At 46.3% G+C, this 141720-nt stretch overlaps 5 protein-coding genes across 11 annotated transcripts in view; 4 read left to right on the forward strand and 1 right to left on the reverse strand.

Annotated features, from left to right (window-relative positions):
- The first annotated feature begins 26673 nt into the window (after positions 1-26673).
- On the forward strand, positions 26674-32746 carry Med31 (mediator complex subunit 31). Its single transcript, XM_090351550.1, has 4 exons — positions 26674-26797; positions 28142-28219; positions 28857-28953; positions 32380-32746. Exons 1-4 carry the CDS (start codon positions 26770-26772, stop codon positions 32570-32572), a joined length of 396 nt encoding a protein of 131 aa, XP_090207676.1. The 5' UTR covers positions 26674-26769; the 3' UTR covers positions 32573-32746.
- Positions 32747-33949: 1203 nt separating this feature from the next.
- On the reverse strand, positions 33950-37522 carry Txndc17 (thioredoxin domain containing 17). Its single transcript, XM_090349357.1, has 4 exons — positions 36305-37522; positions 35920-36001; positions 35428-35503; positions 33950-34165 (listed from the first exon to the last, which is right to left on the reverse strand). Exons 1-4 carry the CDS (start codon positions 36747-36749, stop codon positions 34097-34099), a joined length of 672 nt encoding a protein of 223 aa, XP_090205483.1. The 5' UTR covers positions 36750-37522; the 3' UTR covers positions 33950-34096.
- On the forward strand, positions 37137-103265 carry Kiaa0753 (KIAA0753 ortholog). Of its 7 annotated transcripts, none has more exons than XM_090349352.1 (19): positions 37137-37203; positions 42688-42846; positions 47564-48182; positions 66105-66211; positions 68100-68162; positions 68806-69021; positions 70455-70665; positions 77204-77436; positions 77925-78091; positions 79486-79605; positions 80646-80735; positions 81876-81965; positions 84766-84844; positions 85680-85763; positions 88510-88671; positions 89620-89701; positions 95852-95972; positions 96445-96669; positions 101994-103265. In XM_090349352.1, exons 2-19 carry the CDS (start codon positions 42754-42756, stop codon positions 102109-102111), a joined length of 2880 nt encoding a protein of 959 aa, XP_090205478.1. In that variant the 5' UTR covers positions 37137-37203; positions 42688-42753; the 3' UTR covers positions 102112-103265. The 7 variants fall into 7 exon arrangements, with proteins under 7 accessions (XP_090205478.1, XP_090205477.1, XP_090205476.1 ...); XM_090349351.1 differs by lacking the exon at positions 37137-37203 and adding an exon at positions 41562-42494; XM_090349350.1 differs by lacking the exon at positions 37137-37203 and adding an exon at positions 41562-41970.
- Positions 37395-40631, forward strand: LOC150050769 (uncharacterized). Its single transcript, XM_090349349.1, has one exon. It carries the CDS (start codon positions 37516-37518, stop codon positions 40591-40593), a length of 3078 nt encoding a protein of 1025 aa, XP_090205475.1. The 5' UTR covers positions 37395-37515; the 3' UTR covers positions 40594-40631.
- A 23329-nt stretch (positions 103266-126594) lies between the features above and the next one.
- Positions 126595-141720, forward strand: part of Pitpnm3 (PITPNM family member 3) — an 89871-nt gene continuing 74745 nt past the window's right edge. Inside the window, exon 1 of the mRNA XM_090349358.1 lies at positions 126595-126687. Coding sequence (XP_090205484.1) covers positions 126666-126687 — 22 coding nt within the window. The 5' untranslated portion in view covers positions 126595-126665. The remainder of the gene's footprint in view (positions 126688-141720) is intronic.

The following is a 141720-nucleotide window of genomic DNA, read 5'->3' on the forward strand; positions in this document are numbered from 1 at the left end:
GGGTCAAGTCAACATCTTTGCAGTTACATGCTCTGCTCATTTCACTCATTCCTTTCTAGGCAGGGTTCCGGTGCTCATTTCCCTATACTAGAATATCTTCTAACATGCAGAACCACAGGTTACCTACTGGCTCTAGCTCTCGATAGAAAGATTCACATTCAGGTGGGCCGGTGACTCAAGCCTGTAATTCTAGCTACTCAGGAGGCTGAGGTCTGAGGATCAAGGTTCAAAGCCAGCCTGGGCACAAAAGGACCTGAGATTCTTATCTCCAATTAATCTCTAGAAAATGGAAGTGGGGCTTGACTCAAGAGTAGGGTGGTAGACTTGAGCTGAAGAGGTCAGGGACAGCTCCCAGGCTGAGTTCAAACCCCGTGACACACACACACACACACACACACACACACACACACAAAAGAAAAAACAGAAAAAGAACAAAACAAAACTTGGTATGTAGTCTCATGATTCTGAGAAAAAATTGTGTCTGGCCAAATGATAAGCTAGACAATTGGTCTCAATGGCCCCAAAACCTGACTTTGGATTATAATATTCTCAGGAATTTAGACAGTTTCTGCTGACGCAATGGTAAATGGCCAGAGGTTCTATATGTTCAGGCATTCTTTGCTCTCCATGCTTGCCCTTCTCTCTACCAATCCTGTTCAACTTCCCCTATCCTCCTGGCACAGGGGCATCCTGTCCCTGCCAAATCACCTAAGAGCCTGGAGCCTCTTCCTAAGCCTAAAGTGCCTGATCCCCTGCTCAACGTTGAAGACTCTGCTTCTCCTTCCCAAGCTGAACCTTTCCTTCCTCCTACTGCTGTTGTACCCGAATTCCTAGAACCCCGAAAAGACCACCAGAGGCCACAGTCAAAGCTAAAAAGCAAGGGTCGTTTATTACGAGTCTAGACTCAGACCTCCCGTACCCGTAGCCGGCGACGCTAAGAGGTCCTGAACAGGATTTTACACAGCTTTTATAGGGGAATTCCATAGTTAGAATCACCTGATTGGCTGTTTGGTAACTCAAACCACTGGTGGCTTTAAGATTAAGCAGAGCTCAGGTGTCTAACCACTGAGCATCAAGCTGTTGCCACCTGAGGTTCAAGTACATGGACCCTGTGCACGGGGGAGGAGGGGGTCATTCCCAAAACATGGGACAATCTTGGCACAACACTCCCCCTTCATCTCCTTTTGTCTCACCGCCTGAAGCTCACACCCAATCCTGCACTGGTAGCTCACAGCCTCCAGCAGCCCCCTTATTTTTTCTGCAAGAGGTGGCAGGGGCAGACAGAGTTTTTCGTGTGCAGGCCCCCTTTTCAATGACCCATCTTTCCCAGATCGAGAAGAGACTGGGATCTTACTCCCAAGACCCTAATAACTGTACCAAAGAGTTTAAATACCTTGTTCAGACTTACGACCTCACCTGGCATGACTTATATGCAGTCCTGTCCTCTACCCTTACCTCTGAAGAAAAGGAAAGGGTTTGGGCTGCAGCCCAGACACATGCTGCTGAAACCCACCGCCTAGACAATACTTTCCCAGTAGGGGCAACGGCTGTGCCCAGGGAAGAGCCCAAATGGCATTATGAAAATAATGCGCCTGGAAGGGTTAGCAGAAACAGGATGGTAACCTGCCTGGTAGCTGGCCTCCAGAAGGCAGCCCACCATGCAGTCAACCATGATAAACTAAAGGAGGTTACCCAGAGACCCACTGAAAACCTGCTGAATTTCTTGATCGTCTTACAGTGGCACTTGAGCATTATACTAAGCTGGACCTGGAGTCAAAAGAAGGTATAGTGGTCCTTAATACCCATTTTATTTCCCAATCAGCTCTCGATATTTAAAAAAAAAAAGTTGAAAAAGGCAAAGTTGAAAAAGGGTGAGCATGGCCTTTAAGGTTTTAAACAACCGGGAGGAACAGAAAAAAGCTGATAAGGCTGCCCATAATAGGAAAAATTGCCAGCTCCTGGCTGCTGCCCTTTGAGCTCCTCTAAGAAGAGGCGCCCAACACACACCACCCAGACCATGCTTCAAGTGTGGGAAGGAAGGCCACTGGGCAAGAGCTTGCCCTACTCTACAACCACCATCTGGACCCTGCCAAGGTGTGGACAGCCGGGACACTGGGGATTCGACTATCCCTCCTCGTCTCTACAAGGTGGGCCATTCCCTCCCATACCCCCACACATGGGAGGAGCCCAACTTATCCGAGATACTCAGCTTGGCAACGGAAGTGCGATGCTGCCCAGGGCCGCTGGATCCCACAAGCATCACGATGGAGGAGCCCAGGGTATATCTCCAGGTTGCAGGCACGCTACTTGTATCCTTTCTTTTGGATATGGGAGCCAGTTATTTGTTGTTATCTGAGTATTCCAGCCTGTCTTTTCCCTCCCAGATCGCAGTGGTGGGTGTAGATGGCCTTCTTACTTGTTCTGCAACCCATGTTGAATAGATAACTTTCCTTTTTTACATTCCTCTCTAATCTTACCCCGCTGTCCCATATGTAAGGCTCCCTCAGCCCCTTAAAGCCCTTTTCCTTCTTCCCCAATTTTGCCTGAGGATCAAGTCTTTCTCAAGACCCTTAATCTGTCTGGTTTACATCCTAAGTGGACAGGCCCTCATCAGGTCCTGCTGACCGCTCCCACTGCAGTTTAGCTCAATGGACAGCCACAGTGGTTTCTTCTGTCAAGAATGAAAAAGGCTCCTGCTCTTGCCCCTTCTATGACGCCAAGGTGTCTCACATCTCTGAAGAAGATGGCACCCCTGCCTCTTAAGACTTCTTTTGAATTTCATCCAAGGACACATATGCACGTTCACTACCATGGAACTTTTACTGCTACTTCTGGACAGACAGCATCCCCACCTTCTACCCTCAATGTCGACGCCCCTTGTCAGCAGGAAGTAGCCGGAAAGAGTCGGCGCCCCTTGACAACTATCAGAAGACAGGAATGTTAGGTCCGACTGGAGGAAATGACTTCTTCCCTTGGCTCTCTCCCCCTGCACCCTGGAAATCCCTGCCCAGCACCTATAACCCTGGCAAGTGGCATGCCTGGGGGCAGTGGGAGGTCCCCACTGAGGCATTTCCCATCCTCTGAGATCACATCCACTTCCTCTGTGTCTATACCCCTCCCCCTATATAATCACTCACTTCCCACCCTAAGCTCTCTTGCTCACCCACCTCCATCTTGGGTGGCAGGAGTCTGCTCTTTCCTCACGCATTAAGCCCTCTTCTCCTGAACTACATGGAGTTTCCTTTCGGCAGACCTTACAGTAAGCAACACATCAAATACACTATCCTTTCTCCAAGGCTTCTTTTCCAGCAATCAGTTCCTTCTGCTGGCAAGCCAGTCTGGGTTCAGTGAGCATAGAAATCAAGTTATATAGTACATACTCATGTCTTGACTTATTTTGCTTCAGAAACCACTTTTGAGATTCCTTCCTTTTGCTGTGTATGTCTGTTTAGTGTTCCATTGTACAAATATAACACAATTTGTTCTTTTGTTGATGGACATTTGAGCTGTTCCAGTTTGAGGATATTATGGATTAAAGCCAATTTTAAACATTTTTTTTGTACTCATGTGTTTCCATTTTTCTTGGATAAATGACTAAGAGTGGAGCTCGGGTTTGTTGTTGTTTTAAAAAAACACTACTGATTTTTCATTTTTCAGTACATGCTACAGAATAAGCAAAGCTCCTACTCACAGACATGTAGGTTGCTTCCAGGTTGCCAAATCTGGAAAAATCAAGTATGGGCATTTATGTCCTGCATACATCAAAGGCGGTGTGTTTAATGCTAAGACAGATCTTGCCAAATGGCTTTTCAAGAGGCTATGCCAATATATACACTCCAAAAATATGCAAGGTCACTTTGTACACCTGATTTGTGTGTGTAAACATGTATACCAGTACCAGGGCTTGAACTCAGGGCTTCACACTCTCCCTTGCCTTTTTTATTCAATGCTGGCATTCTACCACTTGAGCCACGCATGCTTCTACTTCCCACTTTTTGCTGATGAACTGAAGGTAAGAGTCTCGGAGACTTTCCTGTCTAGGCTGGCTTTGAATATTGATCCTCAGATCTCAGCCTCCTGAGTCGCTAGGATACCAGGTGTGAGCCACCAGCACCTAGCTTCATCTAACTTTTTAAAAAGGCTATGTTCACTTTGCATATCTCCTTTGTTTTGTTTGTGTGTTTATTGGTAGTACTGGGGCTTTGTGACTATCAGGCTTGCACGGCACCTTTCAGGTATACCCCTCCAGCCTGTTATTTCTTTTAATTAAGAGGAATGGTGGACATTCTTTTTCCCATGTTCCTAATCCATTTGTATATATTTTTCCTGTGACTGTTTGTTTTGCCCATTTTCCCAGGAGCTTTCAAGAAAACAACTCACTGTCATTTGTCAGAACTCTCTATATACTAAAGCAAGTATGCATTTGTCAGAAGGGCTTTCATTATGAAAGAACTGCTGAGAATGCTAATTTGCCTTATCATTCTTCTTTATTTTTCTCCCAAGCTACTCTTATATATTTTTCCATAAAAATTCCTGAATCAGCTTTTCCAGTTTCAAAAAGCTCAGGCTTTCTACATGGAGATTCCCTTCGTGTTAATCCATCTCTTTCCCTTGTCCCTCACTTTTTCCAGGGTCTCCTCACCACAGCGCATACTGACATTTTGAACTTAAGAACTCTTTGTTGTAAGTGGCTGTTCTGGGCACTGTAGGATACGGAACAGCAGCCTGCCTTCTACTCTCTCCTTGTCAGCTGCAGCCCTTTTTCCCTCTCCAAATGTTTCTAGACATCACCAGATGTCTCCTGGAGGGCAAAATTATCCATGTTGAATACAATGAATATAATATAATAAGAAAAATGTAATATAAATCCCTGACTCGCTTTGACTAGCTGCACTGGCTCTTTCCCTGTCTAGAGGAAGAAACCTTCTGTTCTTTTCCTCCTAGCCTCAGCTTTTTGCTTCGATGCTCTTAGGTTGGGTTAAATTATAGCATCTTCACCTGCCCCTGCTTCCTATAATGCTCTGTGCTTTCCACTATTGGACTTTTCATCTTATAACATACTGTGGTTGTCAGGTGTCCAGTGGCTCAAGCCTGTAATCCTAGCCACTCAAGAAACTCAAATCAGAGGACCACAGTTGGAAATCAGAAAGTCTGTGGCTCTTCTCTCCAATTAACCAACAAAAAGCCGGAGGTGGAGCTATGGCTCAAGTGGTAGAGTTCAAGCCTTGAGTAAAAAAAGTCAAGGATGATGCCTAGGTTCTGAGGTCAAGCCTCAGTACCAGCATACACACACACACACACACACACACACACACACACACACACACACACACACACTGGCAGTTACTAACTTCCTTCTTTGCCCCCCTCTAAGACTATTCGCATGTGGATTACCTCACATTCAGAACACAGCTGGCACCCAGGAGCTACACAATGAATACTGGATGAATGAATGTGTCAGTTTGTCAGTCAATGAATGATAACTTTACAGTAATCTTGTCCTACACAAGAAACTGTCACTTTTCCTTTATTTTTTTCTTTTTTTGGTTTTTTTGTTCTAGTATCAAGGTTTGAGCTCAGGACACTGTCCTTTAGCTTTTCACTCAAGTCTAGCACTCTATTACTTGACCCACAGCTCCACTTCTGGCTTTTGGTGGTTAACTGGAGACAAGATTCTCATAGACTTTCCTGCCCAGGCTGCCTTTGAACCACAATCCTCAGATCTCAGCTTCCTGAGCAGCTAGAATGATAGGGCTAAGTCACTAGCACTTTTCCTTATAGCCCACTCTTCCTTTCATCTCTTCCCATAATGCTTTGTACAACCCAGGCAAACACTGTACCACTGAACTTCATTCTTGGCTCTATCATACTTTGAAATTTCTTACAGATAAGAAATTTGACATATGTCAAGAGCTTGATTTTCTCTATCAGTTGAGACACTAAACTGACTGAGCCATCAGGACAGGGATTGGCTGTCCCCGGAGGCCAGGTCTGTGTCACTTTCCTGGCAAGGTCGCCCTCAGGCTTGGTGTCTGAGGATCCCATGGCCTCACCTGCCAATCATCTGGCTCACATCTTCTCTCAACGGATAGGGCACCACGGAACCCACCTCTCCTTCTTCCTCAGGGGACTCCAGACAAAGACACAGAAGAGACATTGCTTAGGAGCAACCCTCCAAAAGCCTCCCTAGAGACCCTAGAGTGCCCCCTCCCACAATCAACCTCCAGGAAGGAGCAGCTTGCTGTCCCTTGGGTCTTTCCTCCAACAAAGATACTCAGCTGGGCCATCATCTATAATACTCGCTACTCAATAGTCTGAGATCTGAGAATCTCTGTTCAATGTCCAGGCAGAAAGTCTATGAGACTCTTATCTGGCCTGAACAGTAAGCCAGCAGTGGAGCTGTGGCTCAAGTGGTAGAGTGCTAGCCTTGAGCAAAAGTGCTTAGGGACACTGCTTAGGATCTGAGTTCAAGCCCCAGGACTGTTCTGTTTGTTTTTGGCTAGGTCCTGTGAATTCACTAAAAATCCCCAAACTTTGTAGCTGAGCCCTTTGATCTAAGCTATTATCTGCTGCAATCCCTTTGGCAATCCCTTTGGGCTCCTAGAGAGAGAAGATTTGATGGTGAACATGTGGTGTGAAAGAGCAACATTTCATTCTATTTATCTGAAACATCCCCAAACTCAGGAGACCACTTCTTTCCAGTTCTGGTCCAGTAACAAAGTGATAGCAACTTCTCCAGAATTCTTCCAGGGACAAAGACTGAGCTGATGGTCAACCAGGCCACACTTGTGCTTCGGGGCTGTTCTAACTCTACACACTGCACTTCTTTCTCACCCCTGGGCCTCAGTGCTCTCTATTTAACTGGAAGCAGATGTTTATACCTGGGAGAAGGACTGATCTACTAAAATGTCTTCCATGTTAAAAAAAGAAAAAATGTGCGCCCCCCCCCCTCTCTCTCTCTCTCTCTCTCTCTCTCTGCCTTCCACCATGTCTTCTTACTTGACATATGGGGACAAGTGGGTGGATTTAACTTGGGACTCCTGGACTTTGGGCCTGGGGGTGAGGGCGGTGTTTCCTAACCTGATGATGACCAGGGGCAAGATCAAGACATTTTACAGTCATTTAGCATTAAAATGATTAAACAAGGACACATTTGTAGGGTGAGAGCAGTAAATTGGCCATTGGTGTGCAAGTACTGGGTCCTGTCCTGCTTGCCCCACCCCCAGCAGTCCCGCTCAGGGCTCAAAGACTTGGCAGACAGCTGGGGATGTTTTGTTGGCTTGGCAGGCTTGCAGCCTGCAGGGTGGCTGGGAGCAGGCTCTTGCCCACTGCTGGGCTGTGGCAGTGTCTTGCGGTTCTCCACTTCATATTTATAGTCACAATGCCTCTCAGTTTACTGTCCCTGCGGTGAAAACCACCACTGTGCTTTGTTGGGGGGCCTTGCAGTGATGAAGGAAGGTTCAGAAGATTCCCTAGATGATGAGGCTTTCCCTGGCGTCCTCCTAGAACTTCCCTGAGGCTGGAGGGAGCCACCAGTGGCCCTCCCCAAATCTGGTGACTCTGAAGATGAGGGGGTGAGTCCTGGGTCAGAGAGGGACAGGAGTGATGACAAAGGCCTCTGGAACCTCATGGTACTGTGACCACTGCCATTTCGGATTCACTGACTCCTATTCTGTACATGGTGGAGGGGGTGTGCTGTCTTCTCTGGTTGCTCACAGAATCGGGAGAGGTCATGAGGTCCTTGTGCTTTGATGAAAATCAGAAAGTCTCAAGGTAATGGGGCTACAAAGTTGCTGCTCTCGGATCTTGACTTCTTTTCTGCCTCTGGGTTTCACTGAATGGTCAGCTCTGAGTCACTTCTTCCTCAATGCCACTCTGATGGTGTCTCAGTAGATGAAACCCTCTTTAACTAAGAAAGAGTCTGAGGTTCAGGGACATGGGGGTCTAGATGAGTCCTCTAAATGCTGACAAATAAATCCTCTCAATTCTGGTGAAGCCAGAACCAGGACAGTAACCCTGGCCCTAAAAAGACCCTGCTCTCATCACCTGCTGTGTTCTGTTGGAAGCAGACCCCTACACACACACCACACACACACACACACACACACACACACACACACACACACACACACACACACACACCATGGTCTTGAGCAGTCCCACGTGCAGGGCCCTCTGTATCCCCTTATTGTGGCCCTCAGGACACAGGTCCCTGACTTCACGCCATAGACCCCCAGAGATGTACCCTAGAATAGACATCAGTTGGCAGGCTGTGTGGAGCCTCTGATTGGGTCTGGAGATGGTTATAGCCCACAGGCTGGTCAATTATTAACCCTGCACAACTCACTGCAAGAGGGGGGACTTCCTTTGGACCTCTCCTTTGTAGCAGGAGTTCTGTTTCTTTTCCTTTTCTTTTTTTGTGGGGGTGGTCGGTTGTGGGCTTGGACTCTGGACCTGGTTGCTGTTCCTGAGCTCTTCAACTCAAGGCTACCGCCCTACCCGTGGAGCCACAGCCCCACTTCTGGTTTTTTTAGTGTTAATTGGAGATAAGAGTCTCATGATCGGGCCGGGAGTTTGGCCTAGTGATAGAGTGCTTGCCTAGCATGCACGAAGACCTGGGTTCGATTCCTCGGTACCACATACATAGAAAAAAGCCGGAAGTGGTGCTGAGGCTCAAGCGGTAGAGCTCTGGCCTTGAGAAAGTCCAAGGACAGTGCTCAGGCCCTGAGCCTAAGCCCAGGACTGGCAAAAAAAAAAAAAAACAAAAACAAAAAAACAAGAGTCTCATGATCTTTAGTGCCAGGACTCACTTTGAACTGTGATCTTCAGATCTTAGCCTCCTGAGTAGCTAGGATTACAGGCATGAGCCACCACGCCTAGTTTCTCTTTTTCTTTTGCTGTTTCACTTCTCCCTCTGTGTCCATTCAAAAAGCAATTAGGGTTAGAGTAGTTGCAAGGCCAAAGTTTAATATTAAGGTTAGTGCTATATTAATTACTTTGGAGGGGGGTTATGACCATAGAGACAAAGGATCTGAACAAGGTGTTGTAGTGTGGTGTTCTGCTGGGAGGAGCATTAGAAGCAGGCGTTCTGACTGTGAGTCCACCCCATCCTGGGTCAGCAACGGACAGGTCCCATCATAGACTAATGTTGTAGCCCCTCTCCCCAGGGCCAGCCTGGCTCTGACCTGGTCTTCACCTGCTCATGCACCAGGGAGGGAGGGAATAAGGGAGGGAGGGAGGGAGGAACGGAACAAGTCTGGGGCCAGGCTTGAGATAGGCTCTTTGGATGTCTGGAAATGCATACCCAGCAATCGAAGGAAACCCAGCGGGCAAATAGGTGGGGAGAGAGGGCAGGTAAGGCCTTGATTACTGGGTGGGGTGCAGAAAAGCCCAATGGGAGGGCAGGGCCCACCTTGAGGAGGTGAGGTGGCCTAGCTTCCACATAAAAATGGAGCAGAATGTGGTATATAAATAGAGCGCCCATTGGGTGTGTTTCTTTTTTTTAAAGGATTTTATTTTAGAGATTTATTTCAGAGTTCTCCTTTTGAAGTAAACAAACAGCCACGGCCTGCCAGGACCTGGTGGTTTCAACCCAGGAACACAGACAGCTGGCTAATTTGGGCCACAGTGGGCTTAATCAAGGGTCTGAAACACTATGAGTGTGTGCGTGTATATATGTGTGTGTGCACATGCGCGTGCCTGTGTGCGACAGGATATGAGTATGTACGTGTGTTGACGAGAACAGATGCGTATGTTTGTGAGTCTAAGTGTGACTATTTGGGACTGCAAAGAGAAGTAGAGTTCTCTTTTTACTGAGGCCACAGAGAAGAATCGGGCTCTGTCCTGCCCTGGAGGCCATAACTCAGTTGGTGATTATCCTAGGTACAAGTTGTCCAGGAGAAGTTGAGGTCAACTTGATTTGTGTGAGCTGTGGGCTCGAAGCAAAGTTTTGAAGACAGAGTTTCAAACTTTCTTTCTTTCTTTTTTTTTTTTCCTCAAAAAGACTAGAGTATGCCCCATTTGTGTGCTTTGGCCACACCTGGGACCTGGGACTGTGTGAATTTTCTCTTCCTCTACCCCAGATTTTCCATTTAACCTGACACCAATGTCTGTACCTCAGAAGATGACTGGAGATATACTGGAATTGCTATCTTCACAATAAATGTCCTTTCTCTGCCTTTCAACATGTTTTTTTATTTGGCATACGGGAGGACACGTGGCTGGACCTAACTTTGAGCTCTTGAACTTTGGGTCTAAGAACCATGTTTGAGTGGGAGAGGAACTCTTGATTGTTTCTGGCATGGCTGGTCCCAGGCACTATCCACATAAACTGACTCCTTCCACTTTTCTTCCTTTTCTTTCTTTTTTCTCTTTCTTTCTTTCTCTCATTTGTTCTTTCTTCCTCTTCCAATCCCTTCCTCTCTTCCTTCTTTCCTGTCTCTTTCCCCCATTCCCTCCCTCACTTCCTTCTTTTCTTTCTCTCTCCCTTTATTTTTTCTTCTTAGCTCTCTCCCTCCACTTATCCTTCCTCCCCCTCTCCCTCCTTCCCTTCCCTCCCTCCCTCCCTCCCTCCCTCCCTCCCTCCCTCCCTCCCTCCCTCCCTCCCTTCCTTCCTTCCTTCCTTCCTTCCTTCCTTCCTTCCTTCCTTCCTTCCTCCCTTCCTTCCTTCCTTCTTTCCTTCCTTCCCTCCTTCTCTGTCTCTTTTTTTCTCTTTTTCTTAACTAAGCCCCTTTGGGAGTGGGATAATGCCAGTCTTTCTGTGACAACTGTGCCAAGAAGCCCTGGCTTGGCTCATTTTCCTCAAGACCCTGGTCAGGGCTGAGGGGAGAACAGCATTCACAATTTATTTTTTGTCAGTCCCGGGGTTTGAACTCAGGGCCTGGGCCCCGTCCTTGAGCTTTCTTAAAGCTAGCACTCTACCACTTGAGCCACAGCATCACTCCCAGCCTTTTCCTGTGTATGTAGTACCAAGGAATTGAACCCAGGACTTCAATGCTGCATGCGAGGCGAGCACTCTACCACACTCTCAGCCCATCACAAATCATTCAGGGGCTCTGAGAAGGGACTGACTGAGGCCGGCTCTCAGGCCAGGTCCATCCTGGTCCTCTGGGGCCAGCGCAGGCTCCAGGCTCACACCTTAGCATCTAGCTGTTCCTTACCATCAGCAGTGGTTATCTCAGAAAGCTGGTGCTGACTTGGCCCTGGGCTGCAGGCTGCCCGGGGAGGGGCTCTGACAAGACGAGCCTTGTGAAAGGCCCGTTACCTGCCAGTGCTCGGCATCCAAAATAGAATCTTGAAGGGAAGCAAACCCTTTAATTCAGTGTGCCCCAACAGTGGGTCTGTGTGCGGATAACTATGATCTAACCGGCCTTGAACTATAATTATGGAGTCCGAATAAAAAATTACAGGCATTATGTGGGCTTGTTTTAAATATAACGTAATCCATACCGTCCTCTCTCTTATTTGCTAGATTTGAGGTAAACGTCTTTGGCTGTTGGCACAGGTTTTGCCTGACGTGTAGCAGATAAACATGGCCCTTTTCCAGAGAAGAGGTCTTGGTGGGAGGCCTCTCCCACCCCTGAGGTTCCTGGCTGCCCTCTACCCGCAATCACACATGCATACATGTATGTGCCAAGCCCTTCAACCAATCCCATTAGCTGTGTGTTACGGCTTCCCTACTATTAATTGTCTCTCCTGCCAAATGTGCATGCGCACCCATGCACACACCAATAGCAAGGCTTAAACTTAGGGCCTCCCATTCCTGCTTAGCTTCCTTGCTCAAAATTTGTGTTCTACCATTTGAACCACATCTGCACTTCCAGCTTTTTGCTGGTTAATTGGAGAAGAGAGTCTCATATATTTTTCTGCCCTGGGTGGTTTCAAACCGTAATCCTCAGATCTTAGACTCCTGAATAGTTAGGATTCCCAGCACCCAGCTGACCTTGATGTTTATCCTACCCCTCAAATGGTAAGCTCAAATGTCAAGTTCCCCAGTGACTTACAGTGGCTAGAGAGCAGAGATGAGATCTGAGAATTGTGGTTCAAAGCCAGTCCAGGTATGAAAGTCCTTGAGACTCTTATCTCCAATTAACCACCAGAAAAATGGAAGTGGTGCTGTGGCTCCAAGGGGTAGAGGGCTGGCCTTGAGCTGACGAGCTTAGGGATAACGCCCGGGCCTAGAGTTCAAGCCCCATGACCCACCTCCCCAAAAAAGGTATTTCTTGGTAGGGTTGTTATGGTAAGATAGGCATTGTTAGTCTAGTCTTGTCAACTAGAAATGCATATGTAGATCTTAAAAGATATTTATGTTTCAGGAGTAAGAGAAAAAAAATCAAAATATTCCCCCTCTGCTCTTTTTTTTAGTGGCAATGCTGGGGCTTAAATGTAGGGATTGGGTGTTATCCATTAGCTTTTTTGCTTGACTGGCACTCTACCACTTGAACCACAGCTCCACTTCTGACTTTTTGGTGGTTAATTAGAGATAAGAGTCTCACAGCCTTTCCTGCCACCTTCAAATGGTGCTCCTCAGATCTCAGCCTCCTGGCCAGATAGGATTATAAGCATGCAATATGTAAAAATATTTTTAATGTGTAAAGATGCTTATCTAAATGTTTAATTTCCTCAATATATAAATGCCCAGCATTTGAAGAACAGGGTGTAATTAAGATATAACCCTTCAAAAGATGCTTATGCAGTCATTGAAAGTATTTTTGAAGAATACTATACTATGTTGAAAACGTTTGTAACCTAGACAAAGAAACTATACAATAGGATATGCTAGATTCTACCAGAAATAATAATAATAATAATAATAATAATAATAATAATAATAAACAGAAGAGTCTAGAAAAGCTGAGATGGAAATGTAATAGCTGTGACTTTTGATGACTGAATAGGGAACTGATATCTTCTTGATCTTTTTTGTTTTTGTTGGTGATGGGATTTGAACTCTGGGCCTGGGCACTGTCCCGGAGCTCTTCAGCTCAAAGCTACTGCTCTACCACTTTGAGCCACCACTGGTGGCTAATTGGAGATAAGAGTCTCATGGATTTTTATGCCCGGGCTGGCTTTGAACCATGATCCTCAGATCCCAGCCTCCTAAGTAGCTAGGATTACAGGAATTACACCAGCGTCCAGCATCTTGATCATTTTGATATTTTCTAAATACCTTAGCAATGGACACATATTGCCTGTATAATACTTCTTTGAAGCTCAATGTCAAAAATTAAATAAAATGAGAAAGAAGTCAAAGTTAGAGTTTCCCATTTGGGGTTTAGTCTGTGATTCTAACCACAAACCTAAAAGTGGCTCTGGGAAAACTCAGAGTCTGAGACCCAAACTATGCAAACATACCAACAACTAGCAGTCGAGGGTTAACTCTGGAGCCACAGTCTGTCTACTTGAAGCCAAGTGAATTTTTACTGCATTTCTCTTCTACTTTCTCTTTCTTTCTTCCTTTCTTCCTTCCTTTCTTCCTTCCTTCCTTCCTTCCTTCCTTCCTTCCTTCCTTCCTTCCTTTCTTCCTTCCTGCCTTCCTTCCTTCCCCCCCACCTCGCTCTCTCTCTTTGTTCCTTTCTATCTTACTTAGGGTCTCAGCTTTCTCATTCAAGCCTAGTGCTCTACCACTTGAGCCTCACCTCTACTTCTGTCTTTTTGGTGGTTAATTGGATATGAGTCTCCTGGATTTGCCAGTCTAAGTCTTAGACTCCTAGACTAGACGCTAGAATTACCAGTGTGAGCCACCAGTGCCCAGCCCAAATGAGTTTTCTGCTTAACAGATGAACTCTTTCTGCCACTTCAGGTAAGCGGCTCAACGGAGTGGCAGACAGAACCACTCTCATCTGTGGGAAGCCCATATCCCAACTGCCCAGGTTTGCACCCTCATCTGCCTCGAGGTGAGTCACTGAAGCCCAGTCTGGTTACTCCCAGCTGTCTCTCCCATCTCAGAAGCCCTGGATCTGGGGCTGATCAGAATCTAGAGGCTCAAGACCTGTCCTGGGGGTCAACCCTGGAGCTTGTCTGGTCTAGGCTGGGACCTCCACAAACTGGCCACATAGTTGACTAGTTAGGATCTAGACAATGAATTGAGAGACAGAGACAGGAAGACTTCAGAGAACACAAGAACTAAATACTAGTGGCTTATGCCTGTAATCCTAGCGACTCCAGAAGCTGAGCTCTGAAGATCACGGTTCAAAGCCAGCCCATGAGACTCTTATCTCTGATTAACAAGCAAAGCCAAAAGTAGAGGTATGGCTCAAGTGGTGGAGCACCAGCCTTGAGTGGAAGATAAGGGAGAATACTCTGGCCTTGGTACTGGTACACACACACACACACACACACACACACACACACACACACACGGTGAGGGGGGGTTGAGAGAAAGACAGCCAGAGGTATTCAGTCAGAAGTGTGGAGACACAAGCCTAGAAACAGTGTCTGGAAGCAGTAGGAGGCCAGTAACTTACATTAGCACCTATAGATGGGTTCTCCTCACTATAATCAGAGAAGTGCAAATCAGAGTACCCAGACGCCATTTTACACCTAGCAAATTAGCCAAATTAGCAAAAATTACAAAGTCTCCTGCTGCTGAGGCCAGCTTAAACATATTGCCAGTGGGAGTGTAAATTAGCACAGCCTTTTAGGGAAGAAATTGGGCAATAAGGTTCCAGAGACATTAAAATGTTCACACCTTTCTAATGTGATAATTCCACTCATGAGAACGTGGCAGGAGGAAACAATTCAACCGAACAAAAAAAGGTTAGCTCATAAAGAAGACTGGCCCAGCCCGGGGAGGGGAAATTCATACCTATAATCCTAGCTACTAAGGAGGCTGAAATCGAAGGATCAAAGTACCAAGCCAGGGGCCAGGAGCGTGGCCTAGTGGTACAGTGCTTCCCTAGCAGGCATAAAGTTCTGGGTTCAATTCCTTGGTATCACACACACAGAAAAGGCTGGGAGTGGTACTGTGGTAGAGGGCTAGCCTGGAGAAAGCTCAAGGACAGTGGCCAGGCCCTGAGTTCAAGCCCCAGGACTGATAAATAAATACATAAATAAATAAATAAAATAATGAACAGAAAATAAAGCACCAGTGTGCATGAAAATGATATAAAACAGCTTCCCAGAAGTTCTAAGCAACCTCAGTCCTGCTGATAAACAGTCTTTGATTCCTGGCTGCCCACCCAGACAAGGCCTTCCTGCGGGAAAGCCCTGCCCTGCCGCTCCCTGTCTGGAGCGGCCTGAACCTCAGACCTCAGGCATCAGGCAGGTAGGGAGACGGCCTCAGAGCCTGCTCACCTGGCCACCGTTTGTGGGTGGCCCAGAGCATTTTGAGGGGTGCTGGTTGAGTCACGCTCACTGAGGTATGACTCCGACACACAAGAGGCACAACCAGAAAAGGCAGTGGTGGAACTGGGCATTCATTTTACGAAATATCCCAACGTGGTTTTGCAGGTTCTGAAGTGTCTTGCTATTTGCCAGCACAGCAATCTGTTGGAGACCCGTGGATGTTTAGACTCTTTGCTGGGTTGGCGGGGGTGTGGCGGGGGTGTGGCGGGGGGGGGTGGTGGTCGGCACTGCCAAAACAGACTGGAAGCACAGGGGAGGGAAGTTTAGTGTCACCTCTCTTGGCTCTGTCCTGACCCAACAGTAGGTACAATCTGACTGGGAACTGGAACCATCCAGCCCTGAATCTTTCTCCAGCTGGTAATTGGTGGGAATACAGAAAAGTGCAAGTGAATGAAAAGGGAACTAGACCATGCATGTATGAATGAGTATGTGTTGCCAGACAATCTCCCCTTTATTCAAAGGCTGTCTAGCTTTCCAAATGTGTTCCAATTGTGTTCCAGGGCACGACACCCTTTGCCTGGTCTGCTTTCTGCCAGGGGATGCCTTGCTGAGCAGAGCCAGGAAGAGCAGTGAGCACACTGTGCCTGAGCAAACCAACCTTATTCATTGCATCCCACGAATCAAGAAGGAACACAAAGAGGCTTTATGGCAGTCCCTGGCCCTGGCTGTGCTTTTTAAGCTCATGGGAGAGACAGGAGTAAACAAGGAGGAATAGCTCCTGGAGTGATCTCCTGGTTTGGAGGTGGGAATGGAGTGGGGCCTTGAGAACAGGCAGTTCACGTGACAGAAGGAACATTCAAAGCCCCGGGGAATCGGAAGTCCGCTTTGTGTCCTCCCACCTTCTTATCATGACTCTACCAGTGACCTTGGTACACTGCCAGCCAATTCTGGCCCAGGCTGGGGCAGAGAGTTCTGTAGCGGTCTCAGTCTGCATCTAAACTCCAGGGGCTCTGAAAATCCACCTTGGACAGTTATTCATTCATTCACTCATTCACTCAGTTGCTCATTCATTTTTCTTTCTTTCCTTTTTTTCCCCCACTGATACTAGGGCTTGATCTCAGAGCCTGGGCGCTGTCTTTTACTTTTTTTCCATTCAAGGCTACCACTTTGTCCGCAGCTCTGCTTTTGGCTTTTGTTGTTGTTCTTGTTGTTGTTGGTCATGGGGCTTGAACTCTGGGTCTGGGCACTGTCCCTGAGGTTTTCTGCTCCAGGCTATCACTCTGAGCCACAGTGCCACTTCCAGTTTTCTGGTGGTTAATTAGAGATATGAGTCTCACAGACTTTCCCTCTCAGGCTGGCTTTGAACTATGATCCTCAGATCTCAACCTCTGACCTAATCAGGATTACAGGCTTGAGCTACCAGCACTTAGCCACTTCTGGCTTTTTGATGGTAAATTGGCAATGAAAATCTCACAAACCTGCCTGCCTGGGCTGGCTTTGACTGCAGGCCTCATATTTCAGTATCCTAAGTAACTAGGTGTTTAAACTGAAGTTTAAACTTATGGCTTCATCCTTTCTAGACAGGCATTCTATGGTTTGAGTGACAGTTCCAGTTCTTTTTGATGTGGTTATTATTATCATTATTATTATTAGCTTACATTGCTTATAAAAGGAGAGATTTCCATATGTTTATATTTCTTGTCATTAGAGGGCTTGAACTCTGGGCCTGGGCATTGCCCCTGAGCTCTTTGGCTCAGGGTACTGCCCTACCTACAGCCCCACTTCCTGTTTTCTAGTGATTAATTGGAGATAAGAATCTCACTGTCTTTTGGGCCTGGGCTGGCTTTGAACTGTGATCCTCAGATCTCAGCCTCCAGTATAGCTAGGATTACAGGCATGAGCCACCCCCCTCTAATACTATTCTTCCTCTCCTTTCCAAAACAATTTTTTTGCCAGTCTGAGCTTGAGCTCAGGGCCTGAGCACTGTCCTTGGACTTTCTCAAGGCTACAGCTCTACCACTTGAGCCTCCAGCACCACTTCTGGCTTTTTTCTATGTATGTGGTACCATGGAATCAAACTTGGGTCTTCGTGCATGCTAGGCAAGCACTCTACCACTAGGCCAAACTCCTGGCCCTCCAAAACAATCTTAATAGGTTTCATTGTTCTATTTTGTAGTTGCAATTTATTTCGACCTTATTTAGCCTCTTTCATCCTCCTTAGCCCAGCCCTCTCCCACTAGTCTACTTTTCTTTCCCTATCCCCAAAGCCCTATTAACAGCATTCACTAAGGTTCTTTATGCTATATGTGTGTATGTGTATGTATATGTATATAGAAGCAATGTAATACAAAATTATTCACCCTCTTTCTTTTTGCCTCCTCCTCTTCCCCTTGTCCTTCTTAGCAGTCCATTAGTTAGAGCTCTGGTTATTTTGAGACAGGGTCTTGCTTTCAGAACTAGCCTGAACCTTGATCCTCCTGTCTATGCTTCCCGTGTATCTGGGATGAATGGCACATACCTTGTACCCAGCTTTTTAATTGGTTGAGATGGGGGGGTGTCTCAAGAATTTTTGCATTGGGCACGGTGGCTCGTGCTTGTAATCCTAGCTACTCAGGAGGCTGAGATCTGAGGATCAAGGTTCAAAGCCAGCCCAGGAGCTAAAGTCCATGAGAGTCATACCTCTAATTAACCATCAGAAAGCCAGAAGTGGTGCTGTGGCTCGAGGGGTAGGGTGGTAGCCTTGAGCTGAAGAGTTCAGGGACAACAACCAGGCCCAGAGTCCAAGTCCACAACAAAAAAAGAAAAAAGAAAGAAAGAAAAAAGAAGTTTTGCCCAGGCTAGCTTTGAACTTCAGTCCTTCTGATGTGTAGCTCCCAAGCAGCTGGGATCACATGAGCCACTGTCCCTGGCTTTGTTTGCTCATTCTGTTTTTTGTTTTTTTTCTGCTCCTTTCTCTAGACCAGTTTCTATGACATGCTTAGGGATTTTGTGGTAAATAAAGTCCTTGTCTTCCAGGGGGAAAAGAAGAAAATAAGCACTTAGGCAGATTAACAAATGATATAAATGAAAATTGTGATAGGTACAAGTTAGGAGGTAAGAGGAATGAATGAATGTAGGAAACTCATGGGATTGACCCCTTAGTAACGAGAAGAGTCAGATCACCCAGAAATGTAGAGAGGAGGATTTGGGGTAGAATATATTACAAATGCAAAGGCCCAAGACAGAAACGCTTCAAGATTTAGTATGATGGTAGACTGTCCAAGGTATGTTATAATGATCACTATAACAAAATACACAGAACAGTTATAAAGAGAAAGGGCCATTTTGGCCTTAGAGGTTCTAGTCCACACTTGCACACCCATTCCTGTCAAGCCTGTTTCTAAGAATGCCAGAAGACAGTGGCTGGAAGCAAACTGCATGGTCAAAGGCTGGAAAACAAGATATAAAGGAAGAGTTAAACAACTTTCCAGGACACACCCCTAATAGCTTGCGGTCTCTCCCTTTGACCCCATCTTCAAACAGTTCCAACAATGCCACTAGATGAACAAGGCCTTTACCCTGCCAGCCTTGGCTGGGGAGGAGGCACAAGATTCAAACCATAGCAGCATGCCAGGAGGAAGAAAGGGAGGTGACAGGAGGGAGAATGGAGGGGAGGTGACCGAAACCAAGCCATGTGTACTGAATCACAGCTTCTGCTGAGGACTGGTCTCAGACAGAGCTGGATCCAGGTTCTGCACACCAATATACATGACAGGATATGGGTATGGGGCACACCCTCATCCAGAAATGCCTACCGGGGCAGCAAAGGACAATGGAGAACTCATGCCTGATGTACTGCCCTTGCAAGGCCCTGGTCCCTGCACTGTGTGGAGTGTTGCTAATACTCATCCCTGTACCCCTTCTCCTCACCTCCTCTATGCCTTCAGGGAGGGCAAATGGTGATGCCACATGATGGAACTCAGGCTGAGCTTACGTGTATTCTTAGGAGAAAGCATGCCCAGCATGTGGTCAGGAAAGCAGATGATTTAGTGGCTGATGGCATGATAGCCTGAAGGCTATGTACGGGTGAGGGAGGAAGAGGAGCCCCTAAAAGTGTTTGAGGGAGAGAGTGAAGGAAGGTACAACTGCATGTATTCCAAATATCACTTAGGGAGAGTTTTGGAGATTCACCAGAAAAGAGGGAAGGACATTAGGAACTGGTATGACAGAGCCCTAAGCTAGAGTAATGGCGCTAGGGCTGGCTTTTAAGAGACAAGACAGAGACATTGGGTTGACTTGCTCACTATGGAAGAGAAAGGCAACAGATCAGGAAGGAAGTCGCCCCAAAGAGGGAAAGGCAGAGGTACTTGACTGGACTGCTAAAGTATGCTAAGGAGTCAGGATCCTTTGACTGGACATTGAGTCTAGTCAGGGTCCTTTGACTGGACATTGAGTCTAGTTTCTGCAGGATAAGGCCCTGAAGGTCTGGTGCTCAGGAAAGATCTGCAGAGAGGGACAGACATTAGCAACCTGGCAGGAGCTGACATTTCATGGTGGATGGTTTGTGCCAAGTAAGCAGCTGACACTTCATGGTGGGTGGTAAGGCCAAGGACAGAATTCTGGAGCCATCTGCAGGATGTGGGTAAGAAGAAGACATAGAGAGAGGAGATGGGGTTAAAGTTCAGATTCAAAAGAACCAATGGAGAGGAACATGGTCAAATCTATAGGAAGGTCAGAAAGAACAGAAACTCAGAACAGGCCAGTGGCTTTGACACTGGGACAGTCCAGAGAGATAAGAGGTTAGATCTGGGGAAAGACAGACTCTGAGGCTAGGATTGCTTAAACAATGAGTACAAAGCCAGGAGTGTGGCCTAGTGGTAGAGCGCTTGCCTACCATGCATGAAGGCCTGGCTTCAATTCCTCAGTGCCACATACACAAAACTAGCTGGAAGTGGTGCTGTGGCTCAAGGGGTTGAGCAATGAGAAAGCTCAAGGATAGTGCCCGGGCCCCGAGTTCAATCCCCAGGACTGGCAAAACAACAACAACAACAACAAAAACACGAGTGCAACTGGCTTTTTGAAGAAGTCGAGGCGAGAAGAACAAAAGATGAGGTATGGCTTAGGAGTGGGTGGCAGAGGCTGAGAAGGGCGGTTTGGACGAGGGCCGTTGTGTTGACCTAGGTAAGGGAGCAGGATGGGGTAGGTCAAAAGTTCTGAAGAGGGAAATGTAATCCAGAGACCTACACACTCTCATTCTCTTTGTCCTCCTTCCTTCTTCCCTCCTTTCTTCCTTCTTTCCCTCCTTCCTCCCGCTCCCTCCTCCCTACCTCCCCCCTCTCTCTTTTCCTCCCTCCCTCCCTCCCTTCCTTCTTTCTTAGTGCCAGTATTGAAGCCTGATTTTCATATCTCAGCCTCCCGTGTAGCTAGGTTTACAGGCATGAGCCACTGGCACGCCACAACTCCCCTGGGCTTCTTTTCCTGTGTTCCAACCTCAGGCTGCCTGGAGTCCCTGGGACTACTGATGCCAACTTGACTTCCTGCTGCCTTTGTCTAAGTGGCTGCCCATCCCTGGTTTGTCCTTGCTGAAAAAGGCAGAGCACTCACTTCTGTGCAGTAGGCACTGCACAGCCTTTGTGCAACCAACTCACTACTCAGAGATTTTCCTCATGGGTCTAACACTGATGTGGCATGGCTTTGGGTTTTCAAAGGGGCTGCTTTTTAGAGCTGTCTATAGTTTGAAGAGTTTTAAATCAGCGCATTTAGAAAACTCCCTTTTCTGAGGCCAAATGTGTATTTTCCTTTGTGTGTGTGTGTGGCTTTTTACTCTTTAATTCTTCTCTGTTCTTGAGGCTGTCTCTGGTAAAGAAATCCCTTCAGACAGCCAAACAAAATAGTGTCTATTCATCTTTCTCTCTTAGGTTTGACCACGCTTGCTCTTTGGATGATCTCTAGGGTTTTTCCTGGGCACCCAGTACTGTAACTATCCTTGGCAGGGAATACAACAGCTCTTAAGTGACCATTCCTCTTATATCCCAACAGCCAGGCGTTAAGAAAGAGCCCACACTCGGAGTAGCCTGCCCCAGTCTAGACCCTGGCTCTAGTTTTTCCTGGCTAGGACTGCTAGCATCCCGCTGTAACTCCTCCAGGCTGGAGAAGGCATAAATTCTGAGGCTACAGCGTTTCTAATAGTACCTGTTAGTACTCAAACTCTGCCAGGAAGGGAATGCTGAGGAATCCCATCAGAATGAAAAGAGGACATCTTTCCCGAATTTATGTGGGCATAAAGTTGTCTTGACTTTCCAAGATCAATAGAGTTATGGCCTAGTCTCGAATCACAGAACTGTGTTTGAGATAAAACTACACACCAGAAGCATGCCAAAGAGACTTGGAAAACTCTAGATGTTTTCATCCTCAAACCTGAGCATGAAAACTAGAAAGGGCTTTAGTCGTGCGGTACCAAGAACACCACAGTGTCAGAGGGGGCCCGAGTTTGGGGGCTGGGTTGCTGGGCAGTTGTCTCTGTGGAGGCTAGGTTTTGCTTCTGTCCTGCTTGAAACTTGCCTTGGTTTCTGCTCTTCCCAAGTTTACTTTTTGCTACTGGGTGGAGATTGGCTGACCTCTGCTGTCCACTGTCTGTTATGGCACAAAGATAGCCAGGGACTCAGAGGAAGCATCAGAGGGGAAAGACCTGAGATGTACTTTTTTCCTCCAACTGTCTTGACAGTGGCTCTCAATAAGAAATGTATTCTCGAAGACCCGGGTTCGATTCCTTGGTACCACATACATAGACAAAAGCCGGAAATGGTGCTGAGGTTCAAGTGGTGGAGTGCTAGCCTTGAGAAAGTCCAAGGACAGGGCTCAGGCCCTGAGCTCAAGCCCAGGACTGGCAAAAAAAAAAAAAAGCTAAAAAAAAGAAATGTATTCTTAGGCCAGGCACCAGTGGCTCACGTCTGTAATCCTAGCTAGTCAGGAGGCTGAGATCTGAGGATCTCAATTCAAAGCTAGCCAGGGCAGGAAAGTCTTCGAGGCTCTCCGATGAAACCCGCAGAAACCCAGAAGCGAAGCTGTGGCTCAAAGTGATACAGTACTAGCCTTGCGCATAAAGATTTCAGAGACAACAGTGCCTGGGCCCCAAGTTCAAGCCCCATGACTAACCCCCCAAAATGAAGGGGAGCAGAAAGGAGGAAAAAGGAAAGATGTGAGATCCTATAGATTGGAGGTATCTTCTATATTAATATTATTTTAAAAAAGCAATTTAATTACTGAAGTCCCCTATCCTGGACTATTTCAAGGGAATGTGAACATGCCATTAACACTGCTTCCTTGGTACCACTCTTTGCTGTGGAGTGAATAGCTAGGGTCAGTGCCCTTGTAGGCTGCTCCAGTGCTGTGGGGATGGCCAGGTGCTTTAGAGTCTTCCTTTCCTTACAGTAGAACAAGAACATCAGAAAAGTTTGATGATTTTCAAACACTATATTTTAGCACTGGGACAATTCTGCAAGTGGAATCCTATGAAGCAAAGAGTGGGCCTGGTGGATTAATAGGTTTCTGAGCTGGAGTGGTGATAGGATGTTTGCAACTAAGATCTTAGAAGTGGGGCCAGGAGTTTGGCCTAGTGGTAGAGTGCTTGCCTAGCATGCATGATGACCCGGATTCGATTCCTCAGTACCATATACACAGAAAAAAGCCAGAAATGGTGCTGAGGCTCAAGTGGTAGAGCTCTAGCCTTGAGAAAAGTCCAAGAACAGTGCTCAGGCCCTGAGCTCAAACCCAGGACTTGCAAAAAAAAAAAGTTTGTAGTATCCAAGGCCTGAATTTACTACATGCTGGTATACCCAGGCCTACCCCCATTGAAAAAAATGTTTCTAGACACTGCCAAGTATGTCTAGAAGATAAAATCACCCCACTTCCTTGCCAGTTAAAAACTACTGTTCTATAGCCTCAAAAGCTGTATGTGTGTGCTAGTATTGGGTCTTGAAGTTAAGGCCTGGTCACTATCTCTTAGATTTTTTACTCAAAATTGGTGCTCTTCCACTTGAACCATAGTTCAAGCTAGGATCACAGGCATGAGCCACTGGCTCTTGACTGCAAGGATGTGTGTGCGGGTGTGTGTGTGTGTGTGTGTGTGTGTGTGTGTGTGTGTGTGTATGTTTGAGTAATTAAGATATGGCCATGATCAATCAAAGCCTGTCTAAGGATATGTGTGTATATATATATATATATATGTATATACATATAATTTTAAGGTAAATTGTATCATGTTCCCCCCTTGATAAAAATTCTCCAATGTTCTTAAGTTGCTGTCTGAATAAAAGCAAGTCCCTTACAGTGACTTACAAGGGTTTGATATCTATCCTGCCTTGGCTAGTATAAGGTTCACCCAAAGGAAATTGCCACGAGATTCAGGCACCAAGGAGTTTATTAGGAAGAGAGCAAGCAGCTGGCCAGTCCCTCCTGATCCCTGGAGGGTTGGAGTTAAGTAGGAAGTGGAGAAGGAGGTGGTGTGGCCACTGGGGATGTGGAGATGACCTCGGAGCCTGGGACCCTCTCACAGTCCACCATCCCTCCACCATCCCTCACTGAGCTCAGTGCTCCTTTGCTGAGCTAATCACAACAGTAAGGTGTCTTATTTTCTCACCTATGACCTTCCTTTCACCACAGCTGGCAACTGTCTTTTCCACCATTACAGTTCAAGTGCCACAGTGGTGTGCCCACTATAGTCAAGGAACTCAACCACTGTCTCTACCCTCTGCCTTCTCTATATATGCTCTTACCTCTCCTTCCAATAATTTTTATTTCCGTCAGTGCTGAGTGTTAGGAAAATGAAGGAGAAAGGAAGCAAACAGGCCGTACTCGATCTTCCACAGTCCCGAGGACTGTTTATTAAGATAGAGCAGAAGGGACACAGCCTTCTCCTGGTCTTGGCCATGTTAGTATTTTCCTCACCTCAGGTCCTCAGCCTCTCCCACTACATTTCCTAGGGCAGCTGTATCAGTGTCATGCCCCTCCTCCCAACCCCACACACACCTGAAGTGCCATAGCACACTCAGAGGGTAGATGCTCTAGCAGGGAGAGACACACAACCCCTTGGGTTGTTGGGGTATTTAAAGACGGTATCAGGTCAGCCCCGGGAAGGCTGCTGTGGCACGGTCCACTCTTTCAAGTCTCTGCCCAGTATGTGTGTTACCTAGGTAACTGGCACACCTAGAGGCAGTTACCTCCCCCTTGCCTTGAGGTGACATCCTGAAACACCTCTCTGGGACCCTGGGAGGATCTGAGGTCACATCTGTATCTGGTAAGTCACATCCTTGCCCAGAGTAGCCACATCTTTCCCACCTCTCCCACACCTGGCCACAGCTTCTACTCAGCCCCTTCCCCAGAAAAACCCTAGCTGGAGGGTGGTTGTCCTCTTCTCTGCTAGCCACTACTGCCTGTAGCGTGGCCTGAGGCCAGCTGCAGTTGGAAATAAACCATTTTCTTTCTGCCTGAATACCATTGAGGTGGTTTGGCTTTAAAGTTATGTAAGGATTGGTGTTTGTGTTTGCTTTGATCACACCTGGTGTTCCTTTGTGGTTTTCCAGGAGGCAAAAATGCATTGTGCCATAAAGCAGATGCCTATCCTTAAGATAAGCATCTGGTCAACCCTGGACAGTGGCTCCTCCCTCCTTCTCATCACCTCCCCAGAAGCAGTATCATCTGTCAGTCACCTGTGAGTCACCAAAGGAACCTAGGCTTTGAGGTCACTTCACTTGCTGAGGTCATTTCCTGAACTGCCCTCCCTCAGGGAGGTTCCCTGGGCTCTGAGATCACTTTCACAACCACTGTGGTCCAGTCCCCCATCCCCTTTCCCTATATAATCCTATTTTCTTCCTAACTTTTCTCCTCTCCTTCCCCTCAGTGTGCATAAACCTAGGTTTTGTGTGGCCCAGTTTGCTCTTCCCCCAAGAAACTCTTTTCTGCCTGAACCATGTGGCAGATTTTCTTTCCTTTCCCACCAGCTTTACAGTGAGGGGCACCCTACTATCTGCATTTTGGGGCAGGAAGTGGCTAAAGTTTGGGGAAGCATTTTCCTTACATTGTGTCCAACAATTGTTAATTCTTGGGGTGAGGAATGCGTTCTGTCATCTGCCTCTGTTATGAGGTCAAGAGGAGGGGAATCCACACCCCTCCAGGTGGGGATTCCATGTCCCACCAGAGTCCATCACACAGAGACAGTCTCCTATAAAAAGGTGAATTTATTGGGGAAGTAGACAGAGAACTGACCAGCCCAGGGACACAGTGCAAACTCAGGAGCTGACACTGTGACCCCGAGCGGCTCTCATGTAGGGTTTTTAAGGGCAAAACCCATGAGAGTGAACCTGGCCACACAGGTGGCCCATGGGATAGTCGCATACACAGAGGGACCATTGCTAGCTCTGGCCACACGCAGGGAGCCAATAGCCTAGTGTTTGAATTTACCTATCACCTTAGTTGGAGTTGGGGCACAAATTGGAAAGGTCTCCACACAAAGCAGGCCCCCTCCCCACCCAAGCAGATATCCCTCCTCAAGGGGGTGGGGAGAAGGTCAAGGTTGCCCCTCCCTGGAAGGACAAAGGTGGCTGGGCTGTACCACATATCCCTTCTCATGGGGGGTGGGGAGGTCAGGGTGGCTGGGCTGTCCCATTGTCGACCTTCCACAATGGGGCGGGAACGCTTAGGCATTCCGGATGGCTCCAGTCCCCGCTCCCCTCAACACCTTGAACCAAAGGTAGCTTTTCTTTCCTTCTTTGTTGGTCATGGGCTTGAGCTCTGGGCCTGGGCGCTGTCCCTGAGCTGGTCAGCTCAAGGCCACTGCCCTACCCCTTGAGCCACAGCCCCACGTCCCGATTTCTAGTCATTACTTGGAGATAGGAGTCTCCTGGACTTTTCAGTGCCTGGACTGGCTCTGAACCTTGATCCTCGGCTCCCAGCCTCCTGAGTAGACAGGATTACAGGCTGGCCACCGCGCCAGCGCAAAGGGAGCACTTCAAAGCTCCTCAGGGCGTTATTTCTGAGTGAACTTTACCAGGCCTCAGTGTCCTTAAATCATCCACTTCAAAATGGCGTCAAACTGTGCCATGTTACATCACGGCAGCTCTCAAGACCCAGGCCAGGGCGCAGGGCAAGCACCCAGGTCTGGCAGGGGCTGGATGAGCCTCTGCACGGCCCGGCCCGGGGGAGCGGCTCCAAGGGCGGGGCGATGCGGAGGGGCGGAGCCAGGAGAGCGTGCGGGGCGGGGCCATCCCGAGGAGCCCCGCCCCGAGGGCGTGCCACCAGCTGAGTGAGGCGGGAGAGACGCCCCGAGGACGGGAGGCGTTACGAAGACGTCAGGGGCGGGGCTCCCATGGCTGGGCGGGGCCTACTCGGAGGGCCCGCCCCGCATCCCATGGTGCCCTGCGGCCGGAAAGAAAGGCCGGAGCCGCCCGGGTTCCTGCCACAGTTCTGCCTCTGCGCAGTGAGCTTGCGGTGTCCGCGTCTTCGCCGGTGATGGCCGCCGCCGTCGCTATGGAGACAGGTTGGTAGGGGAGCTCCAGGGCTCGCGGAGGGAACCGTGGGCTCCTGGTTGAGCATGGGCCTCGTCTGGTCGCCCCTGGCCGCCCGGCTTGGCGGCGGGCGGGAGTGGAGTCGGGCCCGGCGGGATCGGGCTCTCGACGCCGCGGGCAGCGGCAGATGCGCCCGCGTCGTCTTCTCGGGGTTGGGAGGCTCGGAGCGTCTTTGCCCTGAGTGCTGCTCCGCCTCCGTCGGCCAGCAGACAAAGGGCGAGGCCTCGGAGGTGAGCAGAGCCCGTTGGTACAGGGGGTTCCCCTCCGGTGCTGCTCGGGTCTCCTGGCCGGCTCCGCTTGTGGGGTGTCCGGCGCCCAGCGTTGGCGAGCGCAGCAGGCGTCGGGGTTGCCCCTCGACGGTTAGAGTGGGAAGGCGGCTCCCTCACCGGCCCACTCGTCACAGGACCCCCCCCCCCGTGGTCGTGTTGGCGGATCGGCCTGCACAGTTCGTCGTCGCTGCTCTGGTGGGTCGTGTCCCCGAGCTGTCCCGCTCAAGGCTGGGCTTTGACACTGGAGCCACACCCCACGTCCCCAGTGGACTGCAGGAACCTCGTGGAGTTTCTCCCTGGGTTGGCTGGCACCTCCGCCCTCAGATCTGCCGTCTGAGTAGCGTCCGTGTTCCTCTTTTTTGGGGGGTGGGCTGGGTGTCATGGGGCTTGAACGCGGCCTGGGCGCTGTCCAGCTCTTCAGCTCAGGATTACCTCCCTATGCTTGATCCGCAGCCCCACTTTCCTTTTTTCTAGAGATTAATTGGAGATAAGAGTCTCATGGCTTTGTAGTGCAGAGACTGGGGTGGCCTGGCTTCCAACCTTAATCCTCAGATCTCAGCCTCCAGAGTAGCTAGGATTACAGGCTTGAGCCACCACACCTAGCTTGGATATATGTATTGTGTTCTTTGCCAGTCCTGGGCTTGAGCTCTGTCAGGGCCTGAGCACTGTCCCTGGATTTTCTCAAGGCTAGAGCTCTACCACTTGAGCCTCAGCACCACTGAGGCCTGAACTCGGGGCCTGGGCACTGTCTCCAAACTCTTCAGCTCGAGGCTACCATTTTACCACTTGGGCCACAGCATCACTTCCTGCTTTCTTTTCTTGAATGACTTCCTTTGGAGAAACTCCTGTCACTTTTTAACCAGGGACGCAATTTTCTTGGATTATTAAGGCTTCTCACCCAACCCCAAGTTAAAGACTACTATATTGGTTTTCTGTTAATGCAAGTGTCTCAGCATTAGGTTCCTCTACTGCTTTTTTTTTTCTTTTTCTACTAATCAGTATTACTTGTAGTAACCATTATTTTGGATGACTTTTGTTGTCTTCTAGATGATGCTGGAAATCGACTTCGGTTTCAGTTGGAGTTGGAGTTTGTGCAGTGTTTAGCCAATCCAAATTACCTAAATTGTAAGTTGTTCAGTACCTCATGAGGTTGGATTGCTAGCCATTAATGATTTTTGACAGAAGGGATGTAGTTCATAGCAGCATTTACTTTTATACATCCTCCGTTAATGAATTGCATCCTATTATGCTGGTGTGTAGAATTGTGCAAATTAGATGTTTGAATTTATTGTGCTGGTGAGGATGAGTTGTTTTGTTTGTGCATTTATTTTGTGTGTGGGTTATGGGGCTTGAACTCTGTGTTGGTGTTGTTCCTGAGCTCTTCAGTTCAGGGCTACCACCATACCCTTGAGCCAAGCCTCACTTCCCATTTCTAGAGGTTAATTGGAGATGAGAGTCTTAGGTTAGGCTGGGAGTTTGGCCTAGTGGTAGAATGCTTGCCTAGCAAACATAGTGACCTCGGTTCAATTCCTTGATAGAGCACTAACCATGAGGAAAGCCCGAAGACTGTTCTTCCCAGGACTGGGAAAAAAAAAATAGTCTAAGGTTCTTTTGTGCCCTGCTGGCTTTGAACCTTGATCCTCAGATCTCAGCCTCCTGAGTAGCTAGGATTATAGGCGTGAGCCACCTATGCCCAGTGAGTCTTTAAAGGTCACAAGTGAGTAGTCCAAAGATTGACTGATTTTTTTTTTTTCTCTTTCAGTTCTTGCCCAAAGAGGCTACTTCAAAGACAAAGCTTTTGTTAATTATCTTAAGTACTTGCTTTACTGGAAAGAACCAGAATATGCCAAGTATCTAAAGTAAGTTTAATTTTATAATCCTAAAGATGTGTCCATTTTATTATAATCCAAAGCACTGATACTTAGCAATCTTTATTTCACACTGGATAAAGAATTTTTAATATTTCCAGTTTTCATTTTTGCCATTTTAAGACACTGTCATCTCTAATTTGGATTTTTTTTTTTTTTGGTGGGTCATGGGGCTTGGACTCTGGGCCTGGGCACTGTCCTTGAGCTCTTCAGCTCAAAGCTACTGCCCTATCCCTGTGAGCCTCAGGGCCACCTCCTGTTTTGGGAGATAAGGGTCTCAGGGCTTAGTGCTCAGCTGGTTTTAGACAGCTGGCTTTGAATGGTGACCTTCAGATCTCAGCCTTCTGAGTAGCTAGGCTTACAGGTGTGAGCCACCTAACCCGGCTAACTTGGATTATTGCAGTGATCTACTTCTTGGTTATTTCTGCTTTCATTCATTCCCTCAAGTGCTGGGACTAAACCATAGGCTGAAAACTAAGGAGTATTCCAAAAGTGGTAGTTGAATGGACCGTGTTTTGGAGAAGAAAACCTTATGTGCATCACAGAGCTGCTGTTTTCAGGACTCTCTGTGTTCTGAGCATTGCTGTGCTAAATGTGCTGATAATGATTACTGCTCATACATAAACACGTCTTTTAGATTGTTCACTAGACACTCACTTTAAGGATTATTTAAAGCATAACCACACAACGATTCCCTTTTAACTATCTTTTTTTCTTTTGATACTGGGAATTGAACCCAGGATGTTAAGCTTGTTAAGTAAGTACTTTGCCAGTGAGTTTCATCCCATCCCCCTATTCTCTTTAAATGGAAATTGGAAATTAATTCTTTGTGTATTTAAGTCTTACAAAATTTTTAAATTTTAATGTAATTGCCAAGAATTAAAGGTTGGAAGGTTTTATGTAACAGAGTGCTAGGTACTCTTTAAAAAGTACAACAGTTGGGCTGGGAGCTTGGCCTAGTGGTAGAGACCTTGCCTAGCATGCAGGAAGACCTGGGTTCCATTCTTTAGTACCACATACATAGAAAAAAACCAGAAGTGGCACTGTGGCTCAAGTGGTAGAGCCCTACTTGAGAAAGCTTAAGGACAGTGTTCAGGCCCTGAGTTCAAGCCCCATGACTGGCCAAAAAAAAAAAAAAAATGGGAGAGTTAGCTGGGTACGGTGGTGGCTCATGCCTGTATTCTAGCTAGCTACTCAGGAGGCTGAAATCTGAAGACCTAGGTTCAGAGTCAGCCCTGATCCTAAAGATCATAAGACTCTTATCTCCAATTAACTACTAGAAAATCATTGGTAGTGCTGTGGCTCAAGGGTAGGGCGGTAACCTTGAGCTGAAGAGTTCAGAGACAGCGCCTAGGCCCAGAGTTCAAGCCCTACACCTGATCAAAACAAAAATGAAAGAGTTGGTAATGGTTTCCCAGGTCAACATGTGGCTGAAGCCAGTTGTCAGGTTTTGCAAGTTACTGAACTTAGGTTTATTAAGTACTTGCTGAAGGCCACACACCTAGAGCTTTTAAACTGCTGATACTGTTTTGAGAAACTTATCAAGGCCAACAGGAGTAGACTATTTCTAGGCTTAACAAACCAACAATTACAGCTATTTTTTTTTTTTTTTGTAAATAGCAGACCTCTAATACCTTGGAATGACAACGTAGTATCTGTCCTATGGTGATGCTCAGACCTGCAGTTTTGGTATCTTTTGGAAGTGTTAGAAATGCAGAGCTCAGGCCCCACCCCAGACCTACAGAACCAGAACCCTTTAGGGTTTCTTTGGAGGTATTCAGGGTTACACTCAGGACCTTGGCCTTACTAGGGCACTGAACCAAACCTCCAGATCCATTTTTTGCTCATTACCATTGTTTTGTGTGTATTTGTGTTAGTCAGTGCTGGGGTTTGATGAACTCAGGGCCTCTGCACTGTCCCTGAGTTTTTTGTTCAAGCTAGCTATACCACTTGATCTACAGTGCTACTTCTGGCCTTTGTTTATGTGTTACTGAGAAATCCCAAACCCAGGACTTCATGCATGCTAGGCAAGTACTCTACCACTAAATCATTACTTTTTTTTATTTATTGCCGGTCCTGGGCTTGAACTCAGGGCCTGAGCACTGTCTTTGGTCTTTCTCAAGACCAGAGCTCTACCACTTGAGCCTCAGCACCACTTCTGGCTTTTTTCCATTTATTGGAATCCAACCCGGGTGTTTGTGCATGCTAGGCAAGCATTCTATCACTAGGCCACACTCCTGGCCTATACATGTTTTCTTACATACTCTTGCTCACTAATTTTGGCATCATTAAAGGTATTTATTTGAAAAAAAAATCTGTTTGGTGGCCAGAAGTGTGGCCTAGTGGTAGAGTGCTTGCCTAGCATGCAGAGAGTCCGGAGTTTGATTTCTTTGAATCACATACATACAAAAAGGTGGAAGTGATGCTGTGGGTCAAGTGGTCTAGTGCTAGCCTGGAGAAAGCTGTAGGACAGTGTCTAGTTCAAGGCCTTGGACTGGCAAATTTAAATAATTGCTTTGAAGCCAGCTCAGGCAGGAAAGTCCCTAAGACTTACCTGCAATTAACCCCCCCCCCCCACCAAACAACAAAAACAGAAAAATCTAGAAGCAGAAGTGGAGCCGTGGTGTAAGTAGAACACTAGGCTTTGACTGCAAAAGGGACATCACCCAAGCCCTCAGTTGAAGCCTCAGGACCAAGAAACAAACAAACGAAATCCGGACATATATTCTGTCTTCACTTCCAGTATAATAACAGGGTCCACCATAGCCTTCCCCTTCTCCTTACCTTCTATGCCTCCTTTTCTGATAGTCAACAATTTGCCTTTATAAAGTGTACTTGTATATTTGCTCCATCCTCAAATACTTATAATTTCAAAATTGCTATGATTCCTGTGGAAAATGAGAACTTTCTTGTTTTTGTGTGGAGTTTAATTTTCTCAAAAGATTCTCCCATCTGGGTCTTCTGATTTACTGGGATTATAGGTGTTTGCCACCACAATGTAGAAACTCTCTTTTGAAGTTGAGTCAATTTTAAATGAAAGTTACCTTTTAAATGACTGGAGAATCAATCAGTATTTGTAAATGAAAGTTACTAAAGTGTTCATATTCCTCACCTTGGAAATGAATAGAGTAGAATGACATGAATTTATCTCCAAAGTTTGGCTCTGCTTACCATACTATACAGAATAGCCTTGGGCAAGTTGTTTTGAACTTGAAATGTTTTCACTCAAAAAATTTCTCCAATGACTTTCCCTGAGTAGCTTTTCTGTACTGGTGAGTAGGAACCTACACTACCCAAGTGTACAACATGAATGTTAATAGAAATAGTGAGCTACAAGATAATTTTGAGTAATTGCATTAGAATTTGCCATCACTGACTTCAGTTATGCTGATTATTAACTTATAAACTTAAACCCAGGTACCCTCAATGTCTACATATGTTAGAGCTGCTCCAATATGAACACTTCCGGAAGGAGCTGGTGAATGCTCAGTGTGCAAAATTCATTGATGAACAGCAGATCCTACACTGGCAACACTATTCCCGGAAGCGTATGCGTCTTCAGCAGGCTCTGGCAGAACAGCAACAGCAAAATAACACGTCAGGAAAATGAAGAACAAGAAACAGAGCAGGCGTTGAAGATGTATATATATATATTTGTGTGTGTGTGTCTCTTGTACAGTGAAGACTGACTTCTTACTACATGGATTGTAATACCTGGAATCTTTAGTGTGTTTTTACATCAGCACCTTTTCATTGTTAATAAATTGTTTCTGTTCAACCAGAATTGATTGGCTTTGATTTCTCTGAGGGTCTGTAAGGTTTTTTTGGGGGTGGGGGTAGGAGAATGGTCATGGGGCTTGAATTGGCCTGGGGGCTATCCCTGAGCTCTTCAGCCCTTGGTTACCTCCCTAACCCCGGACTCTTCAGCCCTTGGTTACCGCCCTACCCTTGAGCCAGACCCCACTTCCCCCATTTTCTAGAGGTTAGAGATAAGAGTCTTAGGTCCTTTTGTGCCAGGCCAGCTTTGAACCTTGATCCTCAGATCAAGATCCTAGCTACTCAGCCTCCAGAGTAGCTAGGATTACAGGTGTGAGCCACCACACTCGCTGGTCTATAGGTTTTTTATTAACAGAATCAGACTAGTTTAAGGAAGCAGTGTGCATGGAGGAGGGGAAGACCACCAAATAGACCACTGTACTGAACTCTAAGCTTAACTGATCCTGACATGGGTCTTGGCAAGCCTGTCCCTTAGAAGCTAGCAGTCCTAGATCAGCTGTTTCCCTTCCTACACACAGAGCTACAAGACTGGAATTAAGGATCTCTCTGTCATAAAACAGAACACATCAGTTGTTTGTGGTAGTTTAAGTTAATAATTGGACAGGTACCACTAACCAGACAGTAAAATGCTATCTTTAATTGTCATGTTATTTGCAGGACAGTGTCAGGAGGAAAGAAGTTTAGAGACCTTAAGAAACTTGCCTGGGGTTACAAAGCAGTAAGGAGTAGAGTCAGTGTCTCAGGAAGATGGATTTATTCTCACCACTATCTAGTCCCTCACTCTGCTCTTTGAGCCAGCAGCTTTAGACTGTTGCGTTTTGCTTTGTTGAAATCCTCCATTCCAAAGGCAAAGGTCGTACTACTATCAGTTGTTCTGCCAAGACTGTGGAATGGAAAAGATTCTGATTCTTTCTGAACTTTGAAAGTTCTCCACTGCACTACCAGGAGGAGTCTGACCTCCAGTCATATCCCTTTGCTAGACTTGTTTCTTGTAAGGTACCTACACATAGCAAGCAAATCGAAGGTTCACATCTTTTTTTTTTTTGCCAGTCCTGGTCTTGAACTCAGGGCCTGAGCACTGTCCTTGGACTTTTTCAAGGCTAGAGTTCTAGCACTTGAGTCTCAGCACCACTTCCGGCTTTTGCTATGTATGTGGTATCAAGGAATCGAACCTGGGTCTCTGTGCATGCTAGGCAAACTCCAGGCTAGGTTCACATTTTTTATTATTCTTTATTGTTTAGACATAACTGATTTTAAACCATCATTCACTTCTTTACTGTTATAAATTCAAAGAAAGTATGAAGTTTTTTAGTATACTAGAGAACCAGGAAATTGACACAGTCACCATCATCAAATCTTAATCTTCAGAGAATAACATCTCCACGAGGGTGGCCTGGAGGCACTCAGATTCTACCAGTTTTTGGGGCTGTAAGAAAAGAATAGTTAAGGCTTAACCACTGCTACAAAATGTTATTAAAATTATGCCATGCTAAGTCTACCAACTGGTTATAACAAGTTTTATGAGACATTTAAGGTATTTGCCTTACGACGAATCATTAAAATACTTGGCTCAAGGGAAATAAATCCCTATTAGGAAGTTCCACAGGAGACGGCACGCCCAAGGCTTGCCCCAACTCTCACTTAGGAGCTTACTTATAAATCTTATGAATTAAATAGAAAACCTCTGATGTAAGGCATTATGAATCACCCAACTTCCTATTTCTTAGAAAAGTAGCTTATAAAGAACAAAAAGAGGTGGGCCCAAGTGGCTCACACCAATAATCCTAGGTACTCAGAGGCCAAGAGTGAGGATAATGGTTTGAAGACAACTGGGGCAGGAAACCTACTAATCAGCAAAAAGCTGGAAGTGGAGTTGTGGCTTAAATGGAAGAGCAGAAAAAGCTGAACTATACACTCATACACCCAGAAGAAAAGCCACAGACTTAATATTTAAATATGTGCATTCTTAATAGGTGTTTTGTCTATATTTTTGAAGGACTGTCTTGGCAGAATAGCCCAGGCCGACCTCAAACTTGAGATCCTTCTGCCTCAGTCTCCTATGTGTTGGGACTATAAGTATGTACTATCATGCCTACCCATCTAAGTTGCATTGTGTAGGGGGGAGGAAAGGAGGTTTACCCTTGTTAGAGTTCAAGGCTTCAAGCTGTAGAGGTAGATGCTTTACTACTTAAGCCATGTCTCGGCCATTTTTGTTATTTTATTTTTATTTTGTGCTGGTCTTGGGGCTTGAACTTAGTACCCAGGCTCAGTCCTTGAGCTGTTTTCCTCAAGCTGGCACTCGACCATTTGAGCCTTTTGGGAGGGCGGGGGGCGGAGGGTTAAGTGGAGATGAAAATCTCGCAAAATTTCCTGTCCAGGCTAGCTTTGAATCCTGGTGCTTGTCTTAGCTTTCAGAATAGCTAGTATTACAGGTGCTAACACGAGTGCCCAGCTTGCTCAGCTTACTGAGACTGGAGTTTTACTTTTTATGCAGGTCAGTCCTATGCTTCGGGTTGTAGTTTGGATGATAGCCCAGAATCACCAATTCTTGCTTCTTTTGTTCTGTTGGGGATCTCTTTGCCCTAGTTGGTCTGGAACTGCAATCTTCCTGAGTTGAGCTGCTAAGTTTAATGTGTTTGTTTGACAAAGTGCATTACAGCCCCAACATATTTTCAGAAAGATACTTACAGTTCCATATTTAAGTAGTGTGGGCACTGCAGTCAGTTTCAGTTTTTGTCTGAAGTCATTATTTGGATCTTTCCAGCTACGTCAAACAAATGATTGTAAAAATAAATACTTGGTTTATTACAGTTTGCTTAATAAAATATTTACTTGGTTTATTACAGTTTGCCTAATACTAAACATAGCCTTGCATTTTAAAATGTTTTTCTAAATGTTTTTAAAAACTTAAGAGGACTATAATTTTTCCACTGTGCTCAGGAAAGCCTTCATTTTCAAGTACGACTAAAATAAAGGTAAAGTCAGTTAAATCTGGAATTTACACAGGTCAAAATCATTTAATTAAACCTCCACTTAGTTCAAATGGAACACTGGAATTAAGTTTGAATGTCATAGTAGCTCCAGTAGACTTAAAACGCAGAGCCAGTCTAGGGCTCTTTCTACCCACACGTGCTGAAGGCTCGAGCACGTTTGTAAAACACAGTGTACACGGCCACTTACTAGGTTCTTTCTCCCACTTGGCAGTAGATGAACACACATGCTTCAGTGACATGTTTCAGCCCCTCTCGAACCACCGGTTCCGCTTAACCAAACCAAAAATGTGAATACAGAGCCATGAGAGATCAGCTTCGCCCTCCTCCTCTCCTCCTCCCCGCCCCCTCCCCCGTCCCGGTCCGGAACTCAGACCTTGACCAGCAGTGCGGCTGTGTGACGCGGTCTCCTGGGGGCCCAGCAGCACACGGGGTGCTGAGGACCAAGCGAGCCCTCCCCGCGCCCCTGGAGGAGGGGTCCGCCCGACCACCGCGGCGGGCGGGCGCGAAGGCCCGGCGCCCCGCCGCCCCGCCGCCCCCGGGCCCCGCCGCCCCCGGGCCCCGCCGGGCCTCACCCTGCACGCAGTCCGGACACCAGCTCTTGCCTTCCGCGTCCTTCGAGCCGCTGAAGTAGGCGAAGATGGTCTTGTCTTGGTACTGCTCCACCGCCCGGTTGAACGCCTCGAAGCCGGTCACGCTCACCTCCTCGTAGCGGGCCATGGGGGCCGCGTCCGGCGGAGCTCCGGGGGAGCCCTCGGGGGCCGCGCCGGGCAGGGACACGGAGGAGCCGCTGCAGTCCGCGCCCTGCAGGGAGTCGGCCGAGTCCTCGGGGACCGCGCCCGGCAGGGAGACGGAGGAGCCGCGGCAGACCACGTCCGGCAGAGACACGGAGGAGCCGCCGCAGACCGCGCCCGTCAGACACACCGAGGAATCGCCACGATCCGTGTCCGGCAGCGAGACGGAGGAGCCGCCCCTGGCGGCGCTCGGCAGCGAGCGGGAGGAGCCTCCGGGTCCCGCCATGAGGCGGAGCCCATAGGGAGCGGGGAAAGCCTTCCCCGGGGCCGCCGGGCGGGGCCTTCTCCCCGGAGGCGGGGCCTCTCCCGGGAGGGCGGAGCTTTCTTCCGGGAGGGCGGAGCCTGCGCAAGTCAGCGCCGCTCGGCCCCGGCTACGGGGGCCTCCGAAGGTCTTAATTCCTCCGCACCGCCGTTCGGTTCTCGTTTTGCCGCTCTTTCGTGACTAGCTTCCCTCTGCCGCCCGAAGTTCCTTCCTAACCTGGTCCCTGTCCTCGGCCCATTGACGGCGGTGGCTAAACTTACGGCCGTTCAGCTCCGGGATCCCCCCCGTGGCTCCGGAGCCGCAACGGCTCCGCAGACGCCGGTCGCCGGTTGCTATGGCAACAGGAGGAGCGGCCGGAAGCAAGGCCTAGTTGGGGTTCCCGGCCCGCCTCCCGGTAGCCGCGCCTCGCCCCGGCCAGGTGGGCTCGGGCTCGGGGATTCTGGGAAGCCACATTGGGCGTCACGCATCTGGGGGAGAGGGCACCTCGACCGGGAACGGCCCGCCGCGGCGTCTCCCCATTCCTGTTTCTTCTTTCCAGCTCGGGGGCGGGCCCGGGGCAGCCTGAGGCCCGGCGGGGGGCCGAGGGGCGGAGCTGGGGGGAAGCCGGGGCGCGGCGGAGGGCTTCGGGGGGAGGTGGGCGGCCAGCCCGAGGCCTGGGCCCGGGGCGTCGGCGGGGCCGGCTGCTGCGGGGAGGCGGTGGCCTCGGAGCGGCCGCGAGCCGGCTGCCGGGATGAAGGCCCGCGGCTTGGGGCTCGGCGGTTCGCGGCGAGGCGTTCTGTGGCCGTGGGCGCGGCGATGGGGTGCTGGGACGTTCCGAGGCGCGGGGCGTCGGGCGAGGTCCTCGGTGCGGGAGATGCGCGGTGTCCGTGCAGACGGGCAGCGGCCCCGGCGGAGACGAGCCGCCGAGTCCGCGGGGGCCGGCAGGGCCGCCGGGGCGGCTGGGCCTGCAGGCCCGATCGAGGCTGCGAGGGACCCCAGGGCTGTGTGGGTGAACGGGGCTGTGGGTGAACCGGCGGTCGTGGGGCCTGCTGGGTCTGCGTGGGTGACGAGATCTGAGGAAGAGGTGGCCGGCGGCATCTGGAGTCTCCTGGACTGTGAGAGGAAAGGGCGTCCCAGCCCTCTGGGGCACGAAAGCATCCTGGAACTGTGGTTGAAGGTGCAGGCTATGAGAGTGGCGTCAGGATGCTGGGAAGGAAGCAGAGTGGAGCTCCATCCTGTGCCTGCTGGAGAGAGGGCCGTGGAAAGGGGTATCCCTGGCCGTGCATCTTGGTTAGAGACCAGCCAAGATGGTGTCACGGGACCCTGGGTGAGAGGACAGACCAGGGCCGGGTCCGAGATCTCAGGGCTGACCACAGCTGTGGGGCTTGGGACAGGTTGTGAGCTAACCTCAGGCTCCTGTGGGCCGGCGCAGGCAGGGCTAGCGTCTTCCCCTGCTGTGGTGCCTGGAGTCTCGGAGGAGGTAGGCTGTGTAGGTGTCCCGGGTCCTCAGGAACCAGGACAGACTCTGGAAGTCCTTGGAGGCATGGCGTTACCTGAGGCTGTGGGTGTCCTCAGAGCTGGAGAGGTGGAGATGGGTTGTGGGGATACCCCTGGCCTGGAGGACCGGGGCCTGGTGGTACAGGTTCCTGGGGCTGTGACACGACTGGCAGGCTGTGGGGATACTCCAAGCTTATGGGAAAGGAGACAGCTTGTGGAGGTACCCGGTGTCTGGGTAGTACCTAGAGCTGTGACAGAAGAAACTGTCCCTATGGGTCCCTCAGGCATATGGCAGAGGAGGCAAGTAGAGGAGGATGTAGGCTCTGAGAGTACCCCTGGTTTGTGGGGTGCAGGGCAGCCTACAGCAATGCCTTGTGCCACTGAGGAGGAAGCTCCATGTGGGTGTGACCCAGGCTTCAGGGAAAGGGCAGAGAGGAGCATGTGGGTAGAGAGGAGCTCAGAAGGCAATGCAGGGTCATGTGGCCTTGCACATCCTGTCTGTGGTCCCCAGGAGTGGACCCAGGGCCTGTGGGGTCGAGAGCATGCTGTGGGAGTAGCCGGGACTGCAGGAAGGGAGACAGATTGTGTGAGTGTCTCGGGACTGAGAGGAACAGGCCAGCTGCGAGAGTTGTCTAGGGCTGTGGTGCTGGGAGAAAGGGAGAAAGGGACCAGTTACACTGTCCTCCCAGGCCTGCAGGAGAAGCAGCAGTCTCTGGGGGCACCGGTGGCTGAGACAGAGCCAGAGCTGACTAAGGAGGAGACACACAGTGGAAGGATCCTGAACCTGTGGGGAAGAAGGCAGATTGACGAGCAAGAGGCTGTAGGGTCTGCAACTTTTCAGGTTCCTGGGCTTGTGAATCAAGATGCTGTTTGTGGGGCTGCCTCGTGTTTGTGTGGGAGAAGGCAGGCTGTGGGCATATCTGAGACATTGGGGATGCCCAGGGCAGCAGGGGTACCCAAGCACAGAGGTACCCCGACAGGAATCCCCATAGCTTTGAGTGTGCCTGCCAGGGTGCCTGCAGCTTTGTGGGTGTCTAGCCCTGCATGTCAGGGCAGCCACTCGGAAGATAGTGTGAACCCATGGTCCAGGGCTCCTGCTGCTGAGGTGCCTGTGGCCCCTGAGGAGCTTTGGTCTGTAGGAAAAGTTGCTGATTGTGGGGCTTTCTCCTGTTCATTGGGAAGGAGACAGACTTTTGGGGTTCCTGTGGCTCCTGAGGAACTTGGCTCTTTGGAGGCAGAAACTGGCTCTGAGGGGTTTTCAGGCTTGTCAGAAAGGAGACAAACTGCAGGAATTCCTGTGGCTGCAGGGCTCTCCCCAGGTGGTGGGGGGCCTGTGGCTCTGAGGGTGCCTAGGCCTGTGCTGGAGGAAACTCGCTCTGAAAGTATGTCAGGCCTGGGCATGGAGAGAGAGGCAGAGTGGGGACCAGCATTTGCCAAGGCTTCCACCAGTGTAGGGATGCCTGCTTCTGCCAGGATGTCTGGGTCCACACAGGACAAGACACTCTGTGGAAGGGTGTCAGATTTGTCAAGGATCAGGCAGACTGCAGGGGCATCTGTGGCTGTGGGACACCTTGACCCTGCAAGGGAGGAGGAGACGTTCTCTGAGGGTGTCCTGGGTTTATCAGGAGGAAGACAGAGTGTTGAGATGCCTGCGGCTACTCGAGTTTTCATGACCCAGGAAGTCTCCACAGCATCTGGGGTCCCTGGGCTCCTGATGGTGGGAGATTGCAGCTATGAGGATAGCATGGGCTTGGGGAGGAGAACCACTGAGACGCCTACTGTTGCCAGGCTTCCTGGACTTAATGAGGGAGCGGAAGGCACTGAAGGTGCCCCAGGTTTGTGGAGAAGTAGGAGCAACAGAATAGTCCCTGGGGCTGTGCAAGGACCTTTGCCTCTGGAGATGCTTACAGTTGTGGGCGCTCCCATGGAGAAGCATGTGCCTGCTGCACTGTGGGTGACCGCATCCCCTGGAGAGGAAGATGAGTGTGCCTCAGGCCTGTCAGTGTCCAGGAGAGTGTCCACAGAAGGAACCAGGACTTCAGAAGGGGAGAGGGGTGGTAGAAGGGCTGTGGGATTGGCAGGGGAGGGGCAAGCTGTGGAGGCATCATATACTTGGGGACATGGTGGGTTATGGGGCTATCCAAGAACGATGGGAGGAGCCTGTGAGAGTGTTCCTGGAGTGGCTGGGTCAGTTTCACAGGCGGAAATGGGCCTTGGCCATTCCAGAAATTACCCTCCACAAAGTGAGAGGAGACAGGGAGGAAGAGAATCAGGAGTCAAAGTGAGGGGGAATGATGTGAGGGAGGACAGATTGAGATGGACATATCATTAATATGGAGAGGGATGTCCTGGGGCACTGTGGGAGGGAGCAGATTGTAGGAGTATCTGGATAGAGGTGCTACAGATGCCCCAATGTATGTAGGGTGACAATTCAGGAGCTTTCCTGTAACAATGAGGAATGGGCCGGAGAAAGCGGTGTCCCAGGACTTTGTATAGGGGGGAAGGTCTGCAAGGTCTAGGGTGTGAAAGTATGAGTGATCATGTGTCCTGAAACTGGGAATCTTGCTTTTGGAGTGAGAGGCCTTTGTCATGTGGAGGCATGTGGGGGTGGGGGTAGGGGTGGGAGGGTGGGGATGGGGATAGTCCTGACCACATGGAGTTGCAGCTGCTCTGGCTCCAGATCTTCAGTCTCCAACCATCTGTGACTCCAGCTCCAGACCTGTAGTGCTGTCGGGCTAGTTAGGACTGCCTCCTGCATGTGCCTTTCCCCATCTGCATTTTGGATCATGTCTCTGTAGCCCTAGAGATGAGGAATCTTGGACTTTTTATGGCTTCTTATGTTCCTAAGATGTATCTGTCATTAAGTATCCAATATGTAAATATTTAAAAGATTAACTGTGTGTGTGTATGTATATATGTATGTATGTGTATTCGTATATGTATGCATATGCATATGCATGCCCACAACTGCATTTGCACTGGTCCTAGAGCTTGAACTCAGGGGTGGGGCTCTCTCCCTGAGCTTTTTCAAGGCTATTACTCTACCACTTGAGTCACAGCTCCACTTCAGGCTTTTGGCAGGATTTTTTTTTTTTATGATGGTTGTCCTACCCTTAAGGTTTTTTTGCTCAAGGGTAGTGCTCTTCCTGTTTTTTGGTGATTAATTGGAGTTAAGAATTATAGACTTTCCTTCTTAGACTGGCTTTGAACTGCGATCTTCAGATTTGAGCCTCCTGAGTAGTTATTATTGTAGGCATGAGCCACCGGTACCCAGCAAGTTAAGCCTTTAAAAACAAAACAAAACAAAATAAAACATGGGCTGGGAGTTTGACCTAGTGGTTAAAGTGCTTGCCTAGCATGCATGAAGACCCAGGTTCGATTCCTCAGTACCACATACATAGAAAAAAGCCGGAGAAAGTCCAAGGACAGTGCTCAGGCCCTGAGCTCAAGCCCAGGACTGGCAAAAAAACAAAACAAAACAAAACTTGGGTTTCCAAGAAGATATACTACGCACTTTGAGAGAACAAATTCCCCTGTGCATTTAAAACTAGCCAGTTCTTAGAAAACCAGCTTAACTCAACAAATGGAATGTTACATTGTCTACTACTTTCACATACTGTGGTGTTGGGAAATAGAAGATCAAGACAGGCCCTTAATCCTCCAGGAATCTTGTCTGGCTGGCAAGATGAGACCTAGACCTGTGGAATAGGTAAATAACAACATGGGACAAACAACTCCACGGGTAGGGTTACTAAAATGTGTAGGAGGCCTTCAGAATAGCACAACCAGTTTACCAGTGCTCGGCCCCTTATCCCTTACCAAACGCTTCACTGTTCTTAGCTGTAGTGTGAGTGTGTAGGGCTGGGCAAGATTGGGGAAACTAAATATTTAGCTACTTAGTGCTAGATCCTGGGTTAAGTCTAAAAATTTGATTCCGTAGATTCTTGAGAGGGCTTTTTCTTATTGTCTTTTGAATACTGCCTTTTGAGTCATGGTTAGGATTATTAATATTCAATGTGTAAAACAGCCCTGCTACAAAGTGTTAATGAGGGTGTAGCTTTGTGACTTTTGCTGTAGGTTTTTTTGAGACCTGAAATGTGTACTGTAAAGGGCCCAAAAGATTGTTAAAAAAATTACTAATTTAATTCTTGAAAATGAGAAGTCCAAAAGTGTCTGAGCAATCACTCTTAGTGCGAAGTTTCTATGAGGATTCTGCTCTATGAATGTGGCAGTGTGAGTTTTTTTTTTATTAAAGAATTTATTTACATTGATTTTTACATCATATTTCAAGTGACGTGTTTAACAAACAAGTATTCAGGAAGGGAATCTCTATATACAATCATTGGACAGTGTGTTTTTAATCTTATGTTTTGTTATCTTTTTTGGTGTGAGGACTGAGGATCTAAAAATTGCTGTTTCCTTTTAGCAATGATTCTGAGGAAGACTTACTGGATACCTAGACCATCGCTGTTGTTTTCCACTATTGGAAGTAATGGGACCAGGCAAGCCAGCGTCCGCCTGTGCTCACCTAGCATCCAGTACACAGCTAGATGGGATGTGTGACTCCAGCCATCACCATACTCAGGTAGCTTTGGTTTTTCTCCAGTTAATAGTGTAGATCATTTCAAGCATGAAAAGTTGAAAGAAGAGACAGTGACTACTTTTGAAACCACTTTCTAGGTCCAAGAGTTGTTTATTTGTCCTGTTTTTGTTTGTTTGGTTAGTTTTTTTTTGGCAGTCCTGGGCTTGAGCTCTGGGTCTGAGCACTGTCCTTGGACTTTCAAGGCTAGAGCTCTACCACTTGAGCCTCAGCATCACTTCCGGATTTTTGTTTTGTTTTGTTTTTACCAGTCTTGGGCTTGGGCTCAGGGCCTGAGCACTGTCCTTGGACTTTCTCAAGGCTAGAGCTCTACCACTTGAGGCTCAGCACCACTTCCAGCTTTTTTCTATGTATGTGGTACCAAGGAATCGAACCTGGGTATTCGTGCATGCCAGGCAAGCATTCTACCACTAGGCCAAACTCCCGGCCCCTGTTTGTTTTTTAAAATCAGATTCCACCCAAAGTAAAATCGTAAAGGTGTTTTTGTTTGTTTGTTTGTTTTGTTTTAAATTATGAGAGGTAACTGAAATTTAAGCTCTACCACTTGAGCCACAGCACCATTTCCAGTTTTCTAGAGCTTAATTGGAGATAAAAGTCTAGGCAAGCACTTTACCACTAGGCCAAACTCCTGGCCCTTGCTTGACTTTTCTACTGAAGGCTGCTGGAGGTCTACTGCTTGAGCCACAGCTCCACTTGCAGCTTTTTGCTTGTTAATTGGAGACCGAGTCTCAGATTCATCTGCTCAAGCTGCCTTTGAGCCTTGGTCCTTAGATTTTAAACTCCTGAATTTCTAGGATTACAGGCATGAGCCACCTGGGCCCAGCTAGTTTAGAAGTATTTCATTGAGAATTTTTGCTTATACGTTCATCTGTGGTTTTCTTCTCCTTTTTTTTAGTGGGGGGGGCGGTTGGGGGGGTAGTTCTGGAATTTGAACTCAGGGCACCATTGAATAAGCAGGCACTCTTATTAATATTGCTAAGCTACCCCACCAACCCTATAATTTTCTTATGTCCTATTTTGGGTATCAAGGTAACACTGGCTTCTTAGAATGAATTTGGCAGTATTGTTTCCCTTTTAATTTTTATTTATTTATTTATTTTTGCCAGTTCTGGGCTTGGAGTTCAGGGCCTGAGCACTGTCCTTGGGCTTTCTCAAGGTTAGAGCTCTACTACTTGAGCCTTTGCACCACTTCTGGCTTTTTTTTCTATGTATATGGTACCGAGGAGTAGAACCTGGGTCTTGGCCCAGGGTAGGTAAGCACTCTACCACTAGGCCAAACTCCTGGCCCCGCCCTTTCAATTTTTATGGAAACATTTGAGGACTTTTCAGTCTAGGCTGGCTTCAGATCTTGAAGCTTCCTGAGTAGGCACAGTGGCTCACTGAGCCTTTTTTTTTTTTTTTTTTTTTTTGTGGGTCATGGGGCTTGAACTCAGCCTGGACGCTGTCCCTGAGCTTTGCACCTCAAGGTTACTACCCTACTCCTGGGCCTGGGCATTGTCTGTGAGCTCTTCAGCTCAAGGCTACCTACCCCCCTACCCTTTGAGCCACATCACCATTTCCAGTTTTCCAGAGGTTAATTGGAGATGAGTTTCATGTCCTTTTGTGCCTGCACTGGCTCTGAATCTTGATCCTCAGATCTCAGCCTCCTGAGTAGCTAGGATTACAGGTATGAGCCACCACACCCAGCTTGTGAGCCTCTTATCTCATTTAACCACCAGAAAACTGGAAATGAAGCTGTGGCTAAAGGGGCAGGGCTGCAGCCTCGAGCTCAAGAGCTCAGGGACAGCGCCCAGGCCCAGAGTTCAGGCCCCACGACCCAAAAAAAAATGTGTATATATATATATATATATATTACAGGCATGAGAAGCTAGATTATGATGTAAAAGATTACTAGCATAGCTACACCAGCTATACTGTGTCTTTAGTTTCCGTTAGTTTGAATAATTTCTGAATTTGATTTTGTTTTTGTGAGACACTTTTGAAGAATACCAGCTAGTTACTTGGAAAAAAAATTTTTTTTTTCACTTTGAGGTTGTCTGACGTCTTCTCATAATTGCATTGAGATCATGCACTTGGGGTAGTAAAAGCACCAGTGTGCTGCAGAATCTTAGTCTATTAGGCCATGTTGACTTGGGTTACTTGATTAAGGTGGTCTCTGCTGTTTTCCAGTATAAAGTTACTTTTTTTTTTTTTTTTTTGGCCAGTCCTGGGGTTTGATCACGGCCTGAGCACTGTCCTTGGGGCATTCTCAAGGCTAGAGCTCTACTACTTGAGCCACGGTACCACTTCTGGCTTTTTCTATGTCTGTGGTAACCAAATAATTGAACTGAGGTCTTCGTGTATGCTAGGCAGGCACTCTACTACTAGGCCAAACTCTTGGCTCTATAAAGTTACTAGAGCATTCATGGTCTGGGTGTGTCCTTTAGCTTTTTTGCTAAGGCTGGTGGTCTACCACCTGAGTCACAGTTCTACTTCTGGATTTTTACTGGAAAATTGGAGAAAAGAGTCTCACAGGGGCCGGGAGTTTGGCCTAGTGGTAGAGTGCTTGCCTAGCATGCACGAAGACCTGGGTTCGATTCCTTGGTACCACATATGTAGCAAAAAGCCAGAAGTGGTGCTGTGGCTCAAGTGGTGGAGCCCTAGCCTTGAGAAAACCCAGGGACAGTGCTCAAGCCCTGAGCCCAAGCCCAGGACTGGGGAAAAAAAAAAAAGAGTCTCACAGATTTTTCTGCCTAGGCTGTCTGAATTGTGATCTTCACATCTTAGCTTCCTCAGTGGCTGGGACTGTAGGCCTTAGCCATGAGCACTTAAGTAAACCATGCTTTCTAATGCTATTGTTCCATTGGTTTCCATTAGTGTTCATTTTTAGTTTCATTTCCTCCCTCCTTTCCTTCTTTTCCTTCATCTCATGTGTATGTGAAGCACTAACATGTTTCTAATATATTCAGAAAAGTGTGACTCTCCACTCAGTTTTTTTTAATATAGTTTTTATTGTAATTAATAGAAGGGTTACATAGAAGGTGAATTACTTTACAAGGTCAGTCTTTTTTTTTTTGCCAGTCCTGGGCTTGAGCTCAGGGCCTGAGCACTGACTGTCCTTGGACTTTCTCAAAGCTAGAGCTCTACTACTTGAGCCTCAGCACTACTTCCAGCTGTTTTCTATGTATGTGGTACTGAGGAATCGGGTCTTCATGCATGCTAGGCAAGCACTAGGCCGAACTCCCCGCCTCCACTCAGTCTTTTGATCTTTTCCATTGACTGTAGATAATCAATCCCATCTATCTCTAGTTTTTACTTCCAACATTTCTTTTTACTTAAGTGATCAGGTGTATGTGTTTTTTAATCTTCCATGTGTCTGTAGCATATTATAGGTACTCTTTTTGAACTTTTTTGGCTGGGCTAGCCTCTAATCTCAGTCTTCTACATTTTAACCTCCTGAGAAGCTGGATTATGATGTAAACTAATGGTGCATAGCTTCATTCAAATATTTAAAAGTTTTTTTTTTTTTTTTTTTTTAAAGCTGGGTGGTAGTGGCTCATGGCTGTAATCCTACCTACTCAAGGAGGCTGAGATCTGAGGATGATGGTTCAAAGTCAGCCCAGGCACAAAAGTCCATGAGACTCTTATTTTCAATTACCCACCAGAAAATTAGAAGTGGTACTGTGGCTCAAAGTAGTAGAGAACTAGCCTTGAGCCAAAGAGCTCAGGGACAGTGCCCAGGCCCAGAGTTCAAGCCCCATGACCACCACCAACAACAACAAAAATTAATTTTTAGTGACAAGGTCTAGCCCATATGGTCTAGGCTGACCCTGAACTTGCTATGTAGCCCATGCTGGTCTCAAATCCATGATCCTCCTGCCTCAATTTCCTTAGTGCTGACGTGACAAGCATGTAATATGCCCAGGATAGTAATTTTAAATTTAAAAGTCATAACATTTTTGTTCCTTTAGCACAATAATACCACAGCTTATTACTTATTCAGTGAAAGTAATTTAAAAGGGAGTTGTTGAATATGCAGAGAGTATATGACTGTTTTCAGTCATATACTTTTGAAGGCTATTATTTGGATTTTAGAAAATACAACAAATATAATTGCTATTTGATTGCTATAAAAAATTCTCTAGAAATACCTATAGGAATATGGAAAACTGTCCAGGTTTAGATAAAATTAAAACAAACAAACAAACAACTTGTATGTATCACGATGAAACTGCCAAAACTTTGTGTAGATTTGTGTAGTTGGACCATTGAAAGCAAGGTATACCACAAGAATAAAAGATTTATCTAACCAATCTCAGGGAGACCTGAAGTCATATCACCACATGGCTTAGTTGATATGGTCCTATGTGGTACATCTCTGGAAATACTCTAATTACTAGTTGGGCTGTGGGATTTAGCAACAGGACAGAAGGTCATAACTTGGAATTGAGAAACTACTAATAGCTGCATAAAGCTTTCTAGATTGACTTTTAGAGGAGTTAGTAAGTTAGTCACTTAGTAAGTGAAAGGCCAATACTGTGGGACTGGGAAAGTACAGACTGGAGACTGGGCTACATGATGAGCTACAGCAGGTAGGAGAGCAGCTGGTCTATCTGTACAAGAGAAAAACACCTCTTCCTATGAAATAATCTTGTGGGTGAAATTTTGGGAACCATGAAATATGTTAATCTAATATGTGCTTACTTTTGTTTACTCTTTAAAGAACCAGCTGCAGTTTAATAGGAATACTCCTACCCATCCGGACAACTTGGCAGTCCGATATTCTTGCCCACATGCAATTAAGATTGAAAAACTGAAACACTCATATAATGAATCATATCATTGCAAAGACTCAGATTTAAGAGTTGGTGCTGACCTAAGCAGTTCTGTTTCGTTTTCTGTTATATCAGAAGAGAGACTTAGCTATGCAGTCCACCTAGCCAAAAGAGATGTAAAGCGAAAACAATTTGAAGAACATGTAAAAGAATATCAGCTCAAAAGTCAGCCTCAAAGTACCCAGAAATGTGGACACACAAAGTGTAAAAGTCCTGGTCACCAGGTGGAAAAGAAAGACTCAAAGAGTCAAGAAGTCTGTCGATACCAGCCTTCCAAAGTAGAAGTTTCCAACTCAGGTGCCAAGGTTCATGTGTATGCATCCCACCCAGGACATTCAGATCTCACTGTGCCAAACTCACCACCCACCCACGATCCAGGACTTCAGCCACAACCCAGAACAGGAGACCACATAAACTTCAATGAACAAAAAAGCCTGCTAGAAGTTCAGCGCCTGCAGAAAGAATTGAGCAGTTGTATCCATAAAATTGAAGAGGTAACTAAAAAAGGTGAGAGAAATTAGATTCTTCAGTTTGAGGAGATGCCGTAAGTGTAGAATTCATTTGGGGGGTCTCCTCCTCACACACCAAGTTTCACATACGGGTGGATTCACTAGGGTGCCTAAGAGTTGGACTTGGAGTGCAATCTGTGTCACCTTGGTCTGAGAAGTTTGCCCCACTTGTTTCCCTATAAGCCACACTTCATATGTGAGCTGACCAAGGGCCCATCCTAGAAGTTAGAGTTCCTGATTGTAAGTCTTAGGTCTGACACCTGACAGTGCAAGGTAGCCTACAATCTTTTCTTTGTTTATTAAAAAGGCCCTTTAGCAAAATTATTTTTAACTTTTATACAGATAACCTTTAAAAGGAGCATAGCACATGTATATTGTAAAATCAGGTTCTATTTGGGCAGTGTTGGGGGTGTACCAGATGGTGTCGGAGAGATTGTAGATGTTTGTGTGAAGGAATAAAGTGATCTTAGGCCATTTCCTGAAGTTTTCTAGTGATTGTAGTGTCCCTACGTTTGGTAGGGATGTAGACGGTTGGTCTGCATGAGAACTTAGTGTTGAAGTGCATAACAGGCAGGAAATCAAGAGTGGCCCACAACTGTGAGTAGTAAATTACTGAGTGTCCAGAGGGACACTTAGTACATAGTCTAGAATTACATTTTGCTTTTCTGTGTGCAAGCTGGGATTGGTACTGCTACTTGAACTCAGCTTTAAAAATTAAACTCTTGCTTTATTTTTAAACTCCAGTTGTGGAATTATAAAATGTGAAACATAATAAAACAGTTGTGCTGGGCACTGGTGGCTCATGCCTAACTACTCAGAAGGCTGAGTTCTGAGGTTGAAGGTTCAAAGCAAGTCCTTGAGATTCTGTCACCAAAAAGCTAGAAGTGGCGCTATGACTTAAGTGGTATAAGTGCCAGCTTTGAACACAAGCTTAGGGTCGACACCCAGTCCCTTAGTTCAAGCCCCATGACAAACATAAAAGAAAAGAAAAAAGGAAAGAAAAGTATATTTCAGGCAGAAAAAAGTTCGTCCAGTAGGTTTTCCTAAAAAGTATATTGTATAACATGAACAGGTGAGATCATCTCTATAGAAAAATAACAGTGGCTTGTTTCCTGTTACCTTTGTCAGTGCTGGTGGTGGGAACAAGCACACATTTCAGGCGGAATCTGCTAGGAGGGGAATAAGCATTACTGGCCTGGCCTCGCCCTATGTATATTTTTAATTTTAATATTTTATTGGATTCAGTGAACAATATGGCACACCACGAACAATTCCTAAGTGAAGAGTTGAGATGACTGATATTCTCACTATAGATGGTCTATAATTGTGTATTATATAATTTTGTATTACATTTCTCCATTTCTTTGGTGTTTTGTTTTTCTACATCCTCATTTGTTCAATTAATATTATTTCTTTTTTTCATACTATTAGGTTTAATAACTTTTTCTTTTTTACAGTTTTTACTGTTTTTTATTTTTTACCATTTCACGGATTTTTTTTGCCTTTTTTTTTTGGTCAGTCATAGGGCTTGAACTCTGGGCCTGGGCACTGTCCCTGAGCTCTTCAGATCAAGGCCCTACCGCTAGAGCCACAGCCCCACTTCCTGTTTTTTAGTGAGTAATTGGAAATAAGAGTCTCATAGGCAGGCTGGCTTCGAACCTCGATCATCAGATCTTATCCTTCTGAGTAGCTAGGATTATAGGCATGAGCCACTGTGCCTGGCTAGTTTTTTGCTTTTTTGGTGTATTAAAATACAAACAAGAAAATTCACTGTTGCTGGTACAGAGAACAATTAATTTCTTTTTTTAAATGCATGAATGTGGATGTGGCGCTATGGCTCAAGGATAAGATGGTAGCCTTGAGCTGAAGAGCTCAGGGGCAGTGCTCAGGCCCAGAGTTCAAGCCCCATGATCCACAAAAAAAAAAAAAATCTTAAATTACTCCAAAAACTACTCCATAAATTAATGTAAGACTATATCAGAAAGTAATATAGTGAGTATACTAATATGGGAGTAATTCATCAAATAATGCCACCGCAATGTGCTTGTATAACATTATGCCTTTGCTTCCCATCTTCCTTGTAAAGAATGTATTCTTTGTAATCACTGTTGTGTGGACTCCTTCGCTAGCAATCAGTGTCCATAGAGTTTGGAATACCTCCTGACAGCATCTGCTCTGTCTGGCCTAAAGTTTCCCACACCCCCATTTTAAGTCTTCAGAGAATGCCACCCTGCTGCTGTGCCCCAAAGTACATGTAAAGGGGACAGGAGTCCATTTCTTTAGGCAGTGGTTGCCAGCCTTTAGATATCAGTTATCCCAAACTCATCATTTGCATCTGTCTGGTGGAGGCAGGGCTCTTGCCCAAGTCTGCAAGTTCTTGGTAGTGCTGGATTTGGGGCAGCAGCTCAGTCTGCTTTGTGGTCGGGCTCTCCGGTGGACAGGGCACCCTGGCTTCTCCTTGTGTAGGCTCCATGTTGTCATCAAGTCCCACCTCTTCAAAACATTGCTACTCCTCCATAACTTCCAAGAGGTCTGAGGAGGCCTCAGCAGCAGGGGTCTGACTGGTGCCAGCATCTTGGTCCTAGCACTCTGTGCCCTCATTTGCCATACACAAAGCAGTTCCTACAACTTGTTCTACTCTTCAGTAGTGGCCGTGTTTTCAGACAGCTGGCTGCACAGATGTTGGAGTTCATCCTCTACTTGTTCTACTTTTCTCTTGGGACAGCCAGTGGACTCAGTCATCTTTCTCCTGATACACCTCATCCAGTGCTCTTTCTCCTGATACACCTCATCCAGTGCTGGTGTCTATTGTTCATAGAAAACTAGGGACTCTTCAGTAGTGGCCGCGTTTTCAGACAGCTGGCTGCACAGATGTTGGAGTTCATCCTCTGGATTCTGGTAGTCCATCTCATCAGGTACATTTTCAGCTTCTTGGGTGCTCGTATTCCTGTTTCCTCTCCCCAGACAGGGCATGGTTCCTGGCCTTGGCACTCAGCTTTTTCTGGCACTGGGCCACCAAGTTTACCAGGCACTTGCTGTGGGCTTGCTGCTTCTGCACTTGCTGACTAAACTTCACCATCTTTGATTCAGCCACTGATAGTGCTACGATGTAATCATCCCACATGATTTGTGGGTTTTCTGTGTCTTCTGGGACAGTGACATTGGGGAAGTTGCCTCTTTACCCCTTTGTTTTTTGCTCACTCACTCCTTCACCCTCCCTAGGGAAATCTGGGAGGTCCAGCTGGGTCCCGAAGCTGTTTGTTCTGAAATCTTGTTGTTGTAACTTTTGAGGCACCATCTGGTCCTCCAGCTTGGTTCTGCACCTGCTCCTGCTTCAGCTGCTCCAGCAGCTGAGTCTGCCTCAGCAGATGCTGCTTCAGGGCCTCCTGCTCTTCAGTCAGCTGCTGATTGCGGGCCCTGTGCTGTTCACAGGTGACTCTGAGCTCTTACAGCTGGGCCAGGTACTGGGCATGCAGCTTCTACAGCTCCTGAGCCATCTCTTTAACTCAGCCATCTCTTTTCATTCTCCTATCTTCTCTAGATTGTCCAGCTCCTGCAGATGTTTCTTTCCCTGCTGCTCTGTTTGCTAGTGAGCTCCTCCACACCACTCAACCTGTGGAAGGCACCCTGTAGCTGAGCCAGCTGATCTTTCAGCTCTTGGTTTTACAGGGGTGTGCATCTCATAGTCTCTCATGTTCCTCTTTCTGTGATCTTGGGGACTTTGTGTTGATCCTTGGCATGCTGATCTTATTCTTCAGCCTTCTTCAGCATCCAAGCTGCTCTTGCCGTTCCAGGTTCTGGAAACCAAGGATCTGGTTTTTCCTGTATCTGGACATGAAATTGTTCCTCCAGGTTCTTTCACTCCTGCAACTGGTAGGCCTCTGCCAGTAGTTGCTGCTCAGCCTGAGATGGTCCTGCAAGGAGCTGCAGGGGCGACAGCTCTGCCAACTTCTTCCTTAGACCAGGTTGACCGCTTGCTCTTTCTCCTCTCTGTTATCTCATCTGATCCAAGAGTTTCTGGGCCTTGTCCTTCTCTATGAAGCTGTCTACCTTAAGGCTCTCTGTAAAGTTGTCTCTCTCTGACTTTTAATTTTGTTACCAACACTTTCATATTCTCTGACTTTCAGTCTCTGTCTGCTTCTCTAGTGATTGTCATAACTCAAGCATTTTGATCTTCATGTCAGCCTTCTGTATCAGGAGCACTCCCAGCCTTTCTCTGCAGCTCAGTGTTTTCTTCCTCCAGGTCATCATAGTTTCTGATCATTTCCTGGAGCTGTAGCTTCACATCATTGAGGTCTTTAATGAGCTCTAGGTTGTTCTGGTCTGATTGTACATGGTGGAGACTGTAGACAGTGTCATCTCCAGCTCTGTAGTGCACTGATGTGAAGTCTACAGGTGGCTGGCAAGACTTTTGTGCTCCAGTTCTTTCATTGGCCACCCGCTGCATGTGGACCAGGGCAGACTGTAAATCAAATTTTTCTGAAACCTGCATCTATATTGATAGCTTGTGGAGCTTCAGGTCTATTTTCAGTGCTTCCTGCACACAGGCCATCTTCTCATTCTCTTTTCAGCAGATCCTGCAGGTCTTTCTTTTCCTGCTTCAGTTTATAGTCTGCTGGAGTCCAGGCAAGCACCAGGCACTGGTAATGCCTTTCCATATCCTTAGTGATATTTGGACCTGTGACACTCTTGACCCTGGCAGCTCTGACTATGCTCACTGGTGGGGAGGTTCAAAGTCAGTGTGGTCTCTGTGATTGAATTACAGTTCCTTGCAATGTTTGTCTTAGGTTTCTCTCTTTTTTTTTTTTTTTTTTTTGGCCAGTCCTGTGGCTTGAACTCAGGGCCAGACCACTATCCTTGGGCTTTCTCAAAGCTTGAGCTACAGCACCACTTCCACTTTCCATGTATGTGGTACCGAGGAATGGGTCTTCCTGCATGCTAGGCAAGCATTCTACCACTGGTCCTAACTCACGGCCCTACTTCCCTTTTTATTTTTATTTTTTTTCTTGGATTCTACAGGGACAATTCTGCCATAGATATTTTTATAATAGGTATTTTTTTTTCCTGCAGCTAATTTTTTTCATCTTATTTGCTTACTAGGACAGTGAAGCTGGGGCCACATTCCCGAGCTCTCAGTTACTCCATTCTCTCAATTACTCCCAACTATGTCATCGCTATTCTCTCACCATTCAGGACCTCTACCTCCCTCAACTGCTGGTAGTGGTATAAGCCCAAATCAATGCGGGCATGGCCTCAGCTATTTTATCCCATTATGGGCATGGCTAGAATCTTGTAATCCAGGAAGAGTGGATGGACTTGCGGACTTGAGCCTCTAAAGCCTCTCCCCCACACAACTGTCCAGTTTGATTGGGGACAGGGCAGGACCACCTCTAGCCTGGTAGGAGCATAGTTTTACAAGCCAATGTTCCTGGCCCCCATCACACAACTGTGGTCACCTGGAGGATGTAAGTGGGTTCTGTCGAGCTGCTGCCCTGGACTCCTGTGTTGCAGATCACCAGTGAGCACCTATCCTAGGGCTCAGAAAGTAGACCAGCAACCTGCAGCAGTGAACACTGTATCACTTCCCAGTTCCTTTCCTGCCTCCACTGCTCTGTTAGAAATCACCTCCAGTGATTGCTGTCCTTTCTCCCAGCCTGCCCCATTTTCACAGTCTCTTTCACACTTTTTTTGAAAATCTTTTTTTTTTTTTAGAATTTATTAACATTGATTTTTACATCATATTTCAAATGACGTGTTTAACCAACAAGTACTCAAGATTTAGAACATAATCAAAATTATGCTAAGGGTTTGTATATCATAGATACGTATTAATCAATGTAATTAAACATTATGTCTATAGAGTCATAGGAGAGTTATTTTTTCATATATATATATATATATATATTTTTTTTTTTGCCAGTCTTGGGCTTGAGCTCAGGCCTGAGCACTGTCCTTGGACTTTCTCAAGGCTTAAGATCTACCACTTGAGCTTCAGCACCGCTTCCGGCTTTTTTCTATATATGTGGTACCGAGGAATTGAACCCAGGTCTTCGTGCATGCTAGGCAAGCACTCTACCACTAGGCCAAAACCCCGGCCTTTTCATATATTTTTTATTGTAATTAATAGAAGGGTTACATTATATTCACCAGATAGAAGGTGCATTACTTCACAAATATTGATACCCTTTCTCATGTCATGGTTCCCATTTCCCTCTCCCCTCCCCCCGCTTATCTTGATTTCCCCCCTTCCCTATCCTATTTCAAATAACCAATTAAACATATATAAAATATATCAGATAACAAGGTGAAATATTGTAACAATATGAGATAACCAAGGGACAACAAAAGAGGTGAGAGATAACAGTACATTAAGGACAACAATCACTCCTTATATGGCTTTTGTTTCTGTATCCTGGAGGTCCTTACATTTAGCATCATACTATATGGCCTTATGTATCTAGATTTTGTTCTATTGTGAATCTTTGCTAGGAGAGCCCAAGGTTTCTGCTGATTATGACAAATGGCTTACTTCACTTAATATGTCTTCTAAGTCTTTCCAGGAAAGTCTCTTATTTTGGTAGGCTATCTACTTCCTCTTAGCATGATCTATTCCTAGTCTCCTGCTTCCTAGCTGTTGCTCCTCCTGTACTCCTCTGCCTGCCCTGTTCTCAGAGGGAACGCTGTATATCCAACTAACCTTTCTCCTGGGTTTCTTTCCTGAAGAACTAAACTGAAATTGTCAGGGTTTTCTGCTACCCTGTAAGGATGTCTGTGTCGTTCTCTCCTACTCCAATCCCAACCATTTAATTCTTTTCAAGGCCAGGAAACCTGTGTACTGACCACATTTTTAATGTTTAATATATTTAATAACAAAATATGTCTATCTCTTAGCTACCATATTTCATAGGGTTAGATATTCAGTTAGTTTCCTAACAGAAAAAAATGTAAAAATTACATAGTAGAAGTGTCTGGTAAGCTGGCTCAAGCCTGTAAACCTAGCTACTCAGGAGGCTGAGATCAGTTCAGAGCCAGCAGGGGCACTAAAGTCCATGAGATTCTTATCTCCAGTTAACCACTAGAAAACCGGAAGTGGCAGTGTGGCTCATGGGATAGCCTTGAGTTGAAGAGCTCAGGGACAGTGCTCAGGTCCAGAGTTCAAGCCCCATGACTGACAAAAAAAAAAACTCCAAAAAAAGAAAAGGTGTCTAGTACTAAAATGCCTATTTTTAGTGTAGTTTTGAGTACTTGGCAATTGCATTGCATACAAAAGGAGCTCACTCAATTCTGGTTCCCTTTTCCTATTTATGGTTGTTGGAGTGACAGGAATAGAGACACTCCTAAGTTTGAGCTGGAGAACATTTCTAATCTCCTTTTACCTCACACTCTTAACATTCTTGAAGTTTCCATTTGTCTCTATGAATTTGTTCCATGATCTTCTCTTCACTGATAAGCATTCCCTTATGGTTTACCATGGCCTCCACAGCCTTTCTGGTTAGGAAATAATACTTTGATAAACTGTGAACTACTGGGAACCTGCTTGAGAATCTCCCTCTTTATCCCAATCTGAGGTAATCTTAATTGTCCTATATATTTTTTATTTTAATTTTTTTTCCAGTCCTGGGGCTTGAACTCAGAGCCTAGGCACTGTCCTTGAGTTTTCTCAAGGCTAGAGGTCTACCACTTGAGCCATAGCACCACTTCTGGCTTTTTCTGGGTATGTGGTACTGGGGAATCAAACCCAAGGTTTCGTGAATGCTAAGTGAGCACAGCCCCTGGCCTATATATTTATTTTTTTCCTTTTTTTTTTTTTTTTTTTTTGCCAGTCCTGGGGCTTGAAGTTGACCTAAGCACTGTCCTTGGGCTTTTTCAAGGCTAGAGCTCTATCACTTGAGCCACAACACCACTTCAGGATTTTCTGTGCATGTGGTATCGAGGAATCAAACCCTGGTTTTCATGCATGCTGGGCAAGCAGTCTACCAAAACTCCCAGCCCTTTTATTGATTTTTTTTAATGTGAGTTTGACCCGTCCTTGTTCCCTCCTTGTTCTAACAGCCTGTGGGGGGAATGTGCCTTTGTACGGTTCTCAGTATGGCCACTTGTAGGAATACAGGAAGGTGTTGGAGTAGTCCTTTGGGAAGAGACCCAGGTAAATATTGATTGATACTAAAATATTGTTTTGGTCTCTGTCCCTGGGATTTCTCAACTGAACTCTTCAGTCTGAACCAGATAAGAACAATTTCCTTCCTTCTTTACTATGTATGATCCCAGAATAGTCCTACCTGACATAACAGTAGTTCTGATGCTTGACAGTCTTGGTTACTGATGAGGGACAGACAGTTAAGTACTAGGCAGTATATGCAGGTGATGGAAAGAGAATGTTTGTAGTCGTCCTCTGAGGTGCCTGAGTCTCTTGATTGTGCAGGCTTGTGCCAGTATTCCTAACTACGTGGGAAGCTGAGTTGAGAAGATTGTGGTTCAGGGATCACGTGGATGTACATGTGAGTGAGTCCCTGTCCGATACAGTAGCTGAGTGTGGTGGTTTCTTCTATTGTACTAGACATATGGGAGACTGATGTGGGGAAGATTGTGATTTTTGGGCCATGTCAGGTGGAAAAATCCATGAGAGATCATTTCAGTGGAAGAAGCTAGATCTGGAAGCAAGAGGCTGTTGTCCTAGCTAAGGCGGGAAGCCTAAAATAAGAAGATGATATTTCACACACCCAATCCACACAGGAAGTGAGATCTTATCTCAGAATTTACCAGTGCAAGAAAGGGCCAGCCAGCAGAGTGGCTCAAATGTTGATTGCCTGCCTACTAAGTGCAAATTGCATTCAAACTCAGTACAATGAAAATAATTTCCTTAGGAACTCACCTCAATGCAAATGCTCATCAGAACATATTGGTCTAAGTGTTTATGTTTCCTTTCCTTAATAAAGCAATGTTTGGTTTGTGCTGACAGTCAAACACAAGTCCTCATGCTAAAATTATACTCTTAACTTTAAGCTCTATCCCTGCCCTAACTCAATGTGACTTTTTTTTGTTTCTTTTCTTTTTTTAATTTATGTTCAACTAAGGTTTATTATATAACCTTGTATTACATTCATTTTGGAATGGTCGTAAAAATGTGGATTCTTAGTCCCATCTTCAGAGCTATGGAGCAGAAACTAGAAGCATGGTTCAGGAATCTGTATTTTATAAGCTATACTGTTAAGTCTTATGTACAATAAGTTTGAGAACTTTGAGCTCACCCTCCTTTATGTCACATTGTCCTGCTTTAGCCCTTAGATATTTGGAGAACTCTTTAGAGTTCTTGAGTTGTGGAACCTAGAATATTTCTAGAACTTTTAGGCTGGAATCCACCATCCACCTAAGTGTTCTTGGAGGTAAATATAAAGGAATGAAAACTCTGACTACCATGCCTCTCAACCTAAGGATCTGGATTCACACAGACTTTGCCCATGGCCTGACATTTTTCATGGGGTGCCAGAGTGGTTTAACTCACACTTTTTGCATAAGTTGCCAGCACAAGGACCCAGACATTTGATAGAGACACTTCTGGCTGACAAAATGGAGCTTCTCAAATCAGTGATCAAGGATTGGTTATGTTTATTTTGCCTATTTAAAATTTCACAAATTAGTACTTTGAAAGTGTAATAAAGGCGGGGAGTTTGGCCTAGTGGTAGAATGCTTGCCTAGCATGCACAAAGACCCAGGTTTGATTCCTTATTACCACATACATAGAAAAAAGCCAGAAGTGGTGCTGAGGCCCAAGTGGTAGAGCTCTAGTCTTGAGAAAAAGTCCAAGCACAGTGCTCAGGCCCTGTGCCCAGGGCTGGCACAAAAAAAAAAGGAAGTATAATAACATGTCACAGTCAGGGCCAGGAGTTTGGCCTAGTGGTAGAGTCCTTGCCTAGCATGCACGAAGACCCAGGTTCCATTCCTTGGTATCACATACATAGCAAAAAGCTGGAAGTAGTGTTATGGCTCAAGTGGTAGAGCTCTAGCCTTGAGAAAAAGTCCAAGCACAGTGCTCAGGCCCTGAGTTTAAGCCTCACAACTTATGTAAAGAAATGCAAATACTTTCAGTGTCTGTACTTCTTTTGTGGACTCGTTGTAGTTTGCAGTGACTCCTATTGGCAGACCACCTTTACATCAACCTCTAAGGATCTTTTACAAGTCTGCTCTGCAGGTCTATTTCATCAGAATCTTTGCAAGGTGAGCAGTTTAAACCACTGCCTAAATCAGTTCCTGTTATTCCTCAGGCGTGTGAGTGTGGGTCTCCCCACGGGGTAGCCCAAATAAGAAATAGAAATAATTAGTTTATAGGTTCCAGTGAGACTGCACTTGTAGTTTGCTTTCTTTAAAGTACCCTTATTCTTTTCCTTGAGTGACTTAGTTTTTTTTTTAAGGATTTATTCATTTATTATTATTATTATTATTATTATTATTATTTTGCCAATCCTGGGCTTGAGCTCAGGGCCTGAGCACTGTCCTTGGATTTTCTCAAGGTTAGAGCTCTACCACTTGAGCCTCAGCACCACTTCTGGCTTTTTTCTATGTGTGTGGTACCAAGGAATCGAACCCGGGTCTTTGTGCATGCTAGGCAAGTACTTTAACCACTTGGCCAAACTCCCAGCCGAGTGACTTAGTTTTAATAAAATTGTATTATTAAGGGGTTATACATAGGACTTACCATTTCATAAGTCAGGTAACGAATGTAGTTCTTTTTTGGACATTGCCATCTCTTCCTTCACTTTTCCCCTCCTATGCCTGTCCACAAGTTACATAATTCATTGTCCACATAGTGTTTACTAAATGCCATGACTGCATTTCTTCACCCTTCCTTTCACTTCTGTGTCCCCTCCTTACCTCCCCTGAAAAGAAAAACCCAAAAGCAAGAACAAAATACAACCAAAAACATGTTCCCATTATCTAGACTTCAGTTTGATAAATAATACTTTAAATAGCTTAAATTATAACTTGAGTTTTTTTCCTTTGGGTTCCTCCCCTAAGAGTATCATCCTTTAGTCTGAGTGTGTGTGGATGGATGCCTAGAGTCCTGTATTGGTTATCTTCTCCAGTTATCCTGTTCCAGTTATAGTTTAGATCTAGCTTCCACATATAAGAGACAGCACGCGCTGTTTGTCTCTCTGATCTTGGCTTATCTCAGTTGGCATGATTTGTTCTAGGTCCATCCATTTCCCTGTAAATGAAAATCTTATTCTTTCTAATGAATGAGTAAAATTCCATTGTTTATATATACATGCCTCCTGTTATTGGCCCACTCATCTGTTACAGGGCATCTGGGCAGTTTCCATTACTTGGCTATTGTGATTCCTGTAGTCATGAACATGGATGTGCAGGTGTCTTTAGCATACCTTGGCTTGTAATGATCTGGATAGATGTCCAGGAGTGGTATGGCTGGGTTATAGGAAGTTCTGTGTTTTTTGAGGAACTTCCAAACTGCCTTCCAGCATAGTTGTACTAGCTTATATTACCACAAAGAATGTAGTAGGGTTCCCCCCCCCCTTTTTTTTTCTCACATCCCTGCCAGCACTTGTTGAGTTCTTGATGTTGGCCAATCTAACTGAGGTGAGATAGAATCTCAAACTTGTTTTGATTTACATTTCTTTTATGGCCAGGAATGTTGAATATTACCATATGGATCTGTTTGCCATTCTTCCTTCTGAGAAGTTTCTTATAAGCTCCTTTGCCCATTTATTGATTGGTTTATTAGTTATGAGGGGAGTTCTTGAGCTCCTTGTATATTTTGGATAGTAGGCCTTTGTCTGATTTATTGCTTGTAAGGATCTTCCCCAGTCTGTTGGCTGCCTTTCTAGTTTAGTAACTATGTCCTTTACTGTGCAGAAACTTTTCATTTTGATGTAGTCCCATTTGTCAAGTCTCTCTCCTATTTTCTGTGCCCTCTTGGACTCTTTTCAAAAAGTTCCTGCCTGTGCCTGTGAGTTCTAATGTTTCACCTACTCCATCTTGCAGTAGTAGTTTCAAAGTTTCAGGTCTGACATGGAGGTCTTTGGGTCCACTTTGAGTTGATATTGGTACATGTGACAAACAGGGATCCAATTTTAGTTTTTTACATGTGGATGTCCAGTTTTCCCAGCACCAGTTATTGAAGAGGCTATCTTTTTTCCACTTGTTTTGGCGTCCATGTCAACTATCACACTATGAGTGTGTTGCTTTTTGTCCTCACTAGTCTGTTCAGTTGATTTCTGGGCTTGTTTTTGAGTACCAAGTTGGCTTTGTGTTTATAGCTCTATAGTAGTTCCATGTTTAGGATTGTGATACTTGCTTTTTGTTTGTTTGTTTTATTTTGTTTTTTGCCTAAAATTGCCTTGCTATTTGAGGTAATTTTGTTGTTGCATATGAATTTTTGGATTGCTTTCTCTTGGTAAAGAACATCATTGGGATTTTGATAAGGATGCCATTAAATATGTAGATCACCTTTGGCAGTATGGCATTTTCACATGGGGAGAGCTTTCTATTTCCTTGTATTTCTTCAGATTTTTATAGTTTCCACTATAGCAGTTTTTTGCTTCCTTGGATAATTGTTTTATTTTTTATTTTTTGCCAGTCCTGGGGCATGAATTCAGGGCCTGGGCACTTTCCTTGGGCTTTCCTCAAGGCTAGTGCTCTGTCACTTGAGCTACAGCTCACTACAGCACCACTTCTGGCCTTTTCTGTGTATATGGGACTGAGGAATGGAACTTAGGGCTTCATGCATGCTAAGCAAGCACTCTACCACTAGGCCATGCTCCCAGCCCACTTTGGTTAGTTTTATTCCTAAGTATTTAATGTTTTTTTGAGGCTACCGAAAATAAAATTATTTTTCTAATGTCTGCTGGTACATTGGTGGTGGAAAGACTACTGATTTTTGTGTTTTGATTTTAATTTTATTTATTTATTTTTTTGCCAGTCCTGGGGCTTGAACTCCAGGGCCTGAGCACTGTCCTTGGGCTTTTTCCTCAAGGCTAGCACTCTGCCACAACACCATTTCTGGCTCTTTCCATGTATGTGGTGCTCAGGAATTGAACCCAGGTCTTCATGTATGCTAGGCAAGTACTCTTACCGCTAGGCCAAACTCCCGGCCCAATGGGTTGATTTTATATCCTGTTACATTGCCAGAGGTTCTAGGTGCTTGGGGTGGAGTCCCCTGGGTCCTTTAGATATAAGGTTATGTCATCTGCAAACAGGGATAGTTTAACTTATCCTTTCCCTAGGGGAATCCATTTTAAGTCTTCCTTTTTCCTTATTGCTCTGGCTAGGAGTTCCAGAATAACACTGAAAAGGAATGTTGAGAGTGGACATCTTTGTCTTATTCTTGATTTTAGAGGAAATGATTTTATTTTTCACCATTTTGTATGATGTTGGCTTAGTTCTGTCATATATAGTCTTTATTATGTTGAGGTATGTTCTTTCTATTCTTCTCCAGTGGTTTTTTTGTTTGTTTTTGTTTTTTTGTGGGGGGGGGGCAGGAGGATCAAGGGGCTTGAACTCTGGGCCTGGGTGCTGTCTCTGAGCTCTTTAGCTCAAGGCTACTACCCTACCCCTTGAGCCTCAGTCCCACTTCCTGTTTTTTAGAGGTTAATTGGAGATAAGAGTGCCTGGGCTGGCTTTGAACTGTGATCCTCAGATCTCAGCCCCGTGGTAGCTAGGATTACAGATGTGAGCCACTGTGCTGGCCTTCTCCAGTGCAGTTAACATGAGTAGATGCTGGATTTTTTTTTTTTTTTTTGGCCAGTCCTCATGACTGAACTCAGGGCCTGAGCACTGTCCTTGGGTTTTCTTCAAGGCTAGAGCTCTACCACTTGAGCCACAGCACCACTTCCAGCTTTTTTTTTAATGTATGTGCTACCAAGGAATCGAACCTGGGTCTTCCTGTAGGTGAGGCAAGCACTCTACCACTAGGCCAAACTCCCAGCCTGATGTTGGATTTTGTTTAAGGTTTTTTCTGTTTGTACTGAAATGATCATGTGATTCTTATCTCTATTAATGTGGTATATTATGTTTATTGATTTCTCTCTATATTAAACTAGCCTTGCTTCTCTGATATAAAACCCACTTGATCATAGTGTATGAATTTTTCAGGAACTTTTTTTTGTAGATCATGGGGCTTAGGCTCTGGGCCTGGGTATTGTCCCTGAGCTCTTCACCTCAAGGCTATCACCCTACCTTTTGAGCCTCAGAGCCACTTCTGGTTTTCTAGAGGTGAATTGGAGATAAGAGTCTCACAGACTTTAGTGCCCAGGCTGGCTTTGAACCTTGATCCTCAGATCTCACCCTCTCAAGTAGCTAGGATTATAGGGGTGAGCCACAGTATCCAGCTTTTCAGTAACTTTTATTAAGAAACTTTCTGTTCATTAGAGAGATTGGTCTATAGTTTTTTTTGGGGGGGGGGCAGTCTCTGGGCTTGAATTCAGGGCCTGATCACTCTCCTTGGACTTTCTCAAGGCTAGAGCTCTACCAGTTGAGTCACAGAACCACTTCTGGCTTTTTTTTTTTTTTTTTTTTTTTTTATGTATGTGTACTGAGGAATTGAACCTGAGTCTTTGTGCATGCTAGGCAAGGACTCTACCACTAGGCCAAACTTCCAGCCCTGTAGTTTCTTTTTTATTGTTGGGTCCCTACCTGGTTTGGGGATTAGAGTGATGCTGGTTTCATACATTGTTTGGTAATTATTCTTGTTTGTATTTCATGGAAAAGTTTAAGGAGTAATGATGGTGTTAGTTCATCTTTAAAGGTCAGCTGCTAATCCATGTGGACCTAGATTCTTCCTTGTTGGAAGACTCAATTTCATTGCTTGTTGTGGGTCTGTTTCAGTGATTTATATTATTGGTTCAGTGTAGAGTGCTTGCATGTCTCTTAAATTTTATCTGTATCTACTTGCTTGTCTGACTTATTTGAATACAGGTTTTGAAAGCAACCCTTATAATGGATTTCTTGGATGTTTCCTATGACATCTCTAATTTTGTTGATTTGAAACGCTTCCCTCTATTTTTGTTTATTAACTTAGCTGGGGGGGGGTCTGTCATTAATTTTTTCATGGGACCAGCGTTTTGTTTCATTAATTTTTTTTTTTGTCGGTCATGGGACTTGAACTCTGGGCCTGGGTGCTGTCTCCGAGCTCTTCAGCTCAAGGCTACTGCCCTACCCCTTGGCCACAGCTCCACTTCCCATTTTCTAGTGATTAATTAGAGTCTCACTTTCCTTTGGTGCCTGAGCTGGCTTTGAACTGTGATCCTCAGATCTCAGCCTCCTGAATAGCTAGGATTATACGCGTGAGCCACCACTCCAGGCTTTCATTGATTTTATGTATAGTGTTTTTAGTTTCTAATTTATTGATCTCTGCCATCATTTTTACTCGGTCTAGTAGTTTTGGGTTTGGTTTGTTCCTGTTGTTCTAGAAGCTTTAGTTGCATCATGAAGTTTTTACTTGAGCTTTTTTCTATTTTCTTTATATATGTGCTTAGAGCTATGAATTTTCTACTCAGTATTTCTTTTGCTCTGTCTCAGAGGTGCTGGTGTGATGTGTTTTCATTTTCATTGAATTGTAAAACGTTGATTTTTCTCATTTCTTCAGTGACCCACCTGTTATTCAATAGTATATTGTTCAGTCTATAGTTTTCTGTACTATTTTTTACTGTTGAATTATAGTTTGTAATTCCATTGTGATCAGATAGGATACAGGAAGTTATCTCAATCTTACTGTATTTGTTCAGGCTTGTTGACTGTCCTAGGATACCATCAGTTTAGGAGAAGGTTCCATGGATTGCCAAAAAGTATGTGGCTTTGTGGTTGTTGAATGAAATATTCTGTGGATGTCTATTAAATCCATTTGAGTTATGATGTCATTTAGTTCAGAGGCTTCTTTGCTGATCTTATTTGATTGACCTGTTCTTTAGTGAGAGTGGGGTATTAAAATCTCCCTGTCTGGTGCTGTACCCAGCAGCAGTGTTCTGGGCAGAGAGGTATGGGCTGGTTTTGAGCCTTGTTCCCTGGGGAACCCAAGTGCAGAGACATTATGACCTATATTTGGGGCTCATTGTGAGCCTGCTCGGATGGTGTTGCCTGATTGGTGGGGTACTGGCAGGGTGTTGAGGCTCTCTTGGATTCTAGTCCTGGTGGGTGCCACGGCAAAAAAAAGGATGGGGTTTTAGGTCAGACACTCACCTCTGAGTGTCCAGAACTTCTTGCTGACTTCTGTAGCAGCCTGTGGCACTGCTTTGTTTCTGAGTGGTGGTCCTAGTACTTGGCTGCTGTGGCTGCTTTTCCCAATTCCAAGACTTAAACACATCGGCTGTCGGCTGGTGAGGATTGAGTCACAGGAGAGTAACAAGGGAGAAAGAGGGAACATAAAAGAAATCAGGAAAGCTCTTAGATTGTCGCCTGCTTATGTTCCTCTGTGTATTTGTTTTGAATTTTCTTGTTGAGTGTAAGTTTGTTTATATTTTGGTGTGCTCTCTTGAAGAGGACTTCTGTACAAAAGTCCCCCTATATCTGTTTACTCAGGGGGAGCCTGCAAAATGCCATCTTGACTCCTTTTTGTTTATTTTTTGGTGCTTGTGATTGAATTCAGGATATCATGCATGCTAACAAGCAAGTGTTCTACAACTGAGCCACACCTTCAACTCCTTCATTTAGCTTTTTGTGGATAAATTAAAGAATTAAGGTTGGGCTGGGAGTTTGGTCTAGTGGTAGAGTGCTTGCCTAGACCTGGGTTCGATAACTCAGTACCACATACATACAAAAAGCCAGAAGTGGTGCTGTTGCTCAAGTGGTAAAGCTCTAGCCTTGAGAAAGCCCAAAGACAATGCCTAGGCCCTGTGTTCAAGCCCCAGGAATGGGGGAGGGGAAAGAATTAGGGTCATAAAAATGTACAAATAAAATGTCACCTTATTCTGCCTTATATTGGATTTTTCTGAAAGTGTGTGAACATATTTGGAAAGCAGAGACTAGAAGTATTGGATGGACTGCATCTCCCTCAGCCAGTCTTCCAGAAACAGCTTCAGCCAATCTTTTTTTTTTTTTTTTTTTTTTTGCCAGTCCTGGGCTTGAGCTCAGGGCCTGAGCACTGTCCTTGGACTTTCTCAAGGCTAGAGTTCTACCACTTGAGCCTCAGCACCACTTCCGGCTTTTTTCTATATGTGGTACCGGGGAATCGAACCTGGGTCTTCATGCACGCTAGGCAAGCACTTTAACCACTAGGCCAAACTCCCGGCCCCCAATCTTTTTTTTTAAATTAATGTAGAGCATCCTGACAAATGGATAAAAACTGTAGATATCGGAATGATTTTTGCACTGCTATTTTAATGTGTTAGAGAATTTCTCTTATGGATTCAAGATAAGAAATGTACAAATAATCTTGTTAGATATGTAAATATTCCAACAAAGTGTTCTGGGAAAAAAATAAAAGCATCACTGATTTTGGTTTAATATCCTTTTAATAGTAAGAAGTATTCCAAAGTAAGAGCCTTCCAGCAGGATTGGGTCAGGGAATTGGGGCAGAGGGAGCTTGCTGGCCTTCATGTCCTTCCTATCTCTGAGTCAATACAGAGAGCCACTTATTGCACCCTGGGGTTTGGCTGATATTTTTGCTGGGCACCAGTGGCTCACACCTGCAATCTAAGCTACTTAGGAAGTTTGAGATCTCTGCATTGTGGTTTGAAGCCAGCCCAGGCGGGAGAGTTTGTGGGCCTGTTATTTCCATTTAACTACCCCAAAAGCTGAAGAAGAGCTGTGGCTCAAGTAGTAGAGCATTAGTCTTTAGCACAAGAGCCCAGTGACAGAATCCTGGCCCTGAGTCCAAGCCCTAGAACCAGCACAAACACTATATAAATAAACAAAAACCAAACTGAAGTCTCTCTGTGTGGTTTGTAATCCACATTGTTAAAAATCTTTTCAGGTAGCCTGGAAGCAGCTTTGGATCCAGATGAAGAGCGACGGGTCCAGGTCAGGAGACAGGAGCAGGCTGTCCGCAGTGCCCGGGTGCTCTATGTCCTCCAACAGCAGGTGAGGAGAGCTGGGAGAAGTGGAGCTTCAGCCTTGATTTCTTTATATTTCCTTGTATCTCAGACCAGCTCTAAAGTATGCTACTTGAGTTCTAGAATATTTGTGGAGCTAAGTTTTTTGACCACCTAATTCTTTTTGTCCTCTGCCTTTGTGTGTGTGTGTGTGTGTGTGTGTGTGTGTGTGTGTGTGTGTGTGTGTGTGTGTGTGTGTGTGTGTGTGTTAGTGTTATAGACATCTAGCCAAGCTCCTTTTGCATTTTTAATTGTTATTATAAAAGTGATGTACAGTACAGAGGGGTTACAATTACATAAGCCACGTAAAAAGTTCTTTCTTTCTTTCTTTCTTTTTGGTCAGGGTACTGTATAGAGGGGTTACAGTTACATAGTGGGTGCATTACTTCTTGCACTTTGATACCCCTTCTTATGTTTTGTTCCCATTTCTCTCCTAAATTTTTTTTTGTGTGTGCCAATTCTGGGGCTTGAACTGGAGGCCTGAGCACTGTCTTTGTGCTTCTCAAGGCTAGCACTCTACCACTTGAGCCACAGCACCACTTCTGGCCTTTTCTATGTATGTGGTACCAGGAATCAAACCCAGGTCTTCATGCATGCTAGGCAAGCACTCTACCACTACGTCTGGCTCCTGGCCCCAAGAGTACATTTCTTTTTGGACAGTGTCACTCCTTCCCTTGCTCTCAGTTTCTCCCTCCCATCCCCACCAAGTTGTATAGTTCGTTTTCCACATAGACTAAATTCCTTCTTAAACAGTGGCTCTTGACCTTTTGTGACCATAGACCCTTAAGAATCTAATAGCCACGCCCTCTTGAAAACATACATATTGTCCAAAGCACATTTGCACATAGGAGGTCAGGAGGATCTTTGATTTTCAGGTGTGCCCCCTAGTCTTAGAGATAGGACTTGGTCATTTTTCCATAAGACTCAGGTTTCCTGTATACTAGGTTATTCTTTATTAAGGAGTAAGCAAATTGCATCTTTCAGGGCATATTATGTGATTGACAAACATACAGTTGTTCATACTGGGATAGATATTATTAAAGTTTATTTTAACTTCCTCTATTTGATTCTGTTCGATTCTTTTTGGTGCCAATATGGGGGGCTTGAACTCGGGACCTCACATTCTCACTTGGCTTTTTTTGCTCAAGGCTAGAGCTTTACTACTTGCCATAGCTCCACTTCAAGATTCCCGCTGGTTAATTACGAATTTTTCTGTCTGGCTTAGAACTGTGATCCTCAGATGTCACCCTCATAGTAGCTAGGGTTACAGTTGTGAGCCATGGCAATGAGTTACTTTTAATTCTAATGCTTTATTTGTTAGTAAGCCTTTAACTCCATTCTGGTCACTAAAGTAACATTTTCATTGTTTGAATAGAAAACTACTTTTTCATTTGAAAGAAAAATTCAGTTCTGTGTTTTTGTTTTGTTTTAACTTGTTATTTTAATTTGCATTTTTTCCACCATTGAGATTGTGGGAAGCCATGGCCAACACGGCCTTGGCTCTCAGTAGCTCTTGAGTAGGGTAGCTAAACTCTTTAGCATGACATTTAGCTTTTTATGGTCTATTTTTCTGTGGTTTCCCAAGTATCTTTTCCTTCCCTGGTTCATATTACATTCTAACCATCGTGTGTATGTGTGTGTGTGTGTGTGTGTGTGTATGTGTATGTGTATGTGTGTGTAAGGAAACGCAATGCTTTGTGTACCATCTACAGCAGGGAGCCAGTAACTGGTTTTTAGTGCATGAACGAGTAACCATTTCTCATTTTCAAGCAGCTTGAAATAATAATGTATATTTGGACTAGACAAGATATATGTTTATCTTAAGAATGACTAATATGAAGGTATGACATTTTTGTTTTTCTCCATTTACAAAACAGGTAAAAGAAATCCAGGAAGAATTAGATAAATTGAGTCCACATAAAATTAAACACACTAAGAAGGTAAGATAAAATTAACTTATGATTCATACTTATTTTAAAAAGCTACTGTGCAGGGTTTTATGAGTATTGTATATAGGTTTTCTGAAGTAATGTTATTGTTGGTGCTTATAGAAATCTGTCAGGACGTGAGCAGTATTCTTAACATGGAGTTTCCTTCCAAGGAATGAGTTCTGAAAACAGATTCTTATTTTTGCAACTAGTATAAAAGGAGAATAAGGAAGGAAAAGACTTAATTTGTCTAGAGCCAAATTAACTTTAACCTTAATAAAGTTAGAAAAGGTTGAAAAGTTTAACCTTTATAATCTTTATTACAGAAGTTTTCACAACAGGAAGAACTTTCCATAGAACTCTCATGGAGAGGACTATAGGACTGTGATACTCTTAAACAAGTTCCTGGGCACGTGGTGGCTCAAGCCTGTAATCCTAGCTACTCAGGAGGCTAAGATGTGAGGATGTTGGTTTCAATCCATCATGGGCAGTAAAGTCTATGAGACTCTAATCTCCAAATAGCTAGCTTCTAAAAATTTAAAGGCTGGAAATGGAATTAGTTCAAGTGGTAGAGCACTACCTTAAGTTAAAAAACAAAATGGGTTGATATTGGAAAGTTTCTGAATATTGCAATAACTCCTCTTGCTTATTACAGTCATGGGCAATGTCTAGAGTGGCAGCCGCCCATCGAGGAGCCATCCGGGCCTTACAGATGTTTGTCACTCAGTTTACTGACCGAGGGGAGCACCCATTTCCTGCTCGGTGCAAGGAGCTGGGCAGTCTCATTCGCCAGCTTTCCCTTTGCTCTCTGAAGCTAGATGCCAATCCTTCCATCCCTGACGTGGTTATCGATATCCTGCAACAAATTGAGGTATGAAATGGAGTGAACTCAGGGCCTTGGGTACTATCCCTGAGCTTCTTTTGTGCTCAAGGCTAGTGTTGTACTACTTGAGCCACAGCACCACTTCTGGCTTTTTCTGAGTAGTTTATTGGAGATGAGAGTCTCATAAATACTCCCGCCTGGGCTGACATGTAACCATGATTCTCAGATCTCAACCTCCTGAGTAGCTAAGATTACAGGCATGAGCCATCAAAACCTGGCTTCATTTTTATTTTATTGTTTTCACACATAGCCTGCCAAGTCAGATGATGCTTTTTCAATTTATTAGCCAACATGATTCCATTTAGAGGCCATATCTCCTGAATCCAAGGAAAGATTTTGAGATAATTGTAGTTTGAGCAAGAATACGTTTAGTGATTATTGTTGTTATTTTTTAATTGGAGAACTCGGGGTACATGATTAGCATATGCTTTATCACTTAAACCATGCCCCCAGCTCTTCTCACATTGGTTATTTTTTTAGACTCAGTCTTGAGTTTTTTTAAACCCATTTCCTGACCTTAGACCCAGTCCTGTGCCTCCCAAGTAGTTGGGGTGAAAAGCACACACCACTATGCCCATTTATTAGTTGAGATGGGCTTGCTAATTTTTTTGCCCAGACTCACCTTGAACTATAGTCCTCCCAGTCTCTGTCTTCTGAGTAGCTGGGGAGGGAAGAGATTACAGATAGATTTGAGCCACTGAACATAGGCCCTTTTCTTTCTAAACACATTGTTCATTTTTCCTACTTTTAAAGACATTCAGCAGTAGGAAATTTGTGTTTCTTATTGATACACTATACTATTTCACAGCTTTACCATCTCCCTGTCATCTGAACTCAGCATCCTTGTCTGTGTTCCATTGTCTCTACTTCGTCCTGTCAAGATGTATTAAAATACATAAAAGGAAATACAATTCTAAAGACTATGCTTAATTTCTAAAATGATAATTTTTAAGTTTGAGATTTGGATGTCTTCAAATGTAGTCCTACCGGCTGGGAATGTGGCTTAGTGGTAGAGTGCTTGCCTAGCATGCATGAAGCCCTGGGTTTGATTCCTCCCATAACACATAAACAGAAAAGACTGGAAGTGCAGCTGTAGCTCAAGTGGTAGAGTGCTAGCCTTGAACAAAAGAAGCTCAGGAACTGTGCCCAGGCTGTAACTTCAAGCTCCAGGACTGGAGGGAAAACATAATCGTACTATTTCTTTGTATTGATTTTAGTGAATTAAACATGTAAAAGAGTTTGTAGAAAGTGTTAATTTCACATGTCCTAAGTAATAATGATTTTCTGTTAAGGTAAAAATTTCATTAACCCCTAGAAAGACCCATTTAACACTTTTCTCTAGTGTCTGTATTTTTCAATTGGGACTAAAAATCATACTTTTGAGAGGAAAGTGAAGAGAATAATAGATTGTTTCATAGTAGGCTTTGGAATCTCTCCTGGAAAAGAAGCAGTCACCAAAGAAAGTAAAGAAATCTTCCAATGAAAATCGGAGCAGATTTTCTGTGGGAAGCCAAAGGCCTATAGAGAAGTGGCCAACAACCTTGGCCAAGAGTGAGAAGAGACCCCTTGTCACGAAGGAGACGCTTCCACAGGAAACAAGTCGGCCTTCTGCAGTGAAAAAGCTTCTTGTCGGTATGTGTCTTAAATGTTTATTGCATGATATTTTATTTCTTGCAGTTGAACTGTAATAGTTACTGTGCTGAGGGGAGAATCAAAATTGATCACCAAGTCCACAGAGCTACATTTTAACTTGGGTCAGTAAATATCAACTGACATGCTGCCATGAGACTGGAGGGTTCTGCTATAGAGGATTATGGAAAGAGTATCATTCTCTTTTTTTCCATCATAGCCTAAACGTATTATATTTCAATGGTATATGCACATGATACATGCATTTTTCATATAAGTAATATATCATTAAGATGTGAAATTGTTATGGTATAGGATCTGCATATTTAAACAGATATTGCCAACTTAGCCCTTAAAAGTGTGCATATATGGTGGGTTTTTTTTATTTGTTTCTGTTTTTAGGCAGTATCCCTGAGCTTTTTGCTCTACCCCTTGAACTACATCTCCGCTTTCAGCCTTTTGGTAGTTTATTGAAGCCAAGAATCTCACGAATGTTCCAGATCTCAGCCTTCTGAGTGGCTAGGATTGTGGGTATGAGCCAGGTACCCAGGTACAATTACATATTTTACTAGCAATGCATTAATATACATCCTCACTTAATGCTTTACATAATAAAATTATTGTTTTTAAATGTCTCCATGGAAAATAGCATTCTAGAGTTTTATGTTACATCTCATGATTCCTAATGAGGGTTATAGTTGTCACATACCTTTAGCCATGTGCACTCTCTACTGTGATTCTGCTGTTTGTATCCTGTGTTATCTTCCTGTCGGCTTCTACCACTTTTTTTACTAGTGGATAAAAGTTCTTTATGTTGTCTGGAACTTAATCTTTTTTGCTACTTCTACTACTTAGTCACTTATCTCCGAAATTTATCTATGATGCTTTTATCTGGTTTAAAAAATACACATATGAGCCAGGAGGTTGGCCTGTGGTAGAGAACTTGCGCGAAGACCTGAGTTCAATTCCTCAGTATTACATACATAAGGGGGAAAAAAGCCGGAAGTGGTGCAGCCTTGAGAAAGCCCAAAAACAGTGCTCAGGCCTTGAGTTCAAGCCCCAGGACTGGGAAAAAAAAAATACACATGTGTAATTTTATAGACAAATCCATCAGTCTTCTGCATATATTTTAATACTTGAAAAGGCAGTTCTTTCTTGATTTAAAAAAAAATTGCTGCTGGTCATTGCTCATCTTCTTGGGGAATTTAAATGAGCTTGTCAAGTTCTATGAAACATGTGATTGGCATTTTGATTGGCTGTACATTGAGTTCATAGGTGAATTAGAAGAGAAATTATGCCTTTAGAAATGTAGAGTTTTCTATTTTTCCTAATTATTTGTCCCTCTTTGTGTTCCTTCTTTTGAATTTTGTATTTTTCTACTTAGAAGTTTTAGACATTCCTTGCTAAGTTTTATGTCTGGTTTTAATTTTTTGTAGCTCTTATTACTGTTTTGAATGAGATCTTTATTATCAGTTTGCTGTCACTGCTTATTATGATTCTGTATTGTGACAGTGGATATTGTTCAATTTGAGGTACATAGTTGAAGAGTTCTGAAATTAGTGGGGGGTATTCTCCTATTTTCTAAGTGCTAATGATTGATCCCAGGCCTTTGTGCATATAAGGCAAGTCCTCTACCACTGAACTACACTCTCAGCTGGAGAATATAATGGGAGAGGAAGGTCATGGGTATATGTTTGTTCAGATGGAATGAAGTGTTTTGCTTTTTTTGTCTTCGAAGTAGTTTTATCATTTTATGTTTCCACCAACAGTGTATGAAGTTTTTCCCTATGTCAAAACTGGGAAGATACTTTCCTAGAAATTTTTATTTTCTTTTAAACAAAGATCTAGATGACCTAGCACTATTGGTTAAAAAAGATTATTTTTTCCCCTAAATGATATGTAGTGCCACTTCTGTCAGAAATTAAGTGTCCTTATATGTGTGTGCCAGTTTCTTGACCCTCAGCTGTCTTCTGTGATTTAAGCATTGCTTTCTCATATCACTGCTGAACCTCAATTATTCTGTTTTTGCTCTAGTCATCTCTGTGTGTGCACATGGGAGTGCGTGCGCGTGCACACACACACACACACACACACACACACACACACACACACTCTCAAACCTAAAAACCCAGGGCCTTATACATGCTAGGCAAGCACTTTGCCACTGTGCTATATCCTCAACCCTATATCTACTAGAATAGCTTTTCACACCCGTTCTTTCTTTATGTTTCTTGGCTAGTTTTTTTGTTTTGTTTTGTTGTTTTTCAATTTTGATTTCTAGAAAAGAGACAAAATATTTTCTAGGCTGGCCTCAGATTTTTGTAGCTAGGTACTCTACCACTGAGTTGGTATGATCTCAAATATTTAACCCTTCTGTCCCAGCCTCTCAGATGCTGGGTAACAGTCATGTACCCTATAAAGCTTTTAGTGTTTTAGCTAAGCTAATTTTGATCCTTGGTATTTTTATAGAATTATAGAATCAAAATTGTTAATTTCCGTGAAGTGTGTATTAGAACTTTGATGGGGAATGGGTATCTTATAGTATTGAATTTTTGAATCCACAAACAGGCTATATCTCTCCATTTTATTTTTAGGTTGTCTTCAAAGCATCCCAATAATCTGTGTATATATGCATGTGTGGTCTTGTTCATCCTTCATTAATCTGTTCCTTGGTATTGATAAGTGTGTGTGTGTGTGTGTGTGTGTACAAGCATGTGTGCATGTGTGAGTTCATATACATACTGCTACTGGGCCTCCTACCCTCATACTCTCAACTTTTTTCTGTTCACAGCTGGCACTCTCCCACTTTAGATACAGTTTCACTTTCAGCTTTTTGTGGGGTAATTAGAGATATGAGTCTCAAATTTGTCTGCCCAGACTGGCTTTTAATCTCAGTTCTCAGATTTTAGCTTCTTGAGTTGCTGAGATTGTGTGATCCACCTACAAATTGAAAATTCATTATAGGAGCAAATATAGGAAGGCCAGAAGACAAATGGGAAGATGTAGACAAGAAAACCAAAATGCTAGATCTAGCTCAGTAGGTTTATGATCCTAGGTTGACTTCATCACTCTGAATTTTAACGTTTTATCTGTCAAAGGGAGATAATTTTCCTTTGTTGTAAGTAGCAGACTCCATCATTTCTGTGTGCTTTGCAGATATATTATTTGAGTTCGTAATAATATCCAGTTGTTAAAAAGGCAAGATCATGTCAGGCCCTAACATGATAATCAATGAGTTTTATGAGCATGAGATATAGGAAGCTTCCTTTCTCTGGACAGTGTGTCTGTGTGGGAAATAATCCCTGACAGTGAGAGTGAATTGGCCAAGCCCTGTCAGAGGATGAGGCTCTACTAGTTGTTCTCCTTATTACATTGAGCAGAACCCTGGACTATATTTTCTTGCTATTTCCTGAGAATCTTAGTAATTCTGCCCTGCCTGCCTTGAATTATGTCATGCTGAGGCTCAATCAAGATGGTGAATATGAATTAGTGTCTCAGTGGAAAGTGTGCAAAATTGAAGCATGATAACAGCCATCATTATCATCATCAGTTGAATTGTGGTTTTAGCTAACTGCTTTGAAAGTTAATATGTTTACTCACGAGAATATGGTACCTTTTGTTTATATTTCTTGTTCTTAAGATCTGTATGTCAGAAGGCCATTTTTTTTTCTGTTTGTGTTTTAGATACCACTCTAATTCCTCATTCTGACTTTCTAAGGTTCATCCTCCCCTACCCCCCCAGTCCTTCTACCCACCCACTAAAAATGTCATGGGAAGCCACATAGATGATATGTCTTTGTGCCTTCTTCAATTGGGGTATGGGATTGAGACTATGTGATTAAGTCTGATTGGATCAACTGTTGTGATTTACATAATTGTTGGCTGGTACAAGTTTTATGGCTTCTAAAGTATTCTTGCAGTAGTTGATTGATTGCATTAGTGTCACTTGTAAAAGGTAATTCAGTAGTGGCTCCCTCTCTGCCATCAGCAGTGTCCTCATTCAGCTGTCCCTGAAACTACTGCATTTGCATTCTAATTAATACAGAGCATAACCGTAAATATGTCCGCACCTGAAGGTCAGAGTTGTATAAGTAAATTACAGATTAAGGATTTACTCTTAGCTTCTTTGATTGTGGTTATTTTTTTCCTTGCTGTGTAACTTCTGCGGTTTGACAAACCTGTGGCCAAAGAAGTGATGCAGGGAGCCAGACCTTTGACTTTGCTGCTAAAGAAGTTAGAGTGGAGTTTTCCATTGGCAATGCCTTTGGGATTGGAACTCAGAACCTTATATTTGCTAGGCAGGTACTCTATCACTTGATCCTTGCCCTCAGCAAGTTTTCCTTTGATGGTGGAATAGTCTAGGCACGTAGAAAGGAATGCCAATAATAAGCACTGTGTTTTTGCCTTATTTGCTCTGGGACTTTTTTCTTTTCTTTTTTTTATTTTATTTTCGGGGCAGTGTATAAAGGGGTTACAGTTACATTCACCAGGTAGTAGGTGCATTACTTCTCACACATTGATGCCCCTTCTCATGTTTTTGTCCCTATTTCCCTCCCCCTACACCCGCCCTCTCAATCATCTTGTTTTCTCCCCCTTCCCTTTCTTATTTCAAATAAACATATATACAATATACCAGGTAACAAAGTCAGATATAGTAACAATATGAGATTAACCAAAGGGCAACAAAAGAGAAGAGAAATAATAGTACATTAAGAACAACAGTCACATAAGATAAAGCTCTTGTTTCCATATCCTAGAGATCCTTTCATTGAGTCTCATCCTATATGACCTTATGTACCTAGGTTTGAGCTATCGTAATTCTGGGACATTTTTTTTTTTTTTAAAAGTGACTGATAGAGTTGAAGTCCCTTTGATATATTTTCTTCATTTCTTTTCTTTTCCTTTTTTCTTTCTTTCTTCCTTTCCTTTCCCCTCTCTCTCTCTCTCTCTCTCTGTCTCTGTCTCTGTCTCTTTCTCCCTCTCTCCCTCCCCCCATTTCTCTTTCTTTTACCAGTTCTGGGGCTTGATCTCAGGGTCTGGGCTCTGTCTCTGAGCCTCTCTGTGCTCGAGTCTAGCAGTCCACCACTTGAGCCACAGTGCCGCTTCTGGCTTTTTCTGTGTATGTGGTACTGAGGAATCAAACGCAGGGCTTCATGCATGCTAGGCAAGCACTTTACCACTAAGCCACATTCCCAGACCTCATATAATTTCTCACTCTTAGAGGTTGCTATTACTATACTTAGAGCCTGTTTTTTTTATGTATTTGTACTGCTAATGTCTACCTATAAGCAATATGAAGTATTATTTTATGCTTCATTTTACACTATGTACAGTCTTGCAGTTTTCTTCCTTTCCACTTGTGTTTGTAGGTTTGTTTATACTTATAAGTTATTTCTATTTTATTCTATTTTATCTTTTATTCGTAGTGCTGATGCTGGGGTTGAACCCAAGGCTTCAAATATGTTAGGTAAAACACTTCAGCAGCCCTAGCCCTAGCCCAGTGAATTCTAGATTTTTAATTTAACTCAGTCTCCCTTACATGAATATACCAAAGTTTATTTTTCAGTTCTTTTTTTGGTGGGTGGGTGGTGGGGGCAGTCCTGGGGCTTGAACTCAGGTCCTGGGTACTGTCCTTGGGCACTTTTTGCTCAAGGCTAACACTCTACCACTTGAGCCACAGCACCATTTTCTACTTTTTCTGTGTGTGTATGGCACTGAGGAATTGAATCCAGAGCTTCATGTATACTAGACAAACACTCTACTATGCTCCTGGCCCTTAATTGTTCTTATTTAACACTGGGTTTCTCCCAGCTTTTTGACTCTTGGTATGTAGATGAGACAAGATTTTGTTGTGCTGATCAGGCTTGTTCAGAATTCCTGGGGTCAAGTGATCCTCCTCCTTTAGCCTTTTGAGTAACTGGGAATATAGGAAATGCCTCCATGCTCTCTAGATTTTTTTTTTTTTTTGCTTTTGTAAACAATGACAATGGGAAATAATCTCTGTGTTTTTAGCTTCCTGTATATCCTGTATATACAGGTGTTCCTCTAGGCTTTGTGTGTACAGATAGTGGCTAGACTATAGTGTAGAGGTCTTCAGCTTTATCAGAGCAACAAGCTGCCTCCCTGAGTAGCTGGGCCAGTTGACCCTGCATAGTTTGTGAGCATACTTGTTTTGCCCACCTAATCCTCCCAGGGTTGTCATATTTAATCCCCTTCCCCAACTCTAATGGATAAGAAAGGGAATCTCATTGCTGTTTTTCACCTATCTATCTATCTATCTATCTATCTATCTATCTATCTATCTGTTGTAAGACTTGAACTCTAGGCCTAGATGCTATCCCTGGACTCTTCAGCACAGGGAGTCAACCATGATGCCTGCAGGCCTGCTTATCAAGTTACATAGTGTTTATAAGAAGAGCCGCAAATTTGGCCACAGACCACTTGGTTTCCAGCAGCACTAGAACTGTTACACATGATCATTCTCACCTCTGAATTTTGAATAGAATTTTCTTCTGTTTATTCTTCTGACATGTTTGTGTAGATAAGTGTCAGCCAGATACAGAGCTTCCAATGAGTTGGAGGTTGGAGAATGAGCTTGATGAGTTTGATGCTGATATTTTTCCGGAGGACAACCCATGTATTCTGGATCACAAAACAAACTACAAAGATGATGCACTGACCCTGGCAAAAACAGCAGCAGTGAAAAAGAAGCCTGTAAATGAGAAGGTTCCATTTAGAAAGAAAGATACTGTGGAGCCAGCAAGACAACAGCAAGTATGAAACAATTCTTTTCCTTTGGCACTTTACCCATAGTTGTTCAAGCAAGGGGAGGACCAGCATTGTTTTCTCTCTCTCTTCGTATGTGTGTGTATACAAGCCTACATGTATGAGCATGCTGGTACTGGGACTTGAACTCAGAGCATGGATAACTGTCTGTGAGCCTTTTTGCTCAAGGCTAGAATTCTACTTGAGCCACTGCTCCACTTCTGGGAGATAATAAAAACTGGGGGCTTTAGTTAGAAAAACTATAAATAAACAAAATGTATGTGAGGGCAGTAGAGCCAGGGATTCCGTTTCTACTTCTCCTCCTCCCTTTCCCCCCCAGGATTGCCTCTGTTTATTTTATATCTTGTCCAGATTGTTGCCGTTGTGCCCCTGTGAGGTTTTGCTGAATAAATAACTAGAGGCACTTAGGATTCTGATGAGTAAGAGTTTGAACACAGTGCCCTTGATACTGTGTAATTCATATTTACCTTTTATAGGGACTCCACAAAACCGAAAGAAGTAAACCAAACCAACCTCATAGCATAAGCAGGCTGCAACAGACCACAGTCTCATCCAGATTAAAAATGAACAGACAGCCTGTGAAGGACCAGAGGACGCCTTGGATACCTCCCAATCCTACATCCCCACCGGCGTCTCCTAAGTGGTAGGTAAAATCAAGGGTGTGAGTTTGAATATATGTTTTTATTTTTCTTCCACACTTCAAAGGTGGCATATACTTTAGAGCAAATGAACCAGCAATCTGAATTCTTCTCATAAAGGAATGCTCATTTGGGCAGCAGTATATGAGAAATTTTAGCCCAGAAGTGTGTCATTCAGTTTTCTGAATTACTGTGGTTGGTAAGGCCTTCCATGGGACTTCTTCTTCATGATTGTGTCTCATTGCAGGGAAGATCACGAGCTTCCCTATCTGTTTTTCCTCAGTATATTATAGTTACTTGAAGCCAAACACTGTGTGCGTGTGTGTGTGTGTGTGTGTGTGTGTGTGTGTGTGTGTGTGTGTACATACAATGCATAAAGGTACTTATCGATCTGTTTACCAACTAGTGAGAGGCTAGACCACAAAATCTCGTATGTACTGAAACTTGAACTCAGGGTCTTTTGTTGTCTCTTAGCTATTTCTGCTCAAGACAGGCATGCTGCCACTTGAGCCACACCTCTACTTCCAGGTATTTGCTAACAGCATTATCCTTATTCCTGAAATAGAGAATGGGAAAGCTGCTATCCCATAGGGCTAGAGGGAAAGTATTGTCCTAGAGAAGTGGGGTTCTGTCAGGAAATAGTCTTTTGAAGACTTGGTAAAGAGGAGCTTAGTTGTGGTGGTTCAGTTGTTATTGCCAACGCAGTAGACAGAACAAGGAGATAGAACAGACAGCAGTAATGTGAGGAAGCAGGGAAAGAGTTAGTGGCCTTTGGGGCCTGCAGAGGCAAAGTGAATAGCCTACCTTGATGGATTCCCATGACCACAGTGGTTGGGTCAGCCCTCACAGCAAAGCAAGAGAAACAGTGCTGCAGCTTAAGTCTGCTAATGTAGCAGAGCTGTGCCCACAATCAGGGTGTAGCGTCATGTGCTTTTTGTTGTTGTTGTTTTTATTACAGTGATTTCTATATATGTGAATATTAGTACAGACACATGAGTTCTGTTGGTAAGATTGAAAACCTCAGTGGGTTAAAGTTTGTATCACAAACCAAGTACATAGCAGGTTGTATAACACCCTTGGAAAGTTATGCATGCCCAGTGGGCAGATATGAGGCTTCCTGGGCCACAGTGCTGTGTTAGGTTAGGGAATACTACATGGAATATTATTAGTGATGCAAATTTCTATGCCCATCTCTGACATGTTTTCATTTGAAGTGCCTCTTTGGAGCTCAAGGAACTCCCCTTTGACACTGAACTTGAGTGTCTAAGGAGGGCATCCCTGCTCTTCATGTTCAGCTTCCAGTGTGGTGGCTCCATGGTGGCTATCAGCACCGCTCTAACGCTTGTCCCGCTGGACATGGCGTGATGATCACAAAAGAATCCTTTTCCATTTTGTACAGTGCTGTGTGGTTGAAGGTGAAGCCGAGCCCCAGAGATGCCCCCAAAGAACAGTCCTTCCAGCACGAGGACAGCCAAGATGGATGTAACGTGAGAGAGGCTGTCCAGCATGGAGCAGATAGGTTTGTGCTGATAGTTTTCAGATCTCTGAAAAGGAAAGGACTCCTTCTAGACTGGAACTGTCTTGTCTTTCCTATGTCTAAAGTTGATTATTTAAAATGTCAATAACTCAGTTTTTAGCTATCAAGGAAGCCCCTCTTTTATTTCTTACTTCATACATTCAAATATTGCATATATGTCAGTTGCTCATTTTTTTCATGGCACAGTTATGAAGTCGATGGGGACTTCTTTAAAAGGGTATATAAGACCTAAACCTAGGCTTTGCCTAATTACAGCCATCAGGAAAGACACGTAATGAGCTATAATTTAAGGTACAGTCTGATATGTACCCTAAGAATTGAGAGAGTTTTGAACAGGGAGAGCTTTCTTCTTGTTGCGGAGAGCTAGGCTCACTGAGGGCAGTTGAAATCAAACTAAGACTAGCAGGATTTCAGTATGGAAGGAGCTGGATGGTGAGAGCATTCCAGGGAAAGAGCAATGGGAACAGCTTGCTGTATATTTGTGTGGCTGAAATTACTTCTGCAGTTAGAGGAGCAAGCATGAAAGTGGGTCATTAGGACTAAAGGCCTAGCTCAGTTGTAGAACACTTGCATAACATGTACTAGGCCCCAGGTCAGTTCCTGCCAGGGACTAGTCTGATACTGTTCACCAAAGCCCTCTTATATACACTACATTTGTTTTGAGTTAAGTTTTCCCTTTTGTTTTTATTTGACTTCACTGTGCCTACATGGGGGACCTTTTGTTTGTATAAACTTAAAGGACTCCTTACAACTAGCCCTTAGTAGCTAGATGCTGGTGGCATGAAAAAGAAGTCCTAAGTGATGGCCCAGCTCTCAAGAGTATTTGTCCACAGACCTTAATGTTGTACATACCAACTCAAAGCCTGTGGATGTGGAAGTCTCTTTTTGAGGGACAGGATTTAGAAAGCTTTATGGTTATACAGTCGTTAATGGGACAAAACTGAGGTTGGGGTGGAGCCAGGGGTCCCTCATACTCTCTTTCTGTGCTTAGAGACCTAATTGACTCTTGTACTGACTGTTAGGCTTGCTTGGCTTGATGCTGAGGCTTCTAAAAGACTGGATGAACTAGAAGAACCAAAGGCCAAAGAAATGGATAGGAATCAAAAAGAGAGGTAAATATTTATTTTTTTGTTGTTTTTGTATATTTTTATTTTGTTTTATCATTAGTAGTGGGACTTGAACTCAAGGCCTGGGCACCATCTCTGAGCTTTTTCACCCAAGACTGGCACCATTTGCACCATAGATCCACTTCTTGATTTCTGGTGGATAATTGGAGTTAAGGGTCTCATGGAACCAGGAGTTTGGCCTAGTGGTAGAGTGGTTGCCTAGCTGGCATGAAGCTCTGGGTTCGATTCTTCAGTACCACATACACAGAAAAAGCCAGAAGTGGTGCTGTGGCTCAACTGGTAGATCACTAGCCTTGAGAAAGCTCAAGAACAGTGGCCAGGCCCTTCCCCCCACCCCCACAAAAAAAAAATAATAATAAGGGTGTCATGGACTGTTCTGCCTGGGCTGGCATTGAAGTACAATCATCAGCCTTCTGAGTAGCAAGGATTACAGGCATGAACCACTGGCACTTGGCTAAATATTTGTTTCTGAGATAGAAGACATTACTTAGGCTCGTTTCTATATCATCCTGCTCTTTTTTTGCTTTGTTTTTGTTTTTGTTTTTTTTTTTTTGCCAGTCCTGTGCTTGAGCTTAGGGCCTGAGCACTGTCCTTGGACTTTCTCAAGGCTAGAGCTCTACCACTTGAGCCTCAGCACCACTTCCGGCTTTTTTCTATGTATGTGGTACCAAGGAATCGAACCCGGGTCTTCATGCATGCTAGGCAAGCACTTTAACCACTAGGCCAAACTCCCGGCCCTGTTTTGTTTTTGTTTCTATGCCAGTCCTGGGGGCTTGAACTCAGGACCTATGCTGCTGCTGAGCTTCTTTTACCACTTGAGCCACAGCACCACTTTGGGCATTTTAGGGAGGTAGTTTATTGGATATGAGTTTCATGGACTTTCCTGCCCAGCCTGACTTTGAATCACGATCCTCAGATCTCAGCCTCCTGAGTAGCTAGGATTACAAGTGTGAGCCACCTGGCCATCTTTTAATAATGCATGCAGATTATTTAGGTGTAGCCAAGTTTTCATACCTGAAAGACTCCCTAAATACTGTAGGGCCCACCTGGGTAGTAACTGCATTGGAGCCAAGATTAGTACCTAATGGATCCTAACTCGAAGTGACTTTTTATACTGTCCTTTAGACTTGTCTGGCTTAATGCTGAAACTTCTCGAAGAGCAAAGGAACTGGATAAACTGAAAACTGAAGAAATTGAAAGACTCCAAAAATTAAGGTATCCTTCTAAGGAAAGATAGGGGGTGCTGTTCTGATTGGTCCAGGTAGGTTTAACAACCAGCCTGGATTTTGTGGTCTGGCCTCTCACCAGTTGGTAAACGGATCTATAAGTACCTTTATGCATTGTATGTACATGATACAATATTTTTGCTAGTAAATACTTTGTGACAGTTTAAGAATTGCAAAAATACCTGCAGTGGTGGTACTTATTTGTATGACTCTCAAGATATTTTACTCTGACTCTATGCCAGTCCTTCTAAGGTAGGGAGGTTGGTAGATATGTATATTCTGTTCTTAGGAGTAAACATGTGGCTTTTTTCACACAGTCTAAGGTTTTCCATAATAGTCCCTCCCCCACCACTCCCAACCAGGGACATGAAAAAGTACACTAAGGCTTAGTGACCTACAGCTGCTACACTTGACTAATTTTTCCAGCTCAGATGGGCATTCACCCTGCAACCAGGTACAAAAATCACACACTGGAACATCGGCACATTCTGTCTCCATTTAGGACAGCATTCAATCCCAGTTACATGGGCTGTGGTTCTGTCCTTAGAGGATCAAGACATCCATGCTTGTAATTTCAAGTTCCTCTCACCTCAGCTGTCTGCATAGAGCCACCATGCAGCACCATGTGTGCATGTACTCATCTGAGATAGGCTGTAGTAGACTCCATTCCATGGTCATCTATACCAGAGGTGCAACCTCAGATTGGGCTAATATTTGATTCTGTGACTCCTATCCACTTTCTTCTAGGTAACAAAAGCTTAGTTCTCTGCACCTAATCTTTTGTGTGTTTCTAATTGAAAAAATAAGCCTGCATATAAATGGACATACAATCCATACTATACAATGTACACCTATGGCACCACCTCCTTAGAAATGGTGTGTATGCGATGGGAACTCAGTTATGGTACTCAGCTATGTACCATTGGTTCCTGAGAGGCAGCACTGGCCTGATTCCTCTGTGAGTCTTTTCATTACCTGTTCACAAGTCTGCCACCGTGTTTGTATCTCTAGCAATGTACTATTCAACTTGGACAACTGAGAGGCACAAATAGCTGAACAAAGAAAGCGGCAGTGCTGCTGCTATTAGATGAAGACTTGAGGGAAAACAGGTTGCAGATTCTAGATCACAGTCTGACTTCTAAGAACTCCATCCTAGAAAATGAGTGAAAGATGGGCCTGGTGCCTTATACCTATTATCACAGCTACTCAGGAGATGGAGAGTGGGAGGATCAAAGTTCAAGGCAAACCGGGAAAAAGTAAGATCCTGTCTCAAGCCAAGTATGGTTGTACACACTTAGAATTTAGGAGGCCTTAGGAGGCTCACAGTCTGAGGCCACACTAGACCTATCTGGGAAAAAAAAAAAGTAAAAAGGGCTGGTAGTGTTACTCAAGTGGTAGAGTGTTTGCCTAGCAAGCATGAGGTCTTGAGTTCAAACCCCAGTACTGCGAAGAGAGATGAGTGAGTTCTGGCAGAACTCACAATGTGGTAGGGCTTACCACATTGGAGGGGCTATAGATAACCAAGTCCACTGAACTTCCACAAAAAGCCTGCTGAAGAGAGGTTGTCCTGTCATGTTCTCCTCTTCATTCCTTCTCTTCAGTCTTGATTTGCTTGCTTGTTTTACTGGAACATGCTTAATTTAGCTTGTTGGTTTCCCTTGTTTGTTTCAAGAACAGGGTCTTACTATGTAGTCCACACTGGTGGTGAAGTTTTACTACTTCTGTCTCAGCCTCTTGAGCCCTGGGGTTACCGTTGTGAACTACCTGCTGTGTTTTAATTGAGCTTTTTAAGAAACAATGAATGAGAGCCAGGTGGGATGGGACTCAGCCATAATCCCAGCACTGGAGGATCAATAGTTCAAGGCTAGCCTGAGCCACGTACCTAACCCCTACCTGAAAAACAAGACAAAACGAAAGAGAAAATGGGAAATAAAGGACTTTTCAACCTTGTCAAGTTTAAAAATACCCCTTCCTATTCTACTCTCTTATTTGTAATGTTATATACCTAGTATATCAGCCAAACTGGGAATACATTTTTTTTTTTCCTTATACTGGAGCATGAACTCAATGCCACACACTTTTTATTTTTTTGGTAGGTCATGGGGCTTGAACTCTGCCTGGGCGCTGTCCCTGAGCTCTTCAGCTCAAGGCTACCACCTTACCTTTGAGCCAAGCCTCACTTCCCATTTTCTAGGGGTTAATTGGAGATAAGAGTCTCAGGTCCATCTGTGCCCGGGCTGACTTTGAACCTTGATCCTCAGATCTCAGCCTCCTGAGTAGTTAGGATTACAAGCGCAAGCCACTGCACCCGGCCTACTTTCAGATTTTTGATGCTTAATTAGAGATAATTGTTTTGGTTTTGTTTGATTGTTTTTTGCCAGTCCTGGGGCTGGTATTCAGGGCCTGAGAACTCTCCTTGGGCTTTCTCAGGGCTAGTGCTCTACCACTTGAGCCACAGCACCACTTCCAGCTTTTCTATGTATGTGGTGCCAAACCTGTGTCTTCATGCATGCTAGGAAAGCACTCTTACCACTAGGCCAGACTCCTGGCCCAGAGATAAGAGTTTCATAAATTTTTCCACCCCGGCTGGGAGCTTGTTGGACATAGAATCTTGGCCTCACTCAGCCTAGCGCTGAGGGCCCTGTGCAGGCAGTGCAGCTTTAAAAACACTGGTTTTATGATCACTTGCTCTCCTTTCAGCCGGTTTGTTGAATAAATACGCAGTGTAATATGTTTTTGATTGTGATGCTAATTGCTTCTGACATGAAAATTTTCCATTTTCCAAACAGTGTTTCAGCCTCCCAGCTAGCGGACCAAGTAGAGGAAGCTGTACTGGAGCGTCTGAAACCCCTTTTGGTCAGGGCCCAGGTAATCCAGCTCTCCCATTTGCCTGCCCTGGGAAGGCATAGGGTACAAAGAGCTGCTCCACGGCTGCTGGAGGCTGCAGTGCATAGCATGGGCTCGGTGCTGCTTGAGCCCCTTTGGCCACTCCCAGACCACTGTGCACCACCAGTGCAGCCTCTGCTTTGGGGACAAGAAGTGGGGAAAAGTCTTCATTCTGAACTCCTAGTGGATAGATGCTATTGGCAATGTTTGTGTTCAGTTAGCTCCTCCCATTATAATGTCTTCTCTCACCTCTGGGGCTTGGAATGATTCGCTCTATTTTAGAACAAAGGAGGGATTTGGCTAGTTGTACATAAACCAGGGCTTTCTCCAAGATGAAATCACATGCAGTGTCACCAAGGGTGTGCGCCACTCTTCTGAAGGCAATAGGCTAAGTTCTGCAGCAAGACCCTGGTCCACCCTAATGAGAGAAACTGTCACATTGAGTAAATAATAGAAGAGGCTGCAGGACAGCTTAGAGACTTAAGTGGAATGAAGGGCCTTCTGGGTCCCTGTACAGACCTCTGACCTTCTGCATTTGTAGGCTAAGAAGAGTTGAGTTAAAAGCACACACCTACTTTGGCAGTGTTTACAAAGTTAGTAGAGGATGGGGGTGTGGGAGCACACATGAGCCGAAAGCATCATGTGGCATTTATTTTCATGAAGACAGAGTGCTTTAATTCTGCAAAAAAGAAAAGCCTAATACAGGTAGAGCTGACGAATAGTTCCACACAGCAGCTATTTTGGTAACATGGCTCGTTTGTACTAATGTGAGTTGTGAGTTTTTATGATCCATAAATCTATTTGTCCGTTTTAATAGAGAGTTAATTCTTCTATGGAAGCAAGTACTCATTCGAAGGATCATCTATCACTGAATGAAGCAGTAGCTCAGCCTGCAGAGCAGGTGCGTGTTCTTGGTATTCTGCTATTATTATGTGATCATGTCTCCAGTCAGAGGAAAATGATATGCAAATTACTTTGCAAACACTACATTATCCTGCTCAAGGAGAGTGAAAATTATTTTCCCTATCTGGCATGTTCTTTGGATGTATATTTAGCGTTATGAGTTAGATCAGCCTCGCAGATAGCACACAGACACTCTTAGAGAGTCCCGGTTTTTGTCTCATCTCTGTCCGCATGACAGTGTATGGGTGCACTCTGTCACTGAATGGCCTGCAGCAGAGGAACGACTGCCCTAGTTTCACTCATTACTGGCCTAATTTCCTTTAGTCTTGGGGCCTAATAGTTTGGTTACACATGCATATTTCGAGAGCCTGGCGTATGACCAGCAGAGAAAAGAGAGAGTCCAGAAAAGAAAGAGAAATAAAAAGCTCGTAAAGTGTCCAGCCTTTGGAGGACTTGGCTTACTGTTTGGAGGCTGTGATTACCTTGTTTGGTTTAGGCGTTGGAGTGGAAAGTAAAAGTTGCCTCCACTTCCCCTTGCACAGGTTGCACAATGTTCATTGCATTGATTGCTCAGAAGAAAGGGCAGGGCCTGGTCTAAATGCTTCAGAGAAGGAAGTGGGGATGAGCTTAGGGATGGGAAGAAAACAGATTTCTAGAATTTGTCCCTGTTCTGCTTAAATACTTAAAATACTGCCTTAAGCAGCAGCATTTTAAAAATAATCTTTGTGACTATAGTTCTCTTGTACAAATATTTTGTGACAGAATCTCATGTGAGGTAAGATTTCTGAGACTAGAAACTAAAAGCCTAAATTTCATCTAAATTCAAATTCACGTATGCCATAGGATGGGATTTTATGTAGCATAGTCACTGAATAGTGGTCTCCCACACACACACAGAAACACACAGAGTAATGGGTTATCATTAACTCAAGGAGATAACTCCATTGTAATATTATAGGAAAACAAATGCTTTTAAGAGCTAGCAGTAAAATAGACATGTAAATATTATAAGGAATGATCTACGTTGGATATAAATAAAAAATCCAGTGTATATCGTACAAGCTTAAGAAGAGTAAGGGAGGGGAGTGGGTTGGGGTGCTGTGAGACTGTTGAAAGGGTGACATTGATCAAGATACTTTGTATTCATGAACTTCTTTGTTAAATGGCAACTCCTGTTTGTAATGACTTAAAGATAATTTGAAAAAGCCAGGTGCCAGTGGCTCACACCTAGAAATCCTAGCTACTTTGGAGGCTGAGATCTGAGAAGTGTTATTTGAAGCCACCAGCATCTTGAAAGCCCTCGAAGATACTTTATCTCCTTTTAAATATTAAAAAGAGCTGGAAGTGGAGCTAGCTGCAGCTCAAGTGGTAGAGTGCCAGCCTTGAGTAAAAAAGGCTCTGGGACAGTACCAGAGAGAGAGAGAGAGAGAGAGAGAGAGGGAGGGAGGGAGGGAGGGAGGGAGGGAGAGAGAGAGAGAGAGAGAGAGAGAGAGAGAGAGAGAGAGAGAGAGAGAGAGAGAGAGAGAGAGAGAGAGAGAGCGCGCGTGCGCCAGTACCAGGGCTTGAACTCCAGGCCAAGGCACTGTCTGCCTCTTAGTGGCTTAGCCTTATCACTCAGGTACTCTACCACTTGAGCTACTCTGTACCAGGCTCTTTTCTTTATTTGCCATACTCTTCATAGTAGCCCACAGATTCCTTCAATGTCTTTTTTTTAAATGCTGTGGTATTCTTCAGATTCCATTCTTTATGGATGGGAAATACTGTACATGCAAATACACATATCTATTAACTAAACCTATTATTGATTAGTTGTATCTTTTTGTAATTGCATTATATTTATCAGTCAACTGATTTTCACTTGTTTAACTTTGACTAAAGTTGGGCACTTTGTGATAAAAGTGCTTTTTGATATATAGTTATATGAAATTTATTTATTTTTAGTGTTACTTTGTTCATTTGTTGGCCATTATCTATTTTTTTCCTGTTAGCTCTTAAACGTTTTTGTATTTTAATTACATTAGTAGTAACGTTTCTTATTGTGTATCCACCTTGTATTGAGTGTCTCAATGCAAGCCTTCTTCAATCCTTCCTTTTCTGAAATCCAAGATTATTATTTGCATAGTACAGATGAGAAGATTGAATGAACTTGCTCTAACTTAAAGGTTTGTGAGGAGCAGAACCAGTCCTTCATTTCAGGAATATCTCTTTTACCCAGGAGTCTCTTTGTAAAAGCCTCTTTCAGAGCAGCATATAGAGGTATAGTAGAGTCATGGCAAATGCCTATAGAAATGCTTTGCAAACTATGAAGTGCTTTGTGAATGTAAGGGTACAAAGGCTAGCAAAAGCTTCTAGATTATACCTGAGTATCAAGAAAAGACAGGGTCAAACTTAGTGACGTCAAAAGAGAAGAGATACAGCCGCTGTAGTATGTAACATAAAATCAGATGCATTGTCAGAATATGGCAAAAGGAAGATACCAACTGGCAGAATACATGAAGTGGTTATTTCAATAAAATAATAATGGCACCATTTAGTTAATGCTCTTACTGAAATGGCTGTAATAAAAATTACATTGATATTAGTTAATACTTTAGATATTTACTGTTTTAGGCAGAGGACTGACCATTCGAAACTGCTGCATGGGTCACTGTGCTGTTGGTTTGTTACAAGCAATAATCTAGGCTTTTCCTTTTCTTTTTCCTCTTTGGTCACCTTTTTCCCTCCCACCTTCCCTTATTTTGAAGGTCACAGCTGTTAACTCTCAATCCAGTACTATTCATCAGCTGGGTGAGTTTTTGGAAGACACTGCTCATGAGCTCTGGAGTCTGACTCAAGGGAGGCTTTCGAGGGATGGCAAGGACAGCCCGGATCTGGAGACCATGATGCTCCGAATGGAGGAGATGGAAGTAAGGTTTGGGGCCCGGAGTCAGCTTAACCACTGGGATTCACCTTCGTCATGTGCTTCTGGCACTTGATACGTCAGAGCTACATGGCCCTGCCTGTTGTCTCACCTCGGCTACCAGCCTAGTCTATGACCTTCGAGTTGGTGAGGTCACTCACCCTGCACAATAAGTAGGGATTGTAGGGATGGAATGTGGTGTGGCATATTGTGTATACTGTCTGGCACAACTAATCGTGATTGGGACTGTTTTCCCTCTATTCAGTTGCTTCTTCTACCCTGTGGGAGAGCAATTCTATGAAATCACTGGTAATTTTGCCTTCTTTAATTTCCGTAACACTACTTTTAGAATGTATTTCTCATAAGAAATTAGATCTCCTACTTGACTATCCCAGCCCTTGAATTGTGCAGAGCAGGAAACAGACCCAGAAGGAAATAAGTGACATGGCTAAGGTCCCCAAAATTACAGTGCTAGGATGGGAGTCCAGGTCTCCTGATACTATGTTTGCATTTTGTTTTAGCTGCCCCATGATTAAATTGCATTTCTTCTTGGTAGTCAGAAGATAATTTGTTGAGTTTTCAAAATTTAAAGACAGCTGTTTATCCTAGTCTTGTATGCTTTCCTTTCCTTAGCTGTCCAGACTGAGATACACCAGCTACATGTGCCTATTGAAATGAGTGGTGTTACAGTTAAAAACACTGCCTTAGACAAGGCATGGAAAGAAAGCCTTCTTTTGTCACTGCAGGTTCTAGTGGGAAATGCTAGTGGAGACAACAGTCATGCTAATTGCACTGTTTAGCTTCAGACTTTCTACTAATTACTTCCTGGCCTGGCAGATGTTTGTCCTGGCCAAGTGTCTGTATTAACTGTGTCTGCTGTACTTTCCCATCCTTACTAGTTCTGGTTTATAATGAAACTCATCTTTTCTCATAAATTAAACTTTCTTTTTTAAAGAAATACCAGGAGACAGTACGCCAAAGATATAATAAAATTGTATATGCTGATCCTCACTTATGGATGCAGGAAGAAAGAAATGGTAGGTGTTTCCCCACTTTTCCCGTTACCAAAAAGTTGAAAGAAAAAAAAAAAAAACCATGCATACAGTGGATACTGATATTCCTCCCGTTTTGCAGACTTACACGTTTAACCCTTTGTGTAGCTGCTTTATTCTTCTTCTTAATCCCCCTTGCTGTCAGTTCATCTTATCTTTACATCTTTGCATCTCTTCTGTGTATCTCAAAGTGGGTTGATATCACACACTTTATTCCTAAATATGCACCGTATCCCTTAGAGTTGTGTGTTTACACGATGTAAACCCAGATCCTCCTTGTGTGTCAGACACATGGGTCCGTGTTCCCAGCCATTTTCCTACGGCCACCCCGACCACTGTGCTTGGAAACCAGTGTCAGCTGTTGTAGAATTCCACCGAAGTATAGTCACATAGTATGATGTCTTCCTTACACTCTTCTTTCATTCCAGCGTTGATAGCACGTTGGATGTATCTACTGGTGACTGACGATACAGATGTATTCAGGTAGTGTTCTGCAGGTCACAAGTCTGCAGCGCTGGGTAGGCTGCTTCCTTCTGGAGGCTGAGAAATCTGTTCTAAGGCCGGCTCGTTCCTGTCTGGTGGCCTTACTCTTGCAGTCTCTGTTTCTGTTGCCTCACTGCCTCTCCTCTGTAGTCAGAGCTGCCTATACTTGCCTTACCATATTAATCCTGCATACTCTCCCCATCTCAGGAGTCTTAAGTCCCTTGTGCCATCCAGGCAATATTGTCGGGTTCCAGAAACTTTTGGAGGCCTCTTAGGGCCATCATTTATCCCCCAGCCCTTGTATCTGTGCTTCATGGTGTGTACCCACCACATCTAATTTGTCCATCTGCCTGAGGGACAGATACGTATGGTCCCATAGTTTTCATTTGTCTTGGATAAATATTTAAGAATGTGCTTTCCCGCTCATGATAGGTGTTTATAATTTTCTTTTTTTGGTGGGTCATGGGACTTGAACTCTGCCTGGGCACAGCCCCTGAGTTCATCAGCTCAAGGCTACCGCCCTACCCTTGAGCCAAGCCCCACTTCCCGTTTTCTAGAGACTAATTGGAGATGAGGCTCAGGTCCTTTTGTGCCAGGCTGGCTTTGAACCTTGATCCTCAGATCTCAGCCTCCTGAGTAGCTAGGATTATTGGGGCGAGCCACCTTACCCAGCAAGCTTTTTAAGAAACCTTTCTACAAAGAAGAATGTACCAGTTTACATTCTACCAAGAATAAGACTCCCTTCTCTGTGGAACTCAAATGTTGCCTTTGGCAACATTTTACTGGTGTCATTTGTCGTTGTAGCCACTCTGATTATGCTGTAGTGATACTACATTGGGGCACCCCCACCCCCCTCCACCTGGGGCTTGAACTCAGGTCTGGGCACTGTCCTTGAGCTTTCTCAAGGCTAGCACTCTCTCCACTTGAGCCACAACACACCACTTCTCGCTTTTTCTATGTATGTGGTGCTGAGGAATCGAGCCCAGGTCTTTATGCATGCTAGACAAGCACTCTCCCACTACGCCACATTCCCGCACCCAAATTTCATTTCTTGCTGAGTAATGATATTTACAACTTACTAAAAGTGATTATTGTCTTTTTTTTTTTGGCCGGTCCTGGACTTGGGCTTCAGGGCCTGAGCACTGTCCTTGGGTTTTCTCAAGGCTAGAGCTCTACCACTTGAGCCACAGCACCACTTCTGGCTTTTTTCTATGTATGTGGTACTGAGGAATTGAACCTGGGGTCTTTGTGCGTGCTAGGTAAGAACTCTACCACTAGGCCAAATTTGTGGCCCTGACATATCTTTTTTTTGGGGGGGGTAGACAATAGGGTCATGGGGCTTGAATTCTGGGCCTGGGCATTGTCCCAGAGCTCTTCAGCTCAAGACTACTGCCCTGCCTCTTAAACCACAGCACCACTTCCAGTTTTCTGGTGGTTAATTGGAAATAAGACTCTTGTGGACTGTAGTGCTTGGGCTGGCTTTGAACCGAGATCCTCAGATCTCAGTCTCCTGAAGTGAGCCACCGTGTCCAGCTTAGTACAACTTACTTATACTCTGGTACAAGTTATTATTGAGTGTACATTTTGATGATCCTGAGGCTTGAACACTGGCCTTGCACAGGCTAGGTGGTACTCTACCCCGAACTTCCTTTCCCAGCCCTGTCTTGTTTTCTCGCAGTGCTAGGGAGCTAGAGTTTTAACAAAGGGCCTGGTACTTCCTAGGCAATTGCTCTCTCACTGAGCTACATGTCTAGCCTTTTCATTCTTTTAAGATGTATTGTTCATTAGGCTTAGTGTATTTACATAATTGTAAAAAGCATCACTTATACACATGTCCCTCTCCCTTCTTCTCCCTCTCCCTCTTAAATTAGGACTTCAATTCAGGGACTGGCACTTGCTTGGCAGATACTCTCCCACTTGGGCCACATTCCCCCAGCTCCTTTCCTATCTATGTTAGCTTTTCAGATAAGGTTGCTCGGGGCTAACCTTAGGGCCAGCCTCACACTGCCTTCTTGTGTGTTTACCTGCATGATGCTAAGGTGGTATGTCGTTTGATCTTCCTGGGCTTGACTTCCCAAGTAGCTGGGATGATAAGCATGAGCCACATGTGAAGTACCCCTTCACTGTGTAATTCCAGGATATTTTCATCACCCCCAAAGGATCTGTGTCCATTGGCTGTTACTCCTCATTCTTCTTCCCCTTTCGCATGTTAGTTACTAATCTATCAGATTGGTCTTGGTTTTTCATTCTTGTGCTGGTATACTGGGGCTTGAACTCGGGGTTTTGTGTATGCATTGGCTTTTCCCTACAAGGCTGGCATTCTGCTACTTGAACTACGTGCCTGCTTCTGCAAATAGATGCTTCCCAACCAAATACTCTTTCCTCATCTGTGACTTACCTGCTTGTTTTCTCAGAGTTGTTATTTTTTTATTTTAATAAAGACTTAATTACCCGTTTTTCCTTTTTTTTTTTTTGCCAGTGCTTAAACTCAGGGCCTGAGCACTGTCCTTGGGCTTTTTCAAGGCTAGAGCTCTACCACTTGAGCCACAGCACCATTTTCAGCTTTTTCTATGTATGTGGTGCTGAGGAATCGAACCTGGGTCTTTGTGCATGCTAGGCAAGCACTCTACCACTAGGCCAAACTCCTGGCCCCCTTGTATGGTTTCAATGTCAGTTGTCTGAGGAATTTGTGCCTACTTCTAAGGCAAGAAGCTTTTGTGGCTTTAGCTTTCATGTTTTGGCTTGTGATAATATCAGATAAAGTTTGCCTGTAGTTTGGGGAAGAGACTGAAACTTTTTTTGTTGGTGGTTGTTTTTATATCCCCCTACGCTTCCCGGTGGATCGCCACTTGTTTCAGCGCCTTTGTTGGAAAGAGTTTTGCTTTTCTCTTCACATTTCACAGTACACACGCACATACGCACACACATTTTGGCTGCAACTGCCAGATACTGTCACAATTTTAGCTGGCAAGCCTTAATCAGATTCTGTTTGAGTCGTGCTTGTCAGTTCCTGCCGTTGTCAGTGAAGGAGGGGTAACTGGAGAAGCACTGCCTCTAAAGAAATTTGAAGTACTGTGCATGCTGTACTTGGTAAGAGGTGGAAAGGAAATGGTAAATGTTTGCAACAGCACGTCACAAGTAATTATTGGAAAAATAGGAGTTTGAGTATTTAGAAAAAGCCAGATTTTGAAAGATGAACCATGTAAGCCAAATACTATTTCCTTTTTGTGTTTCCTGTTTTCTTTTTTTTTTTTTTTTTTTTTTTTTTTTTTTGCCAGACCTGGGCTTGAGCTCAGAGCCTGAGCACTGTCCTTGGACTTTCTCAAGGCTAGAGCTCTACCACTTGAGCCTCAGCACCACTTCCGGCTTTTTTCTATGTATGTGGTACTGAGGAATCAAACCCGGGTCTTCATGCATGCTAGGCAAGCACTTTAACCACTAGGCCAAACTCCCAGCCCCATCCTGTTATTTTCAAGCACTTATTTTATTGTTGATGTTGCTGACTTTGTTTCTTTTCCTGCCCAAATCACCTCAGCCTGCATTTGTATCTCACAAGACAAGTGAATGCCTCCTGTGACCCAGCTGGGCATGCATGGAGTGCTCTCCTCCTGCAGACTGAACACACTCCTGAGCCCCAAGCCTCAAGCCCACAAAGCAATGTGAAAGTTGGAATTTGCATATTAAGAATGCTCAACCAAGCAGGTTAAGCATTTAGGGTGAGGGAGGGATCCTTGACCCCTGTCCCAGACTGAACTCTGCTCCACTGCCCACTGCTCACCCGTGAGTGCCCATTGCACTTTCTGGGCACTTTGTTCAAGTCAAAGCCCACTGAGCCTGCCTCAGGGCCTGGCTCATCATTTTTTTGTTCATCAGTGAGTGACTCTGTTTCCTTTCAGAGGGAAGGGAAATACTGAAGGGTGATTTGTGTCACTGATGGCCTTGAGCTGCAGGTAGGGTATTGTACCGTGAGGAAGAACACTTGGTATTCTTTTTTTCTTTTGCTAATTCTGGGCTTGAACTCAGGGCCTGACCATTGTCCTTGTGCTTTCTCAAGGTTAGAGCTCTACCACTTGAGCCACAGCACCACTTCTGGCTTTTTCTATGTATGTGGTACCAAGGAATCGAACCTGGGTCTTTGTGCATGCTAGGCAAGCACTCTACCACTAGGCCAAACTCCCAACACTTGGTATTCTTAAGGACAGTCATGGACTCTGTAGACTCTACATACAGGGAAGGAGCTCTTTGGACACCCCAGAATCATAAGCCATCCTTGTTTCTAGTTGTTCTGCCTATTGGCTCAGTTATATCCCCAAATCAGTGTTCTTTCTTCTTTTTTGGTTCTGGTCTCAGGGTTTGAACTCAGGGCCTGGGTACTGTCCCTGTATGGTTTTTGTTCAAGGCCACTTGAATTTTACTTCTAGCTTTTTGGTGATTAATTGGAGATGAGTCCAATGGGACTTTCCTAACCATGATGGTTTTGAATCAGTATCCTCGGATCTCAGCTTCCTGAGTAGCTAGGATGATAGGTATGAGCCATCTGTGCTTGGCCAAAGTGGTCTTGGAGCAAACAAGATCTAGGCCATATTGCGTATCTCTGAGAATTACAAAAATCCTTCCTAGTTCATGTGTGTGTGTGCTGGTACTGGGGCTTGAACTCAGGGTTTGTATCTGCCCCTTAGCTTTTTACACTCCTGGTTGCCACTGGAGCCATAGCCTACTTCCAGCTTTTTGGTGGTTAATTGGAGAAAGAGTTTCATGGACGTTTCTGCCCAGGCTGACTTTCAACCATGATCCTCAGCTCTCAGCCTTCTAAGTAGCTAGGTTACAGGCATGAGCCACCAGCGCCCCACTTCTCAGTTATGTTTTCACATCAGCAGATTTGGGCAGTAGGGAAATCATGAGATTATAAGTGAGTCACAGCTATTTTACATGTAAGTTTTCCTTACCTCGGAGGACAGCTTTTTCGTAACATTGAAATAAATTTAAAATTAGAAAGATTCTAAGATTTGAGTTGTCAAGCCTGTAAGTAGTAGTTAGTAAATCAGTGTTTTGATTATAATCATGCAGATTTTTTCCTAGCAATGCCTGAGACAAACTAGATCAGCTAATTAAGTGTTCAGGTATGAGGGTTTCTTTTTCTTCTTCTTCCTTCTTTTCCTCCTCCTCCTCCTTCTCCCCCTCCTCCTCCTCCTCCTGCTCCTCCTCCTCCTCCTTCTTCTATAATCAAAGTATTTAAAGGTTAAACAAACTTAACTGCTTGCAAGTCCTTGATTGGGTTGCTGGCTCTTAATAGAGTCAACAAGGAGGCTTCCTCAAAGGTGCCAGAGCCTTCAGAAAGAGTTCATTTTTTTCTTGGTATCAGTCCTGGGGCTTAAACTCAGGGCCTAACACTGTTTCTCAGCTTGCTTGCTCACCTGGTGTCTTAACACCTGAGTCATGCCTCTAGTCTCCAGTTTATTATTTAAGTCTGTCTCTTCCCTGGCTTGTTTTCTTGTGCTGTTTATAGTTTTATTTTTCCCTATATACTGCTAGCTATGCCAATTAAGGCTTAAGAACTACTCACGTGACTTCCTCACAGATTGTTGGCACTAGGAGGGCTCTAAGATGGACATCAACTTTACATGCATTTATTTTATGCCTGTCCTCTTATAGACCAGAAGAGCCCAGCAGTAAGTGAAAGGCCTCTGCCTCCTCATTTAATCAGGATCACAAAGCCAGAAACGCGCAGGGATCCTGCTGTTAGCATCGTGTTAGAAAAGCCCTGCAATGGCGAGTAAGTGGTGCTGACAATCCGCTTTCATGTGAGTTAGCTGCCTTTGACCTAGTTAAGTTCTGGATTTCTTCAGTTTCTACAGGGTGGAAGGCTGGTTGTTTTTTTTTTTAAAGCACAGTCCTTCCAGTTCTGGGATGGTAACCCAGCCGGTCATTAAGGAGAAGCACGTGCTTCTTGTCAGGCGCCATTGTCATCCTGGACAGCACCGGGCTGGTTTTCCATGGGCCGAGCGAATGCTCGGGTCCATGTAGGCTTCCTGTAAGATTTGTTTGCGGTAGCATTTTGTCTAAAGAGAAGTAATGCCTGTGTGCTGTGGAGGGAGAGCAGCGAGCGGGGCTGTGAGGCTGCCTTTTGTTCACTGTGAGGGAGAGGAATGAAGGTGAGCGTTTGGTTATGGAATTGTGGAGATAAATGAGTAGTCCACCTTGCTCACACATGACTGGGAATGTCTCTCCCTCTTCTGTGTTCTCAGTGCCCTGGATGAAAGTTGGGGAGCAGAGGAGGGACCAGAGAAGAAAGAAGCTGCCCCCACTTCACCTGCGGGAGGTTCTCCACAGAGAGAAGGCCGAGTGCCTCTCTTTGTGCCACACAGTATGAGGCACAGCATTGGTGACTACTGTAGCCGATTTGAGCAGTTCCTCCGGCTCATATCTCACGAGGCAGTAGGCTCCTTCAACCCATGGCTGTTTGCTGAAAGGTTAGTAAGATGCGATTTATCTCTATGCATGAAGGGCCAAATTTCAGACTTGCAGAAAAGCTGAAGAGAGCATTTGCTTGGGGTCCTAGAGTTTTGGTGATTGCTCTTGGGCTAGTGGGCAACTACTAGCTTTCATTGTTCAGATGCAGAAGCCCCTGGTGAAGGCTGTGTCCTCAGAGCCTCACCTAAAGGAATTAGCTTCCAAAGGCCTATGCATCGCAGTGGGAGTTAGGGGTTCAGTCTATGAATGTGAGGACAGGGGACACACAAGTTCACCTCAGCAAAAGAGCTATGGTATTTCCTCTTGCTATCAGTGAAAGTGAAAACCCATCAGAGAAACGAGGATGTTGCTGAGCAGAAGGAGAGCAGTCAAGACTATGAAACCATCATAGTCAGGCATGCTGGTCTCCTGCAGCAGCCTCCAGACCACAGCATCTCCATTCACCCTCTGCCGCCGGGTTTCCTTTCCCCTGGGAAGAGTGGTCACTTAGAGTCATCACAGTGGCTCCTCAAGCTAGGAATGAATAGCTTGAAAGATACTGGTGAAGCCCATTCTTTATATAAAAGGTCCACATTTAAAGTCCTCATGGTATTACTTTAAAAAAAAATAAGTTTGCAAGATATTTTCATCATTGATCCAAGTAGTGTATTTTGCGTTAGCTCATGTAGTGCGTGCGTGGGTACGTATGTGCATGCGTGCATGTGTGTATGCGGTACTGGAGTGTTCAATTGCTTAAGCCATATCTCTCTCATATTTCTTTCTTAGACATCTTTTAAGCATACTTCAGGAGTTAATAATTGCATGCTTTTTTACTTGCCTCTTTTATGCATTTACTTTGTGCACATACTAGCCAACACTCATTAGTTTTCCCAGGGAACAAAAATACCAATTAATCCCCATTTCTCAGCCCTACTCCTCTTTTGCAGCCTCCCTTCTTTCTACCCTGGTTTAGGACTTCACCATTCTGAGTGGTAGGCTCCCGCCCTCCAGAGTACCTTCCTTATTTTCTAACACCCTTGTTCTTCCCTTTCTTAATTTAGTCTCTTGTGAAAGAGCTTGCATATAGCAAAAATTTTTATGCTATATTTAAAAGTGTCTATTCATACTTGATCAATGATTTGACAGAGATAAAAGTTACTGGTTTATTTTTTGCAAGGAATATATCTTCCTTTTTTGGCAGGGAAGGGACAAGAACACCAGTGGAGATCTCTCAGTCTAACTGCTGCAGGTTTTTTGGCCTCTTTCGTCTTTCCATCTACTTGATTTTCTATATTCTCACTTCCTGAGCCTTTCTGATGTCTTGGACAAATTAGCTTTCTTTTTTTCATGGCACCTCTCAGGTTCCTAAAATTTTAGCTTCTGTGCTTCTTCCTGGCTGATAAATCAGTCATGAGTGTTCTTGGGATGTTTACCTTCTGAAAACTGTGGTCATATCTCACCTACTGTTATCTTTCTTCTTTTCTTTTTTCTTTTGTAGTTCTGTGTATTTGTTTTTGTTTTGTTTTGTTTTGTTTTTTGCCAGTCCTAGGCTTCCGCTCAGGGCTTGAGCACTATCCTTGGACTTTCTCAAGGCTAGAGCTCTACCACTTGAGCCTCAGCACCACTTCCGGCTTTTTGCTATGTATGTGGTACCGAGGAATCGAACCCGGGTCTTCATGCATGCTAGGCAAACACTCTACCACTAAGCCAAACTCCCGGCCCAGTTCTGTGTATTTGTTTACCTATTTTTCTGTTAGTGAGATTTGAGCTGGATTAGGGACAATTGCCAATAAAGAGTTCAGGTTACCCTGAGCTTTGAATCTTATATGTAATCAAGTAGTACTCTTCAAAGCATATGCGAACCCTGGTTTTGTTTTATCTAGCTTCTTTCTTTTCAGTGAGATTTGGGGACAGAATCAGGGATAAGTAATATTCAAATTCTGAGATTAACCTGAGTCATGAGTCTTGTGCTTAATCAGTAATACCCTTTAAAGTATATGTGAATCTTTGTTCTGGGTGGGGTGCACATTTGTCTTTACATATGTTCTTTCTGAACTCTTTTTTTTGGAGGGGGGAAGGGGGGTCTGTCGTGTAGCTTGAACTTGGGCCTGGGCGTTGTCCCTGAGCTCTTCAGCTCAAGGGACCACCCTACCCCTTGAGCCACAGCACCACTTATGGTTTTCTGGTGGTTAATTGGAGATAAGAATCTCACGGACTTTAGTGCCCGGACTGGCTTTGAACCATGATCCTCAGATCTCAGCCTCCTAAGAAGCTAGGGTTACAGGCTTAAGCCATGCCTGGCACCTTTACATGTTCTGAAGGATTCCCAGAGAAGAGAAAAATAAACTTAACTTTTCCCATGTATTAACATCCACATGATCCTGTAACATTCTTACTCATTTCTTAAAACCTATCTGTATCAGTTAGGCTAACAGGCTTATTGGACAATTGAAGAAACAGAGATTGAGTGGATATATATATATATATATATATGTATATGGAAGATACATAGGCTATTATATCGCAGATTAGAGCAGGTTATTATTTTTTTTAAAAAAGAACTTTCCAAGTATAAAGTTCTTTGAAAGTAAAACATGATATAAGGGTGGGCATAGTGGCATACATCTCATTTCAGCTATTTAGGAAGTAGAGAGAGAAGGATTGTGAGTTAGAGGCTAGCCTGGGCAAAGTTAGTGAGACTTTGTCTCAAAAGTAAATACCAACTATATATGCATATGTGAAACAAGATAATGAAACCCCTTTAAACAATTAGAATGTACTGAAAAATAAAAAGAATATAAAACAAGTTCTACCTGGGATGGGTTACTATAGTGGGAGTAGGGGGGGTGGAGGAGGGTGAATACAGTCAGAATACTTCATATGTGTGTGAAAAGGCCAGTTAATCCTATAAAATTGGTTTGTGCATGTGCACAGGGCAGGTGTGAGGAAAATGAGCACTATACATCTTGAATCATTGTCATCCCTTCTCCTCCCCCATCACTCCCAACCCACAGAAGTTTGCTGTTTGTTTTATTTTGTTTTGTTTTTCATGCCAGTACTAGGGCTTGAACTCAGGACCTGGTGCTGTCCCTTAGCTTTTTCATTCGATCTCGTGTTCTATCATGAGATTTTGGGCTTTTTGGTAGTTAATTGGAGATAATTATCTCACAGGCTTTCCTGCCTGGTCTCACTTTGAACCACAATCCTCAGTCAGCCTCCTGAGTAGCCAGGATTGCAGATGTGAGCCTCTGGTGCTCGGCCCAGAAAAGGTATTTTTTGATAGAATACTGAAGATCCGAGTAAAAGGAGTGCCAGAATTGGAGGCCAGGGGAGGAAATAGGAAGTTATCGAAGAACTATTACAAGAAAATTTCCCAGACGGGCTATAGTCTTTAGATTAAAATGGCTCATCGTTTGTCTTCTTTGAGGAGAAATGAATGAATGAACTAGAAGGCATTGTGGCATATCTTTAAGAAAAGGAACTTTGAACATCCTACGGTAAAGAGAAGGTAGCCTTAAGATTCCAGAGAAGTAAAGCTGGACATCCTCAAATAATCAAGTGAGAATGGCCTCTTGTTTTCAGTAGCAGTGCTGGACAGTAAAAGATATGAGAGCATACTTTTAGAATTTAACAGCCATGTTGACTTGCCTAAATGACTAAAGAGAATAAGAAAGACACCTTTTAGAGATATGGCTTCCTTGAGCTGTGTCCGTCGGCTGCAGAAGAGTGTGCATCCCCAGAATAAGCATGTATGCTTATTAGAAATCCTAGACACAACACAGGGATTCCAAGAGGGGGAAGAATTTCTCAATGACTGTGGAAAGCATTCAGTCCATACTAGGGGAGGCAGAGCTAGGGTTCCAGATGGGATGGTTCCCTAGGAAGGTTAGAGAGGAGGAAATGGACATATCACTTGCTGTGCTGCAGTGTACTGAGTGCCTTTGTGTTTCACCAATAACAATAGTACCAGATTACAAAAATCAGAGGCCATAAAACCAAATTATGAATGAATGTATAAATAAGGGGGAAAGGAAAGAGCTTTATTACAGTAAAAATACAAACTATGACATGAGGCAGAAATGCTAGGATTAGAAAACAAGTTTGGGAGAACCCTGTAATCATTGATTCAAACAAGTTTGATAAGAAAAAAGAAATTTACAAGCTGGATACCAGTGGCTTATGTCTTTAATCTAGTTACTTAGGAGGCTGAGATCTGAGAGTTGTGGTTCAAAGCCAATCCAGGCAAGAAGGTTCATAAAACTCTTTATCTCCAGTTACCCATAGAAAACTCCAAGTGGTGCTGTGGAGCAAAGTGATAGAGCACCAGCCTTGAGTGGAAAAAGGCTCAGGGACAGCACCCAGGCCCTGAGTTCATACCCCACGAAGGAGGGAGGGAAGGTTAGTTACACAGCTTCACTTAATTACAAAAGGAAAGCCTGGTGAACATCACCAAGTGTTCAGAATTACCAGTCATCGGTAATGAGCACATACAGACGCTGACACACTGAGGGAATTTATTCCAAAAGTTCAGGAACATTCTGCAGAGAATGGTTAGGATCATGGGAGACAGACTGAGAAACAATTTCAAATTAAAGCAGATCAAGGAGACATAAGAACTAAACATCACCAAGGATTCTGGATTGACGAGAGCAAGTCTCGGTACTGGCGTTCAGGTTTAGACTTGCTGGGCTGCCACTTTGCCGCCGAAGCCACATATCTTTCCCAACTTTTGCTGGTTATTTTGGATATGAAGTCTAGTGGGCTTTTCTGCTCTGATTGGCTTTGAACCAAGATCCTCTAGATCTCTGCGAGGTGTGAGCCACCAATAGCCATCTGAAAATGTTCTCTTTTAAAGGATTTATTGTGATAGGTGGCAAAATTTGAATAAGGCCTATGCTCAAGATTGGGTAATAGTTTTGGTGTTAATGTTGTTTTGTTGAAGAGGATGTCCTTTTTCTAGCAAATGCAGCAGGATTCACCTGGGGAGTTCATCCTGTAGCTTACCTCAAACCCTTCAGAATCAGAAGGACTAAGTATGCAGAGAAAGCTGGTGTGTAAATTTGCCACACTCTTTGGTGCACACAATTTGAAGCGGGGCTGCAGCAAGGTCACTTCTGTTTCCTCTGCTCTTAGCGCTGTCCCGGGGGCTTGGCCATATCGTCTGTGTTCTGCAGCGGGCCTTGGGCATCTGAGCACTGCCATCTTACTGTCAGGAAAGCCGGTCCCCTCGCCTTGCTTCTCTTCTGAATTCTAGTTTGAGAACTGACTTGCTAGGTTCCCAGCTGGGAGAAGGAGGGCTGGGTGCTCGCCTCTCAGTGCCTTCAGCTGTGTGTTTATCTTCCAGTTTTTCGGAGCAGCTGGTGGAGGAGGCTCTGGAGAGCGTGGCTGCCGAGCTGCAGGACGTGTGTGAAGACTACGCCGAGGCTGTGTTCACCTCAGAATTCCTAGAAGCTGCTACCTAGAGGCTGTCCAGGCCGGGGCCTGGGCCACTCTGCAGTGTCCTCATTCCCAGGGGACATTAGTCCTCAGCTGCCACCCGGGCCCAGAGTGCTGCCCCTGGAAGGACAGACACGCCAGCCAAGCCCCTGTGCCCTGCGTGCTCTGTCACAGCAACAGCTCGGAAGTTTAGGATGGCACGCACTGCATTTATCTGTGCCCAGGGAGTGGGAAGATTATGACAATATAATGGTTTCAGATATGTCATTTTCCAGTTGAAATAGATGTTCATTTTCTGCCGCAGTGTGGTGACGAGAATGTTTTGGAAGGTGATGGATAAGTCCATGTTGAACTCACGGCCTCGCTGCCAGACCAAGTGCCAGCTTGCTCCTGGCTGCTGGGTCGGCCCGCTTGTTGGGGCGCAGTCTGGTCTTGCTGCCAGGCCTCTGCTCCCCCCCGCAGTTTGCCTTCCTGCAAAACTCATTCCAGGGTGCTTTTCCATGTTTCAGTTCTGCAGTGGATTGGGCTGGATTTGCACAGGCTAGCATAAAAGGCCTTCTCTGAATAGAGGATGTTTCTAGACTTTTCAGGAAAGGGTCAGCTGTATTAGACAGAGGTGCGGAGCTCGCTCTTGTCCAGCTGTGCCGAAGTCTCTATCTCCACGACACAGGGGAAGGCGTGACGATCCACAGGTCCCTCTGGAAAAAGGAAGACATCTGAGAGGGGACAGGCTTCTGAACCGAGAAGCTGGGGAAGAATGTGCATCAAAATAGGGCATTAACCAGGAAAACGTTGCTTCAGTTAACCTGCCCCAGGCCAGATGAGAGGAACGTGAGGAGCGAAGGGCCAGACATCCCCAGGGAATAATGTGACTCTTCTCAGAACACACAGTGCTGTCACCAGGGCCGTTCTCAACTACTCAATTTCAGGTGGTAATTTAAGCTGCATGATCATACTTATCTGTGCAAAATTGATTTTCATTTCATGTGAGTGTGTCCCTGCTTACTTTTGTGTAACCTCTGAATGTGAAGGGAATTACAGTCTTTAATGTGGAAAGTTCCTGTGTGTATTTGAGTTGAGAGGAGCCCCTGTCATTGGTAGTAAAGTCAGTTGTGTGGCAGTTTGTATTGTACTGGGTATTTTTAAAAATAATAATAATAAACTCAATATTTTAAAGTTACGTGCATGTCTGTTTGAAATAATTTATATCTCCTATTTTTTTCACAGACCACAGGAGGTGTCATTGACAGGAATCACTGGGACTACCCTTCTATTTCATATGATAGGAGTAAGGGTTTTTTGCCATATCTGTGTATGATGGATGCTGAGTACAAGGAGGCCTGGGAGGAGCGGGTTTGGGCAAACCAGCCTGAGTTCCCCGAGTCGTGGCTCATGGCGCACTCATTCCCCTGAAGACACCAGCAGCAATGTGGATTGCTCCTGCATGTTTTTTGCCTCTCTTCACCCCTAGCCCCTGTGACCCACCACTCCTCCAAGCAGTCCCCTCCCAAATGTCTTCCTGCTACAACTGGCCCACTCCCCATGTTTCAGGATCTTCTCGTCTCTCCACCCCAGTTGGTCCTGGAAGTCCCAACTGCCCAATACCCACTGTGTGCAAAGAGTCTCCAAGGAGTTGGTCTTAGAGGAGGCCTGGAGCGCACTGGAGAGCGCAAAGGCTGCCGGAGCAAGCGAAGACGAGCCAGGAGGGTGCAGGTTGGGGTCTGCTCAGAGCACTCAACCTTGGCAGCTGGAGACACCCGAGCATCCAGGTGTCCTCTCACTGTAGGCCCGTGCCCACCACCACCACCAAGGGCCCTCAGCCGGCTCCTGTTCTTCAGGCTTATGGGAAGCAGAGGAGGCGGTTGTGGCCTGTCTTGGCCTCTATTAATACTGCTCTTCTATGCAGCATGGCTAGTTCAAGAGCTAAGCTCTCTGAATATCTATTCCTTGCCTGAGTCCAGCAGTGTGGCCTGGGATGGAAGGGCTTCCTCTACAAGAGACTCGAGAACCCTCAATAGATTTCCCACACACACACCCGAAAAAGCATGGCTGTGAATGCTAGCAGGCCATGCTGCTGGACGCACACGCCTCCTCCCACAGCGCTCTGTCCATTTCCTGGCCGGGTCTTGGATCGGCCTCCATTCTCCCAGGTACTACCTGTGCTTGCCCTTTGGCTGCCCTAGCCAGTCAGCCATGGGTTCTTGAACCACACGTCCTGCCTCTGTGCATGCGTGTGTGCGTGTGTGCGTGTGTGTGTGCGCGCGCGCATGTGTGTGTGTTCTGGTACTGGGACTTAAACTCAGGGCCTAGGTGCTAAACCTTAGCTTTTTCAACACAGTTCCACTTGCAGCAGTTCATTGGAGATAGAGTCTCAAAGAATCTACCTAGTCTGAACCAGATCCTCAGATCTCAGCGTGCTGAGTAGCTGGGTTACAGACATGAGCTACCAGCAGTGAGGCAGGTCTACCTTGTTCTAGATAACTATATATCCATTCGACTGGACTTCCTCTTGGGTACCTCCATTCTACCCCTTCAGGCTGGGTCCCCTGTGCCACATGGGCTGTACCAGGCCAGGCTTGAGGATTAAGATGCCCTACCTCTTACCGCATCCGCCTCACTCCCTCGGAGACCAGCCTTGGCACATGCCACCCTCCTCCTGTGGTATCATTTGTTCCCCATGACCCGTGGGGTCTCTGAGTTTTGATTCCCCCGCCACACACCTCCTTTCTGATAATTAAGAACCTTTGTAGATAACCTTTGGAAGTCCTTCACCATGATCTCTGGAACATTCTGCACTGCCTCCTCCTCCCCTCAAGAAGGGGAGGGGGCAGGAACTCATGATGCCACCCACTTCCCACACCTGAGCTCTGAAGCCCACCCTCATCACAGGCCCAAACCTGGTACCTTGGGCCTATTGTATTCATCTCAGCCCCCCTACCCACAGCTCGCTCTTGGGAATCTCTTCTACCTTCGTTTGCTTCCCACTGTCGCCCATCACTGCCCTTCTCCCTGCCTCCCTCCTGAAACTTGGTCATGCGTTTCCCTCTGGCTCAGCTTTCCAAGCTTCTCCACCCACACATCCGGCCTATCCTCCGCAGTCTTGGTGAGGTCAGCCACACGCCTTCCCACTCGGGGGCTGCTGGTTACTGTGTCTCTGCTGAGCAGGCAGGAGTGAGTTCTTCTATGCCCAGGTCTCTGTCTCTAGATCCATGCCTGGCAGCTCATATGACAGGGAGAATGCCAGGGAGCTTTCTGGCTCCGAAATCTGCCATTCAGAGGCACGGAAGCATTCTGATCCTGGCTGTGTAGGGTCTACCATGGATACCCCAACTGCAGGCTTTCCTGGGCCTGAGCTGCACTGGACCTAGGAAGGCCCAACAGACACTTAAAGACACCAGGACTGCAGGGCGAGGTGGCTCACACCTGTAACCCTAGCTCCTCAGGAGGCTGAGATCTGAAGATCTGAGGATTGCTGAACTTGCAGCACCCTCCTCAACCCTGCCTTTGGCTACCAGTGGCACAACAGGCTCCCCAGCTGCCCGGCTGCCTCTGCTCCACATCCGTATTCTAGGGCCTCCAGCATCACCACGACTTTGTAACCAGACTACATTTTGGGAGGGGAAGGGGGAGGAGATAGACACAGTGCCAGCACCATTTTATAGATGAAGAAACTGAAGCTTATGTTTTGAAACGAGAGGAGCTTGGCCGGGAGTTTGGCCTAGTGGTAGAGTGCTTGCCTAGCATACATGAAGACCTGGGTTCAATTCCTTGGTATCACATACATACATAGAAAAAAAAGCTGAAAGTGGTGCTGTGGCTCAAGTGGTAGAGCTCTAGCCTTGAGAAAGCCCAGGACAGTGCTTAGGCCCTGAGCTCAAGCCTCACAACAGGCAAAAAAAAAAAAGACCTGCTTCAAGCCTGACAGCCATGACAGAGCCAGAACCATCCATCTGTGTCTTTGAATTTCAGGTCTAATTCCTTCTGTCAGAGTTGTGTCTTTCAAGCAGGTGATGATCCGATGGCCCAGGAAATCTTAGCAGCTGTCAAAAATTCAATCTTGGGGCCGGAAGCGTGGCCTAGTAGTAGAGTGCTTACCTAGCATGTACAACAACCCGGGTTCAATTCCTTAGTACCACATACATAGTTAAAAAGCTGGAAGTGGTGCTATGGCTCAAGTGGTAGAGCTCTAGTCTTGAGAAAGCCCAAGGACAGTACTCAGGCCCTGAGTTCAAGTCCCAGGACTGGCAAAAAAAAAATGCAATCAGTAGAAACCTTGGGCTCTACTAGCAGAGATCTGCAATAAAGCAAAATCTTGATACACAAGGCCATATAGTATGAAGTTAATTGAAAGGACCTCCAGGATATCGAAACAAAAGCCATATAATGAATGATTGTTGTCCTTAATGTACTATGTTGTCTCTCATCTCCTTTGCTGTCCCTTGGTTATCTCATATTGTTATAGGATCTCACTTTGTTATCTGATATATTGAATTTATTTGTATTTGGTTATTTGAAATTTGATAGGGAAGGGGGGAAAACCAAGATGGGTGGGGGGTGTGGGGGGGGGAGGGAAATGGGTACCAAAACATGTGAAAGGGTATCAATGCACGTGAATTAATGCACCTTCTATCTGGCAAATATCATGTAACCCTTTTACTAATTACAATAAAAAAAACTGCAATCTCCACTTTCAAGTCAACAAACGTGCTGGGTGCCAGTGGCTTGAGGCTGAGATCTGAGGATTTCAGAGGGGTTGATTGATATAGACAGAGCACTTGGCAAAGGCCTGGAGATGTCCACTGGAGGTTCAATTCCCCAGCACCAAAAAAAAAAAATTTAAAAAACTATGTGTGTGTGTATGTATGTGTGTTATGTACTTACTGGGGCTTGAACTCAAAGCCTTGGTGCTAATCTTCAGTTGTTTTGTTTCTCTAGACTGGCACTCTGCCATGGCTGGCTTTGAACCACAATTCTCAGATCTCAGTCTCCTGAATAGTTAGGATTATAGACGGGCATGAACCACGAGTGCCTGGCTAAAAAGGAAAAAAAGAAAAGGTGGCATATTTGAAACCTAGAGAACGAGCCAAATTTCAATTTGTATTCACATTTAAGGTTCACTACATACTGTGGAAATGCAAAATTGGGCAGAATGAAAGCAGAGCTGGGGAGGGGGGACGGGAGCATGCTGTGGCGTCACGGACAGGGGGTTCACTCCTGACTGCGCTTCGCAGATGAGGCTGAATACAAATTAGACTAACAAAGGTAGCTGAAACTGTCACAACGAGAGGAGAAGTGGGAGAACCTCCAGGCCAAGGAATCCTTGGTGTCTTGAGGAGGTACAGCGTGTGACTAGACCACAGGGGTGGAGGCTGACGGCTGAGCCAGAGACTTCTCTCTCCTTGTCATCTCAGATATGGCTCAGGTACACAGCAGAGTATCATATGCCTGAGCCCAGGCATTAGCTCATACCTGTAATCCTAGATTCTCAGGAAGCTGAGATCTGAGGATTGTCATTCAAAGCCAAGCCCAAGTAGGAAAATCTAAGACTCATCATCAACTCTTATCTTCCAGCAAAAAGCTGGAAGTGGAACTGTGGCTCAAATGGTAGAGTACCAGCCTTGAACACAAACGGTGTGGGACAATGCCCCGGCCATGAGTTCAAGACCCCAGTATCAGAAGAAAGAAAAAAAAAGATTGCTCATTATGTATTTCTTCCAGCAAGAAATTTAGTCCAGGGGCCAGAGTGTAGCCTTGTGGTAGAGCGCTTGCCTAGCCCTGGGTTCGATTCCTCCATTTCTATCAATTCCTCTGAAACCAAGCCCAGCAATACCCACAGCCTCACCGTCCAGGGTGCACCGCCTGCAGGCCTGGCCTTGGTGGTGAATGAGCCTGGTGTGGCTCCTGCATGCCCGGAGATGGGAGATGGATGGACTCTGAAGGAGGCGCCTGGTGTCCTCAGAGCTCTGCAGAATCTCCTTGCAACCCCTCCAATGAGAAAGAAGCCCCAGCCTTTGTCACCGCGTCCTTGGCTCAACCGCCAACATTTACTTTGGTGTTATGAAGAAATCCCAGACACACCGGATGCTGGTGGCTCTTACACAGAGTCCTGGTTACTCAGGAGGCTGAGATCTGAAGATTGTGGTTTGAGGCCAGCCTGGACAGGAAAGACCAGCAAGACTCTTATCACTAATGAAGCACCAAAAAGGCCAGAAGTTGGAAGTGGAGCTATAAACTCACATGGTAGAATGTTAGGGAAAAAAAAACTCAGGCACAGTATATAGGACTCAAGTTCAAGTCCCAGGACTGGTATATATATATATATATATACATACATACACACACACAAAAGAAACCCCTGGCATGTGTGCCAGGCTGGGCCTCTGGACCCGGGATTTTCCTGCCAGTGTGATATCGTATTCTTGCTCCATTCCAGGTGGGGCACCTGATGACAGTGTGGGGCTAGATGCTGTGTGCTAGGGTCTTGCAACATGTGTGACAGGTCACCGAGGCCCAGGGGACAGGGGTGCTGGCTCTGCTTGCCAAAGTTTTTAATTAACTCAGATAATTGTTCACAGCTTTTGCCTGGAATAAGCTCCAGACTCCACAGTGACTTGGGGTCAGTGAATGGGAGGAATCTATTGGGAAAAGTCAGGGGAAAGCTCACAAGGGCTTACACACGTGTGTACACTCAAACATACAGATATACAACACATGTACGCTTGTACAATAATATATGTGATACCTGTACATGTGTACACGTGCTACATTCCACATACATGGGCACACATGTATCTACTATCTTCGTTTCTTGTTAGCCCTGAATGGGTTGGGAGTTTGGCCTAGTGGTAGAGTGCTTACCTAGTATACATGAAGACCTGGGTTCGATTCCTCAGTACCACATACATAGAAGAAGCTGGAAGTGGTACTGTGGCTCAAGTGGTAGAGCTCTAGCCTTGAAAAAGCCCAAGGACAGTGCTCAGGCCCTGAGTTCAAGTCCCAGGGCTGGCAAAAAAAAAAGGCCCCTAAGGGGAATGATTTTGGATTTTGAGTCCTTGCTTCCCACTCCCTTTTTTTTCTTGGTGCTAGTACTGGGGTTTTAACTCAGAGTCTGGGCACTGTCCCTGAGCTTTGTTTCATTCAAGGATGGCACTCTACCACTTTCACTTCTGACTTTTATTTTCCTCAATTTTCTACTGTTATTATAAAAATGATGTATAGATTGGTTACCTGTTTCCTAAGTCAGGTAATTAAGATACTTCTTTTGGGACAATATCACCTCTTCACTCCCTCTCTCCCAGTTTTGCCCTCTGGTCCTCATCCACCAACTGTATAATTTATTTTCAACATAGTGTGTAGTGAGTACCACTGCTACCTCTGTTCACATTTTGTCTCTCTATTTAGATGAGGGGCTGGCTTCAAACTGCAGTCCTCAGTTCTCAGCCTCCTGAGTCATCTATGAATCACCCATCACCTCTGCCTGGCAATTCCTCTCGTAGCATTCTCTGATGCTTGTGTGCATGGAGTATTCCTGGCACAATGCATTTCCCAGCTGAGGAGCAGAGAGAGGGGACTCCTTACACAAGCCTGCAGTGGAGCAGGGTGGCCAGGAAATGGGTGGTGAGACAGGGCCTAGACCTCTGGCCTCCTTCCCAGTCTGCTGGGCCTACTACTCCATTTCACTTTTTAGTCCTCGCTCCCTTCCCATGGACAAAAGCAGACCAAACTCCCACTTTAGTCCACACCTGAAGAATCCCTTGCAGTCTTCACGAAGAGTGGGGCGGAGCACTTCCCCAGCAGCAAGGTTTTAAGTTTTCCTTCTGACAGCTTGAGATACGATTTTGACTCTGAAAATCGTAGTGGCGATTCTTTCCCAAGGAGAAAAGCTTGCAAGAAGGAGACTAGCCAGCCAGCTGGAGTGTTGGCAACTTCCACCTATAGTTCTAGCTCATCAGGAGGCCGAGATCTGAGGACCACAGTTTGAGGTCAGCCTGGGCAGAAAAGCCCAGGAAACCCTTATATTCTAGAAGCAAAATAAAAAGCTGGTAGTAGAAATGTGGTTCAAGTGGTAGAGCACCAGCCTTCAGAAAATAAAGGTAAGAGACAGCACTCAGGCCCCGAGCTCAAGTCCTAGTGTGAACACAGAAAAAGAAGGGAGGGAAGGAGGGAGGAAGGAAGGGAGGGAGGGAAGGAGGGAGGGAAAAAGGCAAGAAAGGAGAGAGAAAGGAAGAAAGAAGGGAGGGAGGGAGGGAGGGAGGGAGGAAGGAAGGAAGGAAGGAAGGAAGGAAGGAAGGAAGGAAGGAAGGAAGGAAAAACCCTCAAACTATCCAGCCGCCAAGCCATTCCCAGCCACCACAGGAGTGGCTGTGCTGGCTCTGGGCCTGCACCCCATGACAGTTTCCTGCTGAGCCTGTACTTCACTCTGGCTTGGGGGGGGACAGTGCCTAGTACCCCCCAAGTGAAAATGCCTCTGTTCAGCTCATGCTCCCCATATCTACAGGTGGCATTTCCTGAGGTCTATAGAGTCTTAATGTCAGCCAGGCTTGAGAGGTGAGTTGGGGGGATAGGGACTGTTGGATCCATGTGATATCATAGCCCCAGTGTCTTAGTTTGGAACCCATAATGCCAACTCCCATAGGAAACTGCCCAGTCCTCCAATAGCACTGTATTTAATGGTCATGTGACTGAGGTGGGGGTGGGGGTCCCTCAAAGTTCTTGGATTCTTTTCTTTTCCACACCAGAAAGCTAGAGCATAGCTTGAGCATAGAATGAGATTTCTCTTTTTTGAACCCTTCTGCTGGTCTCCTGTGAGAGAGCAGCAATCTGGCCAAGGACTTCCTATAAAAACCAGGAGCATGGCCTAGTGCTAAAGTGCTTGCCTGGCATGCACGAAGTCTTGGATTGGATTCCTTAGTACCAAATACACAGAAAAGGCCAGAGTGGTGCTGTGGCACCAGTGGCAGAGTGCTGGCCTTGAGAAAGCTCAAGGTCAGTGCCCGGGCCCTGAGTTCAAGCCCTAGGACTGGCAAAAAGAAATAGAATAAAAAATGGCCGCTCTGTGTTCCTCAGCTTTCTCCAGCTGCTTCGGTTCCCATCTGCTTTTCAAGACAGTCCTTGTACACTCCTGATTCTCTATGACCTGACATCCTGACAATAAGCTCCTGATTCAGCTTCCAAGAGTCTGGTATGAGAGTGAGTGTGCAAGAGAGTGAATGTGTGAGTACATGTGTGTGAAAGTGTGAGAGTGTATATGAGGGTGTGAGTACATGTGAGTGTGTTAGTGTGAAAGTGTGTGAGAAAATGAGTCTGTGTGAGAGCACATGTGAGTGTGTGTGAGAGTATGTGTGTCAGTGCAAACCAGAAGCCTGTGCTGTGCATACACATGGACCAGACCTCATACAATTGCTGCAAACCATGGAGTCTGTGCACAGACAGGAAGAGTGTGATGTAGATTGTCAGAGACAGAGACAGACAGACAGACAGACAGACAGACAGACAGACAGACAGACAGACAGAGAGACCGGAAAGACTCCTTGCCACAATGCATGGAGCGTGTTTTCCAGGAAGGTGAGAAAGGGAGCCTGGAGCTGGGAGCTGGGCCATGATGTCAGTTCCAGCATGCAGCTTAGGCTGGATTGTTTGTTTGTTTCCTTTGTTGTCTATTTCTTGTGCCCATAATTGGGCTGTTCAATTCAGGGTCTCAGGCTCTGGCATGGCTTTTTCTGTTCTAGGCTAGTACTCTACCATTTGAGCAAAACCTCCCCTTGTGGCTTTTTGCTAGAGAAGCATCTCACAGACTGCCTGGACTGGCTTTGAACTGTGATCTTCAGATCTCAGCCACCTGAGTAGCTAGAATTACAGGTGCGAGCCACCAAATGCTTGGCACCCATGTTTTTTGTGCAGTTGTGGGGTACTCCCAGCTTCCTGGGAACACTTTTCTTTTAGCCTCTGTCTTTCTGCTGTCATAAATTGATTTACATAAAATAACCAGAGAAGCTTTCTAGAGATGTTTTTCTATTCCCAGGCAGCCCAAGGGCCCCGCTGCTTCCTTGACCAACTGCAATCTGTCCTTCAGCTGGTGATTTAATTGGCACCTGCGTGGGGAAACATATCCCACGGAGGTTACCGAGCGACTTGCAAAGGATTGTTTCCATCTCCGGGCAAGGCCCATGGTACCCAAAGCGTCCCGAGTGTCCTTTGGCTCAGTGTGTAATCTAGTATATCTTTAATAAGTGGAGTCAATTCACTTTCAAAACCCTTGTAAAATTCAGCCTTTTAGTCATTCTGACCGAAAGCATTCAAATTACAAAAACGAAGAGACGCCTGGCAGCCTGGGAGATCTGGCCAGGATAACAGGCCCAGAGAGAGGCTCCCCAGATAAAGGCAGTCACATCTGTGCCCCAGCGACCAGCCACCTCAGTCTCCTCGGCTCCCCCTCCACCTGCCAGGGCACCTCCCAGGGGCACTGAGACAGAGCCCAGCAGCCCAGGCTCCAGGACACACACAGTCCAGCAGGCCACCCCAACACAGCCAAGGAAACACCCAGAAAAGATGGGTTCCCAAAGAGCGCCCAGCTCACGCCAGGAGTCAGTGGTAGAGCCCTGGACTCTTACTTTCTTGTGTCCCCCCCCCTCCTCCTCTTCTTCCTCCTCTTTTCTCCTTTTTTTCTTTTTTCTCCTTCCCCTCCTCCTCCTTTCCCTTCCCCTCCCCCTTCCCTCTTCCTCCTTTTCTTCCTCCTCCTCCTCCTCATCTTTCTCCTCCCCTCCTGTCCCCTTCTCCCTCCTTTTCTTCATCCTCCACCTTCTTCATCTTTTTCTTCCCCCCCCTCTTATCTTTTCTCTCCAATAGTTAAGGCAAGAACCTGGAATTTGGAAGCCTCTTCCCCGCCCCCCCTTTGGTTTTGTTTTTAGCCAGTTCTGGGACTTGAACTCAGGGCCTAGGTGTTATCCCTGAGCTCTTTTGCACAAGGCTAGCACTCTTCCTCTGTGAGTCACAGTGCCACTTGTGGTTTTCTGGGGGTTAACTGGAGATAATAGTCATATGGATTTTCCTGCCCAGACTGGCTTTGAACCACAATTCTCAGATCTCAGCCTCCTGACTAGCTAGGATTATAGCTACCTTTGAATACTTGTTTTGCACATATCACTCAGATACCTGGCTGCTTCTCTGAGCCTCAGTTTTCTTATTTCAATGAACATGGTCTTGAGAATGCAGCCTCATTAGAATGCTAGGAGGATTCACAGAGGTAATGCATGAAACACACTTAACTTCCACTCAGCAAATGCTGGCTGCTGTTCCCATTATCTTTATTAACTCAAAATGTGTTGCTAAGGTAGAGAGAAGAGCACGAAGTTGCCAAATAACTTATTGCTGGTAGGGTTGGAAACCCTAATAAACTCCAATAAGCAGAGAGTTCTTCCCTATGAACTGGACAGCCAGAAGAAGAGGAAGGGGCACACACACAAAAATAATAGTAATCCCTGCATCTCTCCCTGGGGCTTGAACTCACGGCCTCATGCTCTCACTTGGCTCTTCTATTCAGGTTGGCGCTTTACCACGTGAGCCACAACTCCAGGTTGTTAGGTCTGCCTAGAAGCAATGACTTCTTCCCTTGGCTCTCCCCCACTGCACCCTGGAAATCCCTGCCCAGTACCTGCAACCCTGCCAACTGGCATGCCTGGGGGCAGTGGGAGGTCCCCACTGAGGTATTTACCCATCCTCTGAGATCAATCCACTTCCCCTGTGTCTATACGGCTCCCCCTATATAATCTCTCACTTCCTGCCCTAAACTCTCTTGCTTGCCCGACTCCATCTTGGGCGGCAGGAGTCTGCTCTTTCCTCATGCAATAAACCCTCTTTTCCTGAACTGCGTGGAGTTTCCTTTTGGCAGACCTTACATTTGGTGCCATGACTCGGATGGGGGAGAGGGTCACGATTTTGGAAGGTCAATCCGCCTTCTGCCCCACCTCCTTTGAACTAGAGAAAGGAAACTCCACTCCTGGACCTCTGCCTTTCCCATTGCTGGAGGTGCATTCGCTACAATGTTTCCTGTCTGTACCTGGTGAGTGACTCCTGCCTGCAGGCCTCTTTTTCTGTCGCCTTTAACCCACCCCTGCCTAGGGCTCTCTCCCTGTGTCTAGTTTAAGACTTCCCCACTCCCCAATCTGGTGAGATTGGATTCCCCATCTCCTCCCCACTCTACTTTCCCACTCAAAATCCTTATTGACTCTACCCAATGATGTCCTCACTGACTCCAACCCCTGTCGGTCTCACTGACTCTGCCCCATGTTCAGTGACCCCACCACCTGATGTCCTCACTGACTCCACCCCCTGATGTCTTCACTGACTCCACCCCTCCCTGGTGTCCTCACTGACTAGCCCCCCCACCCATGTCCTCACTAATTCTTCCACTACCTCCTCACAGACTTCACTTCCTCTTAGTGTTTCTTATTACAGTGGGGTCTCATCAGTCTCACCCAAGCCGGGACACCCCCTTGGGATATCTTTTACACTCTTTAGATGTTCTTCTACTCAGAGACTCCATAAAGCCAAAACGGCTCATCTTTTATTGCAATTGTGTCTGGCCAAAGTATAGGCTAGACAATTGGTCTCAATGGCCCCAAAATGGGACTTTGGAGTATAATATTCTCAGGATTTTAGACAGATTCTGCTGACGCAATGGTAAATGGCCAGAGGTTCTATATGTTCAGGCTTTCTTTGCTCTCCATGCTTGCCCTTCTCTCTACCAATCCTGTTCAACTTCCCCTATCCTACTGGCACAGGGGCATCCTGTCCCTGCCAAATCACCTAAGAGCCTGGAGCCTCTTCCTAAACCTAAAGTGCCTGATCCCCTATCCACATTGAAGATTCTGCTTCTCCTCCCCAAGCTGAACCTTTCCTTCCTTCTCCTCCCCCTTCATCTCCTTTTGACTCACCTCCTGCTACTCATACTCGATCTTGTACTTGTAGTTCACAGCCTCCACCAGCCTCTGCGGGAGGTGGCAGCGGCAGAAGGGGTCATTCATGTGCATGTCCCCTTTTCAATGACAGATCTTTGCCAGATTGAGAAGCAACTAGGATCATACTCCCAAGATCCCAGTAATTATACCAAAGAGTTTAAATACCTTGTTCAGACTTACGACCTCACCTGGCATGACTTATATGCAGTCCTGTCCTCTACCCTTACCTCTGAAGAAAAGGAAAGGGTTTGGGCTGCAGCCCAGGCACATGCTGATGAAACCCACCGCCTAGACAATACTTTCCCAGTAGGGGCAACGGTTGTGCCCAGGGAAGAGCCCAAATGGCATTATGAAAATAATGAGCCTGGAAGGGTTAGCAGAAATAGGATGGTAACCTGCCTGGTAGCTGGCCTCCAGAAGGCAGCCCACCATGCAGTCAACCATGATAAACTAAAGGAGGTTACCCAGAGACCCACTGAAAACCTGCCGAATTTCTTGATTGTCTTACAGTGGCACTTGAGCATTATACTAAGCTGGACCTGGAGTCAAAAGAAGGTATAGTGGTCCTTAATACCCATTTTATTTCCCAATCAGCTCCCGATATTAAAAAAAAGTTGACAAAGGCTGAGGATGGCCCTTAAACCCCTCAAGGAGGTCTGGTGAGCATGGCCCTTAAGGTTTTTAACAACCGAGAGGAACAGAAAAAATCTGATAAGGCAGCCCGTAATAGGAAAAATTGCCAGCTCCTGGCTGCTGCCCTTCGGGCTCCTCAAAGAAGAAGCACCCAACGCACACCACCCAGACCATGCTTCAAGTGTGGCAAGAAAGGCCACTGGGCAAGAGCTTTCCCTACTCTACAACCACCATCTGGACCCTGCCAAGGTGTGGACAGCCAGGACACTGGGGAGTCGACTATCCCTCCTCGTCTCTACAAGGTAGGCCAGTCCCTCCCACACCCCCACACATGGGAGGAGCCCAACTTGTCCAAGATACTCAGCTTGGCAACGGAAGTGCGATGCTGCCCAGGGCCGCTGGATCCCACAAGCATCACGATGGAGGAGCCCAGGGTATATCTCCAGGTTGCAGGCAAGCTACTTGTATCCTTTCTTTTGGATATGGGAGCCAGTTATTTGTTGTTACCTGAGTATTCCAGCCTGTCTTTTCCCTCCCAGATCGCAGTGGTGGGTGTAGATGGCCTTCTTACTTGTTCTGCAACCCATGTTGAATAGATAACTTTCCTTTTTTACATTCTTTTCTAATCTTACCCCGCTGTCCCATATCTAAGGCTCCCTCAGCCCCTTAAAGCCCTTTTCCTTCTCCCCCAATTTTGCCTGAGGATCAAGTCTTTCTCAAGACCCTTAATCTGTCATATCCTAAGTGGACAGGCCCTCATCAGGTCCTTCTGACCGCTCCCACTGCAGTTTAGCTCAATGGACAGCCACAGTGGTTTCTTCTGTCAAGAATGAAAAAGGCTCCTGCTCTTGCCCCTTCTATGACTCCAAGGTGTCTCACATCTCTGAAGAAGATGGCACCCCTGCCTCTTAAGACTTCTTTTGAATTTCATCCAAGGACACATATGCACGTTCACTACCATGGAACTTTTACTGCTACTTCTGGACAGACAGCATCCCCACCTTCTACCCTCAATGTCGACGCCCCTTGTCAGCAGGAAGTAGCCGGAAAGAGTCGGCGCCCCTTGACAACTATCAGAAGACAGGAATGTTAGGTCCGACTGGAGGAAATGACTTCTTCCCTTGGCTCTCTCCCCCTGCACCCTGGAAATCCCCGCCCAGCACCTATAACCCTGGCAAGTGGCATGCCTGGGGGCAGTGGGAGGTCCCCACTGAGGCATTTCCCATCCTCTGAGATCACATCCACTTCAGCTGTGTCTATACTCCTCTCCCTATATAATCACTCACTTCCCACCCTAAGTTCTCTTGCTTGCCCGACTCCATCTTGGGTGGCGGGAGTCTGCTCTTTCCTCATGCATTAAACCCTCTTCTCCTGAACTGCGTGGAGTTTCCTTTTGGCAGACCTTACACACGTGTGGCATTCTTTTGCTGGTTATTTGGAGAGAAGAGTCTCTTGGATTTATTTGTCTGTCCAGGCTGCTTTCAATCTCAGTCCTCAGATCTCAGCCTCCTGAGTAGTGAAGATTACAGGTGTGAGCCTGTAATAGGTCTTGGCATTTAGTCCACAGATACCTGAGCTCCAAATCAGTATAGACTTCTCTCTAGGAAATGCAGACCAGAGCATTTAGGCTCTATGTCTATAAAGATTTCATTTCCGCCATGCTGCCCAGAGGGAGGAGCTTCCGCCACCAACCCAGCAGCCTATTGAAGTTTGTTTTTATCTCCTTCCTTCCTTCCTTCCTTCCTTCCTTCCTTCCTTCCTTCCTCTCTTTCCTCTCTCTCTCTTCTTCCTTCCTTCCTTTCTTCTTTCAGTACTGTGGTTAGACTCATCATGCATGCTAGGCAAGGGCTCGATCACCCCAATCAACATTCATTTCTGTTTAATAAACTGCCTTCACAAGCCTGGCACTGGTGGCTCAGACCTATAATCCCAGCTATTTAGGAGGCTGAGATCTGAGGATCGAGGTTTGAAGCCAGCTTGGGCTGAAAGTTCATGAGACTTCAATAAACTACTCAAAAAAAAGGAGCTAGAAGTGGAGAGGTGGTTCAAGAGGTAGAGCAAGGTAAGTGACTGGTGTGTTTCAGCCTCACTTTCCTTAGCTGTAAATGGGAGTAGTCATTAGCACGACTTTTTCATTATGCTGCTATTGGGAGAGCTCAGTGGATAAGAAAAAAGAAGATGAGGTTATTGAGTGTAAAATAGTATAGAGCAGTCAAAAAGAACAAGCAAAGGAAGCATCCATGCAGCTAGATTCTAAAAACTATTAAATAGAAGCCAGGCACTGAAAGACCCAGTGCACAGGATTTCAGGGAGTGACAGGTGGTGCCTAGAATAGTAGTTAGCAGAAGTTGGGGAGAGGAGGAGAGAGAGAGAGGGGAGGGGAGGAGGAGGGAGGAGGGATGGAGAGAGAGGAAGGGGGAGTGGAGAGGGGTGGGGAAGGGGTAGGGAGAGGAGGGGGATGGGAAAAAGGAGGAGGGATGAGGAGTGAAAGAGAAGGCATGGGAGAGGCAGGCTGGGAAGGAAAGAGGTGGGCCAATGGGTACAAAGTTACAGTGAGAAAGGAAGAGTATATTTCTGAAATTCTATTCCAGTACTTTGGTAAATATTAAACATTGTATATTTTAAAACAGCTACAAAATAGGATTTTTTTTTTTTTTTTGCCAGTCCTGGGTGTAAGCTCAGGGCCTGAGCACTGTCCTTGGATTTTTTTCTCTCAAGGCTAGAGCTCTACCACTTGAGCCTCAGCACCACTTCTGGCTTTTTCTAAGTATGTGGTACCGAGGAATCGAACCCGGGTCTTCGTGCATTCTAGGCAAGCACTCTACCACTAGGCCAAACTCCCAGCCCTACAAAATAGGATTTATTTTATTTTATTTTTATTGTAATTAATAAAAGGGTTACATGATATTTGCCAGATAGAAGGTGCATTAATTCACATACATTGATACCCTTTCACATGTCTTGATACCCATTACCCTCCCTCCCACTCCCCCACCCATCTTGGTTTTCCCCCCTTCCCTATCAAATTTCAAATAACCAAATACAAATAAATTCAATATATCAGATAACAAAGTGAGATACTGTAACAATATGAGATACCCAAGGGACAGCAAAGGAGATGAGAAATAACATAGTACATTAAGGACAACAATCATTCGTTATATGGCTTTTGTTTCAATATCCTGGAGGTCCTTTCAATTAGCTTCATACTATATGGCCTTATGTATCAAGGTTTTGCTCTATTGCAGATCTCTGCTAGTAGAGCCCAAGGTTTCTACTGATTATGACAAATGAGGGAAACCATTGAGCCTAAGTTCCTTTGAGTCTGGCTTACTTCACTTAATATGATTTTTTCTGTCTTTCCATTTCCTAACAAATGAGTCGATGTCGTTTTTTTCTCACAGCAGCATAGAATTCCATTGTGTACAAATATCACAACTTGTTGATCCACTCATCAACTGAGGGACATCTAGGTTGGTTCCATATCTTTGCTATGGTGAATAGTGCTGCAATGAACATTGTTGTGCTAGTGGATTTAGTATGCCCTTGTTTCTGGATGGTTGGGTAAATGCCAAGTAGTGGAATTGCTGGGTCATAGGGGAGCTCCATGTTTAGTCTTTTGAGGAACTGCCATACTGCTTTCCATAGTGGTTGAATGAATTTGCGCTCCCACCAACAGTGTAGTAGTGATCCCTCCTGGTCACATCCCCTCCAACATCTGTTGTTATTCGTTTTCCTGATCCTGGCCATTCTAACTGGAGTGAGGTGGAATCTTAGAGTTGTTTTGATTTGCATTTCTTTTATGACCAGAGATGTTGAGCATTTCTTCATGTGTCTATAGGCCATTTATGTTTCTTTTTTTTTTGCCAGTCCTGGGCTTGAGCTCAGGGCCTGAGCACTGTCCTTGGACTTTCTCAAGGCTAGAGCTCTACCACTTGAGCCTCAGCACCACTTCTGGCTTTTTTCTATGTATGTGGTACCGAGGAATCGAACCCAGGTCTTCATGCATGCTAGGCAAGCACTTTAACCACTAGGCCAAACTCCCGGACCATTTATGTTTCTTCTTCAGAGAAGACTCTCTTTAAGTCTTTGGCCCATCTTTTAATGGGATGGTTGTTACTTTGGAGGTTAGTTTTGGAGTGATTCAATTTTTTGAGTTGTTGATGTATTTTAGATATGAGGCCTTTGTCCGTTGTTTGGTTGGTGAAGATCTTCTCCCACTCTGTAAGCTTCCTACCACTAGGCCAAACTCCCGGCCCTACAAAATAGGATTTTATATAGGATTTCTTTCTACAAAGAAATGATCCATGTCCAAGTGATGAATATTCTAATTACCCGATTGTACTATTACACTGTGTATGCAAGTATCAAAACATCATGTTATCCCCTTTAGTGTCAAAAATAAAATCAAACTTTAAAACAGTATTCAGGCAGGGCACACCAATGGCTCCCGACTGTAATCTTAACTACTCGGGAGGCTGAGATCTGAGGATTGCAGTTCAAAGCCAGCCAGGCAGGAAAGTTTGTGAGACTCTTATATCCATTAAACTACCAAAAAAGCTAGAAGTGGTGCCATGGTTCAAGTGGCAGAGCACTAGCATACTAGTCTTGAGCCCAGATGCTCAGGAACAGTGCCAAGGCCCTGAATTCAAGCCCCAGGACCAGCTCTCCCCCCCCTCCCTCCCATACACACTTCAGAGAAAGAGCAAGAAGCAAACATACTGCCTACCAGGAAGTCTATGCTATTTCACATTGCTTTTTTCCTCCCTCCCTCCCACTTTCCCTTCCTTTCTTCCTTCCCTCCTTCCCTCCTTCCTTCCATCCTCCCTTCCTTTTTGGTGGTAGTGGAATCTAGACTCACACTTGCTAGAAGGAGCTCTACCACTAGAGCCACGCCATAGCCCCTAAAGCTATACAATGTTCACCTGCACACACAAGTGGGAAACCACTTTAGGAGGTAGATTGGAATATGGAGACCTTTGGGAAGGATCTCTGGAGGAGGGAGTATAACAGACTCCGAAGCAAATTAAAGGCCAAATCTGGGAGACACAGAAGAGAAACTGCCCAACAGTATCTCAGGAGATGCTTTGGGAGTTAGAAATCATACAATGAGTTCTGAGTATTGCTTTGGGTTTCCCTATCGTGGAGAGGCACAGCCACGATTGGAGGAATCCTTGGGAGCCAGTCTCACCTGGGGCAGTATACAGGCCAGAGCAGATGTAGATATAGCATAATGCATCCTGATAAAGCTCAGTGGTTCCTGCAATCTATTTACATAATCTGATTGTGAATTCCTGTCCCTATCTGATACAGCTGCATTAGTAATGAGGTAATTTCCCCCATTTACAGTAAACCACCTTATCAGTTACAACTGTGTTTGAATTTCTGAGCTCTGGAATGCATCATAAATAAACAGTGAGTGTGGGCGGAAATGGGCTCACTGAGGTCCCAACGTTTGGGCACATGGCATGGGTCCGGGCACCCAGCCATGGCAAGTGTTGGCAGGAGTATAATACCCTGGGAGCTGAGAGTTTTAAGATATCCATGCAGCGCTTCATTTTTATTTGGCCTAAAGTTAAAAAACAGTAAGGCTTGCCCGGGGCCAATCTCCACAGTTTTGACCTCAAACAAATACACAATACAAAGTACCAGCAGAACTCAGCTTGAGCCAAGTAAATTGTGGCAGGCTTTCCCTGGGCAGAGAGGGTGATCTCTGCACGTATTGGCCAGCAGAATCTATAGAACAGACCCCTTCCACTCTTCCTCCTCCATTTCTCTGCTTAGAGCAGCTGCTACAGCTTCCCCTATCTTCATCCTGACCTTGCTTTGTGTGTTGTGTAGTGTGTGTGTGTGCGCGCACACGCGTGCTGGTATTGTGGGCTGGTACTGGGTGCTGTCCCTTAGCTTTTGCATGCAAAGCTAGTGCTTTACTGATTGTGCCATTGCTCCATTTCTGGCTTTTTGGTAGTTCCTTGGAGATAGATAGGGATCTCATGAACATACCTGCCTGGGCTAGCTTCGAACTGTGATCCTTCACAGTAGTTAGGATTACAAATGTGAGCCACCTGGTGCCTGGTTCCTACTCCTCTTGAAAAACCTACCTATCATCTCTCACACTCTCTCTGCCATCTCCCATCCGCTGATGTAGCCGAACAGTGGCCGAACGCCGGTAGCTCATGCCAGTAATCCTAGCTACTCAGGAGGCTATGATCTGAGGATCATGGTTCGAAGCCAGTCTGGTCATGAAAGTCTGTGAGACTCTTATCTCTGATTAACTACCAGAAAACTGGAAGTGGCTCTGTGGCTCAAAGTGGTAGAGTGCTAGCCTTGAGCAAAAGAGCTTAGGGATAGCACACAGGCCCGGTTGTGTGGGATGCAGAATTGTGCAAATAGCTTTGAAAACACAGAGGGGCCCACAGCCTGCACTGCCTAGCATTTTCAGCCCAGCCCTGTGGAAATTTGTCCCAATGTAAACCTTTGGCTTGTTCTGTGGGGCGGGGATTCTGATGCACGGGGACCCGGAGGAGGGGTCTTCTATGAGGTTTCTGTCACCAAAGGCATCTTCCTGCTTCACCAATGCGATCCTGGGTGACCCAGGGCCTCCTACCTAGCCATCTTTTCCACATAATTGAAGATGAAAGTCCTCACCAGAGGGGCTGGAGAGAGTTGGGGGTTTTACCCTGTTTGTTTGTTTGTTTTTTTCCAAGGGTGGTGCAAATGTAGAGATTACTGAATGACTCATGACTATGAAGGAGAGGAAGAACAAACAGCATTTGATAGAAGGGTACATTACATCCAGGAGAGGGTGAGAACCAAGTCGTTATTCTCAGAGCTATTCTAGAAGGTTCCAAAGGAAAGCGATGTGATTGGAGGTTGCTTTTGTAAGTGAAGGAATTTTGTTCACCATGGGACAGCAAGCAAGTGAGGGACTCTGATGTGAGATCCTGGGAAGAAGCTGCTAAGAAGGATCTAGAATCAGGCCAGAAGACACCCCAGGAAGGGAAGAAGCTGCCAGGGTTGTTGGTGAGACAAGAGTGCAGGGAGAGAGGGGAGCGGAGGCCCTGGAAATTTGTAAGTGGGAATGGAGAGAACTGGGAAATGGAAACTTTTGGAGACAGGGCGTTGATCAGGCCTCAGACATGCTTATGTGTGCGTTCGTTTCATCCTCTTGGCCTTGGCCCATGGTCCAAGCTTGTCAAGGCCACAGTGAGCGACCATGCATCTGCCAGATGGCTTCTATCTGGGCCTGCATGCTTTTGATGCAGCCACCTCTGTCATGACAATCTTCTACTGGAGGTGTGGAAAGAGATCAAGTCATCCTCTTGTCCCTGACTACCTGTGCTGAGTGCAAAATTGCCATCAGAGAGAGTTGGGCAACAGCTGCCCCTGAGCCCAGCCCCACCAGCCACTGTAGCTGTGTCCAAAAAAGATGAGCTGGCTCTGGCAGACCCGGCTGATCACAGGGTCACGCTAGCTCCTCTGAGCTGTCACACACTTTCCCAAAGGTTTGGGTACCATCTTGCCAGGACTGATAGGACCTACAGACCAGGCCTGGGGGCTGTTTAATGGAGCATTTATACTGCCATTAGGAACTACTGCCTACCTGCCTGGAGTCCTGCAATCTATCCACATGTCTACCCACATCCTTCTTGAGTGCTGGCAGGCTTAGCCTTTTGGGTCTCAGTGCTTTCTTGGGCCAGGGAGCTTTTGCCCACCATGGAGGTAGAAACAGTGACAGAACAAGGGCTTAGTCCCCAGGTCTCAGAGTTAGGATTGGATCTGAAACCCAGACACAGTCATTCTGGCCTAGGAATCCTGTCTGCTTCTACCCCTCCCTCCAGCAGGCAGCCGAGGTCAGTGGCTGTAAATTGCTGGTTATTCCTTTCTTCAATTAAGGACAATTCTTGTGATGTAGGAAGTTAACTCCCACTGGTCACTCTAATGGCTTTGAGTCTTGATGGGTTTGCTTGTCTGAAGCAGGGTTGGACCTTTGTTGGCATAGAACTGTGTGTTCTGAAGCAGTGTTGCTGGGGGGGCGGGAATCTCTGCCCCCACCCCTCTGCCAGGAAGGCTGAAGGAAGGAAGGCAAGGGTGGAGTCCGGGAATCTGAGTCCTTGTGGCTATTCTGGTCCATTGTCTCCCCCCCCCACTCCAGAAACTGAGTGGGGAGGGTGGACTGGCAAAATTCCTATCCACTTGGCATGTTGCATTCACCATGCCCTGCAGAGATTGCTAGGTTAGCTTAGAGGGGCTCAGGTGAGAGGTAGAGGTGTCAGAGTCAGGGACAGCCTACAATAACCAATGAAGTATTATTTGTAAACAGGATGTATCTGCCTGCGTCTGTTGTGAATGCACACACGCACACACACACATTTTTTGTGCCAGTATGCCAGTAAATTGGGCTGCTGGCAGCCTCTGGTCACTGTTGCTGCAGTGAGCCAAAGACTGTGGGTGCCCAGGCTCAGTATGTCCCCTCGGTGGCCAAAGCATGTCCTGTGCAAGTGCCTACCGCCAAAGGGAAGAAGGGAAGTGAGGCCTAAAGGACAGAGAAGAGCTGAGAAATGGAGTCCTGTATAACTAGGACCACGGCCCTTTCTCAGCCTCAGTTTCCTTCTGTGTAAGCTGGGGATAATACACTGTGTGCTCTGAAAGCACACGGAGGGTAACTACGAGAATCTCCATGAGGCCGTGCGCATGTGCATACTGCCTGTCCAATAAAAACTCCTCTCCTGACCCAAGCCCGGGGCAGGAGCTGCAGGGTCCACTAACTCTCTTAACTCTGGGAAGCAGCATGGCAGGTGGTACTGGACACAGCTCTGGATTCATGGCTCTCCACCTTCTGAAAGGTCAGCCTGTGTGGTCTGTCCAGGTCCCAGAGCCCACAGGACTATGGGTTGGTTTTACTATTATTATTTTTTTTTTCTAGGAAGTGAGACTAAAAGTAGGACAAATGAGGGTGATTGGCTGCCCTGGGTGAAATTAAGCTTGAACATGGGGCGCTAGGAAGTCTTGTTTGTTTTTTAATTTAAAACACTCATTAAGTGGTTATCCAAAGGGCTTTTGATACAACGTGTCAGCTTATGAGTACAGTGCATTTTGATCAATGTCATCCCGTCCTTTCTTCTTCCCCACCCATACCCTCAGCGCCCTGAGTCCATTTTCCATTTTCCCATGTGTAACTGAGTGTTATGACTGTGCTCTTCCATCCAGCTCCCCTCATCCCTTGACCTCTTCCCTTCCCCACAACGCGTGTTTCAACTCCCTTGTTAAACGAAAGGTTACTTGTTCAAAGAACACCACTGGAGTCCTCCATGAATACCTCCGAGTATGCATACGACCCTATGTTTTTGTATTTTGTTTACAAATTTTACCTAATTTCCACATATGAGAGAACCAAATTAGCCTGCGTTACTTTGCTTAACACAATTTCTTTCCAGATGCATCCTGAAAATGACAGGTTATTCTTCCTGATGAATGAGTAAAATTTCATATTTTGTGTGTGTGTGTGTGTGTCTGTGTAGCACATTTTCTTGACCTGCTTGTCTATATCTTGACTGTGGTGAACTGTGCAGCAACAAACACGAGTGTGCAAGCATCCTTGTTGTATCCTGACTTATTAGTGAGGCAGAACCTTCTTCTGGCCTGCTCTGTCCATAGATGAGAGAATGATTTCCTGACTGTGGATGTAATTGATCAGGAGTGGAAAGGCTGCCTGGCCAGGATCCTGCGGATGAAGTCAAACACCGATCACAGCTGGGCCAGGGGTGGAATTATCTGACCTGCCATGGGGTAGACGGGATGGGTTAGGTGGCTGTTTGGTTGCTGACTGTAGCTGGGCACCAGCTTCCTTGAAGGTTGAAGACTTCTACAAAGAACACCCATTCCCAGCCAGGTGCTGGTGGCTTATGACTGTAATCCTAGTTACTCAGGAGGCTGGAATCTGAGGACTGTGGTTTAAAGCTAGCCCTGCCAGAAAAGCCCAGGAGATTCCTACTGCCGCTTAACCAGCAAAAAGCTAAGATGGAAGTATAGCTCAAGTGTGAGAGCACCTGCAGTCTTGAGTGTGTTGGGGGGCGGGGAGGTCAGGCCCTGAGTTCAAGCCTCAATCCAGGCATAAAGAACTCTCCTACCTCTCTCTACATCCAGCAGCTGCGGCTGGCTGGACCTACAGATATGGCTGGATGCTGACTTAGAGAGACCAGAAGCCAGCGTCCGCCTCTGCGCTCTGTGTGGGCTGGACAATGGATCCTCGGAGGGCACCACACCCAAGTCACAGCCCCGACCCCTCCTCCTCGGCCTGTTCCCCCAGAACGCCTGCCCCGCCAGGTGTGGGAGGTGGAGTGGGGCGGCGGGGAGGGGCTCCAGACACCCCGCAGGGCCTGGGACCCCAGGTGGAATTTGCCACATGTTCTCCACGGTGCTTCTGAGAGTTGGGCGCTGCGGCCAGATGAATGAGCGGGTGGGGAGGCTGGAGCGGGGCTGGTGGCCGGGCCCTGGGTCCCCGCTCCTCCAGCGACTCCCTTCCTGGCTCGGTGGAAGCCCCCAGGCTCGGGGTCTGCGGCGGGCCGACCTCCTCCCCCCGGAGGGTGTCTGCCCCGTCCGCCGCGCGGGTCCCCGCCGTGGCCGGGTCTGGACCGCGGCGTCTCGGGCTGCGTCTCTCCGGACCTCCGGCCCGTCCCGATCTCCGCGGCCGTGGCCCGGGGGCGGCGGGGGCGCCCTCCTCCGCGCGGCCCTCCCCGTTGGCGCGCACGGGTGGCGGGGACGGGGGGTGGGGGGGAGCGGCGCGGCCGCCGTTCGGCGCCTTTAAGGGAGCGGGAGGGAGCGGCGAGGCGGCGGCGGCTGCGGTGGCGGCCGCCGCGGCGAGCGGGGCGGGGGCGCGGGCGCGGCGCGCGCGGAGTCCGCTCGGGGGCCGGAGGCGCCGCGGCGGCCGGGGCCGGGCCGGGAGCGGCGAGGAGCGCGGGCCGCGCAGCGGGAGCCCCGCCGCCCGGGACATGGCCCAGGCGGGCGGCGCAGGTGAGGGCGGGCGCCGGGAGCGCGGGGCCGGCGGCGGGAGGGGGAGCGGGGCGGCCCCGCTCAGGTGAACCCCGCGGGCAGGTGGGCGGGGGCTGCGCCGGGGCCGCAGGGGGCGGCGGCCGGGCCGGACCTGGGCTGCCTGGCGAGGGGGCTCGGCGCGCGCCCCGCGTCCTTCCCCACCCCCGTCACCTCGCGGGACACCGCATCCCCCGGCTAGCAAAGGGCTCGGCCCAGCCGCCCCGCGGGCCCCCCAGCCCCGGAGGCCCGGCGAGGGCACCCCGGCGGCTGTCCCGCGGCCGCCGCCCCGTCCCACGCCCCGCGTCGCCGCCCCGGACGCGCCCCCTCGCCCGTCCCGCCGCCCTCCGCCCCCCCACGACGCGAGCCTCAGGTGCCGAGGGGGAGGCGGGGGTCCCCGGGCGCTGCCCTTCCACGGGCTCGTCGGAGGGAGTGGGTGTTAGTCGTTCGTTCATTCATCCAATCAGACGTTCATTCACTCACAGCTCTGCTCGGAGCGGGGCGGACCGGGCGCCGGGATCGGGTGGGGACGGACCGGCTCTGGTCTGCGCCCCGGGCGTCCCGGGGGCCTCAGCCTGCCGCAGGCGCAGCGCGGCCGGTCCTGGCTGTGAGCTGGGCAGGGGAGACTCTGCCATGAACTCACACCCAGCCCGTGACGCTGGAGGTGCTGTGCCAGCGGGGGGGGGGGGGTGGACCAGGCGCCGGCCTGGAGTGAACCCCACTCCCCCACCCCTCAGGCATGGCCGCGAGGATGAGTGTGAGCTCACCTGTGTGTGTGTGCGCGCATGGCCACACCGGGGGTGTGAGCACCCTGGGCCAGAGCAGGCCCTCCCCACCCCCACATGCTGCCCGGCACTGTCCTGTGCACACCCCGCTGGGCGGCTTAGGTGCCCGGGACTGTAGACTCCCCACCCCACACCCCAGCTCTTGCCAGAGTGGGGCTGGTTGTGCGAGATGCAGAGCACATCTCACCAGCCCCTCTCACCTCCTCCCAGTCCCCCCTCCTTAAGGGAAGGCAGAGTGAGATGACACCGGGAGGCTGGAAATGGCTCCCGGCCTCCCTCCTCCTTCCTCTGGCCTGGGGCTCTTCCCAGCCCTGCCCCTGTCCACTGACCGCCCTGCCTGTGTGTGCCCATGTCTGGACACGGTAGGCATGGTTGCAGCGATGGTTGCAGGGTCCTGTGTTCCAGGCAGCGTGGTGAGCCCTTTACAGCACCATAGAAAACATCCACTTAGAAATCACTCCCTTCAGGTGACCCCAGGGGTCTGGACAGAGTCCTGGACTCCAGGGCAGAGTCTGCTGACTCTGGGGATTTTCCCCATCAGTGCCCTGCTAGGTCAGCCCCCTTGCTGAGTGGGTGTGCCAGCTGCTGGCCCCTCAGGCTAGGCCTTGGGAACTTGGACCAGCACCTGCTACTATGTGTGGACACTTTTCCTATAGCAGTGCGTTGCTTGGCCTTTCCCTAGGGCAGCCCAGACCCCTTCTGTGATCTACCACCCGTGCTCTCTCCACTGGGAACCTTTCCTTGTTTGTGTTTGATTTGTTCCGGGGTAGAACCCAGGGTTTCACATGTGCTAGGCAAGTGCTCTGCCTCTGAGCCACCCCCACCCCACCCACCCCAATCCTTTCCCAAGGACTTCTGTGAGATAGGGTTACTGCTGGGCCCCTTCCCAGCTCTACCAGGGACCTAGCATTTTCTAATAGGCCACCCACCCACCTAGCTCACTTTCTGTTTATCTTGTTTTAGTGTCAGTCTTGGGGGCTTGAACTAAGGGGCTGGCTCTGTCCCTGAGCTTTATTCACTCGAGACTGGCACTCTACCACTCGAAACACCATTCTACTTCTAGCTTTAGATAGTTTTAAGATTGTTATTATAAAGGTGATGTACAGAGGGGTTACAGTTACGTAAGTCAGGTGAAGAATACATTTCTTTTTAGACAATGTCACCCCTTCTCTCACTCTCTCCCAGTTTTCCCCTCCCATCCCACCCCCAAGTTGTATAGTTCATTTCAATATAGTATCCAGTGATCACCACTGCTGCATTTGTTCACCACTTGTCTCTCTATTTCAATGCCCCCCCCTTATCTTCCCAAAGACAGAGAAATGAACAAACAAGACAAAAAGAAAACATAAATGGTGACAAAAAACACAAACCTCTTGTTCCCATTTCCTGGAGTTTATTTAGGTAAATATTACTTTGTATGATCAGATGCATTGTACCTTTGTGTTCCTCTCCTAAGACTATCCTCCTTTGGTGTCATTGAGTATGAAGGCCTAGCGACTTGTATAATTATACCCCGATATTTTAGATCTAGCTTCTGCATATAAGAGAAAACATGCAGTGTTTGTCTCTGAGCTTGGCTTACGTCACTTAATCTGAATTGTTCTAGGTCCATCCATTTCCTTGCAAATGACATATTATTCTTTCTAATGGCTGTGTAAAATTCCGTTGTGTATAGGTACCACATTTTTTGGATCCACTCATCTATTGTAGGACATCTGGGCTGTTTCCACAACTTGCCTATTGTGAATAGTGCAGGAATGGACATGGGTGTGTAAGCGTCTTTATGGTATCCTGGCTTTTTGGTGGCTAATTGGAGAGTCTCACGGACATTTCTGACTGAGCTGGCTTTGAACCACAATCATCAGGTCTCAGCTTCCTTAGTAGCTAGGATTATAAGTGTGAGCCTTTGGTGCCTGGCTTCCTTGTTCAAACTCCTCACCTTGGAAATTTCAAGTGTGTGGTTGTGAAGGCTCAGAGATCATCTCCTCAGCTCAGCACAGAGAGCCCTGCAGGTCAGGAGCCCACATCCCTCTCTTTATAGTTGGGGAAACTGAGGCCGAAGGAGAGGAAATACCACAGAGAGGCCTGGCTGTTCAGTAGCATCTACTTTCTGGGGAGGCTGTGGGATCCTGCTGGGTGAGTGAAGGGCCTGTTTCTTTTACAAACTGGCCAGTAGAACTCCCACTAAGAGAAGAGATAAGGGTTTGTAAAAGAAACTCAGCAGACTCCAGCTCATCCTATTGTGATTCAATGAATGACACCCCTGGAGTTGTGGAGCAGCCAGCCTTGGCAGTGTTTGCAAAAGTTCAAGGACTGTCACAGAGCCAAGAGAATCCAGGTATAAGAGAAAATGGATGTAGTAAGGTACATTTTCAGAAGGTGGATTAAAAGGGCTGCTACCAGTTCTTAATTTTGGGAGAGATCAGGAATCACTAAAGTACCTTCCCCACCCTCAATCTGTGTTTGGGGACAGGGATTAAAAAAAAAAATCTCATGTTTTTTTCCCAGTGGGTAAGAGGATAGAGAGATATGGGCTAGAACCTGAGACTTTATTTTTATTTCTTGGTGCTGGTACTGGGCTTGAACTCAGGGCTTTGGTGCTGTCCCTTAGCATTTTCCCCCAAGGCTGGTGCTCTGCCCCTTGAGCCACAGCCCCACTTTTAGATTTTGCTAGTTAATGGAAGGTGAGAGTTGTATGGACTTTTCTGCCTGCTTTGGCTTTGAACCTGGATCTTCAGATCTCAGCCTCCTGCGTAGATAGGATTACAGAAATCACTGGCACCTAGTGTATGGATTCTTTTTTTAAAGGAAATGGTCATTCACACTACAGAACCTCCTTTGAACCTTTTGCACCCTCGCTGGCAGGCAGGCAGGCAGGCAGGCAGGCAGGCAAGAAAGAAAGAGTGAAGGCTGGCTTTAACCTAGGAGATAGGTGTTGAAGGCTGGCAGAGTCTGGACAGAATGATAGGAAGGATCAGGCTCCAGTGAGGGCTGGTAGGTAGGAAGGGGAAGATTTCTCAGTGGTCATGGGCTGCCATGCACGGGGCAGACAGAAAATGCCTAGACTAAAGAGATCTGGCTGTGTGGCAAATTCCTAGAGTCACCTCCAGAAGAGAGGAGCTGGGAGGGTAGAAGAGAGGAAGCTAGAGCTGGTTGTTTCTACGGAGCCTCTCCCCTGCCCCCGAGGCCTCCTGGGAGGCTGGAGGGTAGCCAGCTGGGCAGAGCTGCCTTTGTTGGGAAGGGTTTTGTTCTGGTTGCTGCCAGCTATTGCCCATCCCTTTCTGGGTACCTCCTTGTGACCCTCTCTCTGCACGCACGCAGGCAGGCAGGCCTGGAGTTGCCAGGCTAAGGAAGAAAATATCTGGGAGCCAAGAGAGTCTGGGGTGCTCTGAAGCCCAGCCTGGAATGTTTGCAGAGACCTAGCGGAGGTGCAGGGCTGGGCCTGGCAGCTGGAGGAACCAGTTTACTGAGTTCCCAGGTGTGGGCCTCTGCTCCAAGGGGAGGAGCCAGCCTGCTGGAGTGCTCCAAACCCCATCAGTAAAACAGAGAGCCTACACAGTCCAGACACGCATGTTCCGAGTCCTCCATTCACACAGGGACACGGAGGCCTCCCTATCGGCTCAGGGTCACAGCAAGCCCGGGCCTTGCATTTCCCCACCTCATCCTGTGCCAGTTCTCCCAGGCCCCTTGCAGGGGTTCCCCAGAGCTGACCCAGACCACAGACTCCTGGGTAGCCTGGCACATGGACCACAGCTAGTACTCTCTGAATGTGGGGCTAATATTGGTGTCGTCATTGAGAAACTCCCAGGCCTAGAGACCTGGCTAGCCTCTCTGTATATCTTAAAAGAATGCTGCCTTATGCAAGGGAATGCACATGCACATGCTCACACGCGTACACACACACACACACACACACACACATACACACACACGGTCTCAATCCACCCCTTTCCTTAAAGCTGCCTCCAGGAAGTCTTCCTGGATTATACTCTCTTTGATCTGGGTATGCTGGGCATAGGTCAGCACTCTGTCTTCTGTGAAAACACAGGTCGCCATGGCAGATGCCTGTAGGCCCAGTGTGAGGCCCTTTTGGCTTCCCAGTCCTGGCTATGGCATCAACTGCTTGAGCAAAGGTGACCCAGCTCAGGGTGGCCCTGATTCTAGCATGTGGCTCTGGGCCTGGTTCTCCTGTAATATGTCACAGGCCCTCACGACATAGCCTGTGTTTGTGAGTGCCTTACTGCTAGACAGGATGTGGAACACAGAATGTGAGGGCGTGGCTAGTCTCTGGTCTGGAACGGTGAGATATTCTCATATACACAGGGCTGAACATACTAGGGTAGTTGTGCTTAGTTATGTAGGGATTGTGCCCAGCAAAGAAAAGGGTAGTCCTCTGAGATCAAGGTCAGAGAGACAGGCTGGGTGACTGGAGACTGCCTAGACAGAGCTAGCTGCCTACCAAAGATTCTGTGAGGTTCTGGGCTTAGAGAGGGGCATAGAGTCAGGGTTTAGCGTCCCAGACAAGCTTCCAGTACCAGGTCTTGAATTCAGGCCTCATGCTCTGGCTCAGCTTGCTTGTTCTTGGCTGAAGCTGTACCCACTTGAGCAATGCCTCCAGCCTGGCTTTTGTGCTCTGTGTGTGTGTGTGTGTGTGTGTGTGTGTGTGTGTGTGTATGTGTGTGTGTATCCTGGGGCTTGAACTCAGGGTCTAGGTAGTATCCCTGAGCTTTTTCTCTTAAGATTAGTGCTCCACCACTTGAGCCATCGTTTGCACTTCTGGCTTCTGGAGATGAGAATCTCATAGACTTTCGTGCCCTGGTTGGTTTTGAACCATGGTCCTTGGATCTCAGCCTCCTTAGTAGCTAGGGTTTATAGGGATGAGCCACCAGCTCTAGGCTAATAGCCTGGATGTTTTCTGGTTATTTTGGAGATGGAGTCTTGGGGGCTTTTCTGCTCTGGCTTTGAACCTCCTCCCTTTAGGACTCAGTCTCAAACTGGAAGCCCTGGACACACAGCATCTGTATGAGGCAGAGACAATTGTCCTTTCTGTTCTATGGATGAGAAAACAGCATCCTAGAAGGATTAAATGTCTAGTTCTTGTATCACAGTCAAGTGGAAGACACAATTAGAATGAGCAGTTATAGCCCTTTTATTCTTGCTATCAGCGTTCCTAGGAGTTAAACTATTGGATAAACTGAGGCTTAACCGGCCCTGGCTGACCTTGGCGTGCCTCACTTTGGGTCTCATTTGGTTTGTTTTTTGTTGGTCGTGGGGCTTCAACTCTGGGCCTGGGTGCTGTCCCTTGAGCTCTTCAGCTCAATGCTAGTGCTCTACCACATTGAGCCATAGCACCACTTCTGCTTTTCTTGAGGTTAATTGGAGATAAGAGTCTCGTGGACTTTTGTGCCCAGGCTGGCTGTGAACCGTAATCTTCAGATCTCAACTTCCCAAGTAGCTAGGATTATAGGCTGTGAGCCACTGGCACCAGGCTTGGGTCTCACTTTTTGAGTCTGTAAATGGGCAAGAGGAAGAAGAGCTTGGGGCCAAGGGGTGGGGAAGGGTGAGGGAAGGGGCAAAGTTAGGGTGCACTAGAAGTTCTATGTAGCTCTGACCTGTTTTATCACTCCTGGGCTCTCCCTCTGCACACAGTGGGGCTTTCCCTGGCCTGCACTTAGTGGGGCCTTTCCTGGCCTCTTGGGTCTTCCGCAACACGGATGGGTAGGATGGGGGCGGGGGTTAAGAGCAGGGGTGTGTGTATCAGTGGTCATCCCTTCTAGGGGTCCTGAGCCTCAGCGCACCCCCAGATGTTCAGCCAGGAGTCTTGTACAAGGGAGTGGCCAATAGCCACAGTGGAAGGGCTGAGGGTAGGAGTGGAAAGGAGAGCATGCATAATAAATGAGTTGGGGAAATCAAATGAGATCTGAGCTCCCCACCCACTCCTGCGAATCTCTGTTCCCTCTCTTTGAAAATTCTTATTTTCTAAAGAAAAAGAAAATGCTAAATTGCACCCCGTTTTGCAAACTAATAGGAGCCTCAGTGAGTCACTCGGAGGTAAATGCCACCTCCAGGGTCCCGCGTGCAGTGCTCGCCTGAGGCCTGCACAGCTGTGTGCTGTCCACGCCCCCCCCTCCTGCGCAAGCGTGCTAGGGCCTCTCCACCTGACAGGGTTGGGCTTGCACCTCAAGAGGCCTGCCTGGCTGTGTGGCCACCACCCCACGGGGTAACTAGTGTGGGGAGGGTGGGCAGGGGGCCTCCTGCTTGTCTTGACTCTGGATGAGAGCTGGGGTTTTAGTGGGAGTTGGGGAGGGGTGGGGTGAGGTTCAGGCAGCTAGACTGCTTCCTTAAGGCTTCTGGGTAGCCTATGGGCAAGGACAAAGCCCCCTGTCTCCTCTGTCTCTCTGTGTCTCTCTCCCAGCCTGTTTCCTCACAGACGTGGGGCAGGAAAGGCTAGTTGCAAGGAGGTGCTCCACTTCTCAGATGACCTGTCATTTGGGAGGGAGGGGAAGTAGTCTGTTAGCTGGGGATGCCAAACAAGGGTTGAAAGCAAAAATAGAAACTGCGTTGGGCTCTGTCTGGGAGGGGCGCTGTGAGCCAAGAGGCCTCTTCCCAGCGTCTGCTGCTACCGCTCTGTTTGCTCGGCTCTGGATGTTTGCAGAGCCTGTCACATCCTGCACTCCTGCCTTCCGTTGGGACAGACTTGGATGTGCATGGAAGGGGGCCTCCAGGCAGAAGGATGCGAGCTCTTTGTAGCAGTCTCTTTCTTTCAGACTGAGCATTCCTGGGTATCTGCCACTCAGTCTCCTTTCACCTTTTCTAGATTGTTCTAGTTGGGGCCTACCTTTCTTAATTAGAGCTCCCTTGGACTCTGCTGTGGCTTCGTGTACTTTCTGTGCTTCCCCCTTCCAAAGAGGGCAGGCCCAGCAGAGCAACTCAAAGTTGGAATTGTCCCTTGTGGCAAAAGGAGCTATTTTGAGCCTTCCAGCCTGGCATGGGGAGGGGGGAGTGTTTATCCTTTGCTGGGTTTTTGTTGTTGTTATTGTTGTTGCTGCTTGTTTCTTGAGTAGTATGATCTGGGGCAGTGATGAGAGCATTATCCAAACCCCTTCCAGGGTCCTGCTGGAAATTCCTAGCTCAGTAGTTTTGCACCAAATGGGGTCTGGAGGCAGAGATGACCTTGAGTCTTCCTGGAGTGGCGGGATGGAGGAATTGCCCACACGAGGTCACAGTGACCCTTGCTTGGGCCTGGAGTGGGTGCTTGCCGTTGCTGAAGGCTAGAGGCAGCCTTCCATGCTGTCTCATTGGGGTCATAATCTCAGCATAGGTCTGCAGCATCCTGCAAGGAAGAGACTTTGTTTCCATGCTGCCTGCCCATCCTCTGCTTCCCTGCATGGATCTCGAGCCTTGATTCTCTGATACTCTAAGGGGGTGGGGGGTCTTGCTTTGATGGGAGGGGGTGACTTTCTCTTTCCTGTCTTCTGGGCTGTCCCAGACAGTCCCAGGAGCCCACAGATAGCAACTCCTGTCAGTGGCTGGGTGGTAGTTGCTGTGGTACTCTCCCTTTGGGGATGGGGGTGTGGGGAGAGCCTCCTCCGTCTACAGAAAGAGTCTGTGAGACACAGGGGGGACATTTGGGTTTCAGGGAGGATTGTTCCAGAGAATTCAGAACTGTTGGGGACTTAATTGGCAGAGCAAATTAAAGTACAACAGATAGCCAAAGCTATTAATCACTAATTATCTCCTAAATAAGGTAATTAATGGGTATTTAAATGGCATATTTATGAGATACCAGCAGGTCTTCAAAAAGCACATCTTTCCCAAAGCAACTGCCATGGCTGAACTGCTCTAAGCAGACCCGAGAGTTCTAATCCCTATGTCCCAATGCATCCTGACTCTGTCTCCTTAGAAAAAAAAGCAAGATGGTGGTGGGCCTGACATCTTCCTCGTCCAGGCTCCAGTTTCCCATCTTGAAACAGAGATGTTGACTCGTCTTCCCTGATCTCCCCTGGGCTCTATGAACTTACAGGAAACAGCCATGAAAGCCCCTGGTCACATATACAATGCCATGTGGAAATATCTCTCAAGTTATTTAATGCTACCCAGGACTATGCTGGACACTGTATTGTGGCCAGGATTGGGTGTGTCTGCCTCGTGTTTTCACTTGGTTTGTGCTTGGGCTGTAATTCCATTCATTCATGACTGAGCTTGAGGTTCAGGCTGGCGGTCTGATCTCAGGCAGGACCTGAATTGCTGGCAGGCTAATTGTGCAACTTGATGTCCCAGCCTCAGTCTTGAATGTAGAACTCATGGACTGACAGGCCTCGTTGATTCCTTCTGGGACCTCCGGAGGCCAGGTACCACAACAGTCAGGCCCGCCCTTCCTCCGGTTCCCTGAAACAGCGCAGCACACAGCTCATCAGTGGTACATCTCACATTTTAGGAGATAGTTAGGACTGTTTCTATAGCAACGAATCCCCAACTGGCACTGGGTTCCTTCGATAATGCCTTTTTCTGGAAGCAGCTTCTCCAGGCATTTCATCCCTTCCTAGATGGTCCCTTCAAGGCTCAGCATGGGCTGGTTGGCCTTGGACTGTTTGCCCATTCAACCTGGCCGGGACGAAAGCTGAGCAACAGTGTTCTCTACCAGCCCCTGAGCCGGGAGAGGCTGTGGGGTCAGAGAAGGCTCCTTTTAGTGATCTACCCAGAGAGAACCAACTGCCTCATGAACTGGGCAGGGGTGAACCAGTTGCCAGTGGAGCTGTGATCCACGCAGAGGTGGCTGGGGCAGGGGAGGAAGATGGAAGGTCTGAGAAAAGAAAGTGTCTCAGTGGCTCATGCCTGTAATCCCAGCCCTCCAGGAGGCTAAGATCTGAGGATCTAGGTTTGAAGGCAGTTAGGGCAGGAAAGTCTGTGATACTTGTCCCCAGTTATTCAGCAAAAAAGCCCAAAATAGGGGCTGGGAATGTGGCTTGTTGGTAGAGTGCTTGCCTAGCATGCATAAAGCCCTGGGTTTTGATTCCTCATGTACCACGTACACAGAAAAGGCTGGAAGTAGTGCTGTGGCTCATGTGGTAGAGCTCTAGCCTTGAGCAAAAGAAGTTCAGGGAGGGTGGGTGCCCAGGCCCTGAGTTTAAGCTCCAGGACTGGCAAAAAAAAAAAAAAAAAGCTAAAAGGAGGGATGTGTTGTCAGGGATGTGTCTCAAGTGGCATAGTGAAAAAGCCAAGCAAGAGCCAAGACCCAGTGTCTAAGGCCCAGAACTAGCATAATTAAAAAGAAGGGCAAATTTAGAAGGTCCTTCAATGACAGAATTGTGGAAAGTTTAGACTGGCAGGATTCAGGGGCTGGGAGTCACAGGTGCTGGCTTAAGTAGCTCAAGATTTGGGAGACAGACAAAAGGCAATTCCTTGGGGTTTGGATGGAAGGGAAGAGAAGGGCCAGATGAGATAGGGGTTCTTGTGACAGGACCAAGAGGAGAGAGGTCCATACTCTGACGCTCCCACATATGAAAGAAGCAAAGGGAAAGCCCTGGGTTGACCCTGACGGTTTCATTTAACAAACCTTGGGCAGTATCAATGGAGATTTTCTTCCAATATCATGTCCCCGCACTGCAACCCTACACATTCATTGCAGAAACTTGGCAACAGTCATTGGTAAACACCTAGGATGAGCTTAGAACCAGGCAGGGGAGTGGGATCATGGCTCCAGGAGGGAGGAGGAAGGCCGGACCCTAGGACAGCAGGCCTCCAGAGCTATCCAGACCCTCCTCAGGCCCGTGCACCACCAGGAGAAGCCATGAGCAGTGAAGTGGCTTCTAAATGTGTGTGGCTGTGTGGGCTCCCCATGGTGCAGGGAGCCCTCGCTGCCCGGTGGGATCCCTGAGATCTGATCATTGCAGCCACATCGACTGCCAGGCCTGGGCTTGTGGAGCCTGCCATTGTTGCCTCTGTGCGCATGTGCGTGTGTGCATGTGTGTGTGTGTCTGTGCACGTGCCTTTGCATGCGCCCAGGCAGCCATGTCCTTCCTTATCTCCACTCTACTTCAGTCTGGCCAGCCATTCCTCGCCTCTTCCTCGAGTTTCTCCCCAAGGAGGCGGGCATGGCACACCCCCGCTGTGGTCCTGCTCACACAGATGTGGCCTGCATGGGACTTGGCACAAGGACCAGGCTTCCTCCCCATCTCTGTTCTGTGCTTCAGGTGGGAGTCAGGGCAGGGATGGGCCCCTGAGGCAGGCAGGGACTGGCCCAGCTCCTCTTGGGGTCCCCCTGGATATGGGCTGCCTGGGAAGAGTGGGCAGTACTTCTACTCCTTGCTTTCCTGTGCTGGTCTTTCCTGTTTCTGAGGGTGTCTTTCCCTTTAGATGTTGCTCCCCAGATAAGGCAGTACGCCCATCCAGAAGTGACTCTGTACTCCATCCAGGGGTCTCAGGCTGAGACCTCAGGCCAAGCACTCACCAAGTTTAACTTGCTTTGGATAACTGACTAGTGGTGGTGAGGAGGCCATGCTTAAACCTGCCCTTTTCTCCTGTAGCATTTGGGAGGTGGTGTGCAGATGATGTAGACAGACACATGTGCGTGTGCAAGCACACACAAGCACCAACACACACATTCAGACCCAGTGACAGATGTCAGGCCAGATAAAAGATTGGAATCTGTAGACCCAATGGGCAGATGGTTCTAGAACTGGAAGCCCTCAGCATGAAGACAGGGACCCCATCACCACCACCCCAGGAGGACCTAGAGACCCACCTCTCACCCCTCACCCAGCTGGCCAGCAGGTGGACCAAGAGAAGGGGTGGTGAGAGAGGAAGAGCCAGAGAACCCCCCTCCCCCCTCCCCCTCCCCCTCCTCCTGAGTGCTCACACAGGAGCCCTGAATGGTACTACAGTTTGGACTTAGGCCTGGGCGTGGTCCTTTGGCTTTTTTCACACAAGTCTCACATGTTACTCCTTGAACAACAGTTCCACTTTTGGCTTTTGGGTGGATAATTGGAGATAAAGTGTTTCATGGACTTTCCTGCTCAGACTGGTCTTGAACCCAAGATCATTAGATCTCAGCTTCCTAGTTTGATGGCCCATGCCTGTGGTTGGGTGAAGAGTTTTTGAAGAGGGAAGACCAGGGGCTGGTCCAGCATTAATACTAACACAGCTGACCAGTGCTCTCCCATGAGTGATCCTGTGTTCTTATCATCTCCCCTCAGTGGACCCCATCTAGTATACAGGCTACTGTTACGTTGTCAGACATTTATAGAAAGAAAGAGGAGGTGTCAGAAGAGATGGGGAGAAAGAGGGTTTATATCTTTCTTTCTTTCTTTCTTTCTTTCTTTCTTTCTTTCTTTCTTTCTTTCTTTCTTTCTTTCTTTTCCAGTCCTGGTGCTTGAACTCAGGGCCTGGGCACTGTCCTTGAGCTTTCTCAAGGCTAGCACTCTATCACTTGAGCCACTGTACTACTTCTGGCTTTTTCTGTGTATGTGGTACCGAGGACTCAAACCTAGGGCTTCATTCATGCTGGTAGGGCACTCTACCACTGGGTCACACTCCTGGCCCAGGGCTCAGTTCTTTAGAATTTACACTTGGCACTGCTGGAGTGATGTGGGGTGTGCACTTCATCTTGGTCTCCCCGCAGGACTTGAGCTTGGGGAAAGTTCCACCTAGGCTTTCCAGCGCCTCAGCACAGTGCTGGCACGGGAGCAGAGCCGAGCACAGCAGCCCTTTTGCTCTGCCATATCCAGCTGGGAAAACTTACTCCTTCAAAGGAAGTAAAACAGGTCCCCTGCAGCCCTGTTCTCTGCCCCAGCACCCCCCTGCCTTGCTCTGGGGGGGCCCACAAGGGCCCCAGCACCCCACTTCCCCCCACCTCACAAAGGCTGACCCACACATATGCATGCTGTCAAGGATAAAAGCCTACCCTACTGGGTGTAGTGAGCTGCAGACATGGGCCGCCCATCCATGCCTTTGATTCTTTGTGCCTCAGCCTCTTGCTGGTCCCCCCGCTATTCAAACTCAGGAACCACATAGGTTTCAACAAACCCGCAGCGAAATCCATCACTTTGTAAGCTCTGTCTCTGTCTCTCTCTTTCTTGGTGCTGACGACTAAACCCAGAACCTCGTCTACTGAGCTCAATTCCCAACCTCACTTCTTGCTGTTTCCCATTCTAAAACTCAGAAACTGAACAGGGTGATGTCACTCTCCTTGACATCTAAGTGCATACCTTTTATGTGTAGCTTTGGACAACACAGGACATTTGCATATTAATATGCTAAAACAGTAAAAAATTCTAATCTCTACTAGGTGTGTGTGTGTGTGTGTGTGTGTGTGTGTGTGTTTGTGTTTGTGTTTGTGGTAGGGGGGGCAGAAGTGACAGCTAGAAGGGCCATGTATTGGGGCTGGGCGTTTGGCCTAGTGATAGAGTTTTGCCTAGCATGCACGAAGACCCTGGTTTGATTCTTTGGTACCACATACATAGAAAAAACTGGAAGTGGTGCTGTGGCTCAAGAGCTCTAGCCTTGAAAAGGCCCAAGGACAGTGCTCAGGCCCTGAGTTCAAGCCCCAGGACTGGCAAAAATTAAAAAGAAAAAATAAAAAGAAAGAGAGCCATGTTTTTGGGCCTGCTTTTCCCTCCATGGCTCAGGAAGGGAGCAGTGCTGGTGTCGGGGGAGTGATGGGTGCTATGAGCTGGGCTGCAGTACTCTATCCTGGCTGTGGGGTTTATTTGGGAGGGTGGTTGGCCTCCATCTCCCACTTGCTGATAGACACCTACAGTGTGACATATAGATGTCTCAAATAGCAGAGTTGACAGGTTTCTTATAGTGCAGATGGGGATACTGAGGTAGGGACAGTGCTGATATAGGAACTGAGGCAAGAGACAGGGGCTGTGTGCCTGGCAACTTAGGCCTCTGTCCCAGGGAAGTGGTGCTCTGCATGCACGGGGCTTTTCCTGGTTTCCAGTGATCAGTGAAGATCTGTTGCAAGGTGCACTCTTACTTTATCTCTACTGAGAAAGAACCAGTAGTGCCCAGGAGAGCATCACATGTCCACAGTGATCCAGTCTCAAAGGTGTTAGAAGGAAAAACAGTATATCTCACCTAAAATAAGACACTAAGAAAAATAAAATACATGTGCGGTAAAAACTGAGTTTTTCCCAGTCCTGGGGCTTGAACTTAGGGCCTGGGTGCCGTCCCTGGCTTTTTCACTCACAGATGGTACTCTACCATTTGAGCTACAGGTTTTTGGCTGTTAATTATAGATAGAGTCTGCTGTAGTTTCCTGCCCAGATTGGCTTCAAATCGTGATCTTCAGATCTCAGCCTCTTGAGAAACTGGGTGTGGACTACTGCTGCCTGGATCCCTTCCAGATATTATTATTATTATTTTTTTTTGCCAGTCCTGGTGCTTGACCTCAGGGCCTGAGCACTGTCTTTGGACACTTTCTGCTCAAGGCTACCACTCTGCCACTTGAGCCACAATGCCATTTCTGGCTTTTTCTGTGTATATGGCACTGAGGAATCGAACCCAGGGCTTCATGCACGCTAGCTGAGCACTCTTCCTCTAGGCCATGCTCCCGGCCTGATGTTTTAATATTTTTATGAATATATTTATACAATTATTTTGCAAAACTTACTCTGTGCTGGTATTATTTAAGATTTTTGTGCATTTTCTTTAATCCTTGCAATGAGCTGTGGGGCAGATGTGGAAGTACTGTCTTTTGCTACATGAGGAAACTAAGGCACAGAGGTGAAGCCACTGGCTGGATGCCACGGAGCTTCTGAGAGGCGAGGGCTGCGTTTGCATCCGGGTTTATTAAACCGCAGAGCTTGGGCTCTTCACCAACATGCTGTCTGTGTCCCTCACCCTCTAGGAATAAATATACTTTAAGAAATGGGTCAAGAGCTAGGCACTTGTAACTACTGCCTAGCTCTTCAGGAGGCTGAGATCTGGAGGGTCGTGGTTCAAAGCTAGTCTGGGAAGGCTAGCTTTGCAAAGTCTACTAGATTTCATCTACAAAATAATCGGCAAAAAGCTAGGCTGAAAGTGTGCTTCAAGTATCAGAATGTCAGCCAAACAAGCAAATGGAGTAAGTGTAAGTTCTTACCTCAGTCTTGATACCCCCCCACACAAGGTCAAGCCCACTTGTAATCCCAGGTAATAAGGAGTTAGAGATGGAAGTCTTGAGTTCCGGGGCAGCTCAAACAAAAACGTTGGCCAGACCTCATCTCAAGCAATTAGCCAGGTGCAGTAG

Source organism: Megascapheus bottae, chromosome 17 (assembly GCF_031878675.1).
Source record: "Megascapheus bottae isolate mThoBot1 chromosome 17, mThoBot2.hap1, whole genome shotgun sequence".
Taxonomy (NCBI): Eukaryota; Metazoa; Chordata; class Mammalia; order Rodentia; family Geomyidae; genus Megascapheus; species Megascapheus bottae.

Coding starts and splice junctions, on each gene's coding strand:
- Kiaa0753 (XM_090349352.1), top strand. CDS start 42,754: ATGGGACCAGGCAAGCCAGCGTCCGCCTGTGCTCACCTAGCATCCAGT. Junction 42,847..47,563: donor CCAGCCATCACCATACTCAG/GTAGCTTTGGTT, acceptor TACTCTTTAAAG/AACCAGCTGCAGTTTAATAG. Junction 79,606..80,645: donor GTCCAGCATGGAGCAGATAG/GTTTGTGCTGAT, acceptor ACTGACTGTTAG/GCTTGCTTGGCTTGATGCTG.
- Txndc17 (XM_090349357.1), bottom strand. CDS start 36,749: ATGGCGGGACCCGGAGGCTCCTCCCGCTCGCTGCCGAGCGCCGCCAGG. Junction 35,504..35,919: donor CAAGTGGGAGAAAGAACCTA/GTAAGTGGCCGT, acceptor TGTTTGACGTAG/CTGGAAAGATCCAAATAATG. Junction 34,166..35,427: donor CACTACTTAAATATGGAACT/GTAAGTATCTTT, acceptor CTTTTCTTACAG/CCCCAAAAACTGGTAGAATC.
- Med31 (XM_090351550.1), top strand. CDS start 26,770: ATGGCCGCCGCCGTCGCTATGGAGACAG. Junction 26,798..28,141: donor CGCCGTCGCTATGGAGACAG/GTTGGTAGGGGA, acceptor GTTGTCTTCTAG/ATGATGCTGGAAATCGACTT. Junction 28,954..32,379: donor GAATATGCCAAGTATCTAAA/GTAAGTTTAATT, acceptor ACTTAAACCCAG/GTACCCTCAATGTCTACATA.
- LOC150050769 (XM_090349349.1), top strand. CDS start 37,516: ATGAAGGCCCGCGGCTTGGGGCTCGGCGGTTCGCGGCGAGGCGTTCTG.